Genomic DNA, 108,509 nt, shown 5'->3' with positions numbered 1-108,509 from the left:
ACGCACTGCGCGCTGCCCCACGGGCCGGTGCGCGGCCGAGTTTGCTCGGATGGCTGCAGATGGGCACGTGGGTGCTTCCAGTTTTCTGTGGGAAGCGTTGGCATTGCGGTATTTGTGCAGCGGCTTTGTGGGCGTGGGTCCCCAGAAACTCACCGCCCTCTCTCCCTCATCAGGCCTCCACCCGCCCCCCCCCCCCCCCCGCCACCAGAGCGCCTGCGGGACCAGAGCCACCGGGAGCAGGGGGCACAGCGGCCTGGAGGCTGTCCTCTGGCTGCCTGGGGAGAGGCGGCCACAGGGCTCCGGCCCCAGGCGCGGCGCTGGCCTCTGGGCCTCTTGTTCCTTGGCTTTGCTTCTCTCTGCACGCTGGCCTCCTTCTCTTCAGGCTTCTCCATGCCGCGGGGGGGACGGGGCATGACCCAGACAGGGCCCAGCCACCTGTCCCAGCTTGGTTACCCAGTAGGAACACAGGGTTCTCTCTCCACGTCCAGGAAAGGGGCCAGGGGTCGGCGCACTGCGATCTCCAGGCCTGGGTCCCGAGCTGCCCCCTGCCTTGGGGGTGGGTGGTAGCTCTACAGATCCGGTGAAGGCAATTCCTGCAGGAAGCGGGGGCATCTGCTATGGGAAGAAATGGCCGGGAGGCCCACACTCTGGCCCCGTGGAAGCCACACATTGTCCCTCCACTCGCACCCCCCACTCGGGGGGCCCTGCCTGGCACAGCATACTTCCTTCCCAACAGAGGTCGACCCGGGTCGCTTGACTGTGACAGTGGGAGGCGACCTGGGCCACAGTCCCCTGGGGCGTGTCCACCTCCCTGAATTCTGGTCAGGTTCTGCCCGGTGTCTGCAGCCTGGAGGAGATGCCAGGGCTACCTGCTGCCAGCACGTCTGACGCTGCACAGCAGGAGGAAAGAAGAGGGAAGGAGGAGAGAATAAAGAGCGTTCGACCCCAGACAAGTCAAGATGATGTCCTTGCTTCTCCCCGCGGGGTCACAAGCCACCGTCGGTATCTGTGACCCCTCTGCTGCTGACTCTCCACGTTGCCCTCGCCTCCAGCCAGTGCCTCGGACGGGTGGGTTCTCTCCCTGCGGGGCTGACCCAACCTTTACTGCCGAGGGGGTCGGGGCCCTTGTGCCTCTTGCCCTCCTGGGGTCGCAAAGGTCTCCCACCAGCACATCAGCATGGCCCGGGGGAACGCTCCTGAGGTCCCCGGTCCCACCTGCGTCCTGGAGGCCAGACGGGTACTCCACACCCTCTTTCCCCATTCACTCGGTGTGGCCCCAGCTCCTATTTTCTGGGCTGGCAGTGTCCTCCCCTGGGAAACACACTGCAGACCAGCCTAGCTCTGGGTCAGGACAGAAAGCAGAACCGAAGATCACTGGTGTGACCTAAGATGCTTGACCTGCTCCCCCAGCTCCCGGACCCAGGTCCAGGGCTGAGCAAGAAACACCCCTTCTGCGGGTGTGTGGGCTGCACCCCCGAGCCTGGGCACACGTGCCCGGCTGCACGTGGCCCAAGGGTGGTCGCGTTCCTTGCTGTACCTGTGCTCAGAAAGAAGTCCCTTGGTTGCAGGGACTGGGTGGGGTTTCCTGAGCACGTCGAGGGGTCCACAAGGCCCATGACACAGCCAAATCCAGAGCAGCGCCTACTCCTGGAGGGGACACGTCATGATGGAAGGACCCCAAAGTAACCCACTGGCCGCTGCACAGCTGCCTGGTCCCCTAGGGTATTACAGTTGGGATCTGAGGTCTCTTGTTGTTGCTGACAACCGGGTATTTGTCCGAGGGGATCCAGGTCAGCTACAGGGAGGAGAGGTTCATGGTGGGGTCCTTGTCCATATCCTTCCCACCTGCCCACTGACGGCGGGGCGGGGGGGCTGACAGGCAGCCCCGGGGCGGGTCACGTGCCTGCCTGACCATCACTAGCTCTTCTGCAGCGGGGCCTCCGATGACATTCACATGAGCAGGCAGGCGCCCGCTTCTGGGCACAGTCCACCATGTCGGTCCGCTCTCCTTCTTGAACCTGCCTGAGTCATCTGTCAGTCATTTGCTCTTTCCAAGTCCCTCACGTCTGGCCAGATGGTCAGACACTGCCCAGGACTCTGTGTAGACCTTGGCCTTGGACATCCAGGGCCTCTGGGATGACTGTCCTGGAAAGTTCTGTCCTCTGGGAGGACTGTCCTGGAAAGTTCTGTCCTCTGGGAGGACTGTCCTGTAAGGCAGGGCCGTAAAGGCACGGTGGTCCACTTGGGGCTGGTGTTGGCACACGGGTGAGCCCACGCTGCTTCCTCGGCCAGCAGATCAGGGGGCTTCACAGAGGCCGTGAGTCTGCAGCAGGAAGTCGGCTCCAGCGGCCTCCTGTGCCGTAGGGCCTGCTCGGCCTCTTCTGTGGGCACCCTTTCTGCTCCATGATGGACAACTGCTGGGTGCACCTGCTTATGCTCAGGTGGGCAAGGGAGCGCCCGGTTTGACAGTTGGGTCTCAAGGTCAACCCACTGCCCCGCAGTAGCAAATAAATACAGGATGTCGTGTAAATTAAAATTTTAGATGAAGGGCGCCTGGCTGGCTCAGTCAGTAGAGCTTGTGACGTTTTTTAAATGTTTTTAATATTTATTTATTTTTGAGAGACAGAGATGGAGTGTGAGCGGGGAAGGGGCAGACAGAGAGGGAGACACAGACTCCAAGGCAGGCTCCAGGCTCTGAGCTTCAGCACAGAGCCCCACGTGGGACTCAAACCCACGAGCTGTGACATCGTGACCTGAGCAGAAGTCAGATGCTTCACTGACTGAGCCACTCAGCTGCCCCCACAGCTTGTGACTCTTGATCTCCAGTCGTGAGCTTGAGCCCCACGCCGAGGGGTAGAGTTTACATAAAAATTTTAGATGAACAGTGAATAATTTCTTAGTATGAGTATATCCCTAATGCTTCACGGGCCATACTTACGCTAAAAGTTATTCCTTGTTTATCTGAAAGTCGAATTAAACTGGGTGTCCTGTATTTTTATCTGCCGACCCCCAGAGGTCAGGTATGCAGGCTTCCCTGAGCACAGCACGAAGCCAGGAGACCCAGGTTTCACTTGGGTCCCCCAGGAAGTCGGTCACCATCTCAGGCTCTCTGGTCCACCTGGGCCTGACGCAGGCCTTCGCGGGCCTCCGAGGCTGGCCTGCGAACCGAGGGGAAGACTCTGATTGGCTCAGCTTGGGTCACGTGCCCACCCGAAGCCAATCACCTTGCCAGAGGGGCCAGGCACCCTGATTGGCCCGGCTGGGGTCATGTGAGCGAGGGGAGGCATGGCAGCCCGCGTGGCTGCGTCAGGTGGCCCTGGGAGGCCTTCGAGGGCTCGGGACTTTCTCAGGTCCGCGGGCCTGGGGCGGTGTCGTTTCCTGCTCTCTCTCTCCCCGGGGGCTCGGGCGGAGGTTGTCGCCGCGCAGGTTGGTGCCTGGCGGCGGCCTCGCGTGCCCTTCCCCTAGTGACCCCCCGAAACCCGCTTCCAGCCGGCGGCCAGCGGGCGTCCAGTGGGGAGCCCCGGCCCCCGGGTACCTCGCCCAGCATCGGAGGGGCGGCTGAAGGGCGCGGCGGTGAAAAATACAATTACCCTGTCAGTGCGGGGGCTCCCGACACTCGCCCTGCTCACTGCCGGCCCCCAAGTCTGTTTCCTATAAGTGAAAACAGATTTCCTGACAAGGGGCAAGATCTTAAACTTGTTCAAAGGCTCCCAAATAAAAAGGGTGGTTTTAACTTTCCCCGCTCAGCAAACCAAATCGTGAGGAGGCCTCTGAACCCTTCCATCGCTGCGGGAAGGGCTCGGGGTTAGCCCACCCCCACTGCCATCTGGAGCCCGAGCCCCGGCCTGCAGGCTCAGCTAGAGCGTGGTTCCTACTGGTCTCAGGGCCAGCCTCCCCCAGGGTCAGGGACCCGGGCCCAGAGGTTGTCTTCCACGTCACTATTTTCTGAGATGATGCGGATGGAAGGTGGTTCCCACCCACCAACCCCTCCTCCTGCCCTCCTCTGAAAGCTGCTTCAGCTTGGATGTTTTTCTTTGGATGAAACCACTTAAAGGAAGCTGCTGACATGCCCCTAGAAGTACTTTCAGCTGGGGGCTGGGTTTCCTGGGAGCAGAGCAAGAGGGCTCCCTTCCTTGGGCTCCTTGACCTGGACTTCTTGGCCTCACTAAGGAGGGGCCCTGCTTAGCTCAGCTAAGCACAGCTCCTGTGCAGGCCATCTTCTCCACTGGCCTCTGAGCTCCTGGCAGGTGGGGACTTCCTGAGATCCCCTCAGCTCTGCATCCCAGTGCCTGGCAGAGGGCCCAGCACACAGTAGGTCTTCAGCATGTACTTGTGGAAAGGACAGATGGATGGATGGCTCAGATGCAAACAAGTTGTGTTCCTGCCAGGAGCAGATTACATCTTCTTTCTTTCTTTTTTTTTAAATCTTTGAGAGAGAGAGAGAGAGAGCGAGTGAGCGAGCAGGGGAGGGGAGGGGCAGAGAGAGAGGAAGACACAGAATCCGAAATGGGCTCCAGGCTCTGAGCGGGCAGCACAGAGCCCGATGTGGGACTTGAACCCACGAACCGTGAGATCACGACCTGATCTGAAGTTGGATGCTTAACTGAGTGAGCCACCCAGGCGCCCAGGAGCAGATCAGTCTTAGCAGGGACTAAGAAACCCCTTTTCTGATGGGCAGGGTGGCTGGTTCCAGGATGTTTGTAGCTTTCCCACCAGCCCTGGGTATCAGAAGGGGCCTGCTATCTCTCTCCGTCTAGGGAGACAAGACCAGTGAAGGTTTTTTTCTGGACCGTAGGCATTGGCCTTGGACACCTTGGGTGCTGGGTGAGTACCTTGCCTTTTCTTCCTGCAGACAGGTGCAGTCTGCCTCGGGAGCCCTGGAAAATCAGACAGGAGATGCCCATGGGAGAGGGCCCCCGCCGACCGAATTTGGGGCAGCATGTGATGAAGAGAGCACCTGAAAAGTCAGGGTGACTAAGCCGGAGAAGGGGGGCGATGTCAGGGGAATGCGGAACCAAGCAGTGTTCTGAGTTTGCGGTGGCGTCAGGTGCCCGTGGCCTTGTGGTGTGCTCCTTACGAGCCCTTCTCTGGGCTGCAGGCAGCTCGCTCTGTTAGCTCACCGCCAAGGCAGTAACAGGGCAAGTGTTTGGGTGCCATCCAGACACGGCTGCTTCCAGGCACTGCTCCTTCCTGTTTCGTTTGGGAGGGCCTCTCCCCAGCTGTCAGGACGCGAGTGGGCTGAATGGAGTCAGAACACATGTCTGAACTTCACACATTTACATCTGATGTAAATGCTGGAGAACTCGGCTCACGGACTCCATCCCCTCGCTACCGTGCCAAACGGGGGCAGTTTGGAGGCTGCCCCGTCCCCTTTATGCCTGAACTGGGCCCTCTCAGGGACTCCCAAGGGTGTGGGCTGGGGCTGGGAGGCTCTGCAGAGGTGGGTGTCAAGACTACAGAACAGTGGGTCGGGGGTCCAGCCAGGTCAGCGGGCCTGCCCCCCCCCCACCCCCCCAGCCGGTTACAGCCTTGACGATTGCCGTGTCCTGCAGCGGCCCCTCGCCGTCCTGGCCAGGCTGGCCACGTGTGACCAAATCTGCCATGCCTTGAGTAAGCAACTGGCTTTTTGTTTCACGGGAGCTGGTCTGGGCTCCCGGTAAGGAGGGCGATGGAGGGGGTCCCTGTGCAGCCCGCCCACAGCCCCCCAATCCGTCTGAATCCTCCTGGAGTTCTGGTCCCTCGCCGATCTGACGGAGACTCGCCGTGCGGCCCTGTGTCCAACTGGACACATGAGAGTGTGAGTCTCCCGACAGGGCAGATCCCAGGAGCCGGGGCCCGGGGACGTGGCACCCGGCGCAGGGAGGAGGGGCAGCAGAGAAGGGGCTTTGACATCTCCTACCCTGGCTTCTGCTCAGAAGCCTCCTCCCTGGAGGCTTCTCTGCTCACCTGGCCCGGAGGCCTGGGTGTTGCCTCATTCGTCTTCCTCTGGTGCTGTTTGTCGCAGAGCACTTGTCGCTGCAGCCCCCATGTTTCTGCCATCCTTGGGGCTGGTCAGGGAGCTGCATGGGGCCATGGCATCCCAGACTAGCGTGGGGAGGGGGCGGCTTGTCCGGTGGCTTTGGGACCCCACCAGGCCTTCTGCACCCTTCAGGGGTGGCAGGTGGGTGCATCCCTGACACTTAGGTGGTTCTGTGATCATTTGTCAGAGAAGGGGGTGTAGCCCCCTACATGCACCCCCAGGGAAGCCCCTGTGAATCCCTGGGCTGAGCCTCTGGGGGGGCCGCAGGGACCCTTGGTGGATTTGCTGTGGCACCTTCCTGGGCCCTGAGGAATCGCCAGGTGAGGGACAGCGGGGCCCTCAAGCTGGGTGGGGGTAGAGTCTGGCTCCGCTGCGTCCAGCCTGGGTCCTGGTGTGTGTCCACAACCCCAAGTCCTGTCACTGCTGGCCAGAGGAATGAGGAGACAGGGTGCTTAGGCATGTGAAGGGCCCAGCCCTGGCTCGGCCATTGTCCTTTTTCCCTGGGGTGGCGGTGTGGGGCCCAGAGGAGGGCCCCGCCCGCATGTGGCTCCAGAAATCCCTTCTGCCACCTCTTGTGAACCTCACCTTACTCTCATCGGTGGGCAGGGGTCAGGGACCCTGTTTTACAGATGAGTATTCTGAGGCCCAGGCTCACCCCTGCCGCCTCATCCTGCCTACCTCCATCTGTCGTCTTCTCTGGAGGCCCGAGTCATCCGGCCTCTTGGTGCCCCTGCCAGCGGTGGGCACTGAGAGGACTCAGCCTTTAGCGACCCCCAGCCTATCTGCCTGGAGCTGGTGCGCGGAGCGGCCCTGCTTTCGTCACCGGCCACTGTCCTGGGTCTGAGCAGGGGGCCCGAGTCAGGTTCCCGGAGAAGGGCACAGGAGGCCTGACTTTTAGAGAAGCAGCTTTGGAGGTGTGCCGGCGTTCACTGGGAGCCCTGGGGACTGGGCCTGGTGGCAGCAAGGGGGCCGAGACCCCTGGACTCCCGGCGGGAAGCAGAGGAGCCTTTCAGGGGCACTCTCCTCCGTGCCACCTCCGTCCACTTCCTTAGCTGGTACCCGGGGTCCCCAAGGCAGGTCCCTCCTTGCCTCTCGCAGGGGCCGTTGTGGCCCGCGGCCTACAGCTGGCTGTGTGCCCAATGCCCCCTCGCCGGCCGGGCCGCGGAGCCAACCTCTCACCTGTCTGCGGCCCGGGTCTGACACCAGCTCCCACCCAGCCCTGGGGCCGGGGCATAAACAATTTCAGCCCTGCGTCCCCAATTGGTTTGTGGTATTAAAAACGAATTGCGATCAGCCAGGTTGTCATTTCTGCCTGATAAAACATCACTTGTATTGATCTCCCCCACCTGCTGCCATCATTTATCCTGCTTCGACGCTTCACATAATGGCTCGTTTGTCTTGATCAAAGTGTAGTCCTGCACGTTTAACCCTTGGGGCTCCACTCGTGTCCACCCCCTTCCCTCACTTGGGCCCTGTTTTGTGGGGTAGGAGGTTCTAGAAGGCAAGGGCCACCTTGTTTGAGTTACGGTGGGAAGTGGGAGGCGACAGGGAGGCAGCTGGAGGGGCTGGGGGATGGGAGGAGGTGGTCCTCGCTTGCTGTGTCCTTGAGGTCACCTGCCCACGTTCCCGGTTCCGTGGCGACCCCCCCTCCCGTCCCCTCCCGTGGTTTCCCCCCCTCAACCCCCCTGAGTCCCTGGCCTGGCCCCGTGCTCCTGGCCCCCACCTCAGGCCTTTCTCTGGGCACCAGCTCCTTCCCCTCCCCGGGGCTGGGCTGGCCCGTCTAACCCTGACCCAGGGCTGCAGAGGCAGTGGTCTCAACCTGATTGCGGACCCTCTGCCTACGGCCTTGGGTGCGTCCTGCTGTCCGGGAGACTCCATCCTGCGCTGGGGTCACGACCTGGCCTGTGCGGAACTCTGGCTCCAGCACCAGGCCCGCGTGCCTCCCAGCCACCGGCAGTGTTCCTCAGCTACTTTCCGCCTGCCCTGCCCTTCCTCCAGGACGGCCCGGGTATCCCCTCTTCCAGGAAGCCCCCATTGACGGTTCCGGGGGTGGTGGTTCCTTTGTGTCCTTGGATGTCCCTGTCGGTCTGGCTGCAGCAGGGAGCTCAGTGCTGGAGCTACCAGGCCTGGCTCAGCCCTGGCGCTGACCGTGTAGTCCATGGGGGAGGTTGTCTTGGCCGCACGGCCGTTCTCGCCCTTGGCCGTCGGCCTCTCTTAGGGCCCACGGTGTCGGAGAGCTGTGGCTGCGGGTCCGGCATCCCCACCTTGGCCGATGCACCCTGCTGGCGCCGGTGCTGGCTGGAGGACTCGAACCCACACCCTGCCAGCAGGAAGAACTTTCCCACCCAGCTCCTGGGCCCAAGTCAGTGCCGCCCTTTCTGTATTTTGTCACCCCTCCCACCCCGGCCCCTGCCCACTCTCTTGCCCCATAGCTTCCCTTGTGATCTCTGGTGTCTGCTGACCTCCCCACACCATACCCCCCGTGCCCTGCACTGCCAGGCAGGTCTTGGTGTGGGCAGGAGGCGGTGCGCTTACAAATCCTGGCTCAGGGGCCCCAGGCCTTCCTCCCTGCCCTGGCCCTGGTCCCACTTCCCGCCGCCGCACATAACCAAACGTACTGGAGGCGCTGAGGCTGGGGTCTCCTGAGCCTCTGGCCCCGCCCTGGTCCCTCCTCCCCCGCCCACAGAGGCTCCCTAAGCCAGAACCCTAGGTTAGCAGGCTCCCCTTCCCCCAGAGCTGCCGCCCCCGGCCTTTCAAGTCCCAGCACTCAGCCTGGCCTCTACGGTCTTCTCTGGGCCCTCTCTGTCCCTCTTCCTGATGCAGCCCTTGGGAGAGTTGGGGCCGCGGGCTGCCACGGCTGGAACCTCGCCAACTGACCGGCATAAAGTGGGGCCTGATTCCCGGACTGAGTCTAGGGGTAGAATGTGCCCGCCTTCAGGCACAGCTGGCTCCGGGAGCGCAGACTGTTTGGTTTGGGGCCACTCAGAACAGGTTTGCGCCCCGCCCCGGCTCTACACAGCCAGGGGCCTCCTGCTCAGGAACTCGGCTCGAATCTCCTCCGCCTGGTGGGCTCAGAAGAGTTCCTGGGCCTCTTCCATCCCGTCTCTGTGCTCAGGGCCCTGGCCGGGTCACACGGCCTTGAACCTTCTCCTGCACCCTGGAGAGGGGTCACGTTCCCTCTGCTCTCTCTGGCCAAGTTGGTCCAGCAGAGGAAACAACAAAGGGGAGCAGGCTGTCAGCAGGGCCGGCCGAGGGCAGCCCCAGTGTGGTTGGTGGTTGTGTGTGTGTGTGTGTGTGTGTGTGTGTGCATCCGAGCACGCACGCTCATGTGGGAGTTACATACCCACAGAGGCGGGGGGGGGGGGGCAGGCGTCTGGGTCACGGCCCCGCTCCCCGCACTCACCTTCCTTCTGCAGATCTGCCCTAGTCTGAGTCCCTCACTGAGGTCTCTAATCCCAGCTGGGACCTCCCTCCCCAGGGACCCTGAAGGTGGGGGGAGAACAGAGTGTGCCTCCTTTCCGGCTAGGTGGTAGGGTTCTGGAAAGACCTCAGGCCTGCAACCTCGGTGGGCAGGGCTGTCTCTAGCTAGGAGCTTGTTGGGGTGGCTTCCCTGCCCCAGAGGTACCCCTCTTCCTGACCTCCTCCAACCTGGGGACTTCAGCTCTCCATTTAACAATCTGGAGCACTGTTCATTGCCTCTCTACACAGTCGTCAGCTGAGAAAATGTTTGTTGAACGAGTAACTTCACGCTCTCCTTGAGGAGGGTGTCTGCTCTCCAGTGTGGCGGCACCCCTCCCCCAGCTGGCCGCGGCGCTTTGGAGGCCACCCTTTCCCCCGTGCCTTGTGGGGGCTGACCCTCCCTCCTCTCTTCTGGGGCACCTGCCCTGGTCACGTGGACGATCTGACTCAGCTCTGGTGAGACCTGTAAAGGGGGAACCTACATCTTGGGGGGTCACGAAGGCCAAAGCCACCCCAGAAACTGGTAGCACGGTCCTGTCATGCGTGCGGGGCTCGGTGCCCAGGGGCTCCGCTCTGGCTAACGTGGGGACAGACCTGGCCCGGGCCTGGACGTGGGGCTTGGGCATGTCCGCCGGGACCCGCGAGACTCCGGGGCCTCCAGGGAGTTGCAGTGCGAAGTGCACACGGGCGCCGAGGCACAGTTAGGATTCCGGACCACTGAACACCTGTACAATAGTTCATATATTTATTCTTAAGCAAGTTATCAATAAAAAATTTAATACTAAAATGCCTTTACATAGAGTTTGCTGTTCATAAAACCTTTGTGTTTTGTTTTTTTTTTGTTTGTTTGTTTTTAGTGTTTACATTGGAAAAAAAAAATCCAACCATCTTAGTTTACACATTTACAATAGTCGTGCTTCGCCAGGTCTAACCACGGTTAGAGGGAGGGCCGCACCGCCCACACGCACAGATAGAGGGAGAGAGAAGAGGAAGAGAAGGCGGGGGAGGAGGGCAGAGAATCGACACGAGGGCCAAGAAAAAGGGTTTCCTTCGCTCGGTGCCTGGGGTTTGAACTTTGGCGGCTGGGCCGTCCCCACTCGGCGCCCTGGCGCCGGGCAGGTCTTCTCCTCCGGGCAGCCTTCTGCTTCTCCAGCCGCGAGCAGGCCCTCGGGCACCGCCTCCCGGGTGACCGCCAGGAATGAAATATTGCACTCGTGCGGAGACAAAGGGGAGAATGGGGTGGGAGAGGTAGGCCGGGGCGCGGGGGACCCCCCCCCGCCCCTGCATTTCCCACGGAGCGGGGAGTGGGAGGTGGGGCTGGGATGGTTTCCTGGCTGAAAAGGAAGGGGGCGGAGAGGGGCCGGGTTGGGGTGCCGGGCACCTGCCGACACCCCGTGTTTCCTGGGGACCTGGGCTGCAGGTCTGTGGTCACACAAAAACTCGTCCTAAGGAACAGTGACTAACGTGGGGGGCTTTCCTGGGGCTCCCAGTGGGTGTGGTGGCACATGAGGACATGTGGCCCTCAGTACGTTTCAGGGACAAGGGTGGTTGGGCCGCGTCTGGCTTGCCCTGTCTCTCTCTTGGCCACGGGAGAAGTGAAGAGGTGACAAGTGTTCTGAGGCTCCTGGGGTGGCGCCGCGAGTCTGGGCCACCCGTCCAGCACTGGGTGGAGGGGTGAGCGCCCCGGAGGGGTGCTCCCTGCACTTGGCTAGGGTGTGGGCTCGGGCGGGCAGGAGGGACCCCTGCTCACTCCGCACCCCAGGCACCAACTGGTCATGCTGTCTGCCTTCCCAGTGGCCACAGAGAAGGCCCAGAAACCTCCATGTAAGTTGGTGGGGGCCAATCCCGTCCCTGCTCTGAGTGGAGGCTAGGCAAATTGGCCATCAAAACGGAAATCAGAAAGAACTTGGAATATTCAGGAAATAAAATGAAAACATCACTTTTTCGTATCGATACTTAAAAATATTTGTTCATTTTTGTTTCGTTTTTAACAGAGGTAAGATACATTTATGGCTGCTGTCACGATCCCGGGCTGGGGGACCCGCTGATCCTGATTTTTATCTCAGCTTCCGGAATCCCTTCTCTCCCCAGGGACCCTCACCATCGCCCTCCTCCCCTCCCCCGCCCCCCAATACGGTCTTCCTAGGAGGTGGGTTAAAAGGAAATAAAGTCGAGTGTGACTTCCATCTCAGCCCCCGAGATGGGTGGTGTACCCGAGGGTCCCCCTCCTGTGGCCGCCCCCACCCTCAGCTGCCTCTGTCGCCACAGACGCCCCTGTCGGAACTCAGCCAGGCTGAGCAAAACAGTGCATTTTCAACGAAAACCCCCCAGAACAAAGCCTAGACACACACCCGCACACACACGCACACGCACACACACACATGCACATACACCCTTGTCACGCGTGTGGGGAAAAAAATCCTTTTCCGCTATTTTTTTCCATAAAACTTCCCGCAGAAATACAATATTTACATAGAGAAATAAATAGACAACACACCTGATTTCTGCTTTCCCTGGTGGGAGACAGTCGGAGGTACTAGGGAAAATATGGCTTGGATTCTAATCTCTCGGGAACGGCCGACGGGGATCCGGGGCGCCGGCTGGGCCGGCCCAGGCTGGACGACTCTCCGGACGGGCCGGGCCGCACGCGGGAGCGCCCGCTCGCCAGGGACAGCGATGCGAAGCCGGCGCCCGCCGCGGGGTCGGGGGGTTGCATATTTGCTCCTGGCTGCAGCGCTGGGGGGGGGGGCTCCCCGGCTCTGCCCACGCAGCCGGGCTCAACACAGGATGGGCGCCCCGTCGGCTGCCACCAGCCGGCCCGTGGTGGGGTCATAGGTGCCCGCCAGGTAGTAGAGGTCCCGCCGGTCCTGGTCCTGGCACTTCCGGCTCCGTGTCATCTGCTCGTACTGCTCCCGCCCCACGACCTGGCACTTGTGGGAGATGGTCTGCACGTCGTTCTCGTCCTCGTGGCAGGACTGGTACAGCGCGTTCTGGGGGGGGGGGCGGGCAGGAGTGCTGGGACCGAGGCCTCGCGCCCCCAGGGGAGGGCTGCTCGGTCAGCCTGCGGACTGTGCCCACCGCCTGCAAACCTGGGCTCCAGCACACCAGAGGGCGGTGGGGGGGTGTTCCGCCTGGAAGTACGGGCCGTGGGGGGGCTGCGTGCCCCCCACGGTGAGACTACCACCCCTTTCACAGGGAGCCGTGGAGGCCAGGGAGGGACCCTGTGTCGTTTCCTGTGAGGCCCGGTGGTGGCCCTGGGCTGGGAGGCCCCGCGGTGTCGGGGACGGGGAGGGGGTGTTCACGAATGAGACCACTCCTCCCATTTTGGCTGCCAGCCACCCCCCCCCCGACCTGGTCTCCATTCCCCCAGGCCCCCTGCATGCCCCCCACCTGTCCCGGGCCCCCTTCAGGCTGCCCTGTCTGTCGCCCAGTCCTCCCAAGCTCCCCACTTGCCCCAGGGCCCCCCACAGGCTCCCCACCTGCCCTGAGCTCTCCTGCCCCAGGGCCCTACAGGGCACCGCCCCCTCCCCCATTCTCTCACCTTCCCGTCACTCTGCCGCTTCCCCAGCTTCGTCTCCTCCGGGTGGTAGAACCACTTGACCTTCACCACCATGTTACTGCCCCAGGACTCCCACATGCTCTCAATGCGGCCGATGTAGGGCAGGTTGGGCCGCCCGGCCGACAGGAAGACGGCACAGTCCCCGATGCGCAGCGTCTCCTTGCCCCGGACGATGGCCTTGTAGAACAGCTTCCTGGCTTTCCCCTTCATGCCCCGCCTCTGCAGGGACACAACCAGAGGCCGAGGGCAATGAGGGGGCCCAGGCGGCAGCCAGGACAGAATGACGGGGACACACACACACACAAGGGGAGGGAATACGCAGGAGGGACAGACGGCATGTCGTGTGTGCAAGCATGTGTGCACGGGCACGCCAGGTCCACGCGGGGCACTGTGGCGGCTGGAGGAAGGCCAGCACAGCCAGAGGTCCGGGACGAGGTGGCCACACCCAGACCTACCCTGCCCACCGGTCAGGATGTCAAGATCCAAACTGACTATAAAGGAACAGTGGACCTGAGGCAGGGTGGGGTGGGGAGAGAGCACGAGGCGTCCAGTGCACACACGTTTGCAAGGACAAAACGCCCCGGACAACCGTACGTCCACACGTGGAGTGTTGGCAAAGAACAACGTTCGCGTCCATGCAACGAGGTGCTCGAGGTGCTCAAAATGCGCAGAGCTGCCTGTGTTGTTTACGGACACGGAAAGACGCGCAACCAAGTGAACCTGCCGCTCGAGAAACAAAACACAGGCTGGGGCGCCTGGGGGGGCTCAGTCGGCTGACGTCCGACTTCTGCTCAGGTCACGATCTCACGGTTCGTGGGTTTGAGCCCCGCATCAGGCTCGGTGCCGACAGCTCGGGGCCTGGAGCCTTCTTCCGATTCTGTGTCTCCCTCTCTCTAACCCTCTCCAGCTCACCCCTCTGTCTCTCTCTCTCAAAGATAAAACATTAAAAACAACAATAACAAAAACAGGCTGTCTGCCCCAGTGCAAACATCCTGTACACGATCTTACAGGCAGAGACAAGAACTTGGAGGGGACATAGTGGCTGTGGTCATCTGCCTTGTCCCATCAGGTGGCAAGGTTTTCTCTTTCCTCGTTTTCCTTTGATTTTCTTTCTTTTTGTTTGGTCGACATAAAATAGGCCAACCCAAGGAAAGAAGCGAGAGAGGGAGCAGGCCGGCCTCCTGGGCACCAGGGGCTCCTCGCGGCCCTCCCCCTCCCCCTCCCCGGCTGGGAGACGGGCCCACCTACCTGCGTGGGGTTCCCCGACCACTTCCAGAGCTGCCGGGCAGGCAGGAAGGCTGAGATCTTTGGCCGGTTTTCCACGGAGGGCAGCCGCTGCCTCCGGGAAAGCTCTTTGGCTTTGGAGAAGCTCAGGGCCTCCTTGCGCTTGAGCTTGGACTTGCCGCCGCTCGGGCCGGTGCCCGCGCCCCCGCCGGCCACCGCGGCCCTGGACAGGAAGCAGCGCTGCGCATGCGCGTGCGCGTGGGGCCCGCCCCCCTTGGAGCGCAAGGCCTCGGGCTGGGCCAGGAGGGCGGGCACCGGGTGGGTGAGGCAGGTCTGCAGGAGCAGCGCCGGGTCCTCGTCGTCCGAGCTGTAGGACGAGCCCTCGTCGTCCGAGGAGCAGAGGCTGGAGGTGGACAGGGAGCCCGAGGAGGAGGAGGTGGTGGAGCCTGAGGAGGAGGACGACACGGACAGGCGGGCGAGGAAGCGGGAGGGCACGCCGGGGGCCAGCCCGGGCCCGTCCTCCTCGTCGTCCGAGTAGGAGCTGTGACAGTCGCTGTCGCAAGGCAGCGGGAACTCGGCCTGGCCCGCGAACTTGCGCAGCGCCAGCCCCATGGGCAGCGGGTGCACGGGCGCCCGCCCCTTCCTGTCCTTGCCCACGAGGGCCGGGTGCGCGTAGCTGGGGCTGGGCAGGGGCCGCCCCAGCTTGGGCCCGAGGTCCTTGTCACCCATGAGCAGCGCCTTGCAGTTCTTGTTCTTGGGGGAGGTCACGCCCTCGTGGTCCAGCTTGACCAGGAACTCGCCGCCCGCCCGCCGCCGCGCGCCCTTCTCGGCCTCTGCCCGCTCGGCCTTCTTGGCCCGCAGCAGCTTGTGGGCGCCCCCGGGCAGGCCCGGCCCGGCCCCGCCGACGAAGGGCGCGTACGAGCTGGCCAGGCTGCTGAAGGAGTCGGCCCGGAAACCGTTGCCGAACACGGGCGCGGCCACGCTGTGCACGGGGAACAGCGCCTCCCGGGCCCGCAGCTTCTTCGCGCTGCCGTTGAGCTGGAAGAGATTCTGCAGCACGCCGGGCCCCTTGCCGCCCGCCGCGGCCGCCGCCGCCTTCCGCTTTGTCTGCGCCACCGCCGACCAGCTCAGCAGCGGGCTGCCCCGGCGGCCCAGGAAGTGGTCCGAGGCCCCGGCGGCGGGGGCGGCGGGCGGGGGCTTGGCGCCTGAGGTCAGGAGCTCCGCTTTGCCTGGGGGGAGGCCGGGTAGAGTCAGCGGGCACCCCCCCCCCCCCCCGGCCCCGTGCCTCCCGGTCCCCCACACCCGGAGGGGGACCCCCACGCCAGGGTTCTGGGTGGTCCCACGAGTACCAGCTTTGTCTTTGCCGACGGATTTCTTTCCCGGGGGCTTGGAGGCTTCCGGGCCTTCGTGCGCCTTGGGAGACAGGCTGGGGGCGGGGGTCTCGCCGGGGGGAGGGGCCTCGAAGGAGGCTTTCTTGGTCCTCCGGCAGCTGCCGGACACCAGCAGGGCGGGCGAGGGCTCGGTGCCTGCGGAGCAGACGCGCGGCCTCAGCGCTGGGCCTCCAGACCCGGGCGCTGGCTCCGCAGGGAGGCCCCACCCCCGCGGCCCCGGCACTCACACTGGATTTTGAAGTCCGGAGGCAGCAGCCTGATGTTGGAGACGGCGATGTGGCCGGTGTCCCCGTCATCAAACTCCACGACCACGGAGTCCAGGTCCCCTTCCTCGTCACTGCAGGCACCTGGGGACGAAGGCCCCGTCACGGTCGACCTTGGCGCCCCCCCCCCCCTTGCCTCCTCCCGCCACCCGGCGTGAGCGGCCACAGCACCACCATCCATCACCCCTGCCTGGGGCACTGCCCGCTCGCTCACCCACCTGCCTGCCCCCGGGGGCTCCACATCCCCTGCCTGGATGGGGGGCTGCTGGCGGCCTCGTGGGGAATTCGGGGGGCTTACCTCGGACCACGTTGCCTGGATACAGGCAACGTGACTTCTGGCTCCAGTAGGCACAGACCCTAGTGCCGGGTGGGAGGTAGCGGCTGGACTGTGGCCGGACATCCAGCACCTGGAGGACCGGTGGGGGGAGGGGGGGCGTGAGTGGGCAGGGGAGGGGCTGCGGGGGAGGGGGGCCCAGGAGGGGCGGGTGCAGCCAGGCCCACCTCCCCGGGGCGGCGGGTCCAATGGGGGCCATCCCCTCACCGCCTCCTGCAGCAGCTGCTCCAGCGAGTAGATTCTCTGCCTGTTGCCTCTCTCGCCCTCGATGACGATGCTGTAGCTGAGGGGCGAGGGGGGGCGTGGAGCGTGAGAGGGGCCTGCCGGCCGCGCCGCCCACCCTGGCCCAGGCCCGCCGCCCTCCCTCCCCGCAGCCGGGCCTCACATGTCGGGGGGCTGCAGGGTCCTGACGCTGCCCGCGTACAGCAGACTGTCCTCCTTGGGAATGAGCACGGGCAGCCCGTCCTGCAGATCCTCCTTGTGGATGGTGCACGAGCCAGCTGAGGGGACAGGCTGTCAGCGCCGGCCCCGCCCCCACCCCCGGGGCTGCCTCCCGGCCACTCACCCAGGGCGGCGCTCTGCTCGGCGCTCAGAGGACCGCTGGCCCCAGCCGGCTCTTCCTCCACTTCGTCCTCCTCCTCCTCCTCCTCCTCCTCCTCCTCCTCCTCAAAGCTGCCGTTGTCGTCAAATGCAAAGTCGTCTTCCACAGCAAAGCTCTCCAGCAGCCGACTCACTGCCCGGCCCTTGCCCTGGGGGGCCAGAGGGGTCAACTCCCTCTGGAGGTGGGGGCGGGAGAGGTCTGCCACCCCGACTGGGCGCCCGGGGGGTGGGGACGCTACCTGCTTGCCGACAGCCTTGCTTTTCACCTTGCCCACCTTCCTGCCCTTCCCCAGGATGGCCTTGGCGTTGCGTGGCGACAGGGCGATGGACAGGGCCCCGTTCTTCCGCTGTTCGGGGCGGGAGGGAAGGAACCACGGTGAGGGGGGCCCCAGCCTCCCTGCTCACAGCCACCGCCGGGCGTGGTGCAGGCTGACCCGGAGTGTGAGTTCAGGGGTGCGGGGCAGGCTCACCCCCGGGCGGGCCACATGAGCGGGCAAGGGGGACAGGGCGGGAGCTCCTTCTGTATCTGACGCCCGCCCGCGGAGCCCAGGCCGGCCGGGGTGCCCCGTAGCAGGGGTGCCCGCAGAGCCTACCCGCAGTCCCGGCTGGAGGATTGTGCTCTTGCGTGTGGCCCTCTTGAGGCGCTCGCTGGCCAGCTTGCTGCCCTCCTCACGGCAGGTGAAGGCGCGGGCGGGGCTGAAGAGGGTGTCCCTGCTGGGGGTGGTCCCCGGCTCCGCCCGCAGGCCACCTTTGGCCTTGCCCTTGGCTTTCTTTTTGCCTGGTGCGCCTGGGGGCCTGCGTCCTGGGGCCCGCTCCAGCTTGGTGCCCACCTTGGCCTTCACCGTGCGCCTCTTGACCTTGACCTCGCTCTCCGGGCTGGACAGGCGGCAGGCCCCTGTGCGGGGAGAGGGCGGCCGTCACAGGTGTCCCGGGTGCTGGGCCCCCAGCCGCCAGGCTGGCCCCAGCCCGCCCTGGCCTCCTCGTTACCTAGTAAGCCCTGCCTCTCCTTCTTCTTCTTGGCCTTCTGGTTGGCCTCCATCTTGACCACGGAAGAGGGTGAGGGCCCCAGCACGGCCACACTGGCCCCCCCATGCAGCGCCAGCCCGGGCTCCTTGGGGGGTGCCTCTGTCCCCAAGAAATCTATGCCGTTCTCGCTGTCATAGCTGGCGCCTGGGGAAGGCAGAGCGTCCAGATGACTTGGTGTCACAGCCACGCCATTTTGGGGGCGGGGGATCTGTTCATCTGCGTGCACGTGGATGGGCTGGGGGGCGGGGGTGGGGAGGGGCAGGCACCTAGGCTGGCCTCCTGGTGAGGGTGTGTGGACGAGCACGGGTTAGGGGAGGAGCCCCTCTCTGACCTTCCTTTCCCTGTCTCTGTTTTCCTTTCTTGCGCCCTGGGCAGTGGGGCGCCAGCCCGCCGGCCTGGGGATCCCCCTCCTCAGGGCAGCTCTGGCCCCTTACTGCCCTCCTGCTTCCTGCTTCCTCTCGCCCTCCCTTTGTTCTCAGGCGCGAGCTGGGTGCAGGCGGGGCGAGGCCTGGTGGGGAGGAAGCACCTAGTTCTCCAGGCTCCTGTCTCTGGACACGTGTGCCTGCTGGAGGCCAGATAACCCCTCCAGATCAGCCAGCAGGAAAGCCGCCTCCAGCCGGCAGAGGGGCTATTTTTAGCCCCCTTTCCGGGATGTATCCAGAGGCCTCTTTCTTTCCGTGGCTCTCGTGGCCCCACAGGGAGCCGCAGGGCAGGGTCTCCCCCCCCCCCCCCCCCCCCCCCGGCTGCCCCAGCGGGGAGGCTGTCCCCGGGTCCCCCACACTCCACAAGCCGCCACCTGGCTCTGATGGCCGTCTGGGCCCAGTTGCGGCCCTCGGACCCACTTGCCTGCCTCGTGTGCCGGGGCCACCGCCGACTGGGCTGGGAACTTGGGCGTCTCCCTGCTGCCGCCACCGCCATCCGGCTGCGTGTGCCGGGCGGCCCCCGGCACCTTGGTGCTCTTGGCTCTGGACAGCTTCTTCCGGATGCGTCCCCCTGGGGCGGCCTCCTTCCGCCTGAAGGGGCTGAGGCCGGCAGGCAGCCCCTTGCTCTTCACTTTCGGCTTCAGCTGGGCCACCTTGTGGGCCATGGCAGACGCCAGCTCGCCCTGACCACTGCTTCTCTTGCACCGGACCTTTTCCTGTGAACGGGAAGGCGGTGGCTGCGCTCAGCCCTGTGGCCTTCAGCCTGCCCTCGGCCAGCACCGGCTCACAAGTGGCACTTCCTCGGCCCCCGTCCTCTGAAGGGGCCCAGGGGGCACGGGGCTCGGCCACTGGAGCCCAGCACCCCTATCCCCCGCTCCACGGCACCTCCCAGACCGCCCACCCTACTTGAGCTTGGGGGATGGACGTCGAGGGCCCGGGTGTCTGTTCTGGGAGGGCCGGGCAAGGTGACAACATGCTCAGGTTGGGTGACAGCTGCCTCCAGGCCACCCACTGCACACGGGGTGCACCTGACACTGGGTTCACTGCTGAAGACTCCGTGACCTATAACACCGTGCACTTTTTCTTTCTGCTGGAGTGAGCATCGCCAGCCCCAGTCACACCTGCAGGCCCAGGACCGGCCTCTGCCGTGAGGCTCACCGAGCCCCAGAGCCCAGGGCGAAGCCGCTGCAGTGCTCACCGCAGAGGCCGGCTGCAGGCCCACGTAGACGCTGCTCTCCAGTCGGCTTTGCTTCCTCGCAGGCTCCTCGCCACCCCGCAGCTCAGCACACAGCAGGCTCAGGCTGGACCGCACCGCCCTGGGGGCATGGGGGCGCAGGTGGGCATGGGCCAGCTGCAGGCACGCCTTGGCACCCTGGCCCCGTCCTCGCTCTGCCCTTTCCCGAACGAGGCTACGCTCCTGTGCCGGGCTCCTTGGAGCACGCGCCGTGCTGCCAGGCGGCCCGGAGGCCGAGCCAGTGCTGAGCCCCAGCCGCCTGCCTGCCGGCCGGTCCTCTCGCTGACCGGGGAGGGGTGGCCTAAAGCTCAGGGGCCAGGGCTCTGTGGCCAGCTGGACCACTGTGTGTCCCAGCTGTGGCCTCAGTCTTCACACCTGGGAAACAGGGACGGGAACTATTACGGCTCTCTGCAAGGGTGGGGGAGGTCGGTCCCGGTCCCAGGACTGGCCCTCGGTGAGTGCCAAGGCCAGCGGCCACCACGGTTTGGAACAAGGACGGTGTTAGAGAGGCTCCTGAGAATGGGGTCCCCTGCCTCCCTCTCCGCCACTGCCAGAAAGAGGTCGGGGCACAGTGGCCAGAGACACTCCTGTCCAGGGTCTGCCTCCCAGCCTCCTGGGACCCTGACTGCTGGGCTCAGACACCTGCTCTTAATCCCAGTTCTTGAGGGAGGGGAGCCTGAACCCCAGCACCCACATCCCGGGGTGGGGGACCTGGGAGTCTACTGACACCAAGTCTCGGTTTCCCCATGTCCCACAGGTGTGGGTGGGGCTGGGCCTGTCACCTGCCCCCTCCCCCACTCACATGATGTTAATGAAAATGAGTCACAGACGGAGCCTGAGAACCCTGGCTTTGTGGGGACAGACATCACCTTTCACCTTCCCGCCCAGAGAGGGGACCAGGCAGGAAGCCGGCTGTGCAGTGAGGCTGCCCCCACCCCCCCCCCCAACCTTCCACTTCCTGCCTGGTCCCGGCTGGCGGCAACCACCGCGGGGCACGGCCCGCAGCGGGGGAGAGCCCGGGATTCAGGAGGGAGCCAGATCCTTGAGGAGGGAGGGCCCTGGACTGTGCGTCCTTCCTTGTCCTGAGGCTGCTACCCTCCAGCCAGGGCCGGGCTTCGTGGGTCGGTGGAGGAAGTGTTGTAATGCCAAGTACCAGGCCGGGGTTTCCGGGGCCGGGGGCCTGAGGGCAGCTGGGGGCAGCCTTGCCAGGACTCCCTGACGCAGCCACTGGCCAGACTCCGGCCTCGGTGGGCCCTACCTTGGCCAGAGGCCCCGACAGCGCTGGCTGGTTCTCAAAGGGAGAGCCTGGGAGTCCCCTGGCTGGGGACACCTGGGCAGCGGGGGGAGGGGCAGCTCGGGGAGACGCCCCCCCCCCAGCCATATGGCCTATCCCCACCACCGCCCACAGGCGATGCGAACCCCCCTCCCTGTAACCTTCTCTGCATTTGCTAATGTTTTGTGACATAAAGCCCTGAGATTAATTTTTTGCCTCTGTCTTAATTGAAGGAACCATTTAGTGCCGATTTAACTATTATTACCAAATCATCAGGATTGATGCAGCGCGCACGCAGGCTCGCCAATCGCGTTTGGAGCAGCTCGTTGGATTTATGCAAATAGGTCTGCCGGGAGAGGCAATTTGTAGCCGGGAAGGACAATTATGCCCGGCCCGGGAGCGTGCCAACGAGTGCGCCGGGCGGGTAATGGATAATAACACTGCGCCGACAGCGTGCGCAGCACCGCAGCGTGACCAACGGCGTTACACGGTGCAGACAGAGAGGCTTTTCCGCAACGCCGCCTGGCACCCGAGGGGGCCGGGCGCGGGCAGGGGTGACGCCACGGCCAGGTGTGTGGACCTGGTGTGGCCACGCACCGGGCCCAGCGTGGGGCAGAGGGAAGGGGAGAGGTCTGCAGCGGGCTCTGTCCGTGGCTACAGCTCTGGGAGAGGGGAGCTGGGTCCTCGCGGGAGCTTGAAGGGGGGGGAGGCCAGCAGCGTGCGGACAGGGGTGTGGAGGGCACCCTGGGCCCACCCCAGCCCCGCCACACGCACCCCCAGCCCGGGGCACCCCACGGCGGCCCACGCACCGGGACTTACTTGACTTTCTTGCCGTCGCCCCTGGGGAGCTGGCCCCCAGGGCGCAGGGCGGGCAGCAAGCTGGGGTACTTGCGCTTCCTCGGCCGGCCGGGCCCCCGCCTCGCGGGGCTGCGCGAGCTCTCCTCTCTCCTGCAGGCCACGGGGGTGGGGGCTGCTCAGAGGCTTGCACCCACCCTGGCCCCCCTGACAGGGGTTCAGCAGAGGGCACTGGCCTTGGAGGACTGCAGGGGCAGGGCAGGCCCCCCCCCGACACTCGGGGAGCTGGGCCCTCACATGGCCCAACGCGCCAGCCTTCCTCCCACGGCCTCCGGGGGCCATCCTGGACGCCAGCCTCCAGCACGGCTCAGCCCGGGCGTGCGTGGGGTGGCCTCCCTGACCCCGAGGTAGTGGTCCCGGGCCTGCACAGCGGGGGGGCCCCCCCACTCGGCCCCTGCCGCGCACGCCCCGCCCAGCTGCCACCCGGGGCCCTACTCGTGGTCGTGTCTGCGCTGGAGGCGAGCCAGCTCCCGCTGCTTCTCCTTGTAGCGCCGCTGCAGCTCTGCCAGCTGGACGCGCATCTCCACCTCCTGCGTGTCCAGCCGGTCGATGGCGGCCTTCAGGGGGCAGACCTGGCGGGCAGGGGCGCAGGGGCCCGTGAGCCCAGGCGGGGCCCCACGGCGGGGGCGGCCGGCGTGGGTGCTCAGGGTGCCCCTTGGGTTGTAGCACCGGGGGCGACCGGGCCCCCCCTCCCCCCCACTCACAGGCTTGGTCTTGGGGGTCCAGGTGTCCTTCCGTTGCAGAATCTGCATGCGGGGGGTGAGTGTGGGAGCCCTGCAGGGGTCGGCGGCGGGGGGCTGGGCGGAGGAGGAGGGGCTGTCCAGGCTAGCGGCCTCCACCAGGGACCAGGCTGAGGCCAGCGTGGCCAGGCGCTGCAGGTCGAACGCCAGCACGTCTTTTTCCTCTGCGGGGGACACGAGGGTCAGTGTGTGTGCGGCAGGCGGGCACGTACCGCCCCTCACGGGGTCTCTTGCTGTTCGCCTGCATCTTGGTATGGCCCAGACCCTCCAGGCTGCCCGGCTCCCCCAGCCACGAGGACCAAGGACCAGGGTGAGGTGGTGGGAAACAGCGAGATGGGCACAGGGTCAGGCACCGAGCACCCTGCCTCAGCTCCGGGGAGAGGAGAAGTCCCCCCTGGCTACTGTGGGCCAGGCCAGTTGGGGAAGCGCCCAATCCATCCGATAGAGGCTTGTGGCTTATTCGGCCTCAACAGAAAGTGCCCGTGCGTTTCCTGCCCCTCCCAGGTTCATGAAGAGTGGGGTGAGAGGAGCGGCCCAGTGCAGGGTCCGAGCTGAGCCAGTGGAGGGCAGCGTCCATCCAGGGGTGAGGCCTGGAGCGGAGACTCGGGACGGGGCAGGGTGGCGGTGGAGGTGGGGAGTCAGGCCCCCGTGGGCAGGCTGTTCCCACGAGGAGCCACAGCCAGGGAAGGGGAGCCGGCCAGGGGGAGCCCTGCGGGGTCAGACGGCCGCTGGGGCTAAAGCCGTCCACGGGCAGTTGTGCTTTTCAGGACCTACAGGACATACAGCTCCTCCGAGGTGGCCGGGGAGCAGCGATACCCCAGTGGCAATGAGCACATCTAACACCCTGAGCGTGGCTTCTAATTCCACCTCCCAGGAAAGGAGCCTGGCTCCTGGGAGAAATGGCTGTTTCCAGGGGCAGGGGCGGTGTGTGGTGAGCCAGGAACACAGGAGGTGCTCAGAAGGTGAGGGGGACACGGCGGCGGGCACATGGGCCAGCTGCCGGGGCCGAATCTGATACAGCTCCAATCCTCCGGTTAAATAGTGAGAGTGCAGATTACAACCGGCCAAAGAGAGTAAGAATCCGTGAGTCACCCTGCCACAAACAGGTAAAATGCACGGAGAGAATGCGTGAAGAGGCAGGGAGAACTGCTTCCAAGCACCTCCCTGCGAAATACTCGTTAACCGCAAAGGGGGGACGTGGCCATCAAGGTGGGACAAGGCGGCGAGGCGGGTGCCAGGAGCTGAAACTTCTGGACGCCGGTTCTGAGCTGAGGCCACAGGAGGCTGTGTTGGGTGGCCCCGGAGCGGGAGGCTAAGGGGCTCTCTCCTCCTAGGGCCTGGGCTGCTCTTCCCTCTAGAAGCCAGGGCAGGGCTGTCCGGAAGCCCTACTTCAGCGACAAGTCCCACACGGTGTCCTATCTGTTGGGGTCACTGTGGTCACCAGGAAGCTCCTTTGCTCCCCTGCCTGGCCGGCCCGGCCCCGGTCCTCAGGCTGAGCCTGCTGAGCCGGTACAATCGCGTGGGTGAGCCTGGGGGGGGTGAGCCTGGGGGGGGGGGTTGGAGACGAGGCGGGGAGGGCTTTTCTTGGCTTCAAACAACACCGTGCAAAGCTCTGCAGCCCTGGGGGCTGTGGAGAGAGAGACAGCCCCACCCCATGCCCTGGGGTGTCTCTAACTCCTGTCCCTGGAAGGGCCTGGGGCCAGGCTACCCAGACAAGCCGCAGCTTTGCAGACCTGGATCTCAGGCTCACTCAGGAAAAAAGGGGCATCCACACTCGGGGACGGACAGGGCCTGGGCTCCCCAAACATCCAGGGTGGAAGGGAGGCTCAGATGGCTCTCCAAGGGCGGGATGTTCTGGTGTCTCAGGGCTGGGCTCCTGGGTACAGACCTCCCCATCCAAGGCCAGGCAGACACAGGGTCTGACTCCCCGCCCTTCTCCCACCCCAGGGCTCAGTCTGGGGCTCAACCCCTGCCTCTGGTGCGGAGGTCTGAGGGCCAGGCAGTGCCCCCACTGAGCCCCCCCCCCCAACTTGAGCCCAGGTGGGGGCAGGCCAAGGGTCCTGCAGCTGAGGTCTTCTGGGTGGGGCTGAGAGGCTCTGAGCACCCAGGTCAGTGAGGTTGCCCATGAGCAAATGGCCTGGGGTTTGAACTCCTGCCCCACCACAACTTGGCTGCAAACCTGCCAACCTCCTCGTCCCTGCTTCCCAAGGGCCTTCCACCAAATCCCGTGCCCGGCCTGGAGGGGGTTCAGGGGGTCCCTTCTGGGGAGGAAGGGACAGGAGGCTCTGCTGTCCCTCGGGACCCCTGCTTCTGGGACAATACTTCTCCCACTTTCTCCCTCTGTGAATCTTGCTGCTCATCTGAGATCACAGACAATCTCCTAATTCATTTCAGGCAAGGCGGTCATTGCGCTCATAGGGAACAGCTCTGGATCTGAGAGTGCACAGACTGGCCAGTTAACTGGGACAGAGGACAGGATGGGGCCTGGGTGCTCCAAGAGGGGAGGGTGGGGGCCGGGGGGTTCCAGGAGGGGAGGGTGGGGGCCTGAGTGCTCCAGGAGGGGAGGGTGGGGGCCTGGGTGCTCCAAGAACGGAGGGTGGGTGCCTGGGGGTTCCAGGAGGGGAGGGTGAGGGCCGGGGGGTTCCAGGAGGGGAGGGTGGGGGCCTGAGTGCTCCAAGAACGGAGGGTGGAGGTCTGGGGGGTTCCAGGAGGGGAGGGTGGGGGCTGGGGGGTTCCAGCAGGGGAGGGTGGGGGCCTGAGTGCTCCAGGAGGGGAGGGTGGGGGTCTGGGAGTTCCAGGAGGGGAGGGTGGGGGTCTGGGGGTTCCAGGAAGGGAGGGTGGGGGCCTGAGTGCTCCAGGAGGGGAGGGTGGGGGCCTGGGTGCTCCAAGAGGGGAGGGTGGGGGCCTGGGGGTTCCAGGAGGGGAGGGTGAGGGCTGGGGGGTTCCAGCAGGGGAGGGTGGGGGCCTGAGTGCTCCAGGAGGGGAGGGTGGGGGCCTGGGGGTTCCAGGAGGGGAGGGTGAGGGCTGGGGGGTTCCAGGAGGGGAGGGTGGGGGCCTGAGTGCTCCAGGAGGGGATGGTGAGGGTCTGGGGGTTCCAGGAGGGGAGGGTGGGGGCCTGAGGGCTCCAGGAGGGGAGGGTGGGGGCCTGGGGGTTCCAGGAGGGGAGGGTGGGGGCCTGGGTGCTCCAAGAGGGGAGGGTGGAGGTCTGGGGGGTTCCAGGAACGGAGGGTGGGGGTCTGGGGGTTCCAGGAGGGGATGGTGGGGGTCTGGGGGTTCCAGGAAGGGAGGGTGGGGGCCTGAATGCTCCAGGAGGGGAGGGTGGGGGCCTGGGTGCTCCAAGAGGGGAGGGTGGGGGCCTGAGTGCTCCAGGAGGGGAGGGTGGGGGCCTGGGTGCTCCAAGAGGGGAGGGTGGGGGCCTGGGTCCTCCAAGAGGGGAGGGTGAGGTCTGGGGGGTTCCAGGAACGGAGGGTGGGGGCCTGGGGGTTCCAGGAGGGGAGGGTGGGGGCCTGGGTGCTCCAAGAGGGGAGGGTGGGGGCCTGGGGGTTCCAGGAGGGGAGGGTGAGGGCTGGGGGGTTCCAGGAGGGGAGGGTGGGGGCCTGAGTGCTCCAGGAGGGGAGGGTGGGGGTCTGGGAGTTCCAGGAGGGGAGGGTGGGGGCCTGAGTGCTCCAGGAGGGGAGGGTGGGGGTCTGGCGGTTCCAGGAGGGGAGGGTGGGGGCCTGAGTGCTCCAGGAGGGGAGGGTGGGGGCCTGGGGGTTCCAGGAGGGGAGGGTGAGGGCTGGGGGGTTCCAGGAGGGGAGGGTGGGGGCCTGAGTGCTCCAGGAGGGGAGGGTGGGGGTCTGGGAGTTCCAGGAGGGGAGGGTGGGGGCCTGAGTGCTCCAGGAGGGGAGGGTGGGGGTCTGGGGGTTCCAGGAGGGGAGGGTGGGGGCCTGAGTGCTCCAGGAGGGGAGGGTGGGGGTCTGGGAGTTCCAGGAGGGGAGGGTGGGGGTCTGGGGGTTCCAGGAAGGGAGGGTGGGGGCCTGAGTGCTCCAGGAGGGGAGGGTGGGGGCCTGAGTGCTCCAGGAGGGGAGGGTGGGGGCCTGGGTGCTCCAAGAGGGGAGGGTGGAGGTCTGGGGGGTTCCAGGAACGGAGGGTGGGGGCCTGGGTGCTCCAAGAGGGGAGGGTGGAGGTCTGGGGGGTTCCAGGAACGGAGGGTGGGGGCCTGGGTGCTCCAAGAGGGGAGGGTGGAGGTCTGGGGGGTTCCAGGAACGGAGGGTGGGGGCCTGGGTGCTCCAAGAGGGGAGGGTGGAGGTCTGGGGGGTTCCAGGAACGGAGGGTGGGGGCCTGAGTGCTCCAGCAGGGGAGGGTGGGGGCCTGAGTGCTCCAGGAGGGGAGGGTGGGGGTCTGGGAGTTCCAGGAGGGGAGGGTGGGGGTCTGGGGGTTCCAGGAAGGGAGGGTGGGGGCCTGAGTGCTCCAGGAGGGGAGGGTGGGGGCCTGGGGGCTCCAGGAGGGGCGGGTGGAGTGGCGACCTGGCCATGCATCTTCCCCGGTCCACACACCCCAGCGACCAAGGCGCCTGGCCTGGGCTGCAGTTGCAACGCCCACAGGGGACTCACGTGGTCTCCACGTGAGCGTTCCTTCAATGAATGGGCCGCGGTCCAGCATGCATTCACATGCACAGACTGGGTGGCCACACACACTGGGCCCGGCATCCGCTCGGCACTTTCGTGCCAGCCACGCTCACGTGGTGGGTCTGGGCAGCGCGGCCCCGGCCCGGGGCTCCCCCCCTCACCCTACAGCCCGGAGCCCTAACTTAGGCCCTCCTGGGGTCCAGCTGGGAGTCCACGGTGGGTGCTCCCCAGCAAACTGCCCTCGGCACAGCGGTGGGCCCGTCTAGGTGGGCAGGAAGAGTGACACAGAGGCCTCTGGGGAAATTAACTTTACGAGAACATTTGCTTTATCTCCAAAGAGCACAAAAGGCGCCTGTGGCTGGCAGCAGAGCGCTTTATGCGTCAGGAAAACAAGTGGGCAAGCTGAGAGAACTCTGTTGGGCTCTGTCTATAAATATCAGCGCGCACGATGCCTGGCTGGGGGTGCTCCCGCGCGAGGGTTTCCTCAGGGGGCCCCTCTGGGGCGACTGCCCCGGCTGGCCTGCGTGGGGTCCCCACGGGCTCCAGTCCAGGGCTCACCATGGGGTGGCACCAGGCCCTGTGCCCGCACCCTGGGGCCCCTCTGGGGCCGGGAGCCCAGAAGCATCTCGGCCTGCGTTCAGCCCCGGGACAGGAAGGACCGGCGCCCCGGCCCTGGTGACATTGCGGGGGACACGTGGTCAGTCTTGGACCACTTCCCCTGGGCCTGGGAGGCAACAGCCGGTGCGTCCTAAGCGGAGACCTGGCAGGCCTCGGGCCAGGAGCCACACAGGCTTTCCTCTGCCTTCCCGGAGGCGAGGCCCCAGTTCAGCTACCTCATCCCCCGAGGGTCTTGGCTTCCTCGTAATGTGACCGGGGGACAGTGTATGGGGACAACTGTAAGGCCCCCACGGGGCGCTGTGGACACTGCAACATACACGGGGCATGCTGACCCAGACCCTGTCCTTCTGAAATCACGGTCCGGGTGCAGTCCTGGCCCCGAGGGTCCAGCCTCCAGAGCGTTCACAGGGTGGTGCTTACCTCGCAAGGCGGGCTCCCTCCTTTGCTGCTGGATCTCCAGGTCGGCCAGCTCGCTGAGCAGGGCAATTCCATGAATCCCTGAGCTACAGGGCGAGGGGGCTGTGCGCGGGGGCCCAGGGGCAGCGGCAAGCTGTGGGTCCGGCGGGCTGACACCTGGCAGGTCCCCCAGGTCGATGGTGGCGGCCACCAGGGCGTCCAGGCCCGGGAGTGCCCTGGGCAGGTGGCTGTTCTTGGAAGCTGGCCCCCGGCCCTCCTCCTCCTGCAGCTCGACCTCCTGATACTCAGCCCCCTCTTCCGGCTTTGCTTCCCTGGGGGCCTGCCAATTGCCCGGCCCGGCCTCACCGAGGGCACCTGGACTCTTCGGCTGCTGCGGGGCCGGGGCGCTGGCCCCCGATGAAGGCCCTGGCCCCACCTCCGAGCCCCTCTCCACCGCGGCCCCCTCCTCTGCAGCCCCTCCCTGAGTAGAATGAGCCTGGCCGATGGCCTCGGGGCCCCCTCCCTCGAGGAGGGCCCCACATCGCAGTTCTCGAAGCCCCTCCAGTGGGCTGAGGTCTGCTGCCTTCCCCAAGGGTCCCCGCTCGGCAGGGTGGGGGGTGGCGGCAAGGTCCTGGGTGGCCTCCCTGGCCCCCAAGGGCAGCCCCGGCTCCTGTGGGCTCTGGGGGCTTCGGGGGGGCAGCTCCCCGGGTAGTAACGTCCTCGCTGGCTCAGGCTGGACCCTGGGAGCTGCAGTTTGCATAGTTTTGGGGTCCGAGAGGTCAGGAGAGTGCACGCTGGGGGACAGGGAGAAGCCCGAGCTGGCCACAGGGCACGTGTATCCGGGAGGCAGGTCTGTGAAAGAGGGAGTGTTGTCAGGAGAGGGCAGCTGGGGGCACGGGTGGCCCCGTGCCAAGAGGGTGGCCTCAAATCCCCGACTGCCACCTGGGAGGGAGGGTCTCCAGCCTGCCCTCTGCCTTCGAAACAGGTGAGATGAGGACAGGGAACACGTTACACTGAGGGGGCACCTGAGGGCAGGAGAGGAGCTCCCTGGAGCCAGCGCCCCCAGCCCAGCCCAGGACGCTCTCCCTGGCCGGACGGCTGTGACCACCTCAGCTCCTGCCGTGGCCCCAGGGGTCCACAGGGGTGTGCAGGGGCCCTCTGGGGCACGGCGTGCTGTGGCTAACCAGAAGGGGGGTGGTTTAAAACAAGATACTTGGACCAGGCTTTCTCAGAACCAGAACGAGCCGGCAGCCTGTCGGAGGCATGCCCCATTAACTGCATTAAAAAAAAAAAAAAAAAACACTAAGAGGAAAAAAGCTAGCAACACTCCCCACCCCAAAACCCAAACCCCCAAAAAACAAAAACACAACTTCTGTTGGCTCAGTCTCCTTATTGTGGGACGGGGGCGGGTTTTATGTTCGCCACACGGGTTTGCCGCGTCAACGTGGGGCCTCGTTCCGGGACAGCGAGAGCCAAGGGGCGCGGCGGGCGGGCGGTGGGCGGCAGGGGCCCAGACGGCTCCAGGAGGAGCTCCCTCGCCCCGCTTCGCTGAGACCCGGAGCCAGGGACGGGAGCCAGTCCCGCGGCTGTGCCCAGGTCCTGCCACCGGCCCCAGCAGGCCAGGCACTTCACTGTCCGTAGCCCCCGCTGCCGGTCAGCTGAGCCCAGCCCTCATCCCGCCCCGTCTGCCAGGAACTGGGGAGGAGGTGGTGGGGTCCCTCAGTGCTCGCCGCATGGGTCATCCAGGATTGTGGACGGGGAAGGACAAGGAACAGCGCCCTGGGCCCTTCCTGGAAGGCCTTTGCAGGTGCCAAACCAGGCAGCCCCCTCAGTTCAGCTCTGCCCACCCGGAAGTGGAGAAAAGCCTCCGAGTGGAAGGGGGCGGGCCAAGGTCAGCCCAGCGCTGCCCACTCTCACCTGGTTCCAACGCGCTCAGGTCGGCTCCGGACCGCCGGCCCTCCCCACTCTTGTCCTCGGAGCTGGGCAGCTTGGAGCCGGGCCCGGGGCTGCCCGAGGGGCGGACGGATAAAGTGCACGAGGCTCCGGGACGCGGTGGCGGTGGCGGTGTGGGGCAGCTGGCAGGGGGCTTCGGGGTAGGCGAGTGGCAGCAAGGGGACAGCTTGGCAGGGCCTATGGTGGCAGGTGAGGGGGTGCCCTTGGCTGTGGGGGTTAAGGCAACTGGCTTGTGGGTGGACTTCAGGGTCTTCTCCTGGGTGGGCTCTTCCTGCTCCAGGTGGTGGTCCTCGGGCTTCCGCTGTTGGGGGGGAGGGAGAGGCTCAGCCGGATCGACCCCCTGCTCAGGGCGTTGGGGGGTGGGGAGGCCCTGGGTCCCCGCTGGGTGTGGCCTGGGGCAGGTACCTGGACGGGCGCAGCCCTCTGCTGCTGCTGCTGCTGCTGCTGCTGCTGCAGGGCATAGAGCTCTTGCTGGCGCAGGAGCTGGGACCGCGAGTACACAGGGAGCTGGCCGGGGTGCTGCACGTGGGAGGCGGGGCCCCGGCCCCCATACATGGGGGGCCACAGTGAGGCCTGGTCCATGACGTCAGCTGTGGGCAGGGCCAGAGGAACCATCAGGCAGATGGGCCAGGACCGGGACCTGCGCCCCGTGTCCCGAGCCCCCTGAGCCGGCCCCTTCCCCGCCCCTCACTTACCTTGCGCCTGCTTCCTGGGCCTGGGCCACGGGTGGGCGGCCCCGCCTCACTGTCCCCAACGGCCGGCCGTGTGGGCTGCTCCCTTCTCCAGACCCACTTCCCACACCCCCCTCCCCATACAAACAGCCGGCCCGGGAGGCTCTTACCAAGCGCGTGGGGGGCTGTGTGGGGCGTGGGCTCCGAGGGCAGAATGACGAGCTGTGCAGGGCTGTCCTGGGAGAGGGGGAAGACGGAGGGTATGGAGCCGGGCACAGAGGCGGCGAAGCCGGGGGGCAAGTTCTGGTGCAGGGCGGGGTGCCCGAGGCCTGGGGAGACAAGGCCCGGTCACCAGGGCGCGTGCAGCACCGGGTCCTGCCACTCTCGGGCCTCCCACACCAGCCTGAGGACCGTCCAGCCCGGTCAGGACGCATGCCCCGCCCCAGGCATCCTGGCTGTCCCTCCCACCCCCCCTCCCCCCGCCGCCTGCCCTGGGAGCACTGACCGTAGGAATGCCCCCCCATCCACAAAGAGGGGCTGCGGGTGCGGGGCAGCCACGGGGGGTGGGCAGGGTGGGGGTGGGGGGCTGGGTCCCCGCCCAGCTGGCTGTTCTGCAGCGAGGAGCCGCTGGCGATCATGAGATGAGGGGCCAGGTCTCCGGGGCAGCCGCCGGGCGGGTGGATCCGGGAGAACTCCAGGCGGTCCTTGTCCCTGTGCATCACCGAGGGTGGAGGGGGCTCAGCCCAACCGCTTGGCCACCTACCCACCTCTTCCACCCCATCCTGTGGACATCAACCTTGGAGGAGGGAGTGGGGCTCAGAAGGTCCCAGGTACACCACAGGATAGGGCGGGTCTCAGTATTGGGGGCCTCCTCCCCCACAGCGGCCCCGACAGCAGAGGGAAAAGTTCGCAGAGCTCCCCTCGACACGGGCAGAAACCCCAGCAAACCCGGGGTGGGGGTAGGCAGACCCGCCCGAATCAGGCCACAGAGCCTGACCCCCCCCCCGCCCCGCCCCCGCAGCAGCTGAAGCCCTGTTCTCACTGAAGCAGGAGCTCCCGGCCGGCGAGCCCCAGGCGGTCCTCGGACAGGCGTGCCCTTTCTTCCTCAGCCTCCAGGTCCAGCACGTGGGTGGAGCGGGGCCCAGCTCCTGCTGCGGACATGGCAGAAGGGACAGGGGCTCGGGCGGCCGGAGAGCCAGAGGCTAAAGCAAGCAGGGCAAGGGGGTGACAAACCGAGGGAGGGTCTCCCGCCCCATGGGCCTCGGGGGTTCTGCCGAAGGCAGGTGTGGGGAGTGGTGGCTTCGAGGGATGGGGGCGGGCTGGTCAGCCCAGCGAGGGACGGGACCGAAGACGTGGGGCGGGGACGGCGGGTGAGTCCAGGGCCCGCCCTTTGTGAGCTCCGGATGGGCAGAGGAGAGCAGGCCGGCCACACTCCCCGTCTCCCTCCCTGCGCAGGGGCCTACCTTTGAATGCAGGGGCTGCCCGGCCCTGCCGCCCGGTGTTGGTGCCGTAGGCCGTCTCGGGCCGGCTCACCGTGTCCTTCTGCCGGGACAAGGCCACCGCGATGCCCACGGGAGGCTGCCTCACTTCCGCGTCACTGTGTGGGGTGTCGTGTTCCCGGCTTCGGGCACAGTCGGGCCTCTCTGCCTCGCCCGGGGCCTGGGCTGGGCCTTTGGAGGCGGGGAACTTCACATCCTGCTGGGCACAGCTGGCCTTGAGGCCACCCAGGCCCACGAAGGGTGCCTTCTGGCCGACGACCAGCGCTTGGTTGCTGTATTTGAGCAGGTTCTTCATGGCCGAGACCTCATCGGGTGGGGCGGGCAGATCCTGGGGCAGGAGTGCGGCCTGCTGCAGGCTGCCGCTAAAGGGGTCCAGGTAGGTGCCAGCCTTATGCTCCTCGCCAATGGCCATGGCAGTGCCCTGGCCCGACTGGATGCTCCATGGGGGTAGGTGGGGCCCACCATAGCCCAGAGACGCCAGTTCCAGGGACGCGCGCTTGGCTTCGGCCCCACTGCCCCCTGGCTCCACCTCGGGGGTCACCAAGTGCTGCTGATGCCGGATCCGGGCCACCTTCTGGGCCCCAGGGGGACCGGAGGGGGCCTCCTTGCTGGCGGTCTTATCTAAAGTGCAGCAGGCCTGGGCGACCTTCCCACCCAGCGGGTCCTGGTGACTTGGCCGGGCACAGTCCTGTGAGTGGGCAGGCAGCTCGAAGTAGCCACTTTTGTCCAGACCACCTTTGGGGAGCCCGGAGAAGGGGGTCTCGGGGCCTGTGCTGTTGAGATACTCCAGGCCCTTTAGCCGGGGGTTGAGAGCCGCCTCGAAGCCCCCAGGCCGCCGCTCGGCCTTGCCCTCGGCCTTCAGGTGAGCGTAGGAGACCCCATAGGGCACAGCGTGTTCAGGGGCCAAGGCCCCCTCGAGGTGCCGGTCTTTGCCGTCACCTGCCACCGCACAGGCCTCGGCTGCCTGAAAGGGGCGGCTCTTGTCGGCCAGGTGTCCCACGGAAGGCACGAAGGTGGGCCCGCTGGCCTTCAGGTCTCGGGGGACTTTGTCCTGCAGCGGGCAGAGCCCGTCCGGGCCCGCGTGCAGCTGCAGGCAGGGGAAGGAGCCGGTGGCCGTGCTGAGGGGCGGGGGCGGCCCGGCGGGCAGGCCAGACGGCACCGCGTAGGACGCGGCCTGGCACCGCGTCTGCCGCCTCTCCAGGCCCTCGCTGAAGGCCGGCCCGGGCTCTGCGGGGCCCGCCGCCTCCTTGGTGCAGCGTCCGGAGGCCGCGACGCCCACGCCGGGCCGCACCAGCATGCCCCCCGCGCAGCTGGCCAGCGAGGCCTTGCCCGTCTCGCCGTTGAGCACCTTGGTGTTGAGGAGGCAGGAGGCGAGGTGCTTGGGGCGGCCCTCGCAGGCGCCCCGGGGCGCCCCGCCGCCGTCCTTGCAGTGGCCGTCTGCCGGCATGGGCAGCACGAGCTTGTGTCGCTCCTTGCCGCCGTCCTCCTCCCCCGCTGCCGGCCTCTCCTTGCCCTCCGCAGCCTTGCCGGCCTTCTCTCTGCCCAGCTCTCTGCCCATGAGGAAGCGGTCGAACTCCTTGGCACCCTTCTGCAGGGGGCCGGCCTCGCCTCGGTCGCGGCTACAGGAGCTGATGGGGTGGCCGGGGGCGGCTCGGGCCACGCCGGGGAAGTTGTGGTTGGCAGGCAGGAGGGTGGGCTGGGGGGGCAGGTTGCGCAGGTAGAAGTTATCTGCGTGCCGAGAGAACCGCGCGGTCACCGGAGGGCTGGGGGACTTCCCCAAGACACAGGCTCCAGGAGCCTGTCCACGGCCTGCTGGCAGTTACCGTCTGAGAAGGTTTAAAGTTGTAACAGAGACCTCACGTCGGGTCTAACCCTTTAACCGTGTTTAAGTGCGCCGTCGGCTGGCACTGCGAACCTTCACGGTGCCGTGCAGTCGCCACCACCGTCCGTCTCCAGAACTTTATCGTCGTTCTGTCCCCGGGTAAACACTAACTCCCTCTCCCTAGGAAGGTTCTGACTCGCGTTCGGCCCCCCCGGGAGGTGGGAGCTGCGAATGGCCCGGGGCCCCTGCCCTGCCCGGCGCCCACAGGGATTAGAGCCGGGAGGGGTACGGGGACACAGGCATCTCCCCCGCCCCAGGCAACGCCAGGGCCTCGCAATCGGCCATCAGAACCTTAAAAGCAGGGGAGGTCGCTGACTCACGGTTCGGGGCTGTCTAAGTGGCCGGTGGCACACAGCATGTGGCGTGATGTGGCCACCACACCGCTGGCTGTGCCCAGACACCCGGCCACTGCAAGCGGGACCGTGTACTGTGGACTGCGAAGTGCCCGTCTCTGACTAGGCCCCTGTAAGGGCTAAGGCCCAGGAGACAGTGAGGCCAAGTCTGAGGATGGGCTGGGGGCGGAGGACCCCGCTCGCCTACCCCCTGAACACCCTGGCAGGCCCCCAGCTCCTCTCTGCATGTTAACTGTGGGCACCTCAGGCCGGGGGATCCGGGGATGCTTTGAAGGGAGAAGAGGAAGTGATCGCAGCTGGCAGCCCCCACAGCTCTGGGCCCATGGAGGCTGGTGGTGGGTGGGTGGGCAGTAGGGGGCAGTGTACCCCCAGCTCCCTGGGCCGGGCCGTGGCCTGCTGTCCAGCCTGGGGCCACGCTCTCTATGTGGGTCCCAGGCTGGCCCCGGGGTCGCCCGCTGCTCCCAAAGCTGGGCTCCTGTCTCTGTGGACCTGGGGTACCCCGAGGGGGCAGACAAGGGGGAACAAAGAAACATTTGGAACTTGTAAAACTGTCCTCATGCACATAAGTTCCTTGTCAATTTCCTGCTAATTAAAACTGGCAGGGAGGGGGGCAGGGGGCGGGGCGCCGGGGAAGAGTAGCCTGGGTGAAACCTAATTAGCTTGATTTCCGAAACCAAAACGTTCTTGGGTGGGGCTCCACCACAGCACTGAAAGCCGAGAGGCCACGAGCGCCCCATTACTGCAAGGGCAGTTCTGGGCTCGGGGTCACCGGGTCGGGCTGTCGCCCCTGACAAATGCTGTCAAACGGCTGCACGCGTGGGAGTCTGGGGGACCCCGCCTGGGGCCGGTGGGGGCTGTCCTCTGGCTGGGTAGCGGAGCACCTGGCCCCACATGCGGGAAACTTGGTTTCCGGGGAGCATCCCTCAACTACCCATCTCCTGGGGCAGGGGGTGGCGGGCTTTCCTGGCCCTGGCACAGGCCGACCCTTGTCCGAATCAATCCCAGCCAGCCCATCCTTGGCTGGGTCAAGGCCAAAGCTTTCCGGACCTCAGCTGCCCCGCCCGGCCCAAAGGCACAAGACACAGCAATGTCCGGGAGTGGGAAGCTTGTTGGGAGAAAGGACTGGGGCAGGGCTAGGAGGACATGAGCACTGGCCATAGGCTCCACCCCAAAACTGCCTCACTGGGGGTCACCTTGCTGGGGGCCTCCCTTCCTTCCCTGAGGCCCCCTTCAGCACACTCTGATTGAACTGCTAGGCCCTGAAGCCCAGCCCGGTGTCCTGTCCATCAGCCAGACCCTGCTGGGTGCTTTGTGGTCCCCTCCTCCGCCTCCACTGAGGGCCCCAGGCTTGGGGCTCCTTGGGATCCCCGGAGCTGTGTGTGTCCTCACCCAGGTTGGCCCCTCTCCCTGGGCTGGCTCAACCTGTCCCCCACCATGTGTGTCCAGCCACCTCCTGGATACCCCTGGGAAAGTCCCTCTGTGTGGAAGACGAACTCACCCCTCCCCTCTGAACTGCTCCCCCGCAGATGCACCCCTCCCACAGCCTGGCCATGAATGGGGGTCACCTAGGACTTCTTGACCTGCATGTCCCCTCCACATCCCCAGTGGGACCCCATGACCCAATTCAAGTCCATATCACTTGTCATCTGAAACATGGTAAGGAACCCAACAGCCTCCCTGCCCATCTACTGGCACGACCCCAGAGAAACCTTCCTAAAATGCAAATGAGATGTGATCCCATCCAGGAAAAATCTAGGAGACAGGGCACTGAGGGCCCCAGCCCCTCCCCCGGTGGCCACATCTCCTGTGGGCTCCCCGATGGGATCCATGACCTTGAGGTTGGGCTTTTGCATGAGAGTGCGTGTGCACGCCCGAGAGGGCACGCATGCACGTACACACGTGTGCATGTACACCCTCCCCACAGTCTCGTCAGCCCTGCCTTCTCATCAGCAAAGCCCTGACCTCGGTGTCCCCTCTCCAGAGACACCTCCTGGGGGCCCCCTCCTGCCGATAGAATAAGAGCCCCTCCTCTGCCTGCTGGGGCACACTGATGCCCCAACACAGCCTGCAGCCTCTGTCTGACCTGAGGCCCTGGTGTGCAGCTTGGGTGAGGCAGGAAGTGCAGGCTTCTGGGGGCTTCCTCCCCCCCACCCCCGCCTGATGGCATCCTCCCCCCCTGAGCTGCCCAGGGCGGTGGGGATCGGGAAATCGTGTGTGCAGGTCAAGGCTAGGTGCCGAGGGGCTAGGCACCACCCCTTAGGGGCTTCGGTCGTTTGGGAATCTTCCACCGGAGCCGGAGACGTCCAGACAGCATGGCTGTGTCTTCAGGGTGTGCACCTAACCCCAGCACATGACCTGCCTCTTGGCCATGGTCCTGAGACTTTAAATCCTCCGGGAGCCTGAGAAGCAGGCTCCCTGTCCTCGGTCCCTACCCCGCCGTGGCCTGAGACCCGGAGAGGAGGGTCTGCCCAGGCTGGCCGTCTTCACCTGGTACCCCAGAAGCCCCCAGCCCCGCCCGGCCCCGCCCTCCCGGAGGCCCTGCGCCCCAGACCCCCAGTGAGGCCCCAAGCCAGCACTTGCCTTTTTGGGTTCCATAGAAACGATGTTGCCCATAGAGAACATTGCTGTTTCCATGGTGATCCAAGTGGCTCATGGGTAGGAAGGTGGATGCCAGACTCCCCGAAAATCTGGGGTACCCTGGAGCTGGAGGAGCAAGGACACTGGCTGCAGAGGCACCCCCGAGGCCCCGGCCCGCATGCGCCCTGACCCCAGGGAGGGGAGAAGCGGTGGGCGGCCCGCGAGCGGCGCCCCGCAGAGCCTGGTATACAGCCCGCCGGTGGGAAATCAACCCATCAATACATCATATTAACTCTGACTCGACTAACACCATCCCTCTGGTGCGGCACAAATTGAATTGCTGATGGGCTGGGAGAGAGGAAGATGGGAGAGGGCGCCTGCGGTCCCTCCCCCAGTAGCACACGGCGGGAGCTCTGAGGCAGGGCAACAAAAGCTCCTCTCGGAGAGGCATCTTGGGAGGACGGGGCCGCAGCGGACACACATGCTGGACGGAGGCCCTTGCTGCACAGGCCGAACTGCCAGCCAGGGCAGCCAGGGCCAGGTGCCACCTCGGCCCACGCCATCCAACGGGCACCTAAGTGCTCGGGCAGCCTGCACCCTGGGGCTGGCGCCGTCGGGGGGTGCCGACTCGCATTTTGCTGGGACTGCCAGCATGGCGGGTTCTCCAGCGGCCCGGCCTCCACTCTGAGATCTACAGAGGGAGCTGGCCCCCAGCCCTGACACCCCTCCTGGGGTCTGAGTCATGCCAGGCAGGCCCTTCTCCGTCCCTCTGGGGCCTAAACCGTCCTTGGGGCCTGGCCCTACCCAGCACAGGAACGCCAGCCATACCCTGGAGCTGGCCCCACCTGTTGGCCTTGAACCTTGGGGGCTCCTGCCACCTGGGATGCACACCCTGTCCCCAGAAGGGACGAGGACAGACAGGCATAAGCACAGCCTGGGGGAGCTGTGTCTGCTGGATGTCCAGGGCCACCAGCCACCCTGACTGGGGCTCCTCACTGCTGGTCCTTCCCCCTCGTGGCCCAGCAGGGAGGGACGGGGGTGGGGGCCCACAGCTGGGGCAGGCAGGAAGACAGTCTTACTCTAAGACTCCTGCTTGGAGGTGACGCTCTGAACGTGCTCTGTAGGAGTTTCTCTCACCCCATGGTTGTCCCAGGAGCAATCAGCTCCCAGGAGCACCTTCCCACCCTTCAAGGTGGCCTTGGCTGTGAGGAGGGAACAGCCATCCAGGGTCTTCCCCGGGGAGCAGCGGCCACAGGGACAAGGAGGAGCTCGAGTGGGGCCCTGCGGACAGCAGTCCTGGGCGGGGAGGGCAGGCTGGCCCCCCAGGCTGGTGTGTGTGGCCTGTCGCCCTTGATAAAAGGGAGCCGTGAGCCCCATGCCTGGGGAACGGGCACCAGCACCCCTCCTAGTATCACAGTGGAGTCCGGACGAGTCCCGGGGCAGAGAGCCCCATTTCATCCTGCCCATTAACTGCTTCCCTGAGTCCATTTACGACAGAAGCCCTCTGCTGTTCGAGTGGAACGTTCTTTGTAACAGCTGGTGGCTGAGCACCCCACGGAGTATCTTCTGGGAAACACCTTTCCAGAAGGGGCGGTGCCAGAACCACGGGACAGGCCTCCAGTCCCCCGCGTCCTCAGAGGGCCTGGGGCTGGTCTGCCTGGATACAGAGGCCGCAGAGGCGGAGGGTGGAGTGTGGAGGCCGGCGTGGGGGCTCTATCTCAGTGCCGGGGGCGGCGGTGGAGGCAGCAAGGGTCAGCCCTGGAGCCCACCGTGAGCACTAGGGGCCCCGGGAGCCCCCTGGCAGACGTGAGGCTGGGGGCAGGGCGGGGGGTGCGCTGTGCCACCGTGGATCAGGCTGCCTAGCTCAGCTCAGAGGTGAATGCAGCCGCAGGGGCAGAGCTTGGAATGGAAAGTGGTCAGCACCAAATGGGGGCCGTCTGGGATCCCCCAGCCCGAATGGGGTGGCCTGCACCCTGATCCCAGCGGGCTCGGTCCCTCAGACCCAGATGGTGCAGTTTGGTTCAGAGGTGGAGCTGTGGAACCCTGTCCCCAAGGGACGTTCCCGGCAGCCCCATCTGGAGGCCGGAGAAGTCCCTGGATGGCTCTCTGCTTAGGGCTCACGTCCCCAGGCACATGTGAGGGCTCGGGAAAGGTGCCAGCCACCGCCCCGGCCTGTCCCCTCCTAGCCCCCTCCTGCCTGGCCAACTGGCCTAGTTTGTGTGGGGAGACGCATCTGGAACAGCTGTTCCCTAGATTAAACTCAGCTCCTGGGAGACTTGACAAAAGCTGAGAGCCGGACGGGCCGGGAGCAGCCGGGGGCGGCGGGCGGGGGGCCGGGGCCTGTGTGTGCCGCGCGGGCGGGGGCCGGGGTGGTAAGCCACCGCAGCTGTCCCCTTTTAATTGGCCGCTGTTAAATGTTTTACGGGGCCTCGTTTTGGTAAACAGAAGTCTGTAAATTCCTCCTTCCCAGAACCCGTTTCCCGGGCGTGGACACCCCCGCCCCCCCGTGACCCCTCGGGAGGTCTAGGCCTGCCGCCCACCCGTGGCGTCCGCTGGCTGAGCGGGGAGCCCCTCCCTGCGGCGCCCTGGGTCGGAGGCGGGGTGTTCGGTGTTAGGGTGCCTGTCCGAGCCCGTCTCCTTTTGAGCGGAGCTGGTGGCAGTCCAGGCCAGGGAGCAGGGGACTCCCTCCCACCTCCAGCTGCCTGAGGCCCTGCCCTCGGGGATCCCACAGGGAGATTCGAGCTGTGGGGAGGAAGTTGGGGGAGAGGGAAAAAGCAGCAGAAGGGGCATGGGTGGGGGGACTAGACGGGGACGTGGAGGGGGCCTCCCAGCCAAGCATAGAAAGGTCCCTTTCTTTTCGCCGAGATCATCCTCTCTGAACTGAAGAAAATAAAGCTGATTTTACAAACCACAGCAGCTGTCATGAGAAGGCATGAGGCAGGGCCACGGTGGGTCCTTGACGGGGCCGCGGCAGAGGGCGGGGGCTGTGGTTCTCAGGACGGCTCGGGGTGCAGGGAGAGGGGCAGGGGCTGGATGCCCAGGAGCCCAGGAGCCCACATTCCTGCAGGGAATATGGTGGCCCAGGACCCCGTTCCAGACCCTCGTAATCCTTGAGGTGGGAGCTAATTGACAGGTGGCAAATCTGTTAAGCAACGGCCCACGGTGGGGAGCCGGGCCCCAGGTCTGTCCCTTCCAGGCCCTGGAGGCTCTTGATGGAGCTCTGGGGAGGGGTCCCGGGCCTCAGTGGATGTCTCACCAATGACACCGTCGACCCTGCCCGCTGCTGTGAGTTGCCAGGACACTCAACCCCACGACATAAGTGAAAATGGGGGACCCTAGAGGGTCAAGGCCATCACCCGATGGGTGTGATGAAATGGGCATCCTGCCCGCTGGGGACTGCTCTTGGGTCTCTCGGGAGGCCGGAGGGCAGGCATGCTCCCGGCCAGGTCTGGGGCGGGGGGGCCGCGGTGTGCGGCCAGCCAACCAGAGGACAAGGGCTCTCTGGCGGGGAGGCCAGGGAGCCCCAGCCCAGGCCCACAGAGCTCCACACAGAGGCAGCATGCTCAGCAGACTCTGGGAGGCTCCAACCACCTTCACCCCGCCAACGTCCTGCCCGGCTCTCAGGACAAGATCCTTCGACAACAGACGCCCATGTGCCCCGGGCCACTGTTGTCTCCCTGGAGGGTGACTCCCTCCCCTATCCTGAGGCTCCAATTGCTGGAAAGTTCTCACCGGCCATCGAGCCTCAGGTTGTAGCTGCCAGCTGATCCCAGCATCAGCTCCCAAGGGCAGCTCCCCACAACACGACCACTAGGCCCAACTGGCCACGCGGGGCGGGCTCCCAGCAGCTCAACTGCCCATCTGACCAATCAGAGCCCATCTCCTCTGGGTCAGGCCCTCTCTGGGGATCAGCAGGGGTAAGTTCCCCCAGATGGAGCCCAGCAGCCCCCCCCCTCCCCCTGCCAGCCCTGAAGGATCCCACACTTATTTCACCCACGATGACCTCCACAGAGACACCCAGGGACACGGCTGGGCAAATGGCCCCTGCTCCTGGGGCCCTGACGCACTGCTATCATTTAGGATTCTGCCACAGGTACCAGGCTAGGGGTCATGGCCCAATGCCCGACACTGACTGGACGCCGGCTCCCTCCCACGAGACGCCCCTTTCACTCAGGACGTCAGCGGGTTTCCATTGTGGCGTCAAGTCTACCAGATGATCGGGACAGGCCAGAACTGGGTTAAGAAGGATTCTGAGGCTGCACCTACAGGCGGCTCGAGTGCGGCGATCGGCTAATCATGTCTGCCCGGGGAGGAGCGCTAACCTTGCCACAGCCCCTCCCCTGGTCCTCCCTGCTTCTGTCCACAGGCCCCCTCACGCCTGGTGGCCAGACCTCTGGGTGTCCCTCTGGACTTTGGGACGACCTGCCCTGCGTGAGACCCCTTCTCTGGGAGGGGGCGGGCTTTGGAAGCTCCGCCCTCGGGGAGTGCCCCTGCCTCAGCCTTCCTTAGCTGGGCGGCCAAGGGCAGTCTCGTGTGGATTCCTCTTCCATCCCACCTGTCGAGTTTCCAGTTCAGGCGCTCCCCGCATACTCACTGCCCCCCGCGGCCCAAGGCGCAGGGCCTGGCAGCCTCGGTCTCTTCCCAGGCTCCGAGGAGCAGTAGGTGTTGGGGGAAGGGGCCAGGCTCCTGCAGGCGTCTCTGGAGCACAGGCGGCGGGCAGCCTGCCCAGGATCCGGGTGGCCTGTGGACAGTCCCGGGCTCCTGACACGTGCTCCCAGGGAGGAGGGAGGCTCAGGCAGCACAGCTTAGGGGAGAGCCCTCGGAAGGAGGGGAGGCCTGGGAGGGTTGGGGCCCCAGATCGCTGCAGGCCTCCAGGCGGGAAAGACAACAGCCCCTCAGAGCTAGGAGCTGGGGGCGGACCGGCGTCACCCCCAAAACCTTCGCTGACATCCCACCACGCAACTGGCTGCCCGGGAAATGCAGGGGGGCTGCCGCCTGCCCTGCCCAGACCTCTTGGCCCAGGCTCTGCACCCTGCCCTCCGGAGGGCTCCAAGCCCCCTGGGTGGGGCGTCCCGGCCACACTCAGGTCATTGCACCTGGGGGATCCTGGCTGCTCGGACCCGTACAGTCATGCTGCAGACAGGCCATGTGCCCAGGCAGCGACAAGGGGCCTCCCCCTCGCCCAGCCAGTGCTGCCCCCACACACGCGCCCACTGCAAACGGCGGCCCCCGGCCCAGCAGCGGACGGCTGCCGCGGGGAACAGGCCAGACAGAGCGCTGGGTCTGAAGGGTGAGGGCGGTTTGCAGATGGGGAAACTGAGGCTCAGAGGTGCGCTGGCTCTCCCAGCCTCTCGGGCGCTGTGGACTTAAGGCCGATGCAGCTCTTGAGCAGTGATGATGACCCTTACGAGGGGCAGAGGCCTTAGGCTTGGTCCAGCGCGGTGCTGCCCCGCCCACGGCTGCCTGGGCAGGGGCCCACGAGGCAGGCGCCCCCGGCCGGGGTCCCAGAGCAGCCTCTACGCCAAGAGCCTGGCTGACCAGCAGGAGCTGGAAACGGGGAACATCTACTCCCAACACAAGGAAGGCAGAGGGAGACAGGCTTCAGAGGGCAGCCAAGAGAGAGGACCAGACGGCCCCCGGTCAGACTCTCTGGACTCAAAACCCACCACACAGCTGCCCGAACCTGTTTCCTCCCCTATAAAATGGGTGAACAACCGCCCCCCATATCGCGGGGTTGCTCGTTGAAGTTAACGAGGCAGGTACCATCCCTGGGCCAGCAGCAGGACAAAGCATCATTTTCCTGAGCACCACAGGCGTGCTACCTGGCCTGACCTAGAGCTAGGGATTGGCCCTGGCATCCCTACCTCAGGGCCACCTGTGGCTGCAAGAACCAAGCCAGGGCTAGGCAGGCTGGCCCAGTACAGTGAGCCCGCCGGGGACTAGCCTCACAGGGATCAGGTGGGACCCGTGCCCTCAGCAACCAGTTGCTATATGAAGAGCCACATGAAGGAAACAGCGGTGAGCTGGGGCCACGGAGGAGACCTGCCAGGGCATGAGGGCGTGGGGAGGGGTGAGAGAAGGCCGGCCACAAAAGCCCCATGAAGGCTCTGGAGGGGTCAGAGGTCCACAAGAGACGGACCTCCCTCTGGCCGGATATGGCCTATCCGGCGGGGCAGCCCTGATTTCTGTGTTGGGATCTGGGGAGTTCGGGCCCCTCCCCACACTCTGTCCTCAGATCTCAGAGCAGCCGGCCGCCCCCACTTGCCTCCTCCTTCCGTCCAGCATGGGCAGGACTCAGGGAGGCAGCCTCGGGGCCACCGTACCCAGCCCAGGACGGGGTGCGCTAGGAGGGCGACCATCGGTGGTTCTGTGGGGGCAGAATCAGAGGCAATTTTAGCCATCGAGGAAACTGAGGCCAGGAGAGGAAGAAGGAGCCGACGGGGCCTGGGGGAAGGGGCTGGGGTCCAGGGCAGAGACCTACATCAGAGAGCCCCTCTAGACGGCTCTGGGAAATGAAGCTTCCGCAGCCAGGACGGCCTCTGAGGTCACACGGAGGTGGTGGATGCCAGGTGACACCTGTGTCCCTCACACAGACATGACCCCAGGCTTCTGCTCCCTCCCAGAAGTCCCCATGAGGTCTCAGAGGGGACAGAGGGGGCAGAGGGGAGGCCGGGGGCCGGGAGCAGTGGGGAACATCCAACCACACTTTGGTGTGGTCCCCAGCGCTCCTGGAGGCCGGCCCAGCCCTGGATGGAGAAGTAGGGCCTCGGATAAAGAGGCCAGCGGGGCCCACAGCCGGCGATGGCACGCGTCCCGCTGCCACCCAAGGCTCCCCTCCAGGTGGCACAAGAGACCACAAGTAGCGGGGCTGTGGTGCACAGCAGCCAGGGGGCCCCACCCCTCCCCAGCGGAGCCCCCAGGAACAGAATCTCCTTTCACCGGCCCTGTGGGTGGTCCCAGCCAGGCAGCTGGGGGCGGGGTGGGGACAGGGGGGCCGGACTCCATGACAATGGGACCAGCTGTGCTGTGCCCCCGCCCCTGCCCCAACCCCCCCAGGGCAGGCGGGCTGGACACTAGCTCACCCCTGCCCTGGGGCCAGCTCCGACGCCCACTCCCACCCTAAGCCTCGGTGGGGAATGTCCAGTCTCTGGCAGGACCCCTCACTTGGGTGAGCCTGGAGCGGGGAGCAGGAGGCCTGGGGGCTGGGCAGACAGGCTCTGCCTCCGGCCAGATGTTCCGGGGCGGCTCCTCCAGCTCCAGGGTGCCTCCCCTGCACCCCAGCTGCTCGGCCAGGGAAGCGGAAGCCTGGGCCCCTGTCCTGGCGGCTGCCCCCCCAGATGGCAAGCTAGGTCCACCGGTGGGAGGGTGGGGAGTCCTGCCTGGAGTTGGGGGGGGCACGTGGGCCCATCTCCCCTGACCCGGCCCCCACTTACTGCCGGGGCCTGGCCTGCTGCCCTCCTTAAGATAGAGCCATTTCAGAGGCCCCGCCCCGGCCACCCCAGGTAAGGGAGGGGGTGGGGAGCAGGTTCTGCTGGGCACCTGCCGCCCTGTGGTGGGAGGAAGCAGGACGCGGGGGAGGCCAGACCTCTGAGCGGCCCGCCCAGGCAGCCCACCATGCCTGCCGGCCCCCACGCTCCGGCCGTGTCGCGTGCCCCCCGCCCGCCTCACCCCCCTTCTCTCCGAACACACACGGCAGAGAAACAGGCCCCTGCACGCGGGGAGCCAGCTGGCACCCAGTCAAACTAGCAGCCAGGCACGCTGCCAGGGCAGGCAGCCAGCAAACGCTGCCACTCGCTCCGGCCCCGCCCGCCCGCCCGCCCGCCGGCCTTTACGCTCCAAGCTCACAGCGAGGCAGCCGGCACCACGTGGCCTGTCGGGGAGCGAGGCTACAGCAGGCAGACAGGCGGAGGGCGGAGGGCAGGGAACCCCCGCAGGAAGGAGATCCCGAGGCGGGGCGGCTTCACGGAGGGCAGAGAGAAGGAGGTGGCGAGGGGGTAAACTGAGGCACGGTCGCCAGGACATAGAGATCCCGGCTACCGCCAGGTGGGACCTGGCAGGTCGGGGGTGCCCTCCCCCTCAGGGCTCCTGCCTCTCCCGAGGCTCCTCTTCGGCCTCGGGTGGGCCCTGCTCCCTGCAAGTCCTGTGCTCAGGGGGCTGGTCGGGGGGGCTAAGAGCCACACCCTGTCTCCCTTTGTCTTTGGCCACCTGCGCTTGTCCACTAAGCCCATCGGCCCGGCAGGCACGCCCTCGCCCACTAGGCTGTGGGCATGTCCAGCCTGAGGAGGTCCAGGTGGATGGACACATGACTTGGAGTCCTGGGGCAATCCAGGGCTGGTCTGAGCGGGAGCAACGACCCTCTTCTTGCTCAGGCTGCCCCTGCCTCAAAGAAGGTTCTACGGGATGCAGGACAGGGTGGAGGCAGGCAGGAGGCCCGCACGGGCCCCCCCACCCGGCCAGCGGACTCCCCTGGGGCTGCAGCTAAGGGCGGTGGGGAGCCCCGAAGGCCAAAAGCCACGCCGCCAATGTAGCCGTTGGCTCAGGGGAAGCGAGTGGCGGGAGGCCGTTGAGGACGCCGTCTGCAGGCTGCCTCCCACCCCGCCCTCCCCGCAGCCCCCAGAGGGGCAGGACAGGGACACCTTCTCCCTGGGCCCCAGGGCAGGTGGCACTGCCCACAAACCGCCCTCCGCGCTGCTGAGGTCCCCAAGGGCGGGCCGGAGGGGAAACTAAGTCAGCCAGCCCGGGTGTGCCCATGCACCTGTGGCGGGGCCAGGGTGGGGCCGTGGCCGTTCCTCCGTTACTTCGTTATTTTGAGGTGGTCCCACGTGGCTGCTGCAGCCCCCCACCCCTCCCTCCTACAGACATCCTTCCCAGATGCTCCTGCCAGGGCTGGGAGTTTGCCTGGCGGACAGAGAGGCGGAAGAGCTGCAGGGGCGGGGAGGGGGAGAGGCACTGAGCGCGCGGGGCCACCCACCGCTGCCAGGGAAGCCTCGCCCCAGCGCCCAGCCCCGCCCGCACCAGCGGGTCCCCCCTGGGGAGGCTACTAAGAGTGCGGGGGTGGGAAGCGGGCAGCAGGGGGGTGAGTCTGGGCCGGGGACCCTGCCCCGTCCACCCGGCCTCCCTCCAGCGGGAAGGAGACCTCTCGCTGCTTATCGCCTGCCCAACATGTGCACCCTGCGCAGCGCTTAAAGCCTAGATTATTTTAACAACTGTCCCTCACTTGTCACCTGTCCTGTTTGGAAAACAGCCCCTTTCTTGTTGCACAAAGAGGTTTCTCTGGCTCTCCAGCAGCGCCGGGCGCTAATCTCCCTGCCTGGAACACGGACGGCGGGCGCGGCGTGTGGGTCCGCGCTCTGCAAACGCAACGCTTGCCGCTCAGCAGTCACTGAGTTACGGCGGCGCCGGTGCCAGGAGCGGAGAGCCCTCTGTGCCCGCTGCCAACTGCAATTACCTCTCCGCGTGCCAGCCACCGCCGCCGGGCTTAACCCTTCCCGGGCCGCACGGATACCAGCAGCCACGGGCCCGGGCTGCCGCACACGTCCCAGTGCGAGGGGCTGAACAGACAGCAGGCGGTTGGGAAACCGGAGGGGAGCCCCAGAGTCCCCGAGGGGCCCCCGGGCTGTCCTGCCGGGCGGCCGCAAGGCCTGCGTGCACAGGGCCGCATTCCGAGGGGAGGCCAGGGGCCCGGGAGGGGCTCTGCTCCGGGCGAGGCCCCCGAGGTGGCTGCAGGAGCATGTTGACAGCTCTCCCCCCCCCCCCCACACCTCCCTCCCAGCTGGTACATCTGGAGCCCATACCGCTCTGAGTCTGGGGAGGTGGGCGCAGCCCCAGGCAGAGGGTGCAGCCCGGCCCCGGCCTGCCCAGCTGTGTTCCACATTTCCTTGGCTCCCCCAGAGCCCTCTCGGCCCCACCTCCTTCTCCACCCGCCCCCCCCCCGCCCATCTGCGGTGCACATCTGGCCAGGACCACTGCCTGGTGGGGCCCGCCCCCCGTTTCCAACCAATTACCACCTCCCCTGTGCGTGGGGGCTTCCTCTCCTGGCCCCCGGCCCCTGGCCCCGGACTCACCTTCATGGGAGTGAGAGAACCAGATCTGGGAGGTGGCGGGGTGGGGGCCGCGGTAGGCCTGCTCCGAGGGGGCGGGGGTGGGGCCGCTGGGGTGCGCGGGGGCCGCCGAGCCCAGGCTGCTGGTGAGGAAGCTGCCCATGAACGAGGGCGCCGGAGAATTCCCCATCAGGCGGCTGCTGGCTGTGGACACAGGGGGCGAGGGTGAGTCTGGACCGGGCCAGCCCGCCAAGGAGCCCGTCTCCAGGGGTGACTCTCGAGCCCCAAACCCCCGGGGCTTCTGTCTTCAGAAGCAGGAGAAACGGCCCACTCGGGCTCCCGACAGACACGCTCGGGGTCCCGTGCCCTCCTGCCACTGTTGGCACTTTTGCGACCAGCACCGCCCCCCGCCCCCACCCCGATCAATGGGATGCCGAGTGCCGTGCCCGCGGGCAGCAGGCGGCTGGCTCTGCGGTGGGCCTTCTCCTCAGAGGCCGAGCCCCTGACTCTCCCAGGCCATGGTGGCGGGCAGCTTCGGGGCCCCGCAGCCACCGGCGCACCTGCCAGAGCGCTCTACCCACACCTCCCAGAAAGGCCCAGCATCAGCAGGGGCCCTGCTCCAGCCTCGTGGGCCCCGCAGCCTCTGCCGGCCTTCTGGGCAGCACTGGGGGGACCGGCCCCTCCCCACAGTGGGGTCCTCAGCCTTCTCCCCAGGTCCAACCAACGGACTCATCAGCCCCACCCAGGTGAGAGGGACAGAAGCGGAGGCAGAGGCAGAGACAAGGATGAAGCCAGACCTGCCTTTTGTCAGCCCCCCGGGGCTCTCAGGGTCACACCCTGGCCAGCCTGGCAGGCGGACACACATAGTCATCTGTCCCCCAGGACACTCCGCGCTGGCGCTGACAGCCGGCTCTCCGTGCCCACCTGCACCCCCGCCACTGTGTCCCCTCTCCCTGCCCAAATCCAGTGGCCAAGGCCAGGCTGAGCGCGCCTCCCTGGATTTCCATGGCGACGGCAGCTTGCGCAGGAAGGACGCAGGCGGACACAGACCGCTCTCTGAGGAGCAGCCCCTGGGGGTGGTGGGGGGTTAGGACAGCCCTGCTTGGCCCCCGCCCCGCCATCTCGTCACCCCTGTTCACAGGCAGTGAGCCTGGCTTGGGACCAGCCCAGGGATGGGGAGCAGCGGCCTGGGCGCTCAGCACCCCATCAGGCTGGGTGTAGGGAGGGGCCTGGTGGGGTTCGCAGGCGTTCTCAGGGGGTCCCCGGAGGCTGCAGGCCCTGCCCTAGGTGAGTCAGGGCAGCTGTTTCCCTGCCCGGGAGGCAGGGGGATTTTGTGAATTTGTGATTCCTCATCCAGCCCGGTTTTGGCTCTGGGAGCTTCCCAGACACCGGGTGACTCAGCAGAGAGGAGGCAAGGCCCAGAGCAGGGGAGAGGGAGGGGCTGCCCTGGTGGGGACCCTGGCAGCTTCCCTCCCCTCCAGCGTGTGAACGGGACAGACGGAGGAGTGGGGCCTCTCCTGGGCGCCGGCCACAGAGGCAGGTGTGTGAGTGCGGCCAGGGACTGGAGCACACGCCGACCTCTGTGGTGGGTGTCAGGATGCAGGGAGACCCTGGGAAGACCCAGGGGCAGGGGACGAAGGTGCCCCGGGGGCCAGGGACTTCCCGGACCGCAGGGCTGGGACTGCCATGGGCCGCGGCCAGACCACAGGCGTCCAGCCAGGGGAGGGGACTCTGGGCTGGGAAGGGAAGTGTTGGCCTCCGGGGGCCGCGGGTGGAGGGGCAGGAGTGGGAGGGCGGCCCCTGCTGGGCCCCAGGGACCTGGGGGGGGGGGCATGCCTGGAGGATGAGCAGGCCTTTTCCTGCCTCGCCCAGAGTCTCCCAGGCCTCCCCACCCCCGCACCCTCCCAGGAAGGTCCCTCCCACCCTGCTCCTCCCGGGACACTGGGAAGCAGCCCAGTCCAAAAGCCGGGTCTGGATAATGAATTTCTCCAGGAGCTCAGCCTGAGAAGCCCACACCTTGAGCTCTCCCACACCGCGGGGGCGAAGCGGCGGGCCAGGCTCCAGGCTGGGCAGGAAATGCAGCTCAGGGTCCCACGGGGCCCCCTGACCCTGGGGTCCAGGGAAGCCGAAGCTTCCAGGTGGGTCCCGTGCAGGGTCTCCCGGGCCTGAGGCTCTGGCCTCAGAGGTCTGGCTTCTGCAGACCCCCCCCCCCCCACCACATCCCCAAGGGTCAGCCACCTGGGGCTACAGCGGGTGGGGAGCAGGGCCTGAGGCCCAATACTGGACCTCTAGGCTAAAATCTGGGTTGGGGGTCCCAGGACCTCATGCCCTCCTCCGGACACTGATCCTGGCCTTGGGTGGGGACACTCACGGGTGCTCTGTTCTGACCCTATTCCAGAAGGGGGTCCCACCGCACGGACGCCTAGGAGGGTGGCACCTCAGCTCAGCCGGCCCCTGGTCTTAGCTCTGCAGAGCAGGGGACATACCGGAGACAGGCTACACTTCCCGCCTCGGCCAGAGACCCCAAGCCTGGGGCCCACCTCGCCCCACACCGCCCGTCTCCTGACACAGGGGACCTTCTTGGGGGCCCTCAGAGAGCTGGCTTCTCTGTGTCTAGGGAGGGGACCCCTGCCCCACAGTGCGGGGAACGTAGTGGAAATGCTGAAACACTGTTCCAGCCCAGCCCCCCTCCCCGGCCTGTGGCGGGGCTGCCCCTGCCCACCCTGCTAACTGAGGGGCTGCCCCGCTGGCCTGGTGGCTGACTCAGACATCCACCTGGGGAACCTTCTCCACTCTTTTCCTTTCAGCTGGAAAACAGAAGGGGCTTGCCATGCAGACAGGATGACACAGGGAAGGAAGCAGAGGGCGCTGGAGACCCCATCGCCCCCACACCACAAGTGCTCTTGGGCCCAACAGCGTCACAGAGGCATTGGCCGGCCCCGGCTGCACACACAGACACCCGGTGCCCTGAGCCGCTGTGGGAGACTCCTGCGGGGACCCAGGGGGCCTCTCCCTCCTACAACCCCGGTCTGCAGCGCCGGGTCCCGCCAGGGGCTCCCATTCCCGCCCCCCGCTTCCTGCAGGCCAGTCCCCCCTGCCTGGGCCCTGTGCGGCGGGCTCCACGGTCCTTGCTCTGAACGGCTCGGTCTCTTCCCCACCGTCCTGGCCTAGAGGCGTGGACGCAGCCGAAGGTGCCGCAGGCCTTGCCAGGTGGGCTGCGGGGCCGGGTGGCGGGGAGGGGGCTGATGGCCCCTGGAACCCCCCCCCACCCCCAGCCGGCTCGCATCGTCACCTCCACCTCCAAGGAGTCTGCAGCTGGCAGCGTGCCTGGCCGGCAGGGGCCTGGGGCAGACCTGGCTACCAGCTCCCTAGCCCCTCCCGCCAACCAGTAGCCAGCCCCAGACAGAGCGTGAGCAGAGGCGGCCTGGGCCAGGGCCAGGGCCGGAGCCTCGAGGCCAAGTCTGGCCGGGAACTGGGCTGAAGGCTTCTTTCCTCTTGGCAAGGTCCTTGCCCACGGAGCGCTGCGGTCACCAGCCTGGGAAGGGACGGTGGGAGCCTGAGCAGTAGGGAAGGCCAGAGGGGTTCCTGGTTTGCACGCCCCTGCCCCGGCTGGGAGCTCCAGTCCTCCAGTCCTGGAGCCACTCACACTACCCCTCTCAGACCAGGGGCTCTACAAACCTCGCACTAATTGCTTTCATGCAGTCCCAGACAACGGGCCACCACGGGGCTGACCAAGGAACGGGGCATCGTTAGTCTGGACCCCGGGGTCCCCAGTGCCTCAGCTGAGGTCCGAATGAGGCCTATCCATTCTGAGGCTGCCCCGTCCAGTAGGAGCGGTCATGGTGGCCACTGCCCTGAGATTCTGTCAGCTCCCGTCACAGATACGTCCCACGTTCACGATAACCTCGGGGAAGGGGCCCGAAGCTGTGTGACGTTTCAGCAGGGCCAGAGGCGAGCCGCCGTGTACTGAGCGTCATGCATGGCCCGCCGTGCCGCCAGCCCAGGCCAGACACGGGGCTCTAGTCCCGGCTGTAGCACCGCCTTCGCTCTGCCTAGTGCCCCACGGAGGCCTGGCCTGGGCGCCCGGCTGGCTGAGAAAACCGCTCCGGAAGCCAGCATGCCCGGGAGGCCTGGTTGACACCCTCTGGCGGCCTAGGTCCTCGGGCACGGCCCCGACCCCGACCCCGGAGCCCCATCTGACCCCACACCCCGAGGCCCAGACGACCCGGCCCCTCGCAGCTGCCCCAGCTGGAATGCCCCGGACACCCCAGGAACCTCCAGCGACCACCGAGTCCGGCCTTGGCCCGCTGGAGAGGGGGCACCACGTGGCCGGGCAACACTGGAGAACGGGGTCTTCCTCCATCAATCTGTTTGCCAGGCCCACCTGCCATGGCCAAGGTGCTGAGGATGCCCCTGCCCCAGAGCACAGGTGTTGCCCGGGGGAGAGCCTACGGTCTAGGGGCCACCGAGACCCCCGCGGGCCTGACTGGCAGCAACACGGGTGGCCCTGTGCCGTGCACCCCAAGTCTGAGGTGCCAGGTGTCCACCGTGCCCTCCCCACCGCCCGCATCTCCCCACCAGGCTGTCCTGTGGTGGGGGTTCCTGAGAAGCCTGTCTCCTCACCGTGACCCCAGGCTGAGGGCAGAGGGAGCAGGAGTCGGGGAAAGACAGGCGGACAGAAGGGCCTCCGAGAGCTGGGCAGAACGGGCACTTATTGTGTCTGACGTGAGCCACGGGGACGGCATCCTCCCTCTCTGGAAACCGTGACACGGGCTGTGAAGGAAAGGCCTCACCGAGATGGCTGCCGGCCGCCTCCGAGAAGCAAGCCCTTCCCGGGCTCTCAGGGCTCCTGAGGCTCCTGAAGCCCAGCTGACTGGCTACTGGCGGGGCTTCCCCAGCTCCCACCCTCCTGCTCATACCTGCTCAGGCTCCCCGCTTCCCTCAGGCCTTGCAGGGCCCACCTGGGCGCGCGGGGGGCACCCGGGGTCTCCCCCAGGACACCAGAGGCTGCTGAGACACTGGAGGGACAGGCAGTCCGCCTGGGGGGCCAGAGTGCCCCTCCTGTGCTGAGCCAGGCCTAGAGGGAGCTGTCAGAGAAGAGGAGGCAGGAGGTCCGCCCCAGGGACCTGGCCACACCCCTCCCGTTCCAGGACAGGGGACAAGGAAGGAGAGTGTCCATCGGCGTTCAGCCCTGGTCCTGCATGGACTAAGATGGAAAGGCTGGGAAGCAAGCGGGGGGAGATCCACCCAAGAACGGTCCCGGCCCGGCTGGAACCCACCGCTGGCCCGGGCACACGTGTGCGCGTGCACAGAGGCAGCACAGTGACCGTGTGTGGGCGCTCACGGGGCGTGTCCGGGCGCACACTCGTGGCCACGGCTGTACACGCTGGCCACGGGCGTGCACACAGGACACAGATGTGCACGCGTGTCTGAGGCACGGCCCCGAACACGCACGAGGTGGCTGACCCAATTCTTGCGAGAGGGGGGCCTCAAAGACCCGCTTCCCAGGGTCAGGCCCCCACCAGACTGGTCCCCTTACTGGCCCCGGAAAAGGCCCCCGACCTTTGATTCCGTGTGCCCCCGGGGTGACGTGGGAGGGGCCGCAGGCCGCCGGGCCCTGCCCACCTCCTCCCCCGCCCTGGGCAGTGGGAGCACATTCCGGCTCACCTGTGCTGGAAGGGGACCCTCGCCTGTCGTCTGCACCAAACTAGAGACCCCCGAGCCTGAGCCCCTGCTGCACGGGAGCAGGCCCCTGCCCAGGCCGGCTGCTCAGCCCCCAGCCACCCGGAGCTGACAGTGGCTCCAGGAGTCGTGTGGATTCTGGGGGACAGCTGGCAGGCCACGTGGCCAAGTTCGCCTCCCCGCAGGCAGCCCACCCCCCTCTGCGGGGGAGAAGCAGCTTAGACTGGCACGAAGTCCCCTCTGATCTGTGACACCCCCCCGCCCCCGCAGGGCAGGCTATCCGGGACCCACGCAGCGTCCAGATCTGGGGCGGTCCCCTCCGGCCACACGCTGGCCGCCCCCAGATGTTGGCCTGTCCGGCCCATTCCCTCACTCCGTCCCACCAGACACCGGGCCTGCCCTGCTGCTACCACGGCCCCTAGGAGTCCCTGAGGGCTCCTCCCAAGGATCCCGGCTGCCGTCCACGACTCCGAGACGCTGGCTGGACGAGAGGAACCTGAGACGGGCACAGGGAGGGAGGAGGGACGGGCGGAGGAGGCAGGACTGTGAAGCTGTGGGTGAACCTCCTGGTCGGCCCAGCCCTAGGATGCGGAGGCAGCCCAGAAACATGCGTGTGTCACATGGGAAGCCCCTCTCCGCTGGCCCAGGAGAACCTTCCAGAAGCCCCGGTTGGCCCAAAGGCAGCAGTTCTCAGGCCATAATAGGAAAATGCTGTGGTTGCTGAGCCACCCAGCCGACGAGCGTGGAAGCAAGATGACAGGGGAGGCCCGACCGCCAACAGCCCAGAACTAATAAAAGAAAAGGAAAGTCGGATATAAGTCTGGTTCTTATTAAAAGGGTAAATTTAGCCCTTGGGCTGGGCAGAAGGGGCCGCCCTCGGACTCGGGGCTGAGAGTGACTCAGAGGGCCCCTCGGCCGGGGGGTCTGGGCAGCAGCGGCTGAGGGCCACCCCCTCGCTTCTCTTCACACGGCCTTCCTTCCCTGCACACTCGCCCCGGTGGGGCAGCCAGCACGTCCCCCTCCAGGACACTCTGGAGGGCAGGCAAGAGGGCTGGGGGGGGGGGGGGGCGTGGAGAGGGCCGAGCAGGTCTGCTCTCGGGGTTTGGTCCGATCTGGTCCTGCCGGCACGGGATGGAGACCGCGACGGGCGGGTCCCGATGGGACCACGTTCGCGGGAAGGCTCCATGCCTGGGGGCGGTGAGTCGGCACTGCCAGCCAAGAGGACCAGACACCGGGTCCTGTGTGGCCTGGCAGTGGACTGGGGCCCAGAGACTGTGATCTTCCTCCTGCCGCCCCAGCCTCGCGAAGGCAACACCACTGGCTGCGTTGGGCAGAGGCCCCGAGGCCAGCACAGCCGGAGAAATTGAGGGGTGGGGGGCAGGTGCTGGCTGGAGGCCACCTGGGGTCAGGTTCACCCCAGGTGCATCCCCCATCCTGTGGATCCCTCTCTCCCTCTTTCCCTCCATCCATCCTGCCCTCCATTTACCCATCCATCTATCCACTTCTCCACCTGTTTATCCCTCCTACCGCCCCCAGATCAAGGTGCACAACTTGTCCCTCTCCTGCCACCCCTCACCCCCACCCAGAGGCCACCCCTGTTGCATGCCCACCTGGGTGCTGGCCCCAGAGCAGAAGGCACGTGCGCCGCAGCTGTCAGGGGCACAGGCTCCCCACGCCATCACCCTAGCCTGCTGGCCACAGAGGTGGTTCTCTCGGCACTCAGAGCCGAGCTAAAGCATCACCGAGCCTGGGGTCGTAAGCCCCTCTGCTGCCCCAAGTAAGTGCAGGGCTCTTGCCCTGCCCGGAGCCTGGCAGCTTCAGGATGGGGCCCTTGGGGACGCCACATCTCCCCGGTGTGAGGAACATCCTAGATGACACCCCACATCCAGCCCAGGTCCAGACACAAGGCCTGGAAGCTGGGCTGCCTTGGGTGGGCGTGGAGGGGTCTGGAGACGCCTCCCAAAGACACCTAGTGAGGCTACAGGCTGACCAGGCACCTGGCGCCCACAGCCAAGCGGGAGAGGCACTAGTGTGCGTCAGCGAGCTCCAGCAGAGTTGTGGCCGTGGGGCAGCGGGCAGGGACGGCCGTGAGCGCTGGGGTCACTACCTCCGGCCATGGGGTCGGCTACCATGTTGGGCTGGGAGAGCTCTGCCCGGCCATTGCAAGGACCCAGGTCAGCTTCTGCTCCCTCGTGCCTGAGAAGGACCGGGGACCGAGGGCCTGACTCCCAGAACGGGGCTGGCTCGGGCTGCGAGGTCCTGGAGTGGGGCCAGAAGGGGCACCGAGATCTCCATGGGTCACTGCATGGACCAGCCTGCCAAGAGTCAGCGCTTAACCAACTGAGCCACCCAGATGCCCCTTTCCTTTTTCCTTCCTTTTTTTTTTTTTTTTTTTTTTTTTTTTTTGCCAGTACTGACTTTCTGTCCTCATTTCCCAGCCACCTCCTTTAGGTCTGGTTCGATCCAGCCACGTGGGGACTCACGCTCTAGGGCTGCCCCTTCTAGAATACATCCCTTCCCGCCTCTTTCTCAAGGCTCAGTGTGCACTCGGCCTCTTCCGTGAAACCCAGCCCGACCCAGCCCTCCACTCGGCACCCGGCAGCGCGTCCGGGCACTAAACACCCATCGGGGCCCCGAGGGAGAGGCCCGCTGCCAGGCACGGGCTCCCCTGGTGAGTCCAGGGTCCCAGCAGCTCGACCCTACGGAGAACAGAGACCAGAAAGCAGCAGGGACGGGCTGAGGAACAGCAGGGTGAGGCCACCTGACCCCAACGCCCCTCAGAAGCTGGTCCTGCCTCAGGCCCGGTCAGCGCAAGGCTGCCCTCAGGGCCAGAAGGGTCTCTTGGCCCACAGCGCTCTGCTCGCGGCAGGGGTCTCCTGAAGGAGGGGACACGGGACCTGGCAGGAAGGGCACAGAGCCAGAGAGAAACCCGGGCCAAATGCCCACAGTAGAAGAGCCTGGGGACGCGGAACGGAACAGAAGTCCTGAGAGCAGTGCCCGCAAATGCTGTGCAGGGTGTGGGATGCGAGGGCCGGGGGAGGGAGGTGGAGAAGAGGCAGGGGTCTAATGAACCAGAGATGCCGTTCCTCTCTCAGACTGCACCACCGTGCAGGGGTGGGGGGTGGGGGTCAGAGCAGGGGCTCCCGCCAAGCCGATGCCCTTGGCCGCGTGGAGGCCTGGCAGTATCCTGCCAAGAGAGCCAATGTGACTCGTCCAAGAGACGCCTGCGTGAGACCAAATCCCCAAGGGGACCCTGGGGGGAGCCTGGATCTGGGCCTGCCCGGCACCCGTGTCCAACGTTCCCAACAGACGGGGTCCCGAGTGACCCAGGCCCCGGGCCTCTCCTGGCCGAGACCTCTGGGCAGCCCGACCTTCTGAGGGGCCGTCCCTCCGCACCCCTTCCCTGCTGGCTCCTGGTTGGGGGTGTAGACCCCTCCTGGCCCACAGGGCTCGCAGGGCAGCCCGGGGAGGGGACGGGTGTGCACCGGGGGCTCTCCGCACTCTCACTGTGTCTTCCTGCAGCCGGGCCACTTTGACGAAGCACCCCATCCCCTCACATGTGTCAAGATGAGATATTCTAGTCTCTAAGAACAGTCAGAATACGGGGCGCCCGGGTGGCTCAGTCGGTTGGGCGTCTGACTTTGGCTCAGGTCATGATCTCACAGTTCATGGGTTCGAGCCCCGCATCGGGCTCTGTGCTGACAGCTCGGGGCCCGGAGCCTGCCTCGGATTCTGTGTCTCCCGTTCTCTCTGCCCCTCCCCTGTTCACGCTTTGTATCTCTATCAAAAATAAATAAATGTTAAAAAAAGAACAGCATAAGTAGAAGGAAAACTCACTCCTCAGATGGTGCTTCTGGGGACTTTTGGGGTGCAGGGCAAGGTGGGGTGGGGAAATTGCACCCCACTGATCCAGAGGCCCCCAGGACAGAGCAGTAGCCCTGAGGTGGGAGGGGAGGCCTCTGGAATGGGACCAGATTGAAGGCCAGCCCAGGGGAGGCCGTGGGGGACCAGGCCAGGGCCAGCCCAGCAGGGGCTTCCAAATGACAGAAAACCCAGCAGCCAACCCCCCATCCCAGCTCACCTGCCACCTGGCACCCTGCCCAATGCTCCCTGGCTGCCCGGCCGCTTGGGGCCGGGGCCGGGGTGGGGGGCGGCGGGCTGCACGGGTCCAGGGAGGAGGCACGTGGGCAGAGAACCAGCCCGGGGCTTCCGGCCCGGAGGCCTGTGCTCCCGCATTGCTCCCAATGTGACCAAGGGCCAACCAGTGGTGTCACTGAGCCTCTGTCACCTGGACCCCATCTGCCCCAGGAGACTCGTCCCCGAGCCTGAGGGTGGTCCCCCTTGCCCAATTCACACCCCGGGCTCCCAGCAAGTGTCCTGTGCAAAGGAGGGGAGGGGGCTTTGCGCTGGGCTGCCCAGACAGGCAAGGTCCCCCAGAGGACACCTCACACTTAGCCTCCGAGGGTCAGAGGCCACAAATGTGCCATGACCCCTGGCTGCCTGTGCAGTGGCCAGCCCGGGGCCAGCTCCCCTCTCCTCAGGGGGACCCAGGGCCTGCACTGGCTGCAGGTGGTCCAGGGGGCGGCCCAGGTAAGCCCAGGGCACCTGCACCTGCACAGAGCAGGCTGCTGGTTCCGGAACAGCAGCAGAAAGTGCTGCCCAGACCTGACGGTGCGACACCCCTGTCACCCAAGCCACAGCCTGAACCCCGGGCTCCTTCCAGAGAGTGAAACTCTAACCAGGCTCATTCATTAGACAAACAATTCCTGAGTGCCCGCAAAGTGCGGGGTCGCCTGCCCTCACCCAGGCCCCGCCTGGGATCCGAGGAAGCCGCAGGCCAGGCACCCTGGCCTCCAACAGTGGCCCTTGGATCTCTCAGTGACCCGCACCGTCCTCGAGGCTATTTTGAGGCCAGCCTGCTGGCCTGCTGGTAGCATCCCTGGGAGCAGACATCTCACAGGTGGGAAGATGATGCTGTGCTTCTGTGGACAACATGCCCGGCCAGCGGGGTAAGCAGGCCCACGCTTGTCTGAGGGCCCTCTGCCGATCAGGGATGGGGCTTTTGAAGGGGACGGGCCAGAGCGGGGTCCCCGTGACCAAGTGACGACAGGGTTGTGGAGCAAGGAGGGGGCAGGGGCCGAGAGGGAGGGAGTTCTCCAGCGGCTGGGCTGGGTCACACGCAGGGAGCCCGGGAACGTGGGGGCCTCGGCTGGCCAGCAGTTGGAGGAGGAGGGCCCGGGCCGCAGAGGGGACCTGGGAGTAGTTGGCATACTGGGGCAGTTATGGCCTCAGGAGGGGTCCAGATCCAGTGGGGCCCCCCACGAGCCCTGACCCCTGCATGGAACCCCCTCCCCTTGAGCGTGGGCAGGATTAGATTCACTTCTACGAACAGAAAACGCCCTTTGGAGATCAGGTCATAAAAAGACCGTGGCTGCCGCCTTGCTCACCACCCTTGGAACCGCTGTCACCAGCCAGCAGTCGACAAGGAACTGGGGCCTGTGACAGCCACGTGGGGGGGAGGGGGAGCTTGGAAGGGGGTCCCCCACAGCCAAACCTTGAGATGCCTGAAGCCCGGGCGAACACCTTCACTTAGAATCCTGAGCCACAGAAAGAGAGACGATAAACGTTTGCCGTTGTAAGCTGCCAAGTTTGGGACGATCCGTTACACGGCGGGAGCTAGCTAAGACACAGGGAAGCCCTGGAACCCAAGTGCAGAGGGTTTTTGTAGCAGTTACAGTGGAGCCCGGAGCAGAGAAGGAACCTTCAGCAAGGGGAAGGGAGGATCAGGAGGGGAGTCGGCAACTCAGGGAACAGATCTGCTTCCGCAGACAAGCCAGAGATCCGGGTTCATGTGGGAAGTGCCCCAGCCCCGCCCTGGCCAGCTGGCAGCCTCCCAGCCCGGCCACACAGAGGTGCCCCCCACCTCCCTTCTAGCAGAGCCGGAGCACCCGTAGGCGCAAGGGCCGCGAGGCCCCTGTGAGGTGTCTCGTCCTGTCCCTCCTCGCGCTCGGCACCGCAAGGACCGCTGGCCCAACTCCCACTCAAGCGAGGGCCCTTTGGACTTCATCGTTTTGGGTTTCCGCTACTTGTCATCAAATCTGCAACAGGTTACGAAGGACGAGGCAGCCGCATGTGCACCTTTCCAACTTTTCTCGGTCTTATCTGTATTCACACACGTTTAGGGCTTCTCAAGAGCTGGCCTAAAGATGTATTACAACTTAATTTAGATTTAATTCTAATGTTAATTTAAAATAAATTAAAACCTTATTTTTAGGAGACCCAAAGGGATGCAAAAAGTCTCAAAAAGGGGACCAGCTTCAGGCTAACTGCCCACAGGCGACCTGCTGGCCGGGGTGGCTGGGGCACGTGGTGGGCTGCCTGGATGGGGACACAGGACACGTCCTGCAGGCTCCGGAGTCCAGCCCCTCCCCCTCCCCAACCTGTGCAGGGTGAGGAGGGCCGGGCACACAGGCCGGGGACAAAGGGATCTGCTGTCACCTTCCTACAAGAAGCCGCTGAGGCCAGAAGGCAGCTGGGGGCTGGGGCGCCTGGGTGGCTCAGTCGGTTGAGCGCCCGACTTCAGCTCAGGTCATGATCTCACGGTTTGTGAGTTTGAGCCCCGCATCAGGCTCTGTGCTGACAGCTCGGAGCCTGGAGCCTGCTTCGGATTCTGTTTCTCCTTCTCTCTCTGCCTATCCCCCGCTTGTGCTCTGTCTCTGTCTCTCAAAAATGAATGAATGAATGAATGAAAAAGAAAAAAAGAAGGCAGCTGGGGGCCCCAGTTCTGCCCTCACCGCGTTCTCATCCATGTCTGGGTCCTGAACCCACCAACTGCTGGCCGCCAGGGCCCTGGGGAGTGCAGGGGAGGAGGTACCCGGGCTAGTGCCACAGGGGAGTGCAAGGTGCCTTCCTGAGCACACGCACAGGGACAGGACAGGGACAGGAGCGAGGGGCTGGGAAGGAAGAGTGAGTAGGGCCTGCAGGGGCAGGTGCAGGGGGGCTTGTGGGGAAGGAGCCTCAGTGAGGCTGGGGTGGCCTGCAGTCCAGCTGGTGTGCTGGGTCAGGTCAGCACACAGGCTCGGCTCGAGAGAGAGATGAGGGCAGCCCCCGGGGCCGCCCCCGGCTGGAGAGCCAGAGGAGGGAGGGAGGGAGGGAGGGAGACGCTAACCTGAGAGTTTCCGGGCCTCTCGTGCTCAGTCAGGACCTGAGTGGCAGAGGACAGAGCCAGCCAGCTGTGGCTGGGTGACCCTCCCCGTCTGGCAGTCAGTGGCCGCCACCCAACCTGCCCCCCCGGCAAGTGTCCCCAGCCCCGGGGTCTTGCTGAGTCTTGCTCTCATTGGCCCAAACTGACTACAAGTCTGGGCCCAGGTGCCTGTCTGGGGCCAGGGTTTGGGGGTGTAGAAAAGGGGGAGCAGAAAGGAGGCTGGCTGTGGAGTCCCGCTCAGGCCCTGCCAGGTACACACGTGCTCGGGGAGGCCCGGGACACACACAGGCCGGGAGAGGAGAGACGCAGGTCCACTCACAGCCCCAGGCCGGAGTCCTGGGCCGCGACCACCCGCATCTCTGCACACTCACGAGGGAAGAGGTGCCCACAGATGCATCTCTCCCTGCTGGCCCGCCTGGGGGGTTCAGGGTCGGTTCACAGGCAGGGCCCCTCCAGGATGCAGTGGCACCTAGGCTGAGGAGCCCAAGGGTGACCCCAAGAGCCTCCCTTGCCCCAGGCAGAGAACAGCCCTGCACCTCCGGGCCCCGGGGCCTGCCCTGGGTCATCTGCCCAGCCTCCCGGGGCCATCCTGCCTCTGACCTTGGACCGTTCCCTGTGGGCTCCAGAGAGATCCCCAGTGTCCCCTCCACCTACCGACCCAGGGCCACGCACACCACGCTGCGGGGCTCTAGGACCTGCAGGCCGCTCGGCCCAGACCTGGGTCTCTACCTCCCCAGTGCCGGGGTGCAAGGGCCAGAATGCATTTTTTAAAAGTTTTTTTTAAAGTTCAGTTATTTGTTTTGAGAGAGAGAGAGAGGGAGCGGGAGCAGGGGAGAGAGAGAATTCCAAGTAGGGTCCACACTATCGGCACAGAGCCTGACACGGGGCTTGAACCCGCCAACCGTGAGGTCATGACCTGAGACAAAAACCAAGTGTCAGACGCTTAACCGACTGAGCCCCTCGGGTGCCCCCAGAACCTCTTGTCTAACTCTGTGGTCAGACTAAGGCCCCAAGACCACAGGACCTCAAGACAGACACCACGGAGAAGGGCCGGGGGGACTATGACCCGTGAAGGTCTGCCTGACTGTCCCCAGGGAAGCAGCCCTTCCTGCAAGACCCAGGGCCCTGTCACTTTGTCTCCAGGCCTCCGGGCACATCCTGGGGCAGGACTGTGTACAAGCCTGTGTCCAGCCAGCTCTAACGGGCTCCTAAGGGACAGAGCCGGGGCTGCCGATTGTCAGAAAGCCTGGGCACGGCCAGTCCCGCCACGCACACCTCCCAGGGCTCGAGCTCCAGAAAGCAAAGCGGCACAGCGTGAAAGGCTTGCCTGCCCGGGACGGAGACACCACGGTGGCAGGGGGTGAGACCCACGACCCCTGCCTTCTCCCTGTCCCCTTTTCCCTCCACAGCTCTCATCTTCCTTTGGTTGGTTGCCCCCCCCCCACCCGTGACCCCACTGCCGGGCGCAGCCACCCACACGGCCACCAGGGATGGGAGGGGCATGTCCTCCCCTCCCACCAGCGCCCTGTGACCCAGGTGAAGCCTCTGGCTTCTGCCCCCAACCCCTGCCGCCAGGTGTGATACTAACACAGGGGAGAGCTCACTGTGCCAACCTGCTCAGCTCCGACACCTTTTAGAATGTGGCACAGCTTGGGAGCCTCTGCAATGACACAAGATGCTTCTGGAAGGTGAGGAGATGCTGCCCTGGCCCCTGGGAGGTGGCTGCAGAGGCTGGGGACATGTGGAGGGCACCGCCAGCACAAGCGTCCCCGCGTCGTGCTCGGGTGTGGGGGCGGGGCAGCTTGGTTTTAGCGAGGAGACCTAGGGCCAGTGCAGGCCCTGGCACGTCTCCCCAGGTCGGTTCCCCCGGAGAGGGTCCTGGTCTGCCCTCTTCTCCAGCGTGCGGGTGACACTGCAGGACAGAGACCTCGTGTCCACAGGCACACACGTGCCGCCCGAGCACGGCACACACCCCCCTTACGGCCTCCCCCGTCCTGGGTGGCCCAGCTCTGGCAGGCCGCGGGGACAGAGGACACGGACACCCCACACTCAGGCCCCTGCCGTCCACTGGGGAAGGGACCCCCACCGCCACGGGTCAGGGCGGCTGCGCTGGGATGGCCACGGAGCACGTGGGGCAGGAGGTGGGCTGCAGGCGCAGGAAGGCCCTCCGGAGTAGGACAGGGGGAGTCCGAGCAGAGCTGGGGGCACGTTCGGGGCTGGGGGGCCTGGGCAGAGCTGCATGGCAGAATCACTTGGGGCTCTGGAAGTGCGTGAGGCCGGGACCCTCTAGGGCCAGCTGCGGATCAGAACAAGGGCGGGGGACAAGGCCTGGGCACCGGCGGCCTAGGCACCGGCTGGAGGGTGGCTCCGGGAGGGGCGGGGGGTAGGGAAGCAGAGGTGCGTGGGGCAGTGCAGTGGCCATGGGAAAGCCTGCAGCAGGCAGGGGCCTGGGCCAGGGGCTCCGGGGTCCACAGTGAGAGGGCAGGAAGGAGCTAAAATGAGGTGGGCAGCTCACCAGGTCCAAGCCCCGTAAGTGAGGGCCCCGAAGGGGCTCCACCCCGGCAGGGGCCCAGGAGCAGGTGGTGGGAGACAGAGCAGCGCACACATTCAGGTCACTGGGCAGGTGGGCGCAGAATTCGGGTGGGATTCCCGGAAGGCTGGTCGTGGGTGAGCGTGAGACCTGTCCGGTGGCCTGAGCACAGGTGAGCAGAGTGCGGCCTGCATCCGGGCCCTGGGGGCACAGGTGAGCTCAGCCAGTTACCCTCTGGCTGGCCCACTGGGGTCCGCAGGGTGGGCCTCTGCCTCTGTCCACAAAGGGGACACAGGCTGTGCCTGGGATGGAGTCTGTCACTCAGTGCTGCTGGGTGGACACCGGGCGGGCAGTGTAGCCCCACCCACTGCCAGCACCGCTGTCCCCACCCTGGGCTCCGTTCCTGGGGCCCCCAGAGGGCCTTCTTCTCGCCCCTGTCCAGCCGTGCTCCACCACGCCTGCCTCTGGGTCGGGGGGGCCACAGTGCGCTCCCCCGGCGCTGCCTGTAGGGTGGACATCCCCCGGAGGAAAGCCCCTGGCTTCCCGGAGGGACAGGCCGAGGGACCCGGCCGAGACCCACCTTCCTGGGAGGACGGCACAGGGCGTTCGTTGAGCTCTTATTCAACTCACCTCAGGACTCACTTTCTTGACGGGGTGCCCCAAGGAGGCACTGCTCCCAGACCACCCTCGGGGACCCCAGCCTGCTGCTTTAGAGGCTCCTGCGGACAGCACACCCATCTTCTCCTCCCCTCCCCCATTTCTGGAAATTTCCAGTGGAAAACCAAGTTCCTGCCCTGAGGGGGGCGTGGGGGGGCTTCATCTTTCCATTCGGTTCCAGGCACACAGTGGGTCCCCCCACCGAGCCTCAAAAGCATTTGCATCGAGAGACACTGGACTCTTTGTTGGGGGGCCTGGGAGGGGACAGGGGGCAGGGAACCCAACCCACCTGTTTATTCCCTTCTCCTCCTCCCCCCACCCCAGGTCAGAATGAAAAACTCTTCCTGGCTGATCCAATCTGGAACCTAATCGTCTAGACAGCTGCAGCGGCCCTCGGATGCCAGCCCGGCTGGCTCCCAGCTTGGGCGCTGGACGCCTCCCCGCCAGGCCCTCGGCAAATCCAGCACCCCCCACCTCCCGCGGGCGTAGCCCAGTTCCCGCCGGTCGCCTGGCCTCCGGAGGCAGCTGTTCACAGGGCCACAGGAGGCAGTAATATTATATATTACAACAAACAGGGGCGGCCCACTGACAAATAGACCTGCGTGATCTAAACGGTATATTATCCCATAAAAACGTCAGCGGGCAGAGCGTCAGAGCCAAGGCAGAGCGGCAGCCCCACGCACATGGGCTCCCGAGGCCCGAGCTCGGTCGGCGCGGCCGGGAGGCTGCGGGACATTTTCTAGAGGCCGCATGCTGGCTCTGATTTTGTGGTTTGCTTGTGGTACCCAGTCTTTGGTGCGGCAATGGAGACCCCAGAGGTTAATGGGGGCCGGAGACCCGGGAGCTGGTCCCTAGTGGACGAGTCGGGGGGGTGGGGGGGGCGGTAAGAGCAGAGCAAGTCGCCTATCTGCCAGACAGGCTGTGAGCTCTGCGTCCCAAAGCCCCACGTCAGCGTGGAGAATGTCGTGTGATGCGAAGGCCCCGGGAAGAACGGGCAGCAGCAGGGTCACCTCTCCAGTGGGCTGCGGGCGGCGACTGGTTTGAGAACCTTCTCTGGACAGGTGATGATGAGCCAGGCTTTCCTGCACAGGGGCCTGTCCTGGGGGAAGCTTTCTTCTTAGAAACTGCCAGAAGTCGCTCAGGGTGGATGCTGATAGGCAAGGCAGCTGCTGTCTGAGGACGTGAGACCACGACAGCATGGCCGTGAGGGGTTTTCTCGTGGCACTAGGTGACAGAGAGCAGCCCGGATGCGGGGCAGAGGCCTCACGTTCCTTCCGCGCCGGCCCTCGCGTAGAGACCGGACCCCTCTGAGAAGACCACGCCGAGGGAAGGCACGGGCGGCGGGCTGAAATCAGGGGGCCTGGCGGGGACCCCCAGGGACTCTGGACACGCCAATCAAGACAGCGGCCACACAGGATCCAGGGGGTGGAGGGCAGCTCCCATCTGCTGGGGGCCCATATCCAGAGGCCTCTTCCAGGATGCGGGGAAAGATGGCTGGGGGGGGCGGGGGACGGGGGGCGCCCAGGGCCCCTGTCACCCATCTGAAAAGAGTTCACTCCCAGGGGCACTGGCTGAACTCTCTCTGTGCTAGGGAACCCCCCCCCCCAATCCCTGGAGCTGACCCAGGGGCATCCTGGGAAGTGTAGTCTTTTAGGGATCAGGAAGGCCTGCAGGGATTTCTGGGGGTGTTCCACCAAGGAACCACGGAAGAAGAGGAGGGTGCAAAGGGGACTACCTGACCCTAATCCCTGTGGGAAATTTAACATGCCTGAGAACGGCTGAATTTAGACACCAGCCAATGCTGCAGTTCCCGCCCCAGGCCTTTGCGTGCCGGTTTCTCTAGCAAGCCCACCCAGCTCTTATTTTGGCGGGGAGACCCGGGAACTCCCTAGAGAGGAAAGACCTCGACCAAAGTGCCCCCCCCCACCTCCTGCCCTCCTCTGGCCACTGACCCCAGACACCAGGAGAGAGAAGCGCCGGCCAGAGGACAGGGGTGCTACCTGGCGGGCTCCAGCAGAGGCTGCGACGCATCCCGCACACTCTAGAACATTATTTACGCTCACAGCCCGCTCTGATGACATATGTAAGTTGACAGCGAACATCCTATCAACTTGCTGGAGTGTATCTTGATTGTTAAAACACACTCTTAAAGGTGTACGATCATTTATCAAATTAAAATAGCCACACCTTGCCTGTCTCTTTTCTGCCTCCCCTGACCGCCCCCCCCACCCCCACCCCGCGGCCTCCCTCCTCCTCCGGCCTCCTGGGCACCCCACCCTTTCACCCAGGCCCTGCTCCAGCGTCCTGTGCTTCCAGGGACCCTAGGCCCAGCGCCCCCCCCCCCCCAACCCTGCCCCAGGCTAGGACAAGCCCACTAATCGCCAAGAAGTGACAAAGGCCAGAAGCCCCACCAATTAAATTTAAACTCATGCAAAGCTCAGTGGCCAGTAAATTATTATTTTTATTAGCTTGAACCAAGTTCCCGTAAGAGAGAAAGTCAACTTGCTCCCATGAATGGCTCTTGTATAATTTATTTAACTCTGTGCTCTTTGCCAAAGCCTGGAATATTTTTAGCCCGTTCTGTTGTTGGATTTGGCTTTTTTATGTGTGTTTCTGAGGGGTATTTTTAGCCTCATCCGTGTTATTCTAACAGACTCCTATGCGTTCGGTCCTGTCTGTGCGGGCTGTTGAACCCAGTCTCGAAGCAGAGGAGGGAGATTTCTAAGAATAACCGGGGAGCGTTTGGGGGGGGGTGCGTGTGTTTTCCAGGGGAGATGTGCTATCTGTACGAGGCCGCTCCCTGCCTCGCCGGCTAATTTGCTTTATTACTCACGTGACCTGAATATTCCTATAGGAATATCCTTATAGGCAATAATCAGACGTGGGCAGCACAAGCCCCACTGAGAAAAAACCCACATTCCAAAAATGGCTTCGGTGGGGCGGGCAGGGCGGCCACAGCCGGGCTGGTCTACGCGGCCGCCGGGATTCCCGGGGCTCTGCGGCTGGGCGGCCGCTTTCATGTCTGGTTCTGTCACTTTCAGAGCAGGATGGGTAGAGTCTTCAGAAAGTAACTCTTTTCACACCTACTTAATGTTGGTAACTGTTGCAGAAACACTCCGGCGTGTCATTGAGTTAATGAGGTATTTACGAAAATGTATTTTTTTCTTTACAAAAAAATATCACATGATGAGGGAGGGGGAACCTTTGATGGGGTCTTTTCACACGAGGAAATTATCTTTTTTCCTCTAGTGTGTTTTGCTTTCTTTCCTTTCGAGGCTGGCCATCAGAAGCCCGTTCAGCAGGGAAGGAGTCTGCGGCACTCCCAGCAGAAGGGACCTGCCGCCCGATTTATTCCCAACGTCCCCAGGCCCCAGGCCCCTGGCTTCCAGGCCGGGCCATTTATACCATTTATACCCCGAGAGAGAGAGAGAGAGAGAGAGAGAGAGAGAGAGAGAGAGAGAGAGAGAGAGAGAGAGAAAAGAGGTAAAGAGGAGAAGCCAACCCACAGCCAGATTACTGAAACCAAGACTCTCGGCACCTCCGCACCTCCGCCTACCTCGGCTGGAGGCCCGATGATTCTTGAAGGCTGGGCCTGATGGGCCTGAGGGGGTATGGGCAGAGGAGGATACAGGAGGCCTGGAGACGACCGGCCGGAAGAGGCGGTGGGGACCCACTTCTCCCAGGCCAGACTGCCAATTTTTTAAATGCTCCGAGAGAGAGGCGCGGTCCCCAATCGCTCCGGGCAGTAGTGCTGATGAAAAATCTTGGGTTGATGCGTTGTTGATTTTCCTCCCCCCCCCACCCCCCCCCCAGATTTCACAGCTTTGCCTCCGGACCATCTGTATTAGAGACAAAATCTAACACTGCACTAAAAATAATGATTCCAAACATTTTAATTGCACCTTTTGGTGACAAGGTTACTGGAACAGCACTTTACCATAAAACCGTACAGCCCGATTCTAAAGCTACAAGCACTTCCATTTTTAGAAAAACAATGGAAGAAACCTGACGTCCCATCAGGGTCCTCAAGCTGACATTTTGAAAACACTGGGTGGGGCAGCACGGGTGGCGGCCTGGTGGCCGGAGCCCCTGGGCCCGGCCAGGGTGGCCGAGGTGACTGGACCCTACTACTCCCCCGTCAGACCTGCACATAGCAAGAAGCTCAGACCATTCTCCTTTCGGCGGGGCGGTCGGAGCGGGGAGGGGCGGCCGGCTGCGGCAGCCTTGGCCTGGCCTGCGGATCCGAGGCCATCTGCGGAAATGGGAAGAAGAATCTGCCAAACTAGCCATTTGGAAATCCGTGCACAAGATGGGGAAAAATTTTTTTAACTTAATTATACTTTTTTCTTTCTAAACTAGATCATATATAGATACAGACCAGAGCAAAGTGATCTGGTGTATAATTCCTTTAAAAAAAAAATTGATGTAGCTAAATTTTAAAAACCAATACGATATTCTGGCTTTCAGCAATTTTAAAAGGCTTTCAGCAGCAGATGTTTCTTGCTGGATGCCCGCTCGGCCAGCCTTTCCGTCACTAATGGGTCGGACACCTCCAAGCACAATAGGTCTCTCTGGTCCCCCAGGGGGGTGGAAATGGCCTCCAGGAACAGGGAACACGTGGCCCTTCAGCCCCCCTCTGAGGGTGCCCTGGGGACCTCCAGCGCCCTCTAGAGCACCCTGTGTATGGGGAGGCGGGCTGGGTCTAGGTCAAGGACACACACACCTGGCCAGCGCCCACCTAGTATCTCCCAAACCCAGCATGGCCTCTGCTCCAAGAACCACGTGGTCAAACTTGAAAAGAACAAGACAATGGTTCGGGCCACCCCGACCGCATTCCCACCTGACTTGGTGGTGCCTCCATCCGGCAAAAACAGCAGAAAAGGGACATGGTGGCCGACCAGGACCTGGCTAGGCTGTGGGCGGATGAGTGGGGGCAGAAGAGGCAGCGGTGACCTGAACTGACGGGGAATCCCACCTGGCTGTGCCTCCCCAGAGTGGGATAGCCCTGGGGAAGCCTCAGTGTCAGGGGCCCTTCCAGACCCTTGTTTTTTTCTGTGATGCTGCTACCTGCTAGGCTAGTGGGCCTGGCATATGGGGGGGGGGGGGTGAGTACAGCTGCTCTCTCCCCATCCCCCAGCCTGCAGGCTCGGCCTTCCCACCCTCAGCAGGGGCTGCAAGCCAGCAGCCTGGAGAAGGGACTAGTAGGGGGGTGTGCTGTCCCTGCTGCCACCGTGAGCCCTGGGCCGCAGCCCCCCAGTGTGGGCTGAGCCGGGTGGGCAGCACCTCCAAAGCAAGGGCAGGAGGAACACTTAACTTCAGGGACAGCCTGGCCGGATATTTTTAAATCACCCATTTCCCAAGCAAGTACTTTTCCTCTTTTGAGTTATAAATCTAGAGAGGGAAAAAAGAAATGGATAGAAAGAGGAAACAGCGAGGAAGAGAAAAAAAGGGCAGCCTTGCCGAAGGCTCGCGCTGGGGCAGGAAACGGCACGGGGCTGATTCCAGGAGGGCACGGGAGCCCAGCCCCTCCACTCCCTGCCTTCGTCTAACTTTCCGAATCTCTTCATGTCGTGAATGCTAAAAGCCCATTAGTAATTAAGAAATTTTCATATTTTTTCTTTTTAGGAAATTTATGTTTTCCTTTCTGACTGCCCTCCCTTCTGACTTTTTCCCTTCTAGCTCGACTCTTCCATCCGTTTTAATCCACACGCTAATTGTAATCCCATTAAAGCAGATATAATTTTATTAGTATTCACAGTTCATCAAGCTAGCAATAATAACTGTTACTGCCAAATTGACAAACAAAAAAAAGCGGCAAACAACATTTCTGATGTTTAGGACAAACTGTAAACAAAAGCAAGCCAGCCTTCAAGGGTGACCAGCAGGCCCCCACACCAAGCCCCAAACCATTCCTGCAAACTCTGTGGCCGCTGGCCAGTGACCCCCCGGTCTCCTCGAGGCAGCTGCCCCTCGGCTCCTGGCTGCCCGGCTCTGCTTCTCCCCTGACCTTGCTCAACAGTAATATCAAAGCCACCTCAGAAGGGTTAGGGTGGCTCCGGAGGCCTGGGTCAGCCCTGCTAAGGACCAGCCCTCTCCCGAAGGGGATCCGAGAGGACAGGAACGCCGGGCAGCCACAGTTCCCTCCTCTTGGAGCAAATTCGCTGCGAACTCGCCTGCACCGAAATACGGAGGCAGTCCCGCGCCACCCCCAGCCCGGCCGGCGCCCGGCGCTGCCCTCCCCCAGGGCCGCGGGGCCGCCAGCCTGGGCCGCGCTCTGGCCACGCTTTGTCCGGCTTTAGCAGGATACCAGAGGCACTTGTGAAAGCACACGCAGCCCCTGCAAACCCATTCTCACCCTGACACTTCAAGGCTTTATATAGAAACAGGATTTGCTCGTCTTACACCGGCAGTCCCTATTAACGCTCACCCCGCGCGCACACCGCCCTAATCCGCCAGGCCGCGGCGCCCCCCCACCCCGCCCCCCAGTCACAACAGCCGTTTTGTTCCCGCAGAAAGTGCCTCGTTGTCCCAGCCCCAGAATGTCTTAAGGATGTGAATGCAGAATGCAGAAATGAGGTTTCCGCGGAATTTAGTTCTTCTGCAGGAACGGGTGGGGGAGGGGGACAGGAGGGGAAAGGCTTTATTTTTAGCCGGCTCCGGGGCTGCCCCGCCGAGACCCCGGAGACCCCGGGGAAGGCCGCTCTAAACCGCGATGATCCGGCTCGGGGGGCCCCCCGCTCGGGGCCCGCCACCGGTGCCCGTGCAGGGAAATGAAACCGAAGGCTGCTCCGCAAGCGCTCCGAGCCACGGAGGGGGCGCGCGCCCGTTCCCCCAGGCCCGCGCCCACCTCGCGGCCGGGCCTCCTCTCCCGCGCCCGCCCGGGCCGGCACTGACCTGTGTGCGAAGCCATGGGCAGCGGCGACGGGAAGTACTTTCCGGGCTGGAAGTGCGCCGGGGGCTGCGCGGCGGGCCCGGCGGGGGCAAGGCGCGCGGCGGCGGCGGCGGCGGCGGCGCTGCGGTGGCCCAGGCTCCCGCGCTCCGACAGCAGATGCGGCGGCGGCGCGAAGTCGCGGCCATCCATGCCGGGCCCCGGCCCCGGCCCCGGCCCGCCGCCGCCTCCGGGGAGCAGCGCGGCCGGGGCCCGGGGGCGGCTCGGCGCGCGGGCGGCGCGCGGGCGGCGCGGAGGAGGCGGCGTCCGGGGTCACCGGCGGGGTGGCGGGCCGGTCAGCACGCCGGCGGACTGGGCTCCTCGGCGGGCGGCCGCGCGCCGAGCCGGCGGCCGCCGTGCGGGTCCATAGTCTGCGGAGGCAAGCACAAGAGACTCGGTGACTCGGGGGGCTCGGCTCGCCTGGGGGTCCTCGCCCCGCCCGCCGGCCGGAGCCGCGGCCGGGCCGGGCGGCCGGGCCCGGGGCACGCGGCTCGTGTCCCGCCGCTCACGCGCGCGCCGGGCCCCCGGACCGCCCGGTCCCCGCGCGCACACGCACCGTCCCGGCCACGCTCGGCCCCGAGGAGCCTGGGGGAACCCGGCTGCAGCGCTCGCCGCTTCCCCTCCGCGTCCCCGCGGGTCCCTGCGGCGAGGGCGCCGCGGCAAAAGGCTGCTGGCTCCGCTGGGTGATAAAAACCCAAATCTGCGAAGCCATCACGCACACGCACACACACACACACACACACACTCACTCACTCACACGCACACCCTCTCCCCTCCCCCGCTGCCCAGAGGTGTCTCGGAGGAAAAGGCCCGAGGTCCACGCTCGCCTTTTTCCTCTCCCCCATCTTTCCGAGGTCCAGCTTTTACTACATTCCGCTTAACCGAATAACCATGCTAATTAAGCGAGTAATTTTATTGATTGTAACTCAAGACTTTTTTTTTTTTATAACCTTCCTTTTCTCCCCTTCTCCCATCCCCCCATGCGTCTTTCGGCCCATTCTTTAGAACCTGCCGCCCTCCCCCCTCAACAGGACGAGGCCCCCGTCCCCAGCACCAAGCGGGGACCCTGGGCCGGGGACCCCGGGCCAGCTTCCCAGAGTCCCAGGAGTCTGCGTCCGCTGCCGGTGTCACCTGGGCGGCCACGCCGCAGTGCCCGGCCTGCTGTCCCCGAGCCGGGAGCTTCCCAGCGAGGTTGGAACAATTACCCCGCCCCCCAAATTCGCCCAGGATCTGCCTCTGCGGACTGGGGACTTTAGGGAGGGGGGGGGGTGCTTTGAGAGTCAGAAATTGTTTTCTCTTAACGCCCCACATCAGCCATAGAATTTCTCCCTGCAGCGCCTGCCCCGGGTCTCCCGGCGGCCGGCAGCCCGGGGCAGGCAGGGTCTGTGGCGGCCAGCTCGGCCCCCTGGGCGAGGAAAGTCGGCCAGCCTCGTGCACCCTTCCTCCCAGCTGAGGCCCCAGCAGACCCTGGGACTCAGTTATGGGTTTCCACCTCCCGGCAGGGACACTTAGAAACACCCCCCACCTCCCTTCTTTTCCACCCCCACCCAACCAAGGGAGTGCACTGCGGGGCTGAGCGTGGAGCCACGGAGCCGGGGACAAACTGCACCACTGTGAGTGAGCGTGTGCAGCTCTCCCACCCTGCATATCGCTCTTAACCTCCTAAACCTGCATTGTTTTAATGTTCTTTATCACCTCCAACAAAAGGGAGATGGGTAGGCTCAATGTTAATTGTGAACCCTGCAGGAAACCTGGTTTGTTTGGGGTTTTTTTTAGCCGTCCCACCGTGAGGAGAGGGCGAATAAGATGTTTTCCATCTCGTGAATACCATTTTAAATTGCTATATTTAATGCTACGATTTCTACAACGTCTTATTTGCAGACTATTTGGTGTTTGATTTAATCTATAACCGAAAACATAATGTATTAAGTGAATACATATTTGCTCAGCTGATAAGCTTTTTTAATATTTATTCGGAGAACTTTTGCATTGTAAATAAACGGGACCTGGACAAAGAATTCTCTTTGTCTCTCAACTTCATACAAAGAGGTTTGGGGTTCCCTCGCCTCTAGGGATCGCCAGCTCTCTCCCCCGGTCTAACAAATAACTCGACTCGCCGCCGCTTGGGCCTGCAAAGCGAGCGCCAAGCCGCCGGGGCCAGGGCAGCGCCGGCGAGGAGGCTGCCCGCGCCGGGGTCAGGGGAGGGGCGGCCCGGGCCAGGGTTGGGGGTGGGGGGGCTTGGGGAGTGACAAAGGGAGAGAAGGAGGGGAGGGAGGTCGGGAACCTGCAGCTTCAAAGGCGCCGAGGGCCCGCGGCTGCGCCCGCGGGGGTGCGAGGCTTCCCTGCGGCCTCCGGGGAGTCGTGTGTGCTGCGCTTTTGTTCTGTGGGGGTTTCTTTTTTTCCAGTACGAGATTTCAGAACTGCCGAGAAAGCGCGAGCTGCTCGCGATTCTCGGGACGCGGGCTCGGCTGCCAGCAGCACTTTTAACCTTCCACCCCTGGCCGGCGGATCGCGGGTTCACCAGCCCGCCAGTTTTTTTACGCAGACTGGGGGTGAATTATCGTCGCCCGTCCGTGCCACTGAGATTCTTACTGGATTGGAGGGACTTTTCTTTGTGTCCTTTGCTCCGGAGGAGAGGCCGCGCAGCGCCTCCTCGGCCGCCAGCGAGCGGCTTCCGCGGCCTGCGGAACCCAGGCCGAGGAGGGAGCGGGGCGGGGAGGCGCGGCCGCCGCAGCTAGGGCCCGAAGGCCCCGTGCGGTCACCCGCCAGTCCCAGGGCTCCAAGCCCCCTCCCCCCAGCTGCTCGAGAGGCCGAAGGAGAGGACAGCACAGCAGCCACAGGCCTGGCCGGTCTAAGGAAGGAAATGGGAGGGAAAGCGGCGGAGAATGGGGGACCCCGCGCCGGCCGGAGAAACGATGACAAGGGCATTTTGGAAAGAACCGAACCTCGGCACGCTCGGCTCCTCCCTGGGCTGGCGGGGCTCGGTCCCCAGAGCCACCGTCCCCGCTTTGCGTGGCTCACGCTCTCCTGAATGCGGGGCTCCTTTAGGTTTGCTTTGGTTGTAACTAAAGGACTAAAAATCCCACCGTCGCTTCGGCCGCCCCCCGGTTAAAAGCACCCATTCCCGTGCGCCTCCCCCGGCGCCCGTCTCCCAGCGCGCGCGCGCGCGCCGTGGGGCCTGCAGGCTGGGCTGGGGCCAGGGGCACACCGGGGCGCGGACTGCTCCGGCGCCGCCGCAGAACCCGCTCCCTGCGAAACGGCCGCGCCCGCCCCCCCGGGAGAGGACCGAGGGCCCGGCCGCACTAGAGCCCGCGGCCCGGGGCGCACTCGCCCGCAGACCCCGCCTCGCTGGCCGTGGCCCGAGCCCCGCGCGCTGCCCGGAACGCGCGCGGTGAAAACGCCCCGCTGCGCCGGCCTCGTTGCCCCCCTCATACATCCTCATAGCCCCCCACCCCCCAGGAAAAGAATTTCTGAAATGTTCTGCAATGAATTAGGCTCTGGAAAGCGAAACCCGAAGAACTCGCCTTACCCCTCCCCGCCCCGGCCCCTCGCCCGCACCCAGCCGGCGGCCGGAAAGCCCCTCTGGTCAGCGGCCCGGGCCGCCTAGGCCACCCCGAGCCGGCCCGTTCCCAGCGCCGCCGAGCGGCCGGGCGGGGCCGACCCGGGGCTGCTCGGGGGAGGGAGCGAGATGGGGGGGCAAACAATCGGGGTTCGTTCGTGGTGCAGCCGGAGCTCGGCGCTCGTTGGCGGCGTCCGGGGGTCCTCGCCGACGGTCCGCCCGGAGCCGCCCGCGCGGTTCGCGCTGGACGCAGCCTGGCTGTCCCTGTCCTGTCGCGATTATTTATTTTTAATGCTGGGTGTCGATCGAGACAACAAGCGCTCAGAGCAAAGCAAGGACGCATTACGGGGGGAATTTTAAACCGATCGATAAGATTTTTCAGAGGAAAAAAAAAAATCGCTCTCCTATTTAGACCATCTTTAAAAAAAAAAACCTACTCCACATTATAACGGAATTTTAAAAAGGGAAGATATATATTTCTTAACATCACAACCCTGAATTTCTCTTGCTAAAAAGAAAAAAATGTAAATCCCCAAAGCCAAAATAAAAAATAAAATAATAATAAAAATACAAAAACAAAAAAAAATGAAAGCAATTTCAGTTACTTACTGGAGGTTGTTTCCTGGATACAATTGAATGCAATACAATTAAATCAGTAAATGTGACTTTGTTTTGTATTCCTATTGGTATTTTCAATGTGCTGACTGTTGCACTGTAAATGCACCGCTTCCACCACAACGACTCTAGCGAGCCCATCCAGAGCGGCTCTCAAACCTGCAGCCCGGCGCGGCGAGCCACGGGCCCTGCATACTAATAAGCTCGTGCCACTCAGCCCCGAGCAGCCGGCGCGCTGATTGGCCGCGCAGCCCTCCGCGGCCGGGAGCTCGTGCCACTCATTCGGCGTAAACAGGCCTCCCAATAGGCTGGCGCCGGGCCAGAGAGCTGCCAATCAGGGAGCAGCAGGGCTACTACTGAGCCCGATGGCGCCTAATTCAAGCCCGGCGACTGCGCAGCTCCTCTGCGCAGATCGTTGCTGTTGAATGGGAATGTGGTGGCGCAGGGCGGGAGAGGGAGCAAGGGCGAGTGGGAGCGCGTGTCCGCGCATAGGGGGAGGCTTTTTCTTTTCTTTTCTTTTTTCTTTTCCTTTTCTTTCTTCCTTTCTTTTTTCTTTCTTTAAAATTAATCCAGCAGGTCTAACGTTTGGCTTCTGGTGCAACAGAGGCCGGGAGAAAGAAACAACACCACCCGTTAAAGCAGATTTTTTTTTTTTTTAATACCTGGGATGTCTGGCAGGTGGCTGAACCCCGCACAAGTAGGCCCGAGCTCCAAGCATAGAAGCCTTCTCGGGTTGCCTGGTCCTTCCACCATCCGGACCTTGGCCTGGTCGCACCGACCTCAGGAATGCCTGCACTCCCGAGGCCAGGGCAGCGCAAGCCCCAGAGTCACCTGCCTGGTCCCCTCCTGTCCCTTGCCCTGCGGATCGGACCTCAGGGACATGGTCCTGCATCTCTGGCTATCTATCTACCAGCTCTCATTTTTATCTCCCTTGGCCATACTTTGCAACGGAGCACCCATCAGAATGAAAATCCGGAATTCATAGCTGAGACAAAGATTGCCCTTTTCTTCAGCTGTAACTAGATTTTTAAAGTATGTTCACCTTGATAATGCACAATGCGAAAACCTCGCATTTCTCAAAGCCAGTCTCCTGCATATCAACTAAATTCTCCCCACAATTAATAAGAGCCACTGAACAATTATCGTTATTGGATTTCAAGCACTTTTAAAAATATTCTCCAAACAAATATTTCTGTTAGAATTTGATTTCCCAACAACATGCTATTTATTTATTCCCGGGGAGTCAAGGTGATGTTTTAGTAGTGATGGATACATATTTACTCCTCTTTCTCCTTGTGAATCTCTGCTTCCCCCTCTGGGAGACACAAAAAAAGGATATTTAAACTAGATGCTAACAAACTCATGCACACGCATTAGAAATTCTCCACCGGCTCATTCCAATAGGGACACGAAGGGGTTAAGCCTGAGGCCTTCTGTTGTCTCCTTCCTTTTCCCGCCCCCCCCCCCCGCCCGCTCCCGCGGGACCGCCGGGATTGGCTGGCACGCTGCCAGCAGGCTGTCAATCACCGAGTGTAAACAAGGCGCTGATTGGCTGTTGTCCAGTCCGCACAGGGCCTCCTGAAAAAAGCAATTACTGGCTCCGCGGTTTCAAGGCGCCCAAGGCCGCTTGATGAAAGGAGATAAGCTGGGGACAGTTTCCAGGACCCCCACGGGCCGACCCCAGCAGCCCGGGAGCCGAGGTGCGCCTCAGAGCCTGCGGATCAAAGGAATTCAGAGAGAAAGGGGAAGCAGGCGCACGGCCCGGGCCGGCCTTCCCCCGCGGGCATCTCTGACCTGGGGTGGTGGCTTGGGCGGCGGGCGGGGGCTCCGGGATTGGGCGCCCGCTTCGGGCGGCGTGGCCGGCGGGGCGGCTCCGGAGAGCCCGGGGCTGGCAGGTAAGCACCGGGACACCGCGAGCGCGGGACAGGGCGCGCGGTCCCGAGCTGAGGCTCCGGCGATGCCCCGACGCAGCGGCAGAGATAAAACCCCAGCTGCCGGAGCCTCTGGCCAGTCCCGAGGCCGACGCCTTCGGAAACGACCCCAGGCGGCGCGCGGCAACCGCGGGAGGAGAGGCAGCTTGCATAAATCCATAAAGCGCCTGGAGATCCGATTAGCGCGCGGCTATTCATTAGGCCGTGGGCGATTGAATTAGGTCCCCGTTGCGGACGGGGGGGGGGGGGGGTGTGGGCCGCTCGGGCTTGGCGCTACCATTGGGGTGGGGGGTGGCTGACGCGGACCACCGGGCTCGGCCCGTGGCTTCTGGAGGATGGAGTCGCAGTGACGGCCCCGGCATGTGTTGGGGAGACGGACTTCCTCTGGGTCCCGCCCCTACGGGTGCGTGCGGAGGCCCCCCGCTTCCCACGCACATCCAGGAAAGCCGGCCCGGTTGGGGAGAAATCGCTCTCACCTAGAGGTGGGTCGGCGGGGACGGCCTCCAGCCTGGGCTCCGGAACCTCTTGCAGGGCCAGGCGAGGCCGGAGCTCGGGCTGGAAGCGGCTTGCAGCGCCGTCCCGGAGCGCGCCGGGCTCACACTGCGTCCCTGGCCCCGGTGGCCTGGTGCGCGGAGGCTGCTCGGTCCGTGAGCCCGGGGACTCCCACGAGCTTCCCGCAGCCCCTCGGCACAGCTCTCCAGCCGAGACTTTGAAGTCTAGACCCCCGGCAAAGCGCCCCTAGCTGACAGCACGTTGCCTACTCTGGTTTGGTAGCGGAGTACCCCATTGCTGACATTCTCCAATGAGTTGTTTCCCGGCCCAGGAACCTTCTTTTTTTTAATGTAAGATTGACTTTTAAAGTTCCGTTTGAAATGAAATATATATGTGAGCAAAATACATATAAGAAAAAGATTCTCCATCCAAGGGAAAGAACACCTTGGCGACCGGCGGAATCCCTGGAGTTTCTCTGAGTTCCCAGAGCTGCGCCCGCGGCCCGATGCCCATGGGCCAGGAGGGGACTCCTGGCCTCTGACCGCCTGTGGGGGAGACGAAGGGGCTTCCAGTCTCCAGGATGCTGCGGTTTGCGCAGAAAGGCACCCGCTGGGAAATCCCCATTCTCTGCTCCCCACCTCCGAGGGCAGAAGATTGTCTGAAGGTCCTGGAGCCTGGCCGATGGGCCCCACCCTAGCGGTACTGGAGGCCTGCAGGCTGCTTGAGACCGCAGAGAACTGTACCTCCCTGCCCTTGCGGGTTGCAGCTGGCGTTCACCAGATTACTAATTCAGGGGGTGAGAATTGGCTTTCAGGACCCCCATCCCCAGTGCTGTCCCCTGCCCCTGCTGACTTGCATCCCGAGACAGGCGGCAGGCCTGGGGAGGGCCCAGAGGCCTTGGATGTGCTTAGGCCTCACTCTTCCCTGCCTAGCTATGGCCCCCCCAACCCCACCCCCTCCTACTTCCCCCAGCATCACTTAAAACAAATCTAGTGGGCTCTCCCCCCCCCAATGCTGTTTCAAAACAGTTGTTACAGCAAATAGTTGCAGATAGGCCTGCTGGATGCGGCAGGGTCTGGCAGCTTCCCAGCTCGGGCACCGGGCCGCCAGGCAGCTCCCCAAGTACCACCAAAATAAGCTGCCCGTGTTCCCCCGTGAGGCTCGGGCCGGGGCCTGTTTGGCTGGAAGCACTATCAGCAACGAGGAAACCTCCGGTTTCCTTTTCACTCTCCCTGCTGCCCAGAGCTAACAAATGTTTTTAATTTTAGAGAAACATGGTGTAGGGATCTGAGGGCTCGCCTTCCACTAGGGCGGGAGAGACCCAGGGAGAGGGCAGACGCGAGAAACGAAGGGGTCCTGATGGGAGGCCAGGTTGAGCCGGGGTGCCCAGGGCTCTGCAGCCGCCTGCGGTTTCACAAGGGAAGGGACCCCCACACCCTGGCCGCCTGTGGGCCTGGCCCCAGCCTGGACCACTGCCAGAGGCGTCCTTCAGCTCTGCGTGCTTCCTCCCCGCAGGAACCCCTGCGTCCACATGCCTCTCCTGCCAGACACCCCTCCTGGCTTGCCCTCTGGCCTGGGAAGAAGGTAAACAGATGCCCGAGAAGCCAGCTGTTCTCTGACACCTGGGCGTGCTCTCAGCACACTTACATCCACACTACACTCTCACGCACACACCGCCCCTGTGCACACGCGTCCGTCTCACACACACGTGCGCGTACATCACACTCAGGCGCACCCTTGAGCACCACGCAGCACGTTACACTCCCATGTGCACAAAACATACGTGCACACGCTTCATCTCACATAGCGGCCCATGTTTACACGTGGCCCGGCGTTCTGGAGAACCTGCCTTGCCCCACGCAGCCTGGGGGCCCCTGACACGTCCTCCCCGGCCTGTCCCCAGCCATGGAGTTCCATCTACAGTGCTCCCAAAAGACCACGATCCTGCTCTGCCTGAAATCATGAAATAATCATTTTTTTAACACAAGGGTGTGGGGGTGTCGGGTGAGTTACATAAAATTGTGAATTAGTCCCTGCTCCAAATAAATGCCTACTTGGGCCAGAGAACAGCAGAGAGAGAGCTGCGCGCTCCGTAATTGTGTGCCGGGTGTCTCTCCATTGTTCCCAGGGCCATTAGTCAAAGGGCAAATTAGGAATCATTTCTTGACAAAAATTGACTCTTAATTCGCCCCCACCCCCTGCCAGGCTCAGGGGGCCAAGTCCAGAGGGCAGGCAAGCAGGCCCGCCTGAAGGGGGGGCCCTGTATCCACAGGTTTGCACTGGGCATGAGGGGGAAGGAGGGTGAGCTGACCCAGCACCCCCTACCCTCCCTCAGCGGGAGAGCAGTGCACATCCACTCTCTTTCCAAGGACAGTACATGAGGGGGTGCAAAAAAAAAAAAATCAGACCTGTTCCCAGAAGTGCCCTAGCTGGAGGAGCTCCCCAGGCACCACTGAAGCCTCCAGGAAGCAGGGCTGGGCCCCAACACCATCTTCCAGAAGGAGGTCTTCCACCAGTTTCGGGGTGGGGGGGGTGGGAGGGTGCGCTGGAGGGAGCAGGGGTGTGGGGGGAAGGGCAGCCCATCCAGCCCACCTGAGAAGCCCCCAAATGTGGCTCCCTCACTAAGCACTCCCCAGAGTAGCCTGGATCCCTGCCTTCCCAGGTGCTCCCTGGCTGTGGGTGGGACCCCAGGAGGTCCACTCCAAGGTGCTGCACCAGGAATTTGTGCCTGGACTGGACGGTGGCCTTAGCTGCCGCATCTTCAGCTTCCGGGGCTTCCGCTTTGTTGGGGCGACCCACTTTGGAGTGGAGAGAAAGATGAAAATCCCCAGGACTCCCGTCCCCCAGAGAAGGATGCTGTTCCCGCAGAAAACAGTGCCTCCAGTCACAATGGGCCTGGTGACAGCAGAGAGGCAGCAGACACAGAAACGAGTAGTTGGGGCCGGGTCTGGCTGGGAGGGTCCCCCGCCACGCCTCCCCCAGGAAGTCTTCCTCCAGCATCACCAGGCTCTGTGCCCTGGACTGAATCCCTCCCAGATCCCAGCTCCTGAGTCAGGGGCCTGCTCACTCGGAAACCTCCCCCACCTCCCAGGCGGAAACCTCCCCCACCTCCCAGGCGCAGCAGCTGACCCCTGCAGGCCACAGACAGGCTCCCAGACAGACCTGGGGATGTGGCTGGGAGTTTCAAAAGGCAGCAAGAGCTGCTGGGGAGCCAGACTTTGAAGTTGGGGTGAGCAGGCCTTCCCAGGGCCCCTCCCTCCTGGGGGGTTAAATCTGTTGCTGGTTGGTCTGAGCAGGTCAGGAGGCTGCCCGGCCCCCTCGGCGCAGGGAAGGTGCTTGTTAAACACAAGAGGCGTAATTTGCGGCTAAATATAACCCAGTGTGTTCACACGTAAAGTATAATTCAGGGTGCTGCTTGTGTGAGGGTAACAGGAGACCCATCTGGGTTAAATTGAAGTGATTTTCATAAAAGGGCAGGAGCGTCCCATCAGCCAGCTTCCCCTCCCCCCCCAGATGTTTTGTTAGTGGGAACATGACTGGTGGCCTGATGAGGATGAAGGGGCTGGGGAGAGGCCTGGGACCCCCCAGAGGAGAGGGAGCCCCTCATTGCCCCCCACTGCCTGCTGCCCTCCCCACCCCCCCCCCCACTATCTCATACAAGCTGGAAAAAGGCAGGGGAAACCCCAGGAAGTCTGTAAAGGGTTAGGGTGTGTGCAAGGCTGCCCTCCCCTAAAGGCCAGCTGGTCCTTCCTGTGAGGAAAGACCCTACTGATGAACAGAGCACAGCCCCATGGGAATGGAGGCCGGTGGCTTAGTGGCTGGACACGTCCTGCTGGGGGACAGAAACTCTGGTGGGGCCTGGCGAGGGGTCAGCTACGTGCCGCTTCCGGGCACACACACACCGTCACAGACGCCGGAGGCTGGCCGTACACGCTCCCTGGAAGGACACCTGCCTCCTCCCAGACCAGGCCTCCCAGACCAGCTAGAGGAAGTGCCTGGTAAGCAGCTGCTGCAAGCCCTCCTTCACGGCTCTGTTTGGGTGTGTTTACACATGTCGCTGTCAGGGTATGTCTGGACAGGGTCTCTGGGGCCGGACTTCCCGGGGGCCTGGTCTCACACTGGTGGGAGGGCCCTCAGACAGGGGTACAGGCTGGGGTGTCAGGGTCTCCTCTGATAAAATCCAGCTGGCCCAGGCAGAGCCGCAACGGGCCGGCAAGGTCAGTAGTAAAACCCAGAGGAGGAGTCTGGGGCCAGGCTGACCCCATCTTCAGGGCCGCAGCCCATCAGCCCCCACGCCGAACTCAAGTCCAACAAAGTTCCTCGGAGCACCAGTTACGGAGCTCAGGCAGGAGGGAAGGGCCCTGAGATACCGGGGTGGGGGGGGGGGAATGGCACCTGCCCCCTCCCACCCCAGGCTCCAGGGTGGACAGTACCTCAAAGCAAGCTTCCCTGCTGGGTTTCTTCACATTCCCAAAGGTGGAAGAGCCCCAGCCGCTGCTAGTCGCCCCTTCCTACCTCTGCCCCAGCACCGGGCTCTGGGAAAGACCCTGCCTACGGCCTATTCACACTGGCTTCTGACACAGAAAAACGAAGGCCTGGACGGCTCAGTCTGGCCAGGTCACATGCCCAGCCCTCCTGTTCTCTTCCTGCTGTAAAGTTGTTGCTGGCCAAGCTCCACACTCACACCCCAGACCCAGCTGTCTGCGGTGGGCCCACCTCACCAACTTCCTCTTCTGAGCCACAGCCCACACCCCTTGTCCAGAGGCCATTGGGACATTTCTCCCAGCCAGATGCCCGAGGCTGGAGGCTCCCTCCCTGGGCTGCCTCTGGTTAGAAACCAGGGCTGGGAAGGCACCAGATCCGCCCGCCCCTCCTTCTTGTGCTGGCCTGCTTACCTGCAGCGTATATGGACCAGAAATAAATTAATTCCCTTCAAAGTTCCCATAGAGCAGCTGGGGCCTGTGGCAAAGCGCTTTCCCCTTCCGTGCTCGGAGGCAAACAGTGGGGCTGGCCGAGGCGCAGCCACAGGACCACCGCTGGGGCCTGATCGGAGCACGCCCGCCCAACGCCTCTTTTGTTAACAGGGCAGTAGACCCATTTAATTAAAAATCATTCAATAGATCCGTTGTTTTTTTTGTTTTTTTTGGCCTGCACATATATTCCGTCCCAATTCATGATGCATCCATATCGGCTGCAGGTGGTCACTGGGGGGGGGAAGCTTCCAGGAAAGGGTCCCAAAGGGAGACTCCCCCCGAAAACTCCCTAGTCCAACAGGGCAAGCCAGGATGGGCAGAGGAGGCTGACCTGGGGTCAGCGCTGCGCCGCCGGCGCCCGACGGCCACTTCCGCCGGGGCCTTCTGGAGCAAGTCGCTGCCGGGCCCGGCCTCTGCCCCCGCGGGCCCGCGGGCAGGGTCGGTGTCCACGCGCGGACTCAGAGCCCGGCGGCCGCTGCCCGCTCTGCCCCGTGGGAGCGCAGGCGCACATCAGGGAGTTTTCTTTCCACCGAAATGGATTTTCTTTGCACAAGTATTTTTTAGTAGCGGGCATTATGAGGCAAAGAGCCTCCGCCCGAGGCGGGTGGGAGCCGAGCGAAGCCCCGACCTCCGCGCTGGAAACAAAAGCCCTCTGGAAGGAGCCGCGGGGAGGGCGGCGGGGCGCGGGGCGCAGCGGCCCGCGTCGGGAGAAGTGCACGTACCGCACGGCGGCTTCGGGGCGGCTCGGGCCGGGGTCCCGCCCCGGATCCCCGCTCCGGGAGCGGCCGCGGCGCCGTCCCGACCTGCTCTCCGGAGCCCGCCCGGTCCCGGGAGCGGGGAGGCGGCTGGAGGCGCCATAATCGCAAATTTATGGCCTGGGTGACGTGCTTCCCTCTCCCACAATGGGGCCCGGTGACATTAAACGGAAAATTGATGGGAGAAGAGCGGAATCTAATCTCTACCCTCCACGCCGGCTCTACTCGCTTTTCGAGGAGGGGGCTGCGGGACCGGACGCGGGGAGGGGTCGCCGAGAGTTGGTGCGCTCCGGGGGCCCCGCGCCCGGAGCTCCCTCCCGAGCTCTGCCCGGTCGGCGGCGGGCGTGGGGGGGGGGAGGGGAGCACCCAGACCGTCGCCGCGACCCCCGGCGGCCCTCCGACTCTCCGCCGCATTTCGCACCCCGGTCCGACGCGCCCCTGGCCTTCGCTCGGCTCCCCAAGTCCGGGGGGCCCCCCGTCCGGCGAGGAGCTCCCCGCCCCCACCGCGCAGAGCCCAGCCCCCGCCCGAGTAAGTGGGAAAAGGGCAAGTGACCACGCGGGGCGCGCCTGGGGTGGCTGCGGGGCTGGCCGCGGGCGAGCGCCCGCTCCCCTCCGCTCCCCTCCGCTCCCCTCCGCTCCCCTCAGCCGGCGCTGCTCCCCCGGGGCGCGCCCGGCGCCTCCTGGCACCGACCCCGCCGCGCCGCGTCCTTAAAGGCGCCGCCCGCCCTGCCGGCCTTTGTCCGTGCGGAGAAGGTCACGCCAGGGGGCGCGGGGCGCTGTTCCCCACCCCCACCCCCCATCCCCTTCTCCAGCCCAGGGGCGAAATTCCGCCGCTGGAGGCCTGCAGGAGGCCGGGGCTCAGTAGATGCCTGGTCGTGCTGGGGTACACAGCTGGGGCCAAGGATCCGGCTTTCAACAAGTGACGGTGAGGGGGTGTGCTTCTCAGAGGAGAATGAGTTGCAGAAAAGAAGGGCCACGTGCTCAAGAGAGAACAAACCCACACACACACACACACACACACACACACACACACACCAAGGGGGCAACCTGGCAACCTAACTGAGCTGCCCTCTGGCCAATGAGGGGCAGCCCCAGGGGATGGACACACTCCTGGCTGGGAGCTCAGACCAGGATCCAGAGGGCAAGCCTTTTGGGCCACTCCACTGGTCGGCCTCTGTGGCCTCAATGAGAACATGGACATCTGGGTTCCAGGTGGTGTCCTGGACACTCATTTAGTCCTCTGGACCGCCTGGGACACAGACGGCATGATGATCATGCCCATTTTACAGATGAGCAAACTGCGACCCGGACAGTAAATAATTGGTCTGTTCTCACCCAAGGGCTGCATATCTGGGCCCCAGACTCTGCAAAACTAGATTGACTGATCTGTGGGTCCCGAGCAGCCCCAAGACTCTTGGACATGGCAGACTGTGCAAGCCCTTTATGCTTCTCAATGAACAGCAGAAAAACATGGGTCTCATGACGCCACGTTGTGGGCCACAGCACCCACAAGAAGGACGCCACCGGGGCCCCATTTTCCCTGGGAAGCCCCCTCTGCAGGCGCTGCCAGCCTGGCCTGTTCTTCCGAGTCACTGGAAGCAAGACTCAGCAAGGCAGGTCAACATCTCCACAGCTGGGAAGACCTGCTAATATATGACAAGAATCTGGAAGCCAGATTCCAAAAGGTCACATTGGACTGAAACCAATAAGATTATGTTTAACAGGCTGGATATGAACCTCCACTTTTAGGTTCAAAAATCAGTTGTAAAAACGCAAGCAGTTTCCCGCGGAAGACGTGATGGGCCGACTCGCAGCTGTCTGCTCTGTTCAGGCAGAGCCAGCTCCCCAGCGCAGGCCCCTTGTGAATCTCGCCAGAGCCCCAGCAGCTGAGCCTGTGCCCTTGGGGGCCCTCCCGGGGTGTCAGGCTCACTGGGGGAGGGGACACAGCTGGAGACGCCGGAGAATGGGGTCCTTGTGCGGCTATCATCAAACCCAGGGCTGGATGAACACAGCTTTGTCCGCACCCACACTCCCGTGCTCACCACGGGACCAGGGATCAGGGCTGGGGGCGCCTCAGAACAGCAGTGGCTGCTTTTGGCCTCAGTTAACCCTTGAGTGGGTGTCGGATGCACGGTTTTCCCCCAGCTCTGTGCTTGGGGGCCGGGGGCTTGCAGGAGAAGGGTAAAAATTGGTGTCAGTGTTCAAGTTCAAAACAGGGTTGTTAAACCCAATTTTTTTCTAGATTTAAACGGCCACGGCCATTGGGGAAGATGAGAGGGTGGCCCTGGGTGAGGGGATCCAGGTGGAGGTAACTCGGAGACAGACTCAGCCTTCCCCACAGAATCCCCTTCCTGAGTCAAGCCCATCTGGGAATAGAAGCCCAACCCGATGGCGCCCCAGCCCTGGCCTGGCTCTGGCATGCACCTCACTTTTGGAGAGCTCTTGGTCATGCAGAGCGGGTCCCACATGGGCATCCCTCAGCCCTGCCAGATCTCAGCCCCCACGATGGGGAGACCCAGGCGACCCGGCCTCAGCGGGGAGAAGAGTCCAAACATCCTTGGCTGGAAACCCAAGGACCTTGTGGTGACTTCAGAGGGAGTTCGGGTGGGAGTCAGTCAGGAGGGGCTTCCCGGAGGAGGGAAGGGCAGACTGAGGTGGGGAGGTGGTAGATGAGGGTGATTCGCAGGCCTCGAATCGGGGGTCTGGGCTAGGAAATGGGGTCCTCCCTGTGAGTTTGCATTGTTCTCTCTTAGTAAAAGGCCGGGTGGCGAAGGCCCAGCGAGCTGGACGATAGGGGCACCGGAGCGCCCAGGGCTGCTGCGTCCCGGTCCAGGCCATACCACCTGCCGCCTCTCTCCTCCCCCTGCGCAGGCAGCCTTGGGGAGGCTCTTCTCTACCATTTCCTAAATTCTTCAAATTTCTCTTTTGAAATGTATTCATTTTGTAATCACGGAAAACCGAGATAATCAACATTACCCCCCAACACACGTCCAGGCCCAGAGATCCCGGCCCCCTCGCCACGCTCTTGGGAAGCCCTGGGACACCCTGCTCCCTCTCCTGGCCGCCCTGTGAATTCACTGCCCCCGCTGGGTGCTTGCGGTTCTGCGGAGCCTCTCCGCCCCATCCCTGCCCCACAGGCTCCCTGAGGGTTTGTGCGCCCTGGGAGCCTCAGTTTGCCCTGCACCCACCACCCCCAGGCCCCGTGGAGACCACCGGCTGGACCCAGGGCAGATGTGGCCTGCTCCGGCTCTGGTCCCTCAGTGCACAGAGTCCAGGGGGGACGCAGACCAGCCCCCAGAAGCCCTTCCCACTTCCCCGAAGCTGGGATGTGACCGGTGACTGGGCATTTGTGTCCTGAACACCCACAGTAAAGTGAGCCCTGGGCTGTCAGACCCCTGCTCGTGGGAGGCCCACGGCCAAGGCTGAAGGCGCCAGGTACCCCACGACGGCGGGGCATATGGGGCCCAGTCCTCCAGGGCTGAGCCAGCCTCCCTCACCCCGTCGAGGGCCTCGGGAAAGGCTCACCCAGGGGTCAGGGTCCTCTGCTGCAGGCACACCCATGTGTGGGGCCTCCTGATGCCTCAGGTGTGGGCGAGGGTGAGCTCACTTCCTTCTGGATCCCCAGTGGGATCCCTGGGCCCCCTGCACCCCCTGCCAGTGCTGTGGCCCCACCCTGCCTGCAGAGGGCTCCCGGCTGAGGGAGGCAGAGGGGCTGGAGCCCCTCACCCAGCCTGCCCCTGTTTTCACCACAGTGATTGCTTTGTGGGCTGTCGGTGGATCTGCCCTGCCCCCTCTCCAGGATCAAGGGCCATGGGCCGGAGGCCCCTTGAGGGTGGCTGGGTGTGGGGGTGCGGGAGGATTTTCAGCGGAGCTGCTGGGTGAGAGTTTGGCTGCAAGGAATCTCTGGCTTCACACACACTGGGGTGAGGGGGTGCCCGGAGTCCTGGGGCCCCCGGGAGGGGGCAGGAGAGACCCCCCCCCCCAACAGAGTGAAAACAGGAATCTGCAGTGGGGGGTGGGGAGGAAGAGAAATGGGCATGGCTGCCAGCTAGGCCGAGGGGCGCCAGCCATCACCGCTGACCAGGAGGGAGAATGGAGCTTTCCTGAGTGCCAAACCTCAGCCAGCGGGTGACCCCCATTCCCGGCCAAGGCCACGCAGGCGGGAAGGGGGAGCCAGTATTTGGACCCAGGCCATTCACCTCAGTCGGAGCTCTAGCCCTGAAAACCCAGAGACACGCAGGGTCTGGGTTCTGATGAGCAACCTCAGAGGAGCCTCTGTGGAGTGTTTCGGCGGGGACAGCTGCCCCCGTCCTTGGCTGAGCCCAGCTCTCGGTCCCCGGTGGCCGCGAAGCACACAGCTCCCCTTGTCCTCAGACGGAGGTAGGGCCGGGCAGGTGGGCTTGTCTGTACTTGGGCTCAGGTGCTGGGTGATTTCCTCACTTGGAAAGGCCTTTTGGAGCGTGGAGGCAAGGCCGGCCTTGGGGTTGGTGGGGAAGGGGCTGAGCCAGAGGTGGGGGTGCCTGGGAGAGAAGGGTGAGGCCCGGCCCCAAGGTTGAGGGGACAGGCAGGGGGCCAGGCAGAGGCCAGTGCCTGTTTCTTCCTCCTGTTGGGTGTTTCGCATTATATAAACCCGAGATACAAAGGTCAAAGGTTTGAGTGGCATATCAATGTCACGAAGGTTCCCTGGCCTCATCTCCAGCCATTCTGCGCCGCTCCGGGACAGAGGCTGAGACAGGCCCCGGCCAACCGCGCGGAGAGGAGGTCGGCCCCCTGAGCCCCACGTGTCTCTGGCAGCCTAGGCCACCTGCAGCCCGCTGTGCACTCACACCAGTGCCCCGTCCCCTGTCACACACCATGCAAGGCCACACCCAGGGCCCACACCACACCAGACACCCACAGGCCCATCCTGTGACCTGGACCCCAGAAATGGAGCCCGTCGGGGCACTTCCGAGGTCCCTTTTCCTCCTGTTTCTAAGGGGCTGCCTAGCATTCGTGGGGCCCAAGTCCCCCATGACTTGGGACGAGACCCTTCACTTCCTGCAAGCTCTCTCCAGCCCACCTGCACCTGCTTCGGTTCACCGAGGGCTGCAGGACCACCACCGCCAAGCTGACGTGTGCCTCCTTGGTCTCAGGAGACCCGGGCCCAAACCCAGGTGTGCCATGTACTGCCGGTTGAGCCGGGCAGGTCACGTCCCCCACAATCACGGGGAGGACCTTCTGTAGGTGGGGACTTGAGAGGCAGACGGTGGGGTGGTCCCACGTGACAACGGAGAAGCCTGGGGGCAAGTGTCCGTGCACAATGGCTGCCTGCGTCCTCACCGTCAGAACCACCATCATAAGGGCCTTAACCCACGTGGGCTTGTTCTCATCTGGCGTCTGGGTTACGGAGTTTGGAGACTTGCCCACAGCTCTCAGACCCCACACCCCACTTTTGCAACCACACGGCCGGGAGAGCTCTGTCCCCGACTCTCTGATATTTTGGGCACCCTACACTGGATGGTAGCCCCCAGAAGCCAAATCCACCAGGATCCTATGAACGTGAACTTGTTTGGAAAAAGAGTCTTTGCAGATGTAACTGAGGTAGAGACCTCGAGATGAGGTCATTCTGCATTAGGGTGGGCCCTAAGCCCAAGGACACGTGTCCTTTTAAGAGAGAGGCAGAGGGAGATTTAGGGAGGCTGTGTGACGACAGAGGCCAGGACTGCAGGGACACGGCCACATGCCGAGGAACTCGTGGGGCCCCCAGAAGCCAGAAGAGATGGGAAAGATGTGTCCCTGGAGCTTTCCGAGCCCCAGATTTTGGACCTCTCGCCTCCAGAGCTGGGAGAATACATTTCCGCTACGTTAAGCCCCCGGTTTGTGGTCATTGGTTTTGACAGTCCCACGACACCAACCCCCATGCTGTCCCTGGCCACGGGCAGCTCCTCCGATCTTGGGTGGCAGGTGAGGGTGTGGGCTCCTCTCCGGGCAAAGCCGCGGCGGAGGGAGCATGTGCTGTTGGGGAGCAGCCACCAGCCGGTCAGGAAAGGACCAGGATCCCAAGACCTGCTGGGACAGGTGGGCAGAGAGGTCTAGGTCATGGTGATGCCTGATTGATTTTGGAGATCACCAGTTTGGAATCCGGGGCACTTCGAACTGGGTTTGAGCGGCCACTGATTTTCTCTCTGGAGAAGGGCTGCTGTCCCCTGACGCATCTCGCAGAGCAGGGCCGTCCGCAGTAACACTGTGAGCCACACACACAGAATTTAAGCCTTCGTGATAGCCAAGGCCTCCGTCTCCCCTTCCCCAACGCAGATTTCCAATTAATACATTGACGCTCGTGCACGTACAAGCACACACGTTCATACGCGTGGGCACACCAGTGCAGGCGCATCTGTAAACGCTGGTTCTGGCCTCCTGCCTTGACCTGGCCCTGGCCCCTCAGCCCGGAGCCAGGTTTCCCCCTGGAGCAGAGGGGGTGAGGGCTGAGAACTCCTCACACACCCGTGCGGCCGGCAGGTCCTCACGCATTTGACAGTTGGGGAAACTACTGTTCAGAGAGGTAGAGGGAGGTGTCTGAGGCCAAGCTTCAAATAGCGTCACCAATGCCCCCCAAGCCCTGACATCATCCACGTCCCCATGCTTCCCCAGACCCGAAGGTGGGTACCCTTGTCCAGCAGGCATCCCCCCAGCCTGAGGTCTGGGGGGAGGGGTCCTGTCTTAATCAGGGGACAGCACATGTAGGCTAAGGTGCACTGGGTGAGGACAGAACAAGTCCCACCCTGTGGGGTGACCTCAGGGTCTTCCTGGTATATATTTTTAAATTTTTAATGTTTTTTATTTTTGAGAGAGAGAGAGACAGCGCATGAGCAGGAAAGGGGCAGAGAGAGAGGGGGACACAGAATCCGAAGCAGGCTCCAGGCTCCGAGCTGTCAGCACAGAGCCCGACACAGGGCTGGCACCCACGAACCGCGAGATCATGACCTGAGCCGAAGCCAGAGGCTCAACCGACAGAGCCTCCCAGGTGCCCCATGGGGACCTTGCAGTTTTTAACTGCCCCTCGTAGCGCGTGGATTTGCTTTGCTTCTTCCTTAATCTCGGTGTCTGGCTTCCTTCAGTCCACGCTGCTTCTCTGAGACTCTTCTGTTGTGGTTGCACGTGTCAATACTTCCTCCTTCTGGCCCAGTGATATGGCATCACAGGAAGAAACCACCGTTTGTTCACCCAGTTCTCCTACTGATGGGTGTTTGGGTCATTTCCAGTTTGGGGCTTGCTGAGTATGTGCTCCACTGAAGGGCGTGTGAACCGGATCCTGTGAATGTGCCGTTATTTAGGAAAAGATGTAATTAGTGATCCTGAGATGAGACTACCCTGATTAGGGTGGGCCCTAAACCCCAAGACAGATGTCCTCATTAGAATGGGGCAGGCTGAAGAGAGACACAGAGACACAGGAAAGGCCACAGGGCGATGGAGGTGGAGATCAGAGTCATGTGACCACGGCAAGGGGTGATGAGGATTGTCACAGCCGCCCGGAAGCCAGGGGGGAGTCACGAACAGAGGGACCAGAGCTGCGGATACCTTCATCTCAGACGTCCGGCCTCTTGAACTGTGAGAGGTACACTTGTGTTGTTTTAAACCAGCCAGTCCGTGGTCCTTTGTCACAGCAGCCACGGGACACTGACACAGTGCGCCATGGAATAGAGAGATTTCGTGTAAGGAATTGCCCACATGATTGTGGGGCTGACAAGTGCACAGATGTGAACCTGCTGCTGGAAACCCGGGAAAAGCTGATGTTTTGGTGTGAGTGTTTTTTTTTTTTTTTAACATTTATTTATTTTTGAGACAGAGACAGAGCATGAATGGGGGGAGGGCCAGAGAGAGAGGGAGACACAGAATCTGAAGCAGGCTCCAGGCTCTGAGCTGTCAGCACAGAGCCTGATGCGGGGCTCGAACTCATGGACCGTGAGATCGTGACCTGAGCGAAGGCGGACGCTCAACCGACTGAGCCACCCAGGCGCCCCAATTGGTGTGAGTGCTAAGGCAGGAAAAAATGGGTGCTGCAGCTCGGGTAGCTGGACAGGAGGGAATTCTCTCGCTTTCTGGAGGGGACCCCTCTTTGTCCTCCTCACCCGCTAACCCATTGGATGAGCCCACACAGAGTAGGGAGGGCAGTCTGTGGCTTTAGACGTTAACCCCATCCGAAATCACCCTCACGACACGCTAGGATGATGTTTGACTATATGTCTGGGCAGCCCACGGCCCAGGCACATGGACACATAAAACTAATCACAGGTAGATCCCTAAGAGTGCAATCACTGGGTCCCAGCTCTGGCGTGGGGATGGGTAGAGATTGCCAGGCGGCTTTCAGTGGGGGCACGCCAGCCCTCCCCCCACTGGGAGTGAGGCTCCCGATGCCCCACAGCCTTGCTGGCACTTGACTTCTCATTTTAGCCTTCCTGCTGGATGTGAAGCGGTATCTCATTGTGGTTTAAATGTTTGTTTCCCGGATGATCAATGAGGCTGACCAATTTTACACCTGCATACTGGCCATCTGGGTGTCCTAGAGGTCTGTGAAATACCTGTTCAAGTGTTTCACCCAATTAAATGGCCTGTTTGTCTTTTTTTTTTTTTTTTTTTTTTTTTTTTTAATGGTTTTGTGGGCACTCTTTATATACGGTCTGGACATGAAGTTTTCGTTGGGTTCCTCTCTCTCTCTCTCTCTCTCTCTCTCTCTCTCTATCTACCACCACATAGAGATGTGTGGGGGCGCCTGGCTGGCTCAGTCAATAAAGCATGCGACTCGTGATCTCGGGGTTGTAAGTTTGAGCCCCACGTTGGAGACAGAGATTGGCTTAAAAATAAAATCTTTATGAAAAAAAAAAGGTGTACAGATGTATGGAGTGGATATTGTCGCCTGTCTGTGGCTTTACCTTTTCACTCTCTTAATGGCATCTTGATGAGCACATGTTCTTAAATGTAATGAAGTCCAGTCTTTCACGGTGAGTGCCTTTTGTGTCCTATATGAGAAAGCTTAGCCGGTGACAATATCTTGAAGAGATTCTCTTATTTTTATTCTAGGAGTTTTTTGATTTGACTTTTCACATGGTGGTCTGTGATCCATTTTTAATTAATTTTTGTATATGGTATGGATGTGGGGATCAAGGGTCATCTTTCCCCATCAAATCCAACTGAGATGGCACCTTGAATGAGAAGGCCATCCTAGGCCACCCTTTCTCCCTGCGCGAGAGTGGCCTTTGTCATAAACCAGTTGATTCGGAGATGGGCTGGAGGGAGTGTCTCGTTCCGGACCCTCTCTCCTGTTCCGCTGGTCTGTTTGACTATTTTTGTGCCAATCATCAGAGCCTTTTGCTCGCTGCTCGGTGAGTCTGCCCGCTGGCTGGAGCAGAGGCGGCTTCTGGAGGGAGGTTACAAGGCTGGCCTCTAAATGTCCACCCGGCTTGCTCCTCTCCACCCCAGAGGGTGGCCTTCTTCTGTCCGCCACTGAGCGCAGCCACCCCCACGGAGTCTCTGCAGAACCCGGAATTGCCAGGCCAGCAGGTGGCCCACGGCCCTGAGAGCCAGCTGCAGCTCCCAGGCTGGGGCCCGACCTCAGACCTGTTGCTGAGGCCGAGCACACCTTCCGGAGGATGCTATGGATGGGAGTGAGGGCAGCTCCTAGGGAAAGGGCAAGCCCAGGTCAACCTCACCTGCCATGCAGCAGTCCTCACCACCAACCCTCTCATTCAGCCACCACACAGTCACCTGGGACCAGGCGTGGGCCTGGTGTGTGCGCACAGGGAGCTGGGACCACGAGCTGACCATTGGAGCTTACGCTGCAGTGCGACTGGGGTGGGGTCAAGAGCGCGCACCAAATGAGTCCGCTATATAGATGCTCCAAGGGTGTGCGCAGAGCCCAGGAAGCTGGCGGGGCAGGGTGGGGGGGGAGGGGGTGCTGCGGTTTTAGATAGGGCACTCGAGAGGACGTTTGAGAAAAGCGATAAAGGAGATGAGGTGCATTAGGGGGAGTCGGGAGCATTTCAGCCAGAGGAGCTGGCGGGTGCAAGGCCCTGAGGCTTCCGGGAACAAAAGGAGGCCAGTGGGGGCAGGAGGGAGGAGACCTGAGGCAGGGGCTGGGGAGCCAGGGGCTGGTGGGGACACTGGGAAGACCGGCAGGGGAGGCAGCGGAGAGCTCTGAGTGTGGGAAGGACGGCTGTGCTGCTGGTGGGGGGCCTCTTGGGGGCCCCCCATGGAGCCCAGGGGAGGGGGCTGCGGGTGTGAGGGTGGCTGGAGCGGGATTTTTCATGAAGTGTGTAACTCAGAGCCACGGAGATTTGCCCCGGGGTTGCAAGAACAGAGTGGAGCGACTGCAGGCTTGGGCCTGAGCCTGGAGGGCTGGGGGGCCCTTGGCCAAGAAGGGGTGCTGAGGGCCGGCAGGCTTCGGGGGGGGGCGCTCAGGGGCCAGGGTGCGCTCTGCTCTGCTCGGCATGAGGGCGGCGATGAGGCAGCAGGTCAGGCTGGACAGTGTGAGAGCCACCGACTGGCTCGCAGAGTCCCCGGGCATGGCTGGCGTGGCCGGCAGAGGCGTGGATGAGGCCGGCGCAAGAGCGACACCGGACGGCCTGGGAGTGGGGGACAGGCCAGAGAAGCAGGAGGGACACCAGGCCTGGAAGCCTGGGAAAGCAAGGTCAAACCGGGCCAGGGTCACCCCCTGGGTCACCCAAGAGCAGGGCTGAGCACCGACCGTTGCATCCTGGGCAGTGGCGGCCACCGGTCGCCTGGACGGGCCCCTGCATCTCTCCCCTCCCCCTCTCAGGCCTAGGCCAGCACACAGAGCTGAACCCCACCCACCCCAGGGTGGACCACGGGGCCCCCTCCCTGAGCTGGCCTCCCGGCCCCAACCTCTCAACCCTGCAGGGAGGCCCCGGCCCCAAGGAGCAGCCCCTGCGTGCCCGGGGAGCCCCGCCGTGGCCCCGAGGTGCCCAGGCGCCTCCTTGGTTACAGCCAGCGCTCCTGGCAGGCGAGGACTCCCGGAGGCCCCGATGGGACTCGCACTGCCTGAGGGACGGGACGGGCTCCTGCCTCCCGTCTTACTCCTGCGAGACGCTGCCAGGGCACGTGTTCCGTCCTCACACCCCGGGGCGAGTGTGGCCCGTGACCCCCGCCAGGTCACCCCCGCCAGGGCTTGCAGTGAGCGTGGCATGTGACCCCCGCCAGGTCACCTCCAGCAGGTCACCCCCGCCAGGTCACGTGCTCTCTCCTTACACCCGGGGGCGCGGACCAGGCGGGGCAGGCCTGGGGCCCCTGAGGCTGAAAGACAGTTCTCCCCCACCCCCCACCCCGCCCTCCAGCCTCCGTCTCTTCTGTGTCTCAGATCTCCCGCTGCCTTGCTCTTTTCTCCTCTTTAAAATTTTTACTTTTTAAAAAAAGCTGTGGTGAAATGTACATAAAATGGGCTCTTTGAACCACGTGTAAGTGCAGGGCTCAGGGCATTAAGTGCACCCGCCCTGTTGTGCCTCGGCCCCTGGTGCCTCACTTTATAAAGACCCTGTCACCCGATTCCAGTCTTGGTCCCCAGGAGCCGGGAGTCAGGGGTCTGTCTGCTGTGACCCCGCGTCTCCCCCCGCGTCTGCCCCTGTGTCTGCCCCCACCCTGGAGCCAGGGGTCTGCTGCAGCCCGGGACCCAGGTTCCCCGCGTCTGGCCCTGTGTCTCCCCCCACCCCGGCCAGCAGGGCCCCGAGCGGCCGCCACCCTGCACAGCCTCGTCTGAACACTGGGCTAACCAGGTGGTTGTGGGAATGAACCGCCCGCCTCGCAGAACAGCAAGGAAGGGCCAGCAGCTTCCCTCAGGACGCCCGGGCCTCCCAGCCCCTCACCCCACCCCAGAGGAGAAGCCCAAGGAGGGTGGAAGGGGTCGGGGCAGCAGGGGGCCCGGGACATGCGTGGGGTGAGCTGGCTGCTCCCAGCAGGGGAAACCACCTGGAGTCCTGGAGGGTGATGTCCTGGGCTGGCCCCTCCCGCCCCAGCCGCAGGAGGACAGAGGGATGGGCTCCGGGGACGCCAGGGCAGCAGCGGGCAGCAGCAGTTGTCCGGCCCACCACGAGAGCCTCAGGGCCCTCGGTCCGCCCCTCCACCTCTCCCGGTGTGAGCCTGGGGGTCACCGGGCAGCCTGGGGGAGGGAGGGCCCTGGCTTCTCAGCTGCCCCCAGCAGGCTTTGGCCTACAGCCCTCAGCCTCCTGTCCCAGCACCAGCGCCTGCTTCCAAAAGGGGGAAAGGGCCTGAGCGTGGGACCCTGGGCTTGCCTTCTCTCCCAGCCACCTCCGTCAGGCCCTGCACCTTTGCAGGTAAGGGTACCGCTGTGGGCCTGGCCGCCTCCAGAGCTGGGGAGCACAGAGGGCTGGACCGGCCACCCACTGCTTCCCAAGGCCGAATCTTGGGTGAAGTCTGGCAGCCAGACCAAATCGGTCTCCGTGGGCAGCCCCAGGGCCCCCAGTGGAGGAGGGGCTCATCTGTCTACAGGTGAAGAAAAGAAGCCACTTGCCAAGGCCCCGGGGTTGCACACAGAGGCCGGGGCTGCCTGACCCCACCCTGCGGGCTCCAAGGCCGCGTGCGGGCCGAGTGCCATCCGAGGAGTTGGCCGGGACACCGGTCATAGCTGCACCATCCACCCCCTCGGCCCCACTCAGTCTCTGCAGCACCTGGATGTGAGCTCAAATATACATCAATGTTTTACTGTGGCTTTTCTGGCCTCTTCCAGCCAGGGTGTCCTGGGAAAGCAGCCCAGTCGCCCAGGTGCCTGGGTGCTGAGGGCACTGGCCTGGGCCAGTTCCCTCTCGGGCCCGTGCACCTGCAGTCACGGACGAGGGGCCGGGCTCCAGGTCCCGGGTCCCTCCTGGTTCTGGCTTACATCCCATTTCCACATGAGGCCATCGTGGACTTAGGTTGGGCCCTAAGACCAGGGATGGGCACCTTGTGATAAGAGAAAGGCAGAGGGACGTGTCAGACACACACACACACACACACACACACACACACACGGAGGGAGAAGTCCCGTGAGGAGGAGGCAGAGATTGGGGACACGCCTGGGGCCACCAGCAGCTGGAAGAGGCCAGGAAGAATTTCCCCGGGAGCCTCTGGAGGGGCTCAGCCCCGACGACACTTTGGTTCGGGACTTGTGGCCGCCTGAACTGTAAGTGAAGGCCGTCCTGTTGCTGTCAGGCACCCGGTTAGTGGGGACTTGTCATGGAGGGTCCCAGGGAGACACTACAATCCTTCAAAAGGAAGGTCCGAGCGGTAGAGACCATAGCGTGAAGGGGCGCTCCGGGGGCCTGGCGCCCTCCTCGCGACCACGGGGGCGCGTGGCAGCCCACCCCTGCTCCCCGGCAGACCTCAGCGGCACCCGCAGGCACGCGCGTCCAGCTCAGGGCCTTGCCCGGCCCGCCCCAGGCTGAGAGCACTCCCATTTTCCCACGACGGTCCCCCTAGACTCTCCGGGAAGGCCCGCCCAGGCCCCCCCTTCTCCAGCAAACCCTGAGGGTGCTGTCTGTCTCCTCTTCCAACCACGTCTGGGCCGGTTCACAGGAAGGGGTGGCGAAGGAGGGCTCTGGGGCACAGGGGGGCTGCGGGGTGGCTGTGGCAGCGGGAGCGGGGAGCCGGCTCGGCCAGGACACCCAGGAGGCTGCAGGGCTCCGCTGGCTGCCGCCCCCGGCCGGTGATGGACGTGCAATTAACCTGCCTGTGGTTATGTTGGCAAGGGACTGGAACAGGAAGTCAGCGTTATAAACCAGGGCCTTTCAAGTTATGACAAATTCATCAAACAAATGAACCCGTGAGCACGGAGGGCAGCCCGCCTCCATGCGCGTCGGGAGATAAGGTCCCCTCCAGCTCCCAGGACTGCCGTGCCTTCCAGCCCCTTCCAGGTCTTTCCCCGAACCCCAGGCCCTTGCCTCTCCGGCTTCAGACACAACTGTGCACGGGGCACATAAGGCAGGTGTGTGATCTTTCGCCGCTGGGCCTCAGTTTCCCCCTCTGGGAGCGGCCCGCACTGTTTGATTCCCTCTTGAATTCCGGATGCCAGACCTGGCCTGAGGCTGCCAACACCTGGATCCCTGTCCATCCCTGCAGGAGGCAGCAAGTTCCAGAACCCCGTTCTCTCTAGGATCTGGCAGTGCTTAGCAGCACCTCTGGGGTGCTGCCGGACCCCTGCACTGCCCCCACCCCGGTCCCCAAAAGGCCTGAGCACCTGACACCTTTATGGCTCAGGCCTGTGCTCATAGAGGTGGGTGTCTTTTAAGTTTTAGGCCCAGGATGGTTTTCGAAATGGCCCGGATAGCACAGCAGAGCCTGAACAGTGTGGGAAGGGGACACAGCGTCAATGGGGCACGGCCCCTCTGGTGCAGCCGTGTCATCTCACAGGTAGGAACCTGAGCCAGAGTTTCCGGCTTTTGCACCAGGGCCACTCAGCTCTCATACAGAGACCGAGTCAGCCTCCCGTGCAGACCCCCCAGAACCACTCTGGCTCGTCCAGACCTGAGACCTGACGTCACTGCAGCACCAAGGCTGGAAGAATCAAGACAGGTTCCCTTTTGGGGCCTGGAGCTCAATGCCGGCTGCAGTGCAGGGGGTCACCGGCCAGCGCTGCCCTGGGCCTAGGTCGAGTGAGCTGACATCGTCCGAGGACAGGTTTCCCACGTCCGGCCCAGAACCACCTGTCCCTTGCTCGGGTGAGCATCTATTGGCATGAACTTGCTTTGTAAATATAGAAACAGACGGAGGTGGGGGCCGCCTGGCTGGCTCAGTCAGTGGAGCGGGTAACTCTTGATCTCGGGGTCGTGAGTTCAAGCCCCACATTGGGCATAGAAATTACTTAAAAATAAAATCTTAAAAAAAAAAAAAGAAATCGATATTAGGGTGTGTGTGTGTGTGTGTGTGTGTGTGTGTGTGTGTAGGGGGGTTCTTAGCTCTGTCTGCCCACAGGGCCCAGGAGCAATGACGTCCCAGCAGCACTGAGCGCACCTGGTGCCCAGATCTTAGTTTCCAAATTCCATTCTCCTCTAAAAGGAACAAGGGCCTTTTGGAGAAATGGCGGGTTCCAGGGCTGGGGCAGGGAATGCTCCAGATGAGCGTCGACACCGTGAGATGCCACAAAGGAAGGAGGCGTCCGCAGAGAGGGAGACACGTCTAAGCTACTACTGCCAGATGTGGAAGAAAGAGACAGTAACGGACGGCTCTCTTCATCTGTGGGGTAAATAACCCGTGTTGCAGATAGATGACCGGACACCTAGACGGCAGAGACGGAGTACTGGAATTAGCAGACTTGCGTCTGGCAGCCCACAGATGCGTCACCGATTCAGGGAAGAGTCAACAGCAAGGTCTCTGCTGGCGGCGAAAGCCTGGCGAAAACGGGACATTTGCACAGACTCAGGAAGTTTTGACTAATTATTGTTTATGGACTGTTGAAAACACGAATTAATTGACCTTACGGTGGAGGAACTCGGTAGACGCGATCTTAACCGAGCGATGAACACCGATGTCACCCGCACTGGGGACACACAGACACCGGGTGCCTCCCCGTGTGATGACGCACCAGGAGGCAGATTCTGCCGGGAGCGCAGAAATGGAACCTAATCACGAGGAAACATCAGACAAACCCGAACTGAGGGATATTTTACAAAATCACTGGCCTGGACACTTCAGAGAGATCGCAGTCATGAAATATAAAGACCAATTCTAAAGATAAAGATTTATTTATCACATTTTTTAAAGGAAGCTCTATGCCCACTCTGGGGCTTGAACGCGCGCCCCGGAGATCAAGAGTCCCACGCTCTGCCGATCGAGTCGGCCAGGCGCCCCTTTTTATCCCGTTGTAAAAACCGTTATTGAAGGATAGTTGACATACAACATCGTATTCGTTTCAGGTGCGCGACATGGTGATGAGACGTTTGTACACCCCATCTGTCACCACTCAAAGTTGTTACGATATCAATGACTACATACCCCACGCTGTCCATTCCATCCCTATGTCTTATTTCCTTTGTAACTAGAAGATTATACCTCTTCATCCCCCTCGCCTATTTTCTCCATACCCCTCTGGTGACTGCCAGCGTGCCCTCTGTTTCTGTGAGTCTGTCTCCGTTTTTGGTTTTGTTTTGTTTCTCAGGTTTCCACCTTCCGGGTGAAATTATACGGTATTTGTCTCGCTCGGACGGACTTATTTCACTTGGCATTATACTCTCTCGCTCCATCCGTGATGTTGCAAATGGCAAGACGTCATTTTTTTTTGTGGCTGAGTAATATTCCGGTCTGTGTGTGTGTGTGTGTGTGTGTGTGTGTGTGTGGATACACCCCATCTTTATCCATTCATCTACCCATGGACCCTTGAGTTGTTTTCATATCTCGGCTATTGTAGATAACATCACCACAAAGAGAGGACTGCGTGGGTGTTTTCAAATTCGCTTTTTTGTTTTCTTTGGATGAAAACCTGGAAGCAGAATTGCTAGGTGTTAGGGTTCTTCTTTTTCTTCTCCTTGTCCTTTTTCTCCTTCTCTCCCTCCTCCCCCTCCTCCTCCTCTTTCTTCTTTGAGAGAGGGAGAGCACGTGAGCTGGGGTGGGGGCAGAGGGAGAGAGAGAGAGAGAATCCCGAGCAAGTTCCACGATCAGCACGGAGCCCAATGCGGGGCTCAGTCCCACCGTCCTGGGATCACGACCTGAGCCAAAATCAAGAGTTGGGCGCTCGACTGACTGAGCCACCCAGGCGCCCTATGGATCGTACATTACTTCAATTTTTAGTTTTTTTCAGGAACCTCCGTGCCATCTCCCACAGTGGCTGCACCAGTTTACATTTCTACCACAGTGCACGAGGTTCCTCCACATCCTCTCCAACACTTGTTATTTCTTGTCTATTTGATAACAGTCAATCTGACGGGTGTGAGGTGGTATCTCATTGTGGTTTGGACTTGAATTTCTCCGATGATGAGCGAGGTTGAGCATCTTTTCATGTGTCTGTTGGCCATCTGCGTGCCTTCGTTGGAAATATATCTATTCAAGTCCTCTGCCCATTTTTAAATTAATTATTCGCCGTTTTATTTTTCATATTGAGTCATGTGTATATATTTTGGATGTTAACTCGTTGTCAGATCTGTCATTTGCAAATATCGTCGCCCTTTAAGTAAGTTACCTTTTTGTTTTGTGGATGGTTTCCTTTGCTGTGCAGAAAGTTTTTTTAAAGTTTATTTTTGAGAGAGAGAGAGTGAGCAGGGGAGGGGCATCGCGGGAGGGGACAGAGGATCCGAAGCGGGCTCTGTGCTGACAGCAGAGATCCCAACGTGGGGCTCAAACTCACGAACCACAAGATCATGACCTGAGCCGAAGTTGGATGCTCAACCGAATGAGCCACCCAGGTGCTCCCAGAAAGTTTTTTTTTTTTAAGTCGTCTCTACACCCAACGTGGGGCTCGAACTCAGGACCCTGAGATCAAGAGTCACATGTTCCACCAGCTGAGCCAGCCAGGCGCCCCAGGGTGCAAATCTTTTTATTTTCGTGTAGCCCTATTTGTTTATTTTTGCTTTCCTTAGCCTTGCCTGAGGAGACAGACCCAAAAAATACCACCAAGACCTAAGTCACAGAAATTACTGGGTTTTCTCTAGGAGGCTTGTGGTTTCAACTCTGACATTTAAGTCTTGAATCCATTTTGAGTTTATTTTTGTGTACGGTGTAAGAATGTGGTCCGATGTAGTACTTTTAAAAAGCACATATACATTTTTAATTTTCTTAAATTTTTATTTATTTATTTTTTTAAAGGAAATCCTATACCCAACGTGGAGCTTGAACCCATGACCCCGACTGAGATGGAGAGTTGTGCCTTCCGCTGACGGAGCCGGCCAGGAGCCCTCAGCGTTATCGCTTTCTAAATTCGATTTTGAAAAAGTGACTCTTCTGTCCTCTGACCTTCTGGGTTGCCTTAGCAGTGGACAGCAACATCCAGAGTCCCAGGGCATACAGGGTCTCAGGGCAGGGGCTAGTGAGCCCAGAAACCCCACGCTCAGCTAGCTGTGCTATCCTGAGCAAGCCCCCACGTTTTCTGGCCTCGGTTTGCCCGTCTGCTAGACAGGCTTTGCCCGGCCTGCCTCCCTCCCTGAATTCCCAGGCGCTGAGCCTGGCCCTCAGACCGAAGCGTAGAACACAAGCTTTCCCAAGCCTAAGTGACAAAGCCACAATTCAGAAAGAACTGAATTCCAGGTTGAAGGAGACTAAGGGAACACGACAACAAACCCGGTTGGATTCTGGAACTCTAGAAGACTTTTGGGGGGCAATCCGCGACATTCTCCTGGGGCTTGTGGCTGAAGGGTAGTGTCGTATCCCCATTAATGTCCTGGTTGTGACTGCTGTGCTGGGGCCACGCGGGGGCTGTCCTCGTTTCAGGAAGTACCCGCTCAAGTGTGAAGGGATGACGGGGCTCGCGTCTGCAACTTACTCTCAAATGGTTCAAAACAATAGAATAAGAAAATGTGGTAAGATGTTCGTACTTGGGGGACGTGGGTGAACATTGGGGCTCTTGGTACCGTTCACACAGCTCTTCTGTAAGTTCCAAACTGTTCAAAAGCGAAAAGCTAAAAAAAGGAACCCACCCCGTCCAAGCTGCGGACCGGACGAGGACACAGGCCGACCGGAGACCCGACCAGGGACGAGTGTGGGAAGCGTTTCTGACGTTACAGGTGAATCTCTAATTAACAGCAACAATAAATCCTGATATTGGTGTGCGTGCGATGTGATTTTATATCAACGCTGAATACATATTGCTGTACAATATTTATTTGTTTGTTTGTTTATGTAATTTGAGAGAGAGAGAGAGAGCATGAGCGGGGAGGGGCAGAGAGAGAGGGAGAGAATCCCAAGCAGGCTCCACCCTGTCAGTGCAGAGCCGGAAGTGGGGCTCGATCCCACAAACTGTGAGATCATGACCTGAACCAAAATCAAGAGTCAGATGCTTAACCAACCGAGCCCCCCAGCTGCCCCTGTGCAAAATATTCATCACAAACATTTGCACACACAAATGACGTTTTAAGTGTTTAGGGGGAGAAATGCCAGTCTCTGGGTCTCTGGAGTTGCTGCTGGCAAGATCGGCGGGCTCCCAGTTGATTCTGTTGCGCACTCAAACAGAGAGCCGTGGGCTCTCCAGGGTCTGCAGAGAAGACAGAGGCACAGCCCCGCATTCCAGCCCACTCCTAGGATTTGCCGGTGTGCTGTGAGCAGGAGTGGGCCTGGTGCTGGGGGGCAGAAAACAAAGCGGGGACGCCAGCTGCTCGCGGCTCCGAGGCCTCGAGGGGACGGAGTTGAGGTCCCGCAACACAGGCAGCCGGCAAGGCCCGGGCCCCCGGACCAGAGAGCATCCCCCCTGTTCTCACCTCTTGCATTTCATGCCTGTGGGGGCGGGGGGACCCCTTGTTCACACTCAGTTCACAGCCCCCTCCCCAGCCAGGCCTGGGGCCTACCCCTCTGTCTCTCCGCCCAGCTCTGACTCAGGGCAGGAGTGGTGACCTTGGCCGCTCACACTCAGGATTTGGAAAAACCAGGAGAAACTCACTCTGATGTCTGCGGAAGTGAGTTTCTCCAGGGGATCCTGCCTCAGAATCGCTGGCGGAGCCTATTGTGTGAGCTTCCCGGCCCCGCCCTGAACGAAGAGACCAAATTTCCCGGGCAGCGATCTGAATTTGAAACAGACTCTCCTGGGGGTTCTTCTGCACCGGAACAGGCGTCTCAGCAGTTAGACTCTCCCTCCCCGGAGGGAGGAGTCCACTTGGGCAGTGACAGAAGCTTATGTGACAACTCCTTCGTGCGGTAGTTTGAAAAAAAAAAAAGATGCTTGCAGATAGCTTGATACACTTTGCGCTGCGTCCCCCCAGCCCCGTCAGATCGGGGCTGGTCCCGCTCCCTGGCTTGGCTGCGTCAGAAAAGACCTGCAGCTTCGACCCGGTTCTCTTGGTGCGCGGGCCTTTGGAGGCCCGAGCTGTGCTGCAGAAAGCATGGTGCCCAGGCTGCCAGGTCGTGTGGCCCAAGCTACCAGGAGAGACACGGGAGAGACCGACAGCTGGAATCAACCACCAGAAAGAGGAGCGCGGGTGTTTCCAGAGGATTCCAGGCCCCCGGCCATTTAAGTCACCCCCAGCTGTCTTCCCAGCCCAAAGCCCAGACACTTTTGTCCTGTGGGGCGCTTGGGGATGCGGCTCTGCCCCCATCTGTGAGCCAACCCATGTCGCTCCAGGAACCCTAACCGATGCAGGGTTGCTGACCAGGAGGAGCTGTGAACACCAAAGAGGAGGTGACCAGCAGACGGGGGGCGGGGGGGCACAGGGAGGCGACTGGACATTCTCTGGGGCACCTGGGTGGCTCAGTCAGTTAAGCCTCCGACTTCGGCTCAGGTCATGATCTCACAGTTCATGGGTTCAAGCCCCGCGTTGGGCTCTATGTTTTAATAAACATTAAAAAGAAAAGAATCTGGATGTTCTCAGCACTCAGGCGAGGGAGGTCCAGCCCACGGCGTGATTCTCCAGAGACAGCATCCAAAAGCCAAGAGGGGGCAGGGTGCGGTGTTTCGAAGGGTGGGGGAGAAAGAAGGAGCCAAGAAGGACAAGAAGCAGAGGAAGGAGGATTGACAGGAGAGCGTCTCAGTGGAGAAAAGGCACGAGGAGGTGGTGAAGGAGGTGCCCAGGGAGGGAAGGGCTGAGGAGCCGCAGGGAGCCGCTGGAGGCCGTGGGAGGGCGGAAGCCGGGCACTGCCCTCGAGGGGCCGCACACCAGGCCCGGCTGAGGGGCACGGGAGCCCGGAGTGAGCATTTAGCAGCTTTGATGGCAAGCTGACAGGGTAATTCGGATCTGTGGAATCTGACAACACAAAGTTGGGGCCCGCACTGTGGATGTCTTTGGGGTTTTTGTTTCGTTTTCCTTTTTTGTTGTTGTTTTTTGTTTATTTTTGAGAAAGAGAGACAGAGCACGAGCAGGGTGGGGACAGAGAGAGAGGGAGACACAGAATCCGAAGCGGGCTCCAGGCTCCGAGCTGTCAGCACAGAGCCCAACGCGGGGCTCGAACCCACGAACCGCAAGATCGTGACCCGAGCTGAAGTCAGACGCTTAACCGACTGAGCCACCCAGGCGCCCCTCATTTTTCTAGTAATTCAAATTGATTATATTTTACAGAGGTATTGGTTCCAATGGATCGGGATAAAAACAAACCAAAACAGAAGCCCTGAGTAACTAGTCTTTCCAGATGTTCTGCCGAGGAGAGACGGAGGGGGACAGAGCACAAGCCAAGGGGAAGTCAGTGTACAAGGAGGTGTTTGGGGTCGATTTGTTGTTGATGATGGTGCTGTTTGCTTTTAGGGTGAGAGAAACTTGAGTGCGTTTATACACTGGAGAAAAGCCAGTGGGGAAAGACGGGTGACAGGACACAGCAAAGAACCCCCCACCTACACACACACGGAATAAGAAAAGGGATGAGACACACAAATGCAGAGTTGTGTGGGTCTGTTTGTTCGTTTTTATTATGAGAATGCGTGGTACACCTCAGCACCCACAAAACAAAAAACAATCTGGATTATTTTCTAGGGGAAGAAAAGTAAAACTGACTCAAGAAGAAGTAGAAATAACCATCAGAAGTTGGCAAGATGGACGAGTCTATCCATAAAAATGGCACCAGGCCCAGATGGCCTTCAGGCACGTGCAGCCACATTCTCACGGAGCAGATACGGAGACCCCTCCAAGCGCAGAAGGTAGGACTCTGCCTGACTCTTCTACAAACCGAAGTGGAAAAACCAACGGAAATCTGTTTCAACCTCTGTGTTGTTTTTTTTTTAAATTTTTTTTAACATTTATTTATTGTCGAGAGACAGAGAGAGACAGAGTGTGAGCAGGGAAGGGGCAGAGAGGGGGGAGACACAGTACCTGAAGCAAGTTCCAGGCTCTGGGATGTCCACACAGAGCCCGATGCGGGGCTCGAACTCACAAGCTGTGAGATCGTGACCTGAGCCGAAGTCGGACGCTCAACCGACTGAGCCACCCAGGTGCCCCTCAACCTCCTGTGTTCTTTTATGAACTGACTAAAATGTCGAAGTTTCTTTGTTGCTTTTTATACATTTCTCTGGTTAAAAACTGAATTTGTTCCTTTTGAATCTTTCTTGCCTTCTAGGACGTAAGGGTACACATTTTCAATTATTCCTTTGGGGTGGCCCACAGGTTTTGAGTACGGTATTCTCATTGCTTCCTCATTTGTAAATAGTTTATGATTGCTGTTCTGATGTCCTTCTTTAGCCAAGAATTACTCAGAAGGATGTCCTTAAACTTCCAAGTGACTAATTTTTATTTAACCTTCCTCCTCTTAATTTCTAAATGATTTCATCGTAGTCAAGGATGCGAGCTTCATGATCTCTGCTCTGTTAATCTATTAGATTTCTTTCTTCCTTTCTGTCTTTTTAAATAAGTAGGCTCCACACCCAGCGTGGGGCTCAGACTCACAACCCCGACATCAAGAGTCCCAAGCTCCGCCAACGGAGCCGGCCCGAGTCTTTTGTGGCCCAATGAATGGACCACTTTTTGTGACTGGTCCATATGTTTGAAAATAACAGAACCTCTGTTTGTTGATCACCAAGTTCTATCACAGAGCTCGGTTGGATCGCGTCTGTTAGTTGTGTTTTTCAAAGCTGTCATTTCCTTCATTGTCTTTTGTTCGCCGGGTCTCTCGGTTTCTGAGACTGATGTTTAAGATCTCCTACTGTGTGCGCGTTTGCGTGCTCTATACTTTTTTTCCTCTCTATGTTTTGAAGATACGTTGGTTGCTCCACACCAGTTCACAATCGGTGGGGCAGCCTCTGTCCCCCTCGGAGACAGGGGTGTCCCTGTGACCCGGTCCTGGCTAAGAAGATGTGGGCAGACACCTCTGAGGACTTCCCCTCCTAAAAATAAAAGGAAGCTTCGTGGAGACCAAGCTCTACTTCTTGGCCCTTCCCCCTTCCTCATTTTTGGAAACAGGATGTGACTAGAGGCACCACAACCCCGAGGACACAAGCCAATCGCCCCCAAAGGACTGAATGTGCTTGTGTGGGTCACTATCTGTTTTCTGTTATTTGCAACTAAACACCTACGTCAGTACAGATACAACTGACAAAGCTCCGTGACGACTGGAAATGAAATACAGTGGACTTTGGGGGGTCTCTTTACATGCCTTTGGCCTTGAATTCGATTTGTCATTAAAATTACTACATTTGTTCCTTTTTTTAGAGTCTAGTTACTCATTTTGAGAAAGAGAGCGTGAGCAGGGGAGGGGCAGAGAGAGAAGGAGAGAGAGAGAGAATCCCAAGCAGGCTCCCTGCCGTCCGCACACAGCTCAACGCGGGGCCGGGACCCACAAACCACGACATCACACCCTGAGCCGAAATCAAGAGTCGGACGCTTAACCGACTGAGCCACCCAGGCGCCCCTACATCCGTCCCTTTTGGGGAGCATTTGATTTCGCATGTTTTCCGTAATCCCATGAATTTTCCTTTCTTTTGCTTGTAGGAAAACGCACGTAGAGCCTTCATCATGTCAATCAGCGATTCAGTGACGCGAAGAACTCCCACAATGCCTTGCAACCGTGACCACCGACACAGCGTTTTGGAACGTTGGACTGCAGCACAAGACGCACGTCCAAAACCACGCCTGTGTCAGCGGCTGCATTACAGATCCTCGCGCAACGAGCGCGCCAACAGCCGGCTCACCAAGCCACCCGTCTGCCTGCCGCCCCGGGCCTGCCGTCCTTTTCTGGCCTTGCGCAGTGCTCCCTCCCGGGCGGCCGTGCAGGGGGCGGTAACTTGGCCTCACGCTGACGTCAACGACGCCGCTTAACGTCTCGCACGACGGAGGTGGGCAAGCACTAGGGTTGGCGACCGGGGTGCCTCCGCGTCTCCCAGACCTGGGGGCGCGTGCCGGGACTCACAGGAGAGGTGCGGAAGGGCCGGGTCTGCCCCCAGGCTGGGCGAGGCTGCTGCTGGATGCAGGCTCCCCACCCCGACTGGGCAGGATGCAGGGGGAGAACGGAGCACCTCCTCAGAGAGCACTCCGCCTGTCCTGGAGTCCGGCAGCACATGTCCGTTTGCATGCGTCGTGCACAACCGGACCTACGCCCACCCCGCCCGGATCCAGCTCCAGCAGCAGAGTCCCCGAGATCGGCCTGGGCTCTTCTTGGCACCTGGTGGTCTGTGGACCCCTTCTCCGAATCAGGTTTTAACGTACAGGTTTTAACATAACGGGGGCGCCTGGGTGCCCCAGTCGGTTGAGCATCCGACTTCGGCTCAGGTCATGATCTCACAGTTCGTGAGTTCGAGCCCCGCGTGGGGCTCTGTGCTGACAGCTCGGAGCTTGGAGCCTGTTTTGGATTCTGTGTCTCTCTCTCTCTCTGCCCCTCCCCCGCCCACACTCTGTTTCTCTTTCTCTCAAAAAGAAATAAACATTAAAAAAATTAAAATGAACAAATACATAAATAAATAAACAAAATACAGAAAACACATAGGGTTATAAAAGAAACCAATTATGTTGAAATACAATCATCAAAGTCTGTATGATTTCTGTACGTATGGTTCACATGTATGTTAATGTCATCAACATTGATATGTGATATTTGAGCATCTTCATTAACACATTAAATAGCTACCAAAATTTGGAAGGTGTTGACGAACAGAAACAGTATTTCAAGACGTCTGCGGTAATCGCAGTGTGCTCTGAGAGTAAATGTCATTCCAGCAAAGTCCACTTTCATCACCCACGGAAACGCCGAGTTGCGGTTGAGAATGAGAGCGAAGAAAGGCATTGTGGTGCACTCCCGTCCAGGCTCCTGGGCCCTCTGACTCTGTCCAGGAGCCTCCACGGGCCCAGGTCAGTGTGGGGTCAGCCTCCCTCACAGCACAGGTCTGGATTTCGAACTTCGACTTATCCCAGGGTCTCTGCCTTTGAATGCATAAACTTTGACACGTTAGCATTTATTGTGATTACCAGCACACGGAAACCTAGTCCTGTGAGTTAGGGTTAGGTTCTCCTTTGCCTGTTTCCTGCCCTCGCTATCCCCCTCCTGGCCTCACTTCCTGTTCCTGTTCGATTCCAACCTTGTCTTCGTTCCAGTGTTTTCTTCTAATGGTTTGAAAGGTTGGCACCATATTTCTGTTTGCCTAGTGGTGACTTAAAATTTTTAGCGTGCACATCTGAACTCACCTTTCCCTACCCATGTGGAGAATTAATCAGTATTCCGGTCGTCCCCCAAATAGGACACATTTGGCAGTTTTATTTCCCGCCTCCTCTCCCCGCCCTGCTCAGGATGAGCTCATCTGGATTTTCCTCCCAGCCTGTTGAGAGTATTTTCCGGCCTGAGTTCCCCGGTAAAAATAGTTTCACTGACTCCTGAAGGCCATGTCTTCCTCTTGGATTCATTTTTCGTTTTGCTAGAGCATATAATCTAGTAATTATGTCAGATAGTATTTGTTGGAAATAAACTCTCTGAACACTTGGCATGACCCAAAAAAGTGTTTGTTTTTCCTCCCAGCTGAATGGCTGTTGGGCCTGGCAGAGAATCATAGGCTCAAATAATTTCCCCTCCAAACTGTGAAGGTGCCCCTGGATTGTTTGGAATCCAAAGTTGCTGATGTCTGACATCAGGCTTATGCTTTTCTTTCTTTTTTTGGAAGTAACATGTTTTTTTTTCCCACTGGGAGCTTTTATTTGCTCCCTTTGTCCATGTTCCAAAGTCCTGTCACGGGTTTTCTTCAGTCCAGGGTGGTTTTCCTGTATTCTTTGTTGAAGTCGAGCTCCCCTTCTAGTCTCTGTCCTTTGGAATTCCTTTTAAATAACTGGATGTAGAAAACTGGAATTATTTTTCATGCTGCTTAAGTTTTCTTCCTACATTATAACTTTTTATCTTTTACCCTGCGTTCTAGAGAATTCTTCAGCTTGACTTTCCAGCTCACCAGTTCCAGACTCAACTGATTCTATTCAATTTCTTGGCCCACCTATTGAGTATTTTCCCCCCATTTTTTTTTTTTAAGTAATCTCTACGCCGGACATGGGGCTCGAACTCACCACCCTGAGACCAAGAGTTGCTCGCTCCACCGATAGAGCTGGCGGGGCGCCTCTGAGTATTTTTTTTAAGTATCTGTTATTTCAATGTCCAAATTTTTTATATCCCAAGAGAGTTGACT

At 62.6% G+C, this 108,509-nt stretch overlaps 1 protein-coding gene across 3 annotated transcripts; it reads right to left on the bottom strand.

Moving 5' to 3' along the window:
- Nucleotides 1-10,201: 10,201 nt before the first annotated feature.
- On the bottom strand, nt 10,202-74,364 carry BAHCC1 (BAH domain and coiled-coil containing 1). 3 transcript variants are annotated; one of them, XM_045044166.1, is made up of 28 exons: nt 74,165-74,364; nt 69,963-70,367; nt 47,020-47,199; nt 36,959-37,081; nt 32,108-33,871; nt 31,687-31,795; nt 31,150-31,355; nt 30,815-30,973; nt 30,379-30,563; nt 29,938-30,274; nt 28,045-28,872; nt 22,364-22,563; nt 22,095-22,231; nt 21,624-21,752; nt 19,496-19,613; nt 18,722-19,013; nt 17,837-18,019; nt 17,443-17,744; nt 17,089-17,196; nt 16,815-16,998; nt 16,635-16,749; nt 16,457-16,532; nt 16,214-16,322; nt 15,880-15,999; nt 15,611-15,787; nt 14,286-15,490; nt 13,020-13,256; nt 10,202-12,468 (listed from the first exon to the last, which is right to left on the bottom strand). In XM_045044166.1, exons 2-28 carry the CDS (start codon nt 70,147-70,149, stop codon nt 12,256-12,258), a joined length of 7,983 nt encoding a protein of 2,660 aa, XP_044900101.1. In that variant the 5' UTR covers nt 70,150-70,367; nt 74,165-74,364; the 3' UTR covers nt 10,202-12,255. The 3 variants fall into 3 exon arrangements, with proteins under 3 accessions (XP_044900101.1, XP_044900102.1, XP_044900103.1); XM_045044167.1 differs by having other exon boundaries at nt 31,687-31,792; XM_045044168.1 differs by lacking the exons at nt 69,963-70,367; nt 74,165-74,364 and adding an exon at nt 51,619-54,150.
- Between the last annotated feature and the right edge of the window lie 34,145 nt (nt 74,365-108,509).

Source organism: Felis catus, chromosome E1, assembly GCF_018350175.1.
Source record: "Felis catus isolate Fca126 chromosome E1, F.catus_Fca126_mat1.0, whole genome shotgun sequence".
NCBI classification, from domain to species: domain Eukaryota; kingdom Metazoa; phylum Chordata; class Mammalia; order Carnivora; family Felidae; genus Felis; species Felis catus.
This window is presented reverse-complemented; position numbering and strand designations above follow the sequence as displayed.

Coding starts and splice junctions, on each gene's coding strand:
- BAHCC1 (XM_045044166.1), bottom strand. CDS start 70,149: ATGGATGGCCGCGACTTCGCGCCGCCGCCGCATCTGCTGTCGGAGCGC. Junction 28,873..29,937: donor CCTGAGCGCGTTGGAACCAG/GTGAGAGTGGGC, acceptor CCTCTTTCACAG/ACCTGCCTCCCGGATACACG. Junction 15,491..15,610: donor CGTCGGCAAAGACAAAGCTG/GTACTCGTGGGA, acceptor GCCTCCCCCCAG/GCAAAGCGGAGCTCCTGACC.